Here is a 121,896-nt window from a genome sequence, read left to right on the forward strand (position 1 = left end):
TTTCATTTTTGTCAAATCATCAAAAATGATGAAAAACAGCGCGCTATAGTATGCCGTACGATATAGGCTATAGCCCATGGTCCAAAATGATGAGAAACGAGGCTAACTTCTTTTTCCAAAATTTCAAAAAACATGGGCTATAACCCATCGTTTTTTTCATTTTTTCATTTTTTGTCAAATCATCAAAAATGATGAAAAACGGCGCGCTATAGTATGCCGTACGATATAGGCTATAGCCCATGGTCCAAAATGATGAGAAACGAGGCTAACTTTTTTTTCCAAAATTTCAAAAAACATGGGCTATAACCCATGTTTTTTTTCATTTTTTCATTTTTGTCAAATCATCAAAAATGATGAAAAACGGCGCGCTATAGTATGCCGTACGATATAGGCTATAGCCCATGGTCCAAAATTATGAGAAACGAGGCTAACTTTTTTTTCCAAAATTTCAAAAAACATGGGCTATAACCCATCGTTTTTTCATTTTTGTCAAATCATAAAAAATGATGAAAAACGGCGCGCTATAGTATGCCGTACGATATAGGCTATAGCCCATGGTCCAAAATGATGAGAAACGAGGCTAACTTTTTTTTTCAAAATTTCAAAAAACATGGGCTATAACCCATCGTTTTTTTCATTTTTTCATTTTGGTCAAATCATCAAAAATGATGAAAAACGGCGCGCTATAGTATGCCGTACGATATAGGCTATAGCCCATGGTCCAAAATTATGAGAAACGAGGCTAACTTTTTTTTCCAAAATTTCAAAAAACATGGGCTATAACCCATCGTTTTTTTCATTTTTTCATTTTTGTCAAATCATCAAAAATGATGAAAAACGGCGCGCTATAGTATGCCGTACGATATAGGCTATAGCCCATGGTCCAAAATGATGAGAAACGAGGCTAACTTTTTTTCCCAAAATTTCAAAAAACATGGGCTATAACCCATCGTTTTTTTCATTTTTTCATTTTTGGCAAATCATCAAAAATGATGAAAAACGGCGCGCTATAGTATGCCGTACGATATAGGCTATAGCCCATGGTCCAAAATTATGAGAAACGAGGCTAACTTTTTTTTCCAAAATAAAAAAAAACATGGGCTATAACCCATCGTTTTTTTCATTTTTTCATTTTTGTCAAATCATCAAAAATGATGAAAAACGGCGCGCTATAGTATGCCGTACGATATAGGCTATAGCCCATGGTCCAAAATTATGAGAAACGAGGCTAACTTTTTTTTCCAAAATTTCAAAAACATGGGCTATAACCCATCGTTTTTTTCATTTTTTCATTTTTGTCAAATCATCAAAAATGATGAAAAACGGCGCGCTATAGTATGCCGTACGATATAGGCTATAGCCCATGGTCCAAAATGATGAGAAACGAGGCTAACTTTTTTTTTCAAAATTTCAAAAAACATGGGCTATAACCCATCGTTTTTTTCATTTTTTCATTTTTGTCAAATCATCAAAAATGATGAAAAACGGCGCGCTATAGTATGCCGTACGATATAGGCTATAGCCCATGGTCCAAAATTATGAGAAACGAGGCTAACTTTTTTTTCCAAAATTTCAAAAAACATGGGCTATAACCCATCGTTTTTTTTCATTTTTTCATTTTTGTCAAATCATCAAAAATGATGAAAAACGGCGCGCTATAGTATGCCGTACGATATAGGCTATAGCCCATGGTCCAAAATTATGAGAAACGAGGCTAACTTTTTTTTCCAAAATTTCAAAAAACATGGGCTATAACCCATCGTTTTTTTTCATTTTTGTCAAATCATCAAAAATGATGAAAAACGGCGCGCTATAGTATGCCGTACGATATAGGCTATAGCCCATGGTCCAAAATTATGAGAAACGAGGCTAACTTTTTTTCCCAAAATTTCAAAAACATGGGCTATAACCCATCGTTTTTTTCATTTTTTCATTTTTGTCAAATCATCAAAAATGATGAAAAACGGCGCGCTATAGTATGCCGTACGATATAGGCTATAGCCCATGGTCCAAAATGATGAGAAACGAGGCTAACTTTTTTTTTCAAAATTTCAAAAAACATGGGCTATAACCCATCGTTTTTTTCATTTTTTCATTTTTGTCAAATCATCAAAAATGATGAAAAACGGCGCGCTATAGTATGCCGTACGATATAGGCTATAGCCCATGGTCCAAAATGATGAGAAACGAGGCTAACTTTTTTTTTCAAAATTTCAAAAAACATGGGCTATAACCCATCGTTTTTTTCATTTTTTCATTTTGGTCAAATCATCAAAAATGATGAAAAACGGCGCGCTATAGTATGCCGTACGATATAGGCTATAGCCCATGGTCCAAAATTATGAGAAACGAGGCTAACTTTTTTTTCCAAAATTTCAAAAAACATGGGCTATAACCCATCGTTTTTTTCATTTTTTCATTTTTGTCAAATCATCAAAAATGATGAAAAACGGCGCGCTATAGTATGCCGTACGATATAGGCTATAGCCCATGGTCCAAAATGATGAGAAACGAGGCTAACTTTTTTTCCCAAAATTTCAAAAAACATGGGCTATAACCCATCGTTTTTTTCATTTTTTCATTTTTGTCAAATCATCAAAAATGATGAAAAACGGCGCGCTATAGTATGCCGTACGATATAGGCTATAGCCCATGGTCCAAAATGATGAGAAACGAGGCTAACTTTTTTTCCCAAAATTTCAAAAAACATGGGCTATAACCCATCGTTTTTTTCATTTTTTCATTTTTGTCAAATCATCAAAAATGATGAAAAACGGCGCGCTATAGTATGCCGTACGATATAGGCTATAGCCCATGGTCCAAAATGATGAGAAACGAGGCTAACTTTTTTTTCCAAATTTTCAAAAAACATGGGCTATAACCCATCGTTTTTTTCATTTTTTCATTTTTGTCAAATCATCAAAAATGATGAAAAACGGCGCGCTATAGTATGCCGTACGATATAGGCTATAGCCCATGGTCCAAAATGATGAGAAACGAGGCTAACTTTTTTTTCCAAAATTAAAAAAAACATGGGCTATAACCCATCGTTTTTTTTATTTTTTCATTTTTGTCAAATCATCAAAAATGATGAAAAACGGCGCGCTATAGTATGCCGTACGATATAGGCTATAGCCCATGGTCCAAAATTATGAGAAACGAGGCTAACTTTTTTTTCCAAAATTTCAAAAAACATGGGCTATAACCCATCGTTTTTTTCATTTTTTCATTTTTGTCAAATCATCAAAAATGATGAAAAACAGCGCGCTATAGTATGCCGTACGATATAGGCTATAGCCCATGGTCCAAAATGATGAGAAACGAGGCTAACTTCTTTTTCCAAAATTTCAAAAAACATGGGCTATAACCCATCGTTTTTTTCATTTTTTCATTTTTTGTCAAATCATCAAAAATGATGAAAAACGGCGCGCTATAGTATGCCGTACGATATAGGCTATAGCCCATGGTCCAAAATGATGAGAAACGAGGCTAACTTTTTTTTCCAAAATTTCAAAAAACATGGGCTATAACCCATGTTTTTTTTCATTTTTTCATTTTTGTCAAATCATCAAAAATGATGAAAAACGGCGCGCTATAGTATGCCGTACGATATAGGCTATAGCCCATGGTCCAAAATTATGAGAAACGAGGCTAACTTTTTTTTCCAAAATTTCAAAAAACATGGGCTATAACCCATCGTTTTTTCATTTTTGTCAAATCATAAAAAATGATGAAAAACGGCGCGCTATAGTATGCCGTACGATATAGGCTATAGCCCATGGTCCAAAATGATGAGAAACGAGGCTAACTTTTTTTTTCAAAATTTCAAAAAACATGGGCTATAACCCATCGTTTTTTTCATTTTTTCATTTTGGTCAAATCATCAAAAATGATGAAAAACGGCGCGCTATAGTATGCCGTACGATATAGGCTATAGCCCATGGTCCAAAATTATGAGAAACGAGGCTAACTTTTTTTTCCAAAATTTCAAAAAACATGGGCTATAACCCATCGTTTTTTTCATTTTTTCATTTTTGTCAAATCATCAAAAATGATGAAAAACGGCGCGCTATAGTATGCCGTACGATATAGGCTATAGCCCATGGTCCAAAATGATGAGAAACGAGGCTAACTTTTTTTCCCAAAATTTCAAAAAACATGGGCTATAACCCATCGTTTTTTTCATTTTTTCATTTTTGTCAAATCATCAAAAATGATGAAAAACGGCGCGCTATAGTATGCCGTACGATATAGGCTATAGCCCATGGTCCAAAATGATGAGAAACGAGGCTAACTTTTTTTTCCAAAATTTCAAAAAACATGGGCTATAACCCATCGTTTTTTTCATTTTTTCATTTTTGTCAAATCATCAAAAATGATGAAAAACGGCGCGCTATAGTATGCCGTACGATATAGGCTATAGCCCATGGTCCAAAATGATGAGAAACGAGGCTAACTTTTTTTTCCAAAATTAAAAAAAACATGGGCTATAACCCATCGTTTTTTTCATTTTTTCATTTTTGGCAAATCATCAAAAATGATGAAAAACGGCGCGCTATAGTATGCCGTACGATATAGGCTATAGCCCATGGTCCAAAATTATGAGAAACGAGGCTAACTTTTTTTTCCAAAATAAAAAAAAACATGGGCTATAACCCATCGTTTTCTTTTTCATTTTTGTCAAATCATCAAAAATGATGAAAAACGGCGCGCTATAGTATACCGTACGATATAGGCTATAGCCCATGGTCCAAAATGATGAGAAACGAGGCTAACTTTTTTTTCCAAAATTTCAAAAAACATGGGCTATAACCCATCGTTTTTTTCATTTTTTCATTTTTGTCAAATCATCAAAAATGATGAAAAACGGCGCGCTATAGTATGCCGTACGATATAGGCTATAGCCCATGGTCCAAAATTATGAGAAACGAGGCTAACTTTTTTTTCCAAAATTTCAAAAAACATGGGCTATAACCCATCGTTTTTTTCATTTTTTCATTTTTGTCAAATCATCAAAAATGATGAAAAACGGCGCGCTATAGTATGCCGTACGATATAGGCTATAGCCCATGGTCCAAAATGATGAGAAACGAGGCTAACTTTTTTTCCCAAAATTTCAAAAAACATGGGCTATAACCCATCGTTTTTTTCATTTTTTCATTTTTGTCAAATCATCAAAAATGATGAAAAACGGCGCGCTATAGTATGCCGTACGATATAGGCTATAGCCCATGGTCCAAAATGATGAGAAACGAGGCTAACTTTTTTTTCCAAAATTTCAAAAAACATGGGCTATAACCCATCGTTTTTTTCATTTTTTCATTTTTGTCAAATCATCAAAAATGATGAAAAACGGCGCGCTATAGTATGCCGTACGATATAGGCTATAGCCCATGGTCCAAAATGATGAGAAACGAGGCTAACTTTTTTTTCCAAAATTAAAAAAAACATGGGCTATAACCCATCGTTTTTTTCATTTTTTCATTTTTGGCAAATCATCAAAAATGATGAAAAACGGCGCGCTATAGTATGCCGTACGATATAGGCTATAGCCCATGGTCCAAAATTATGAGAAACGAGGCTAACTTTTTTTTCCCAAATAAAAAAAAACATGGGCTATAACCCATCGTTTTTTTCATTTTTTCATTTTTGTCAAATCATCAAAAATGATGAAAAACGGCGCGCTATAGTATGCCGTACGATATAGGCTATAGCCCATGGTCCAAAATGATGAGAAACGAGGCTAACTTTTTTTCCCAAAATTTCAAAAAACATGGGCTATAACCCATCGTTTTTTTCATTTTTTCATTTTTGTCAAATCATCAAAAATGATGAAAAACGGCGCGTTATAGTATGCCGTACGATATAGGCTATAGCCCATGGTCCAAAATGATGAGAAACGAGGCTAACTTTTTTTTCCAAAATTTCAAAAAACATGGGCTATAACCCATCGTTTTTTTCATTTTTTCATTTTTGTCAAATCATCAAAAATGATGAAAAACGGCGCGCTATAGTATGCCGTACGATATAGGCTATAGCCCATGGTCCAAAATGATGAGAAACGAGGCTAACTTTTTTTTCCAAAATTAAAAAAAACATGGGCTATAACCCATCGTTTTTTTCATTTTTTCATTTTTGGCAAATCATCAAAAATGATGAAAAACGGCGCGCTATAGTATGCCGTACGATATAGGCTATAGCCCATGGTCCAAAATTATGAGAAACGAGGCTAACTTTTTTTTCCAAAATAAAAAAAAACATGGGCTATAACCCATCGTTTTTTTCATTTTTTCATTTTTGTCAAATCATCAAAAATGATGAAAAACGGCGCGCTATAGTATGCCGTACGATATAGGCTATAGCCCATGGTCCAAAATTATGAGAAACGAGGCTAACTTTTTTTTCCAAAATTTCAAAAACATGGGCTATAACCCATCGTTTTTTTCATTTTTTCATTTTTGTCAAATCATCAAAAATGATGAAAAACGGCGCGCTATAGTATGCCGTACGATATAGGCTATAGCCCATGGTCCAAAATGATGAGAAACGAGGCTAACTTTTTTTTTCAAAATTTCAAAAAACATGGGCTATAACCCATCGTTTTTTTCATTTTTTCATTTTTGTCAAATCATCAAAAATGATGAAAAACGGCGCGCTATAGTATGCCGTACGATATAGGCTATAGCCCATGGTCCAAAATTATGAGAAACGAGGCTAACTTTTTTTTCCAAAATTTCAAAAAACATGGGCTATAACCCATCGTTTTTTTTCATTTTTTCATTTTTGTCAAATCATCAAAAATGATGAAAAACGGCGCGCTATAGTATGCCGTACGATATAGGCTATAGCCCATGGTCCAAAATTATGAGAAACGAGGCTAACTTTTTTTTCCAAAATTTCAAAAAACATGGGCTATAACCCATCGTTTTTTTTCATTTTTGTCAAATCATCAAAAATGATGAAAAACGGCGCGCTATAGTATGCCGTACGATATAGGCTATAGCCCATGGTCCAAAATTATGAGAAACGAGGCTAACTTTTTTTCCCAAAATTTCAAAAACATGGGCTATAACCCATCGTTTTTTTCATTTTTTCATTTTTGTCAAATCATCAAAAATGATGAAAAACGGCGCGCTATAGTATGCCGTACGATATAGGCTATAGCCCATGGTCCAAAATGATGAGAAACGAGGCTAACTTTTTTTTTCAAAATTTCAAAAAACATGGGCTATAACCCATCGTTTTTTTCATTTTTTCATTTTTGTCAAATCATCAAAAATGATGAAAAACGGCGCGCTATAGTATGCCGTACGATATAGGCTATAGCCCATGGTCCAAAATGATGAGAAACGAGGCTAACTTTTTTTTTCAAAATTTCAAAAAACATGGGCTATAACCCATCGTTTTTTTCATTTTTTCATTTTGGTCAAATCATCAAAAATGATGAAAAACGGCGCGCTATAGTATGCCGTACGATATAGGCTATAGCCCATGGTCCAAAATTATGAGAAACGAGGCTAACTTTTTTTTCCAAAATTTCAAAAAACATGGGCTATAACCCATCGTTTTTTTCATTTTTTCATTTTTGTCAAATCATCAAAAATGATGAAAAACGGCGCGCTATAGTATGCCGTACGATATAGGCTATAGCCCATGGTCCAAAATGATGAGAAACGAGGCTAACTTTTTTTCCCAAAATTTCAAAAAACATGGGCTATAACCCATCGTTTTTTTCATTTTTTCATTTTTGTCAAATCATCAAAAATGATGAAAAACGGCGCGCTATAGTATGCCGTACGATATAGGCTATAGCCCATGGTCCAAAATGATGAGAAACGAGGCTAACTTTTTTTTCCAAAATTTCAAAAAACATGGGCTATAACCCATCGTTTTTTTCATTTTTTCATTTTTGTCAAATCATCAAAAATGATGAAAAACGGCGCGCTATAGTATGCCGTACGATATAGGCTATAGCCCATGGTCCAAAATGATGAGAAACGAGGCTAACTTTTTTTTCCAAAATTAAAAAAAACATGGGCTATAACCCATCGTTTTTTTCATTTTTTCATTTTTGGCAAATCATCAAAAATGATGAAAAACGGCGCGCTATAGTATGCCGTACGATATAGGCTATAGCCCATGGTCCAAAATTATGAGAAACGAGGCTAACTTTTTTTTCCCAAATAAAAAAAAACATGGGCTATAACCCATCGTTTTTTTCATTTTTTCATTTTTGTCAAATCATCAAAAATGATGAAAAACGGCGCGCTATAGTATGCCGTACGATATAGGCTATAGCCCATGGTCCAAAATGATGAGAAACGAGGCTAACTTTTTTTCCCAAAATTTCAAAAAACATGGGCTATAACCCATCGTTTTTTTCATTTTTTCATTTTTGTCAAATCATCAAAAATGATGAAAAACGGCGCGTTATAGTATGCCGTACGATATAGGCTATAGCCCATGGTCCAAAATGATGAGAAACGAGGCTAACTTTTTTTTCCAAAATTTCAAAAAACATGGGCTATAACCCATCGTTTTTTTCATTTTTTCATTTTTGTCAAATCATCAAAAATGATGAAAAACGGCGCGCTATAGTATGCCGTACGATATAGGCTATAGCCCATGGTCCAAAATGATGAGAAACGAGGCTAACTTTTTTTTCCAAAATTAAAAAAAACATGGGCTATAACCCATCGTTTTTTTCATTTTTTCATTTTTGGCAAATCATCAAAAATGATGAAAAACGGCGCGCTATAGTATGCCGTACGATATAGGCTATAGCCCATGGTCCAAAATTATGAGAAACGAGGCTAACTTTTTTTTCCAAAATAAAAAAAAACATGGGCTATAACCCATCGTTTTTTTCATTTTTTCATTTTTGTCAAATCATCAAAAATGATGAAAAACGGCACGCTATAGTATGCCGTACGATATAGGCTATAGCCCATGGTCCAAAATTATGAGAAACGAGGCTAACTTTTTTTTCCAAAATTTCAAAAACATGGGCTATAACCCATCGTTTTTTTCATTTTTTCATTTTTGTCAAATCATCAAAAATGATGAAAAACGGCGCGCTATAGTATGCCGTACGATATAGGCTATAGCCCATGGTCCAAAATGATGAGAAACGAGGCTAACTTTTTTTTTCAAAATTTCAAAAAACATGGGCTATAACCCATCGTTTTTTTCATTTTTTCATTTTTGTCAAATCATCAAAAATGATGAAAAACGGCGCGCTATAGTATGCCGTACGATATAGGCTATAGCCCATGGTCCAAAATTATGAGAAACGAGGCTAACTTTTTTTTCCAAAATTTCAAAAAACATGGGCTATAACCCATCGTTTTTTTTTCATTTTTTCATTTTTGTCAAATCATCAAAAATGATGAAAAACGGCGCGCTATAGTATGCCGTACGATATAGGCTATAGCCCATGGTCCAAAATTATGAGAAACGAGGCTAACTTTTTTTTCCAAAATTTCAAAAAACATGGGCTATAACCCATCGTTTTTTTTCATTTTTGTCAAATCATCAAAAATGATGAAAAACGGCGCGCTATAGTATGCCGTACGATATAGGCTATAGCCCATGGTCCAAAATTATGAGAAACGAGGCTAACTTTTTTTCCCAAAATTTCAAAAACATGGGCTATAACCCATCGTTTTTTTCATTTTTTCATTTTTGTCAAATCATCAAAAATGATGAAAAACGGCGCGCTATAGTATGCCGTACGATATAGGCTATAGCCCATGGTCCAAAATGATGAGAAACGAGGCTAACTTTTTTTTTCAAAATTTCAAAAAACATGGGCTATAACCCATCGTTTTTTTCATTTTTTCATTTTTGTCAAATCATCAAAAATGATGAAAAACGGCGCGCTATAGTATGCCGTACGATATAGGCTATAGCCCATGGTCCAAAATTATGAGAAACGAGGCTAACTTTTTTTTCCAAAATTTCAAAAAACATGGGCTATAACCCATCGTTTTTTTCATTTTTTCATTTTTGTCAAATCATCAAAAATGATGAAAAACGGCACGCTATAGTATGCCGTACGATATAGGCTATAGCCCATGGTCCAAAATGATGAGAAACGAGGCTAACTTTTTTTTCCAAAATTTCAAAAAACATGGGCTATAACCCATCGTTTTTTTCATTTTTGTCAAATCATCAAAAATGATGAAAAACGGCGCGCTATAGTATGCCGTACGATATAGGCTATAGCCCATGGTCCAAAATGATGAGAAACGAGGCTAACTTTTTTTTCCAAAATTTCAAAAAACATGGGCTATAACCCATCGTTTTTTTCATTTTTGTCAAATCATCAAAAATGATGAAAAACGGCGCGCTATAGTATGCCGTACGATATAGGCTATAGCCCATGGTCCAAAATTATGAGAAACGAGGCTAACTTTCTTTTCCAAAATTTCAAAAAACATGGGCTATAACCCATCGTTTTTTTCATTTTTGTCAAATCATCAAAAATGATGAAAAACGGCGCGCTATAGTATGCCGTACGATATAGGCTATAGCCCATGGTCCAAAATGATGAGAAACGAGGCTAACTTTTTTTTCCAAAATTTCAAAAAACATGGGCTATAACCCATCGTTTTTTTCATTTTTTCATTTTTGTCAAATCATCAAAAATGATGAAAAACGGCGCGCTATAGTATGCTGTACGATATAGGCTATAGCCCATGGTCCAAAATTATGAGAAACGAGGCTAACTTTTTTTTCCAAAATTTCAAAAAACATGGGCTATAACCCATCGTTTTTTCATTTTTTCATTTTTGTCAAATCATCAAAAATGATGAAAAACGGCGCGCTATAGTATGCCGTACGATATAGGCTATAGCCCATGGTCCAAAATGATGAGAAACGAGGCTAACTTTTTTTTACAAAATTTCAAAAAACATGGGCTATAACCCATCGTTTTTTCATTTTTTCATTTTTGTCAAATCATCAAAAATGATGAAAAACTGCGCGCTATAGTATGCCGTACGATATAGGCTATAGCCCATGGTCCAAAATGATGAGAAACGAGGCTAACTTTTTTTTTCAAAATTTCAAAAAACATGGGCTATAACCCATCGTTTTTTTTATTTTTTCATTTTGGTCAAATCATCAAAAATGATGAAAAACGGCGCGCTATAGTATGCCGTACGATATAGGCTATAGCCCATGGTCCAAAATTATGAGAAACGAGGCTAACTCTTTTTTCCAAAATTTCAAAAAACATGGGCTATAACCCATCGTTTTTTTCATTTTTTCATTTTTGTCAAATCATCAAAAATGATGAAAAACGGCGCGCTATAGTATGCCGTACGATATAGGCTATAGCCCATGGTCCAAAATGATGAGAAACGAGGCTAACTTTTTTTCCCAAAATTTCAAAAAACATGGGCTATAACCCATCGTTTTTTTCATTTTTTCATTTTTGTCAAATCATCAAAAATGATGAAAAACGGCGCGCTATAGTATGCCGTACGATATAGGCTATAGCCCATGGTCCAAAATGATGAGAAACGAGGCTAACTTTTTTTTCCAAAATTTCAAAAAACATGGGCTATAACCCATCGTTTTTTTTTTCATTTTTGTCAAATCATCAAAAATGATGAAAAACGGCGCGCTATAGTATGCCGTACGATATAGGCTATAGCCCATGGTCCAAAATTATGAGAAACGAGGCTAACTTTTTTTTCCAAAATTTCAAAAACATGGGCTATAACCCATCGTTTTTTTCATTTTTGTCAAATCATCAAAAATGATGAAAAACGGCGCGCTATAGTATGCCGTACGATATAGGCTATAGCCCATGGTCCAAAATTATGAGAAACGAGGCTAACTTTTTTTTCCAAAATTTCAAAAAACATGGGCTATAACCCATCGTTTTTTTTTCATTTTTTCATTTTTGTCAAATCATCAAAAATGATGAAAAACGGCGCGCTATAGTATGCCGTACGATATAGGCTATAGCCCATGGTCCAAAATTATAAAAAACGAGGCTAACTTTTTTTTCCAAAATTTCAAAAAACATGGGCTATAACCCATCGTTTTTTTCATTTTTTCATTTTTGTCAAATCATCAAAAATGATGAAAAACGGCGCGCTATAGTATGCCGTACGATATAGGCTATAGCCCATGGTCCAAAATTATGAGAAACGAGGCTAACTTTTTTTTCCAAAATTTAAAAAAACATGGGCTATAACCCATCGTTTTTTCATTTTTTCATTTTTGTCAAATCATCAAAAATTATGAAAAACGGCGCGCTATAGTATGCCGTACGATATAGGCTATAGCCCATGGTCCAAAATGATGAGAAACGAGGCTAACTTTTTTTTCCAAAATTTCAAAAAACATGGGCTATAACCCATCGTTTTTTCATTTTTTCATTTTTGTCAAATCATCAAAAATGATGAAAAACGGCGCGCTATAGTATGCCGTACGATATAGGCTATAGCCCATGGTCCAAAATGATGAGAAACGAGGCTAACTTTTTTTTCCAAAATTTCAAAAAACATGGGCTATAACCCATCGTTTTTTTCATTTTTGTCAAATCATCAAAAATGATGAAAAACGGCGCGCTATAGTATGCCGTACGATATAGGCTATAGCCCATGGTCCAAAATGATGAGAAACGAGGCTAACTTTTTTTTCCAAAATTTCAAAAAACATGGGCTATAACCCATCGTTTTTTTCATTTTTGTCAAATCATCAAAAATGATGAAAAACGGCGCGCTATAGTATGCCGTACGATATAAGCTATAGCCCATGGTCCAAAATTATGAGAAACGAGGCTAACTTTCTTTTCCAAAATTTCAAAAAACATGGGCTATAACCCATCGTTTTTTTCATTTTTGTCAAATCATCAAAAATGATGAAAAACGGCGCGCTATAGTATGCCGTACGATATAGGCTATAGCCCATGGTCCAAAATGATGAGAAACGAGGCTAACTTTTTTTTCCAAAATTTCAAAAAACATGGGCTATAACCCATCGTTTTTTTCATTTTTTCATTTTTGTCAAATCATCAAAAATGATGAAAAACGGCGCGCTATAGTATGCTGTACGATATAGGCTATAGCCCATGGTCCAAAATTATGAGAAACGAGGCTAACTTTTTTTTCCAAAATTTCAAAAAACATGGGCTATAACCCATCGTTTTTTCATTTTTTCATTTTTGTCAAATCATCAAAAATGATGAAAAACGGCGCGCTATAGTATGCCGTACGATATAGGCTATAGCCCATGGTCCAAAATGATGAGAAACGAGGCTAACTTTTTTTTCCAAAATTTCAAAAAACATGGGCTATAACCCATCGTTTTTTCATTTTTTCATTTTTGTCAAATCATCAAAAATGATGAAAAACTGCGCGCTATAGTATGCCGTACGATATAGGCTATAGCCCATGGTCCAAAATGATGAGAAACGAGGCTAACTTTTTTTTTCAAAATTTCAAAAAACATGGGCTATAACCCATCGTTTTTTTTTTTTTTTCATTTTGGTCAAATCATCAAAAATGATGAAAAACGGCGCGCTATAGTATGCCGTACGATATAGGCTATAGCCCATGGTCCAAAATTATGAGAAACGAGGCTAACTTTTTTTTCCAAAATTTCAAAAAACATGGGCTATAACCCATCGTTTTTTTCATTTTTTCATTTTTGTCAAATCATCAAAAATGATGAAAAACGGCGCGCTATAGTATGCCGTACGATATAGGCTATAGCCCATGGTCCAAAATGATGAGAAACGAGGCTAACTTTTTTTCCCAAAATTTCAAAAAACATGGGCTATAACCCATCGTTTTTTTCATTTTTTCATTTTTGTCAAATCATCAAAAATGATGAAAAACGGCGCGCTATAGTATGCCGTACGATATAGGCTATAGCCCATGGTCCAAAATGATGAGAAACGAGGCTAACTTTTTTTTCCAAAATTTCAAAAAACATGGGCTATAACCCATCGTTTTTTTTTCATTTTTGTCAAATCATCAAAAATGATGAAAAACGGCGCGCTATAGTATGCCGTACGATATAGGCTATAGCCCATGGTCCAAAATTATGAGAAACGAGGCTAACTTTTTTTTCCAAAATTTCAAAAACATGGGCTATAACCCATCGTTTTTTTCATTTTTGTCAAATCATCAAAACTGATGAAAAACGGCGCGCTATAGTATGCCGTACGATATAGGCTATAGCCCATGGTCCAAAATTATGAGAAACGAGGCTAACTTTTTTTTCCAAAATTTCAAAAAACATGGGCTATAACCCATCGTTTTTTTTTCATTTTTTCATTTTTGTCAAATCATCAAAAATGATGAAAAACGGCGCGCTATAGTATGCCGTACGATATAGGCTATAGCCCATGGTCCAAAATTATGAGAAACGAGGCTAACTTTTTTTTCCAAAATTTCAAAAAACATGGGCTATAACCCATCGTTTTTTTCATTTTTTCATTTTTGTCAAATCATCAAAAATGATGAAAAACGGCGCGCTATAGTATGCCGTACGATATAGGCTATAGCCCATGGTCCAAAATTATGAGAAACGAGGCTAACTTTTTTTTCCAAAATTTCAAAAAACATGGGCTATAACCCATCGTTTTTTCATTTTTTCATTTTTGTCAAATCATCAAAAATTATGAAAAACGGCGCGCTATAGTATGCCGTACGATATAGGCTATAGCCCATGGTCCAAAATGATGAGAAACGAGGCTAACTTTTTTTTTCAAAATTTCAAAAAACATGGGCTATAACCCATCGTTTTTTTTCATTTTTTCATTTTTGTCAAATCATCAAAAATGATGAAAAACGGCGCGCTATAGTATGCCGTACGATATAGGCTATAGCCCATGGTCCAAAATGATGAGAAACGAGGCTAACTTTTTTTTCCAAAATTTCAAAAAACATGGGCTATAACCCATCGTTTTTTCATTTTTGTCAAATCATAAAAAATGATGAAAAACGGCGCGCTATAGTATGCCGTACGATATAGGCTATAGCCCATGGTCCAAAATGATGAGAAACGAGGCTAACTTTTTTTTTCAAAATTTCAAAAAACATGGGCTATAACCCATCGTTTTTTTCATTTTTTCATTTTGGTCAAATCATCAAAAATGATGAAAAACGGCGCGCTATAGTATGCCGTACGATATAGGCTATAGCCCATGGTCCAAAATTATGAGAAACGAGGCTAACTTTTTTTTCCAAAATTTCAAAAAACATGGGCTATAACCCATCGTTTTTTTCATTTTTTCATTTTTGTCAAATCATCAAAAATGATGAAAAACGGCGCGCTATAGTATGCCGTACGATATAGGCTATAGCCCATGGTCCAAAATGATGAGAAACGAGGCTAACTTTTTTTCCCAAAATTTCAAAAAACATGGGCTATAACCCATCGTTTTTTTCATTTTTTCATTTTTGTCAAATCATCAAAAATGATGAAAAACGGCGCGCTATAGTATGCCGTACGATATAGGCTATAGCCCATGGTCCAAAATGATGAGAAACGAGGCTAACTTTTTTTTCCAAAATTTCAAAAAACATGGGCTATAACCCATCGTTTTTTTCATTTTTTCATTTTTGTCAAATCATCAAAAATGATGAAAAACGGCGCGCTATAGTATGCCGTACGATATAGGCTATAGCCCATGGTCCAAAATGATGAGAAACGAGGCTAACTTTTTTTTCCAAAATTAAAAAAAACATGGGCTATAACCCATCGTTTTTTTCATTTTTTCATTTTTGGCAAATCATCAAAAATGATGAAAAACGGCGCGCTATAGTATGCCGTACGATATAGGCTATAGCCCATGGTCCAAAATTATGAGAAACGAGGCTAACTTTTTTTTCCAAAATAAAAAAAAACATGGGCTATAACCCATCGTTTTTTTTTTCATTTTTGTCAAATCATCAAAAATGATGAAAAACGGCGCGCTATAGTATACCGTACGATATAGGCTATAGCCCATGGTCCAAAATGATGAGAAACGAGGCTAACTTTTTTTTCCAAAATTTCAAAAAACATGGGCTATAACCCATCGTTTTTTTCATTTTTTCATTTTTGTCAAATCATCAAAAATGATGAAAAACGGCGCGCTATAGTATGCCGTACGATATAGGCTATAGCCCATGGTCCAAAATTATGAGAAACGAGGCTAACTTTTTTTTCCAAAATTTCAAAAAACATGGGCTATAACCCATCGTTTTTTCATTTTTGTCAAATCATCAAAAATGATGAAAAACGGCGCGCTATAGTATGCCGTACGATATAGGCTATAGCCCATGGTCCAAAATGATGAGAAACGAGGCTAACTTTTTTTTTCAAAATTTCAAAAAACATGGGCTATAACCCATCGTTTTTTTCATTTTTTCATTTTGGTCAAATCATCAAAAATGATGAAAAACGGCGCGCTATAGTATGCCGTACGATATAGGCTATAGCCCATGGTCCAAAATTATGAGAAACGAGGCTAACTTTTTTTTCCAAAATTTCAAAAAACATGGGCTATAACCCATCGTTTTTTTCATTTTTTCATTTTTGTCAAATCATCAAAAATGATGAAAAACGGCGCGCTATAGTATGCCGTACGATATAGGCTATAGCCCATGGTCCAAAATGATGAGAAACGAGGCTAACTTTTTTTCCCAAAATTTCAAAAAACATGGGCTATAACCCATCGTTTTTTTCATTTTTTCATTTTTGTCAAATCATCAAAAATGATGAAAAACGGCGCGCTATAGTATGCCGTACGATATAGGCTATAGCCCATGGTCCAAAATGATGAGAAACGAGGCTAACTTTTTTTTCCAAAATTTCAAAAAACATGGGCTATAACCCATCGTTTTTTTCATTTTTTCATTTTTGTCAAATCATCAAAAATGATGAAAAACGGCGCGCTATAGTATGCCGTACGATATAGGCTATAGCCCATGGTCCAAAATGATGAGAAACGAGGCTAACTTTTTTTTCCAAAATTAAAAAAAACATGGGCTATAACCCATCGTTTTTTTCATTTTTTCATTTTTGGCAAATCATCAAAAATGATGAAAAACGGCGCGCTATAGTATGCCGTACGATATAGGCTATAGCCCATGGTCCAAAATTATGAGAAACGAGGCTAACTTTTTTTTCCCAAATAAAAAAAAACATGGGCTATAACCCATCGTTTTTTTCATTTTTTCATTTTTGTCAAATCATCAAAAATGATGAAAAACGGCGCGCTATAGTATGCCGTACGATATAGGCTATAGCCCATGGTCCAAAATGATGAGAAACGAGGCTAACTTTTTTTCCCAAAATTTCAAAAAACATGGGCTATAACCCATCGTTTTTTTCATTTTTTCATTTTTGTCAAATCATCAAAAATGATGAAAAACTGCGCGTTATAGTATGCCGTACGATATAGGCTATAGCCCATGGTCCAAAATGATGAGAAACGAGGCTAACTTTTTTTTCCAAAATTTCAAAAAACATGGGCTATAACCCATCGTTTTTTTCATTTTTTCATTTTTGTCAAATCATCAAAAATGATGAAAAACGGCGCGCTATAGTATGCCGTACGATATAGGCTATAGCCCATGGTCCAAAATGATGAGAAACGAGGCTAACTTTTTTTTCCAAAATTAAAAAAAACATGGGCTATAACCCATCGTTTTTTTCATTTTTTCATTTTTGGCAAATCATCAAAAATGATGAAAAACGGCGCGCTATAGTATGCCGTACGATATAGGCTATAGCCCATGGTCCAAAATTATGAGAAACGAGGCTAACTTTTTTTTCCAAAATAAAAAAAAACATGGGCTATAACCCATCGTTTTTTTCATTTTTTCATTTTTGTCAAATCATCAAAAATGATGAAAAACGGCGCGCTATAGTATGCCGTACGATATAGGCTATAGCCCATGGTCCAAAATTATGAGAAACGAGGCTAACTTTTTTTTCCAAAATTTCAAAAACATGGGCTATAACCCATCGTTTTTTTCATTTTTTCATTTTTGTCAAATCATCAAAAATGATGAAAAACGGCGCGCTATAGTATGCCGTACGATATAGGCTATAGCCCATGGTCCAAAATGATGAGAAACGAGGCTAACTTTTTTTTTCAAAATTTCAAAAAACATGGGCTATAACCCATCGTTTTTTTCATTTTTTCATTTTTGTCAAATCATCAAAAATGATGAAAAACGGCGCGCTATAGTATGCCGTACGATATAGGCTATAGCCCATGGTCCAAAATTATGAGAAACGAGGCTAACTTTTTTTTCCAAAATTTCAAAAAACATGGGCTATAACCCATCGTTTTTTTTCATTTTTTCATTTTTGTCAAATCATCAAAAATGATGAAAAACGGCGCGCTATAGTATGCCGTACGATATAGGCTATAGCCCATGGTCCAAAATTATGAGAAACGAGGCTAACTTTTTTTTCCAAAATTTCAAAAAACATGGGCTATAACCCATCGTTTTTTTTCATTTTTGTCAAATCATCAAAAATGATGAAAAACGGCGCGCTATAGTATGCCGTACGATATAGGCTATAGCCCATGGTCCAAAATTATGAGAAACGAGGCTAACTTTTTTTCCCAAAATTTCAAAAACATGGGCTATAACCCATCGTTTTTTTTCATTTTTTCATTTTTGTCAAATCATCAAAAATGATGAAAAACGGCGCGCTATAGTATGCCGTACGATATAGGCTATAGCCCATGGTCCAAAATGATGAGAAACGAGGCTAACTTTTTTTTTCAAAATTTCAAAAAACATGGGCTATAACCCATCGTTTTTTTCATTTTTTCATTTTTGTCAAATCATCAAAAATGATGAAAAACGGCGCGCTATAGTATGCCGTACGATATAGGCTATAGCCCATGGTCCAAAATTATGAGAAACGAGGCTAACTTTTTTTTCCAAAATTTCAAAAAACATGGGCTATAACCCATCGTTTTTTTCATTTTTTCATTTTTGTCAAATCATCAAAAATGATGAAAAACGGCACGCTATAGTATGCCGTACGATATAGGCTATAGCCCATGGTCCAAAATGATGAGAAACGAGGCTAACTTTTTTTTCCAAAATTTCAAAAAACATGGGCTATAACCCATCGTTTTTTTCATTTTTGTCAAATCATCAAAAATGATGAAAAACGGCGCGCTATAGTATGCCGTACGATATAGGCTATAGCCCATGGTCCAAAATGATGAGAAACGAGGCTAACTTTTTTTTCCAAAATTTCAAAAAACATGGGCTATAACCCATCGTTTTTTTCATTTTTGTCAAATCATCAAAAATGATGAAAAACGGCGCGCTATAGTATGCCGTACGATATAGGCTATAGCCCATGGTCCAAAATTATGAGAAACGAGGCTAACTTTCTTTTCCAAAATTTCAAAAAACATGGGCTATAACCCATCGTTTTTTTCATTTTTTCATTTTTGTCAAATCATCAAAAATGATGAAAAACGGCGCGCTATAGTATGCCGTACGATATAGGCTATAGCCCATGGTCCAAAATGATGAGAAACGAGGCTAACTTTTTTTTTCAAAATTTCAAAAAACATGGGCTATAACCCATCGTTTTTTTCATTTTTTCATTTTTGTCAAATCATCAAAAATGATGAAAAACGGCGCGCTATAGTATGCCGTACGATATAGGCTATAGCCCATGGTCCAAAATTATGAGAAACGAGGCTAACTTTTTTTTCCAAAATTTCAAAAAACATGGGCTATAACCCATCGTTTTTTTCATTTTTTCATTTTTGTCAAATCATCAAAAATGATGAAAAACGGCACGCTATAGTATGCCGTACGATATAGGCTATAGCCCATGGTCCAAAATGATGAGAAACGAGGCTAACTTTTTTTTCCAAAATTTCAAAAAACATGGGCTATAACCCATCGTTTTTTTCATTTTTTCATTTTTGTCAAATCATCAAAAATGATGAAAAACGGCGCGCTATAGTATGCCGTACGATATAGGCTATAGCCCATGGTCCAAAATTATGAGAAACGAGGCTAACTTTTTTTTCCAAAATTTCAAAAAACATGGGCTATAACCCATCGTTTTTTCATTTTTGTCAAATCATCAAAAATGATGAAAAACGGCGCGCTATAGTATGCCGTACGATATAGGCTATAGCCCATGGTCCAAAATGATGAGAAACGAGGCTAACTTTTTTTTTCAAAATTTCAAAAAACATGGGCTATAACCCATCGTTTTTTTCATTTTTTCATTTTGGTCAAATCATCAAAAATGATGAAAAACGGCGCGCTATAGTATGCCGTACGATATAGGCTATAGCCCATGGTCCAAAATTATGAGAAACGAGGCTAACTTTTTTTTCCAAAATTTCAAAAAACATGGGCTATAACCCATCGTTTTTTTCATTTTTTCATTTTTGTCAAATCATCAAAAATGATGAAAAACGGCGCGCTATAGTATGCCGTACGATATAGGCTATAGCCCATGGTCCAAAATGATGAGAAACGAGGCTAACTTTTTTTCCCAAAATTTCAAAAAACATGGGCTATAACCCATCGTTTTTTTCATTTTTTCATTTTTGTCAAATCATCAAAAATGATGAAAAACGGCGCGCTATAGTATGCCGTACGATATAGGCTATAGCCCATGGTCCAAAATGATGAGAAACGAGGCTAACTTTTTTTTCCAAAATTTCAAAAAACATGGGCTATAACCCATCGTTTTTTTCATTTTTTCATTTTTGTCAAATCATCAAAAATGATGAAAAACGGCGCGCTATAGTATGCCGTACGATATAGGCTATAGCCCATGGTCCAAAATGATGAGAAACGAGGCTAACTTTTTTTTCCAAAATTAAAAAAAACATGGGCTATAACCCATCGTTTTTTTCATTTTTTCATTTTTGGCAAATCATCAAAAATGATGAAAAACGGCGCGCTATAGTATGCCGTACGATATAGGCTATAGCCCATGGTCCAAAATTATGAGAAACGAGGCTAACTTTTTTTTCCCAAATAAAAAAAAACATGGGCTATAACCCATCGTTTTTTTCATTTTTTCATTTTTGTCAAATCATCAAAAATGATGAAAAACGGCGCGCTATAGTATGCCGTACGATATAGGCTATAGCCCATGGTCCAAAATGATGAGAAACGAGGCTAACTTTTTTTCCCAAAATTTCAAAAAACATGGGCTATAACCCATCGTTTTTTTCATTTTTTCATTTTTGTCAAATCATCAAAAATGATGAAAAACTGCGCGTTATAGTATGCCGTACGATATAGGCTATAGCCCATGGTCCAAAATGATGAGAAACGAGGCTAACTTTTTTTTCCAAAATTTCAAAAAACATGGGCTATAACCCATCGTTTTTTTCATTTTTTCATTTTTGTCAAATCATCAAAAATGATGAAAAACGGCGCGCTATAGTATGCCGTACGATATAGGCTATAGCCCATGGTCCAAAATGATGAGAAACGAGGCTAACTTTTTTTTCCAAAATTAAAAAAAACATGGGCTATAACCCATCGTTTTTTTCATTTTTTCATTTTTGGCAAATCATCAAAAATGATGAAAAACGGCGCGCTATAGTATGCCGTACGATATAGGCTATAGCCCATGGTCCAAAATTATGAGAAACGAGGCTAACTTTTTTTTCCAAAATAAAAAAAAACATGGGCTATAACCCATCGTTTTTTTCATTTTTTCATTTTTGTCAAATCATCAAAAATGATGAAAAACGGCGCGCTATAGTATGCCGTACGATATAGGCTATAGCCCATGGTCCAAAATTATGAGAAACGAGGCTAACTTTTTTTTCCAAAATTTCAAAAACATGGGCTATAACCCATCGTTTTTTTCATTTTTTCATTTTTGTCAAATCATCAAAAATGATGAAAAACGGCGCGCTATAGTATGCCGTACGATATAGGCTATAGCCCATGGTCCAAAATGATGAGAAACGAGGCTAACTTTTTTTTTCAAAATTTCAAAAAACATGGGCTATAACCCATCGTTTTTTTCATTTTTTCATTTTTGTCAAATCATCAAAAATGATGAAAAACGGCGCGCTATAGTATGCCGTACGATATAGGCTATAGCCCATGGTCCAAAATTATGAGAAACGAGGCTAACTTTTTTTTCCAAAATTTCAAAAAACATGGGCTATAACCCATCGTTTTTTTTCATTTTTTCATTTTTGTCAAATCATCAAAAATGATGAAAAACGGCGCGCTATAGTATGCCGTACGATATAGGCTATAGCCCATGGTCCAAAATTATGAGAAACGAGGCTAACTTTTTTTTCCAAAATTTCAAAAAACATGGGCTATAACCCATCGTTTTTTTTCATTTTTGTCAAATCATCAAAAATGATGAAAAACGGCGCGCTATAGTATGCCGTACGATATAGGCTATAGCCCATGGTCCAAAATTATGAGAAACGAGGCTAACTTTTTTTCCCAAAATTTCAAAAACATGGGCTATAACCCATCGTTTTTTTCATTTTTTCATTTTTGTCAAATCATCAAAAATGATGAAAAACGGCGCGCTATAGTATGCCGTACGATATAGGCTATAGCCCATGGTCCAAAATGATGAGAAACGAGGCTAACTTTTTTTTTCAAAATTTCAAAAAACATGGGCTATAACCCATCGTTTTTTTCATTTTTTCATTTTTGTCAAATCATCAAAAATGATGAAAAACGGCGCGCTATAGTATGCCGTACGATATAGGCTATAGCCCATGGTCCAAAATTATGAGAAACGAGGCTAACTTTTTTTTCCAAAATTTCAAAAAACATGGGCTATAACCCATCGTTTTTTTCATTTTTGTCAAATCATCAAAAATGATGAAAAACGGCGCGCTATAGTATGCCGTACGATATAGGCTATAGCCCATGGTCCAAAATGATGAGAAACGAGGCTAACTTTTTTTTCCAAAATTTCAAAAAACATGGGCTATAACCCATCGTTTTTTTCATTTTTGTCAAATCATCAAAAATGATGAAAAACGGCGCGCTATAGTATGCCGTACGATATAGGCTATAGCCCATGGTCCAAAATTATGAGAAACGAGGCTAACTTTCTTTTCCAAAATTTCAAAAAACATGGGCTATAACCCATCGTTTTTTTCATTTTTTCATTTTTGTCAAATCATCAAAAATGATGAAAAACGGCGCGCTATAGTATGCCGTACGATATAGGCTATAGCCCATGGTCCAAAATGATGAGAAACGAGGCTAACTTTTTTTTTCAAAATTTCAAAAAACATGGGCTATAACCCATCGTTTTTTTCATTTTTTCATTTTTGTCAAATCATCAAAAATGATGAAAAACGGCGCGCTATAGTATGCCGTACGATATAGGCTATAGCCCATGGTCCAAAATTATGAGAAACGAGGCTAACTTTTTTTTCCAAAATTTCAAAAAACATGGGCTATAACCCATCGTTTTTTTCATTTTTTCATTTTTGTCAAATCATCAAAAATGATGAAAAACGGCACGCTATAGTATGCCGTACGATATAGGCTATAGCCCATGGTCCAAAATGATGAGAAACGAGGCTAACTTTTTTTTCCAAAATTTCAAAAAACATGGGCTATAACCCATCGTTTTTTTCATTTTTGTCAAATCATCAAAAATGATGAAAAACGGCGCGCTATAGTATGCCGTACGATATAGGCTATAGCCCATGGTCCAAAATGATGAGAAACGAGGCTAACTTTTTTTTCCAAAATTTCAAAAAACATGGGCTATAACCCATCGTTTTTTTCATTTTTGTCAAATCATCAAAAATGATGAAAAACGGCGCGCTATAGTATGCCGTACGATATAGGCTATAGCCCATGGTCCAAAATTATGAGAAACGAGGCTAACTTTCTTTTCCAAAATTTCAAAAAACATGGGCTATAACCCATCGTTTTTTTCATTTTTGTCAAATCATCAAAAATGATGAAAAACGGCGCGCTATAGTATGCCGTACGATATAGGCTATAGCCCATGGTCCAAAATGATGAGAAACGAGGCTAACTTTTTTTTCCAAAATTTCAAAAAACATGGGCTATAACCCATCGTTTTTTTCATTTTTTCATTTTTGTCAAATCATCAAAAATGATGAAAAACGGCGCGCTATAGTATGCTGTACGATATAGGCTATAGCCCATGGTCCAAAATTATGAGAAACGAGGCTAACTTTTTTTTCCAAAATTTCAAAAAACATGGGCTATAACCCATCGTTTTTTCATTTTTTCATTTTTGTCAAATCATCAAAAATGATGAAAAACGGCGCGCTATAGTATGCCGTACGATATAGGCTATAGCCCATGGTCCAAAATGATGAGAAACGAGGCTAACTTTTTTTTTCAAAATTTCAAAAAACATGGGCTATAACCCATCGTTTTTTTTATTTTTTCATTTTGGTCAAATCATCAAAAATGATGAAAAACGGCGCGCTATAGTATGCCGTACGATATAGGCTATAGCCCATGGTCCAAAATTATGAGAAACGAGGCTAACTCTTTTTTCCAAAATTTCAAAAAACATGGGCTATAACCCATCGTTTTTTTCATTTTTGTCAAATCATCAAAAATGATGAAAAACGGCGCGCTATAGTATGCCGTACGATATAGGCTATAGCCCATGGTCCAAAATGATGAGAAACGAGGCTAACTTTTTTTCCCAAAATTTCAAAAAACATGGGCTATAACCCATCGTTTTTTTCATTTTTTCATTTTTGTCAAATCATCAAAAATGATGAAAAACGGCGCGCTATAGTATGCCGTACGATATAGGCTATAGCCCATGGTCCAAAATGATGAGAAACGAGGCTAACTTTTTTTTCCAAAATTTCAAAAAACATGGGATATAACCCATCGTTTTTTTTTCATTTTTGTCAAATCATCAAAAATGATGAAAAACGGCGCGCTATAGTATGCCGTACGATATAGGCTATAGCCCATGGTCCAAAATTATGAGAAACGAGGCTAACTTTTTTTTCCAAAATTTCAAAAACATGGGCTATAACCCATCGTTTTTTTCATTTTTGTCAAATCATCAAAAATGATGAAAAACGGCGCACTATAGTATGCCGTACGATATAGGCTATAGCCCATGGTCCAAAATTATGAGAAACGAGGCTAACTTTTTTTTCCAAAATTTCAAAAAACATGGGCTATAACCCATCGTTTTTTTTTCATTTTTTCATTTTTGTCAAATCATCAAAAATGATGAAAAACGGCGCGCTATAGTATGCCGTACGATATAGGCTATAGCCCATGGTCCAAAATTATGAGAAACGAGGCTAACTTTTTTTTCCAAAATTTCAAAAAACATGGGCTATAACCCATCGTTTTTTTCATTTTTTCATTTTTGTCAAATCATCAAAAATGATGAAAAACGGCGCGCTATAGTATGCCGTACGATATAGGCTATAGCCCATGGTCCAAAATTATGAGAAACGAGGCTAACTTTTTTTTCCAAAATTTAAAAAAACATGGGCTATAACCCATCGTTTTTTCATTTTTTCATTTTTGTCAAATCATCAAAAATTATGAAAAACGGCGCGCTATAGTATGCCGTACGATATAGGCTATAGCCCATGGTCCAAAATGATGAGAAACGAGGCTAACTTTTTTTTCCAAAATTTCAAAAAACATGGGCTATAACCCATCGTTTTTTCATTTTTTCATTTTTGTCAAATCATCAAAAATGATGAAAAACGGCGCGCTATAGTATGCCGTACGATATAGGCTATAGCCCATGGTCCAAAATGATGAGAAACGAGGCTAACTTTTTTTTCCAAAATTTCAAAAAACATGGGCTATAACCCATCGTTTTTTTCATTTTTGTCAAATCATCAAAAATGATGAAAAACGGCGCGCTATAGTATGCCGTACGATATAGGCTATAGCCCATGGTCCAAAATGATGAGAAACGAGGCTAACTTTTTTTTCCAAAATTTCAAAAAACATGGGCTATAACCCATCGTTTTTTTCATTTTTGTCAAATCATCAAAAATGATGAAAAACGGCGCGCTATAGTATGCCGTACGATATAGGCTATAGCCCATGGTCCAAAATTATGAGAAACGAGGCTAACTTTCTTTTCCAAAATTTCAAAAAACATGGGCTATAACCCATCGTTTTTTTCATTTTTGTCAAATCATCAAAAATGATGAAAAACGGCGCGCTATAGTATGCCGTACGATATAGGCTATAGCCCATGGTCCAAAATGATGAGAAACGAGGCTAACTTTTTTTTCCAAAATTTCAAAAAACATGGGCTATAACCCATCGTTTTTTTCATTTTTTCATTTTTGTCAAATCATCAAAAATGATGAAAAACGGCGCGCTATAGTATGCTGTACGATATAGGCTATAGCCCATGGTCCAAAATTATGAGAAACGAGGCTAACTTTTTTTTCCAAAATTTCAAAAAACATGGGCTATAACCCATCGTTTTTTCATTTTTTCATTTTTGTCAAATCATCAAAAATGATGAAAAACGGCGCGCTATAGTATGCCGTACGATATAGGCTATAGCCCATGGTCCAAAATGATGAGAAACGAGGCTAACTTTTTTTTCCAAAATTTCAAAAAACATGGGCTATAACCCATCGTTTTTTCATTTTTTCATTTTTGTCAAATCATCAAAAATGATGAAAAACTGCGCGCTATAGTATGCCGTACGATATAGGCTATAGCCCATGGTCCAAAATGATGAGAAACGAGGCTAACTTTTTTTTTCAAAATTTCAAAAAACATGGGCTATAACCCATCGTTTTTTTTTTTTTTCATTTTGGTCAAATCATCAAAAATGATGAAAAACGGCGCGCTATAGTATGCCGTACGATATAGGCTATAGCCCATGGTCCAAAATTATGAGAAACGAGGCTAACTTTTTTTTCCAAAATTTCAAAAAACATGGGCTATAACCCATCGTTTTTTTCATTTTTTCATTTTTGTCAAATCATCAAAAATGATGAAAAACGGCGCGCTATAGTATGCCGTACGATATAGGCTATAGCCCATGGTCCAAAATGATGAGAAACGAGGCTAACTTTTTTTCCCAAAATTTCAAAAAACATGGGCTATAACCCATCGTTTTTTTCATTTTTTCATTTTTGTCAAATCATCAAAAATGATGAAAAACGGCGCGCTATAGTATGCCGTACGATATAGGCTATAGCCCATGGTCCAAAATGATGAGAAACGAGGCTAACTTTTTTTTCCAAAATTTCAAAAAACATGGGCTATAACCCATCGTTTTTTTTCATTTTTGTCAAATCATCAAAAATGATGAAAAACGGCGCGCTATAGTATGCCGTACGATATAGGCTATAGCCCATGGTCCAAAATTATGAGAAACGAGGCTAACTTTTTTTTCCAAAATTTCAAAAACATGGGCTATAACCCATCGTTTTTTTCATTTTTGTCAAATCATCAAAAATGATGAAAAACGGCGCGCTATAGTATGCCGTACGATATAGGCTATAGCCCATGGTCCAAAATTATGAGAAACGAGGCTAACTTTTTTTTCCAAAATTTCAAAAAACATGGGCTATAACCCATCGTTTTTTTTTCATTTTTTCATTTTTGTCAAATCATCAAAAATGATGAAAAACGGCGCGCTATAGTATGCCGTACGATATAGGCTATAGCCCATGGTCCAAAATGATGAGAAACGAGGCTAACTTTTTTTTCCAAAATTTCAAAAAACATGGGCTATAACCCATCGTTTTTTCATTTTTTCATTTTTGTCAAATCATCAAAAATGATGAAAAACTGCGCGCTATAGTATGCCGTACGATATAGGCTATAGCCCATGGTCCAAAATGATGAGAAACGAGGCTAACTTTTTTTTTCAAAATTTCAAAAAACATGGGCTATAACCCATCGTTTTTTTTTTTTTTCATTTTGGTCAAATCATCAAAAATGATGAAAAACGGCGCGCTATAGTATGCCGTACGATATAGGCTATAGCCCATGGTCCAAAATTATGAGAAACGAGGCTAACTTTTTTTTCCAAAATTTCAAAAAACATGGGCTATAACCCATCGTTTTTTTCATTTTTTCATTTTTGTCAAATCATCAAAAATGATGAAAAACGGCGCGCTATAGTATGCCGTACGATATAGGCTATAGCCCATGGTCCAAAATGATGAGAAACGAGGCTAACTTTTTTTCCCAAAATTTCAAAAAACATGGGCTATAACCCATCGTTTTTTTCATTTTTTCATTTTTGTCAAATCATCAAAAATGATGAAAAACGGCGCGCTATAGTATGCCGTACGATATAGGCTATAGCCCATGGTCCAAAATGATGAGAAACGAGGCTAACTTTTTTTTCCAAAATTTCAAAAAACATGGGCTATAACCCATCGTTTTTTTTCATTTTTGTCAAATCATCAAAAATGATGAAAAACGGCGCGCTATAGTATGCCGTACGATATAGGCTATAGCCCATGGTCCAAAATTATGAGAAACGAGGCTAACTTTTTTTTCCAAAATTTCAAAAACATGGGCTATAACCCATCGTTTTTTTCATTTTTGTCAAATCATCAAAAATGATGAAAAACGGCGCGCTATAGTATGCCGTACGATATAGGCTATAGCCCATGGTCCAAAATTATGAGAAACGAGGCTAACTTTTTTTTCCAAAATTTCAAAAAACATGGGCTATAACCCATCGTTTTTTTTTCATTTTTTCATTTTTGTCAAATCATCAAAAATGATGAAAAACGGCGCGCTATAGTATGCCGTACGATATAGGCTATAGCCCATGGTCCAAAATTATGAGAAACGAGGCTAACTTTTTTTTCCAAAATTTCAAAAAACATGGGCTATAACCCATCGTTTTTTTCATTTTTTCATTTTTGTCAAATCATCAAAAATGATGAAAAACGGCGCGCTATAGTATGCCGTACGATATAGGCTATAGCCCATGGTCCAAAATTATGAGAAACGAGGCTAACTTTTTTTTCCAAAATTTCAAAAAACATGGGCTATAACCCATCGTTTTTTCATTTTTTCATTTTTGTCAAATCATCAAAAATTATGAAAAACGGCGCGCTATAGTATGCCGTACGATATAGGCTATAGCCCATGGTCCAAAATGATGAGAAACGAGGCTAACTTTTTTTTTCAAAATTTCAAAAAACATGGGCTATAACCCATCGTTTTTTTTCATTTTTTCATTTTTGTCAAATCATCAAAAATGATGAAAAACGGCGCGCTATAGTATGCCGTACGATATAGGCTATAGCCCATGGTCCAAAATTATGAGAAACGAGGCTAACTTTTTTTTCCAAAATTTCAAAAAACATGGGCTATAACCCATTTTTTTTTTCATTTTTTCATTTTTGTCAAATCATCAAAAATGATGAAAAACGGCGCGCTATTGTATGCCGTACGATATAGGCTATAGCCCATGGTCCAAAATGATGATAAACGAGGCTAACTTTTTTTTCCAAAATTTCAAAAAACATGGGCTATAACCCATCGTTTTTTCATTTTTTCATTTTTGTCAAATCATCAAAAATGATGAAAAACGGCGCGCTATAGTATGCCGTACGATATAGGCTATAGCCCATGGTCCAAAATGATGAGAAACGAGGCTAACTTTTTTTTTCAAAATTTCAAAAAACATGGGCTATAACCCATCGTTTTTTTCATTTTTTCATTTTTGTCAAATCATCAAAAATGATGAAAAACGGCGCGCTATAGTATGCCGTACGATATAGGCTATAGCCCATGGTCCAAAATTATGAGAAACGAGGCTAACTTTTTTTTCCAAAATTTCAAAAAACATGGGCTATAACCCATCGTTTTTTTCATTTTTGTCAAATCATCAAAAATGATGAAAAACGGCGCGCTATAGTATGCCGTACGATATAGGCTATAGCCCATGGTCCAAAATGATGATAAACGAGGCTAACTTTTTTTTCCAAAATTTCAAAAAACATGGGCTATAACCCATCGTTTTTTTCATTTTTGTCAAATCATCAAAAATGATGAAAAACGGCGCGCTATAGTATGCCGTACGATATAGGCTATAGCCCATGGTCCAAAATTATGAGAAACGAGGCTAACTTTTTTTTCCAAAATTTCAAAAAACATAGGCTATAACCCATCGTTTTTTTCATTTTTTCATTTTTGTCAAATCATCAAAAATGATGAAAAACGGCGCGCTATAGTATGCCGTACGATATAGGCTATAGCCCATGGTCCAAAATGATGAGAAACGAGGCTAACTTTTTTTTCCAAAATTTCAAAAAACATGGGCTATAACCCATCGTTTTTTTTATTTTTTCATTTTTGTCAAATCATCAAAAATGATGAAAAACGGCGCGCTATAGTATGCCGTACGATATAGGCTATAGCCCATGGTCCAAAATGATGAGAAACGAGGCTAACTTTTTTTTCCAAAATTTCAAAAAACATGGGCTATAACCCATCGTTTTTTTCATTTTTTCATTTTTGTCAAATCATCAAAAATGATGAAAAACGGCGCGCTATAGTATGCCGTACGATATAGGCTATAGCCCATGGTCCAAAATGATGAGAAACGAGGCTAACTTTTTTTTCCAAAATTTCAAAAAACATGGGCTATAACCCATCGTTTTTTTCATTTTTTCATTTTTGTCAAATCATCAAAAATGATGAAAAACGGCGCGCTATAGTATGCCGTACGATATAGGCTATAGCCCATGGTCCAAAATGATGAGAAACGAGGCTAACTTTTTTTTCCAAAATTTCAAAAAACATGGGCTATAACCCATCGTTTTTTTTATTTTTTCATTTTTGTCAAATCATCAAAAATGATGAAAAACGGCGCGCTATAGTATGCCGTACGATATAGGCTATAGCCCATGGTCCAAAATTATGAGAAACGAGGCTAACTTTTTTTTCCAAAATTTCAAAAAACATGGGCTATAACCCATCGTTTTTTTCATTTTTTCATTTTTGTCAAATCATCAAAAATGATGAAAAACGGCGCGCTATAGTATGCCGTACGATATAGGCTATAGCCCATGGTCCAAAATTATGAGAAACGAGACTAACTTTTTTTTCCAAAATTTCAAAAAACATGGGCTATAACCCATCGTTTTTTTCATTTTTTCATTTTGGTCAAATCATCAAAAATGATGAAAAACGGCGCGCTATAGTATGCCGTACGATATAGGCTATAGCCCATGGTCCAAAATGATGAGAAACGAGGCTAACTTTTTTTTCCAAAATTTCAAAAAACATGGGCTATAACCCATCGTTTTTTTCATTTTTTCATTTTTGTCAAATCATCAAAAATGATGAAAAACGGCGCGCTATAGTATGCCGTACGATATAGGCTATAGCCCATGGTCCAAAATGATGAGAAACGAGGCTAACTTTTTTTCCCAAAATTTCAAAAAACATGGGCTATAACCCATCGTTTTTTTTCATTTTTTCATTTTTGTCAAATCATCAAAAATGATGAAAAACGGCGCGCTATAGTATGCCGTACGATATAGGCTATAGCCCATGGTCCAAAATGATGAGAAACGAGGCTAACTTTTTTTTCCAAAATTTCAAAAAACATGGGCTATAACCCATCGTTTTTTTTTCATTTTTGTCAAATCATCAAAAATGATGAAAAACGGCGCGCTATAGTATGCCGTACGATATAGGCTATAGCCCATGGTCCAAAATTATGAGAAACGAGGCTAACTTTTTTTTCCAAAATTTCAAAAAACATGGGCTATAACCCATCGTTTTTTTCATTTTTTCATTTTGGTCAAATCATCAAAAATGATGAAAAACGGCGCGCTATAGTATGCAGTACGATATAGGCTATAGCCCATGGTCCAAAATTATGAGAAACGAGGCTAACTTTTTTTTCCAAAATTTCAAAAAACATGGGCTATAACCCATCGTTTTTTTCATTTTTTCATTTTTGTCAAATCATCAAAAATGATGAAAAACGGCGCGCTATAGTATGCCGTACGATATAGGCTATAGCCCATGGTCCAAAATGATGAGAAACGAGGCTAACTTTTTTTCCCAAAATTTCAAAAAACATGGGCTATAACCCATCGTTTTTTTCATTTTTTCATTTTTGTCAAATCATCAAAAATGATGAAAAACGGCGCGCTATAGTATGCCGTACGATATAGGCTATAGCCCATGGTCCAAAATGATGAGAAACGAGGCTAACTTTTTTTTCCAAAATTTCAAAAAACATGGGCTATAACCCATCGTTTTTTTTTCATTTTTGTCAAATCATCAAAAATGATGAAAAACGGCGCGCTATAGTATGCCGTACGATATAGGCTATAGCCCATGGTCCAAAATTATGAGAAACGAGGCTAACTTTTTTTTCCAAAATTTCAAAAACATGGGCTATAACCCATCGTTTTTTTTCATTTTTGTCAAATCATCAAAAATGATGAAAAACGGCGCGCTATAGTATGCCGTACGATATAGGCTATAGCCCATGGTCCAAAATTATGAGAAACGAGGCTAACTTTTTTTTCCAAAATTTCAAAAAACATGGGCTATAACCCATCGTTTTTTTTTCATTTTTTCATTTTTGTCAAATCATCAAAAATGATGAAAAACGGCGCGCTATAGTATGCCGTACGATATAGGCTATAGCCCATGGTCCAAAATTATGAGAAACGAGGCTAACTTTTTTTTCCAAAATTTCAAAAAACATGGGCTATAACCCATCGTTTTTTTCATTTTTTCATTTTTGTCAAATCATCAAAAATGATGAAAAACGGCGCGCTATAGTATGCCGTACGATATAGGCTATAGCCCATGGTCCAAAATTATGAGAAACGAGGCTAACTTTTTTTTCCAAAATTTCAAAAAACATGGGCTATAACCCATCGTTTTTTCATTTTTTCATTTTTGTCAAATCATCAAAAATTATGAAAAACGGCGCGCTATAGTATGCCGTACGATATAGGCTATAGCCCATGGTCCAAAATGATGAGAAACGAGGCTAACTTTTTTTTCAAAATTTCAAAAAACATGGGCTATAACCCATCGTTTTTTTTCATTTTTTCATTTTTGTCAAATCATCAAAAATGATGAAAAACGGCGCGCTATAGTATGCCGTACGATATAGGCTATAGCCCATGGTCCAAAATTATGAGAAACGAGGCTAACTTTTTTTTCCAAAATTTCAAAAAACATGGGCTATAACCCATCGTTTTTTTCATTTTTTCATTTTTGTCAAATCATCAAAAATGATGAAAAACGGCGCGCTATTGTATGCCGTACGATATAGGCTATAGCCCATGGTCCAAAATGATGATAAACGAGGCTAACTTTTTTTTCCAAAATTTCAAAAAACATGGGCTATAACCCATCGTTTTTTTCATTTTTTCATTTTTGTCAAATCATCAAAAATGATGAAAAACGGCGCGCTATAGTATGCCGTACGATATAGGCTATAGCCCATGGTCCAAAATTATGAGAAACGAGGCTAACTTTTTTTTCCAAAATTTCAAAAAACATGGGCTATAACCCATCGTTTTTTCATTTTTTCATTTTTGTCAAATCATCAAAAATGATGAAAAACGGCGCGCTATAGTATGCCGTACGATATAGGCTATAGCCCATGGTCCAAAATGATGAGAAACGAGGCTAACTTTTTTTTTCAAAATTTCAAAAAACATGGGCTATAACCCATCGTTTTTTTCATTTTTTCATTTTTGTCAAATCATCAAAAATGATGAAAAACGGCGCGCTATAGTATGCCGTACGATATAGGCTATAGCCCATGGTCCAAAATTATGAGAAACGAGGCTAACTTTTTTTTCCAAAATTTCAAAAAACATGGGCTATAACCCATCGTTTTTTTTCATTTTTGTCAAATCATCAAAAATGATGAAAAACGGCGCGCTATAGTATGCCGTACGATATAGGCTATAGCCCATGGTCCAAAATGATGATAAACGAGGCTAACTTTTTTTTCCAAAATTTCAAAAAACATGGGCTATAACCCATCGTTTTTTTCATTTTTGTCAAATCATCAAAAATGATGAAAAACGGCGCGCTATAGTATGCCGTACGATATAGGCTATAGCCCATGGTCCAAAATTATGAGAAACGAGGCTAACTTTTTTTTCCAAAATTTCAAAAAACATGGGCTATAACCCATCGTTTTTTTCATTTTTTCATTTTTGTCAAATCATCAAAAATGATGAAAAACGGCGCGCTATAGTATGCCGTACGATATAGGCTATAGCCCATGGTCCAAAATGATGAGAAACGAGGCTAACTTTTTTTTCCAAAATTTCAAAAAACATGGGCTATAACCCATCGTTTTTTTTATTTTTTCATTTTTGTCAAATCATCAAAAATGATGAAAAACGGCGCGCTATAGTATGCCGTACGATATAGGCTATAGCCCATGGTCCAAAATGATGAGAAACGAGGCTAACTTTTTTTTCCAAAATTTCAAAAAACATGGGCTATAACCCATCGTTTTTTTCATTTTTTCATTTTTGTCAAATCATCAAAAATGATGAAAAACGGCGCGCTATAGTATGCCGTACGATATAGGCTATAGCCCATGGTCCAAAATGATGAGAAACGAGGCTAACTTTTTTTTCCAAAATTTCAAAAAACATGGGCTATAACCCATCGTTTTTTTCATTTTTTCATTTTTGTCAAATCATCAAAAATGATGAAAAACGGCGCGCTATAGTATGCCGTACGATATAGGCTATAGCCCATGGTCCAAAATGATGAGAAACGAGGCTAACTTTTTTTTCCAAAATTTCAAAAAACATGGGCTATAACCCATCGTTTTTTTTATTTTTTCATTTTTGTCAAATCATCAAAAATGATGAAAAACGGCGCGCTATAGTATGCCGTACGATATAGGCTATAGCCCATGGTCCAAAATTATGAGAAACGAGGCTAACTTTTTTTTCCAAAATTTCAAAAAACATGGGCTATAACCCATCGTTTTTTTCATTTTTTCATTTTTTGTCAAATCATCAAAAATGATGAAAAACGGCGCGCTATAGTATGCCGTACGATATAGGCTATAGCCCATGGTCCAAAATTATGAGAAACGAGGCTAACTTTTTTTTCCAAAATAAAAAAAAACATGGGCTATAACCCATCGTTTTTTTCATTTTTTCATTTTTGTCAAATCATCAAAAATGATGAAAAACGGCGCGCTATAGTATGCCGTACGATATAGGCTATAGCCCATGGTCCAAAATTATGAGAAACGAGACTAACTTTTTTTTCCAAAATTTCAAAAAACATGGGCTATAACCCATCGTTTTTTTCATTTTTTCATTTTTGTCAAATCATCAAAAATGATGAAAAAGGCGCGCTATAGTATGCCGTACGATATAGGCTATAGCCCATGGTCCAAAATGATGAGAAACGAGGCTAACTTTTTTTTCCAAAATTTCAAAAAACATGGGCTATAACCCATCGTTTTTTTCATTTTTTCATTTTTGTCAAATCATCAAAAATGATGAAAAAAGGCGCGCTATAGTATGCCGTACGATATAGGCTATAGCCCATGGTCCAAAATGATGAGAAACGAGGCTAACTTTTTTTCCCAAAATTTCAAAAAACATGGGCTATAACCCATCGTTTTTTTCATTTTTTCATTTTTGTCAAATCATCAAAAATGATGAAAAACGGCGCGCTATAGTATGCCGTACGATATAGGCTATAGCCCATGGTCCAAAATGATGAGAAACGAGGCTAACTTCTTTTTTTCAAAATTTCAAAAAACATGGGCTATAACCCATCGTTTTTTTCATTTTTTCATTTTTGTCAAATCATCAAAAATGATGAAAAACGGCGCGCTATAGTATGCCGTACGATATAGGCTATAGCCCATGGTCCAAAATTATGAGAAACGAGGCTAACTTTTTTTTCCAAAATTTAAAAAAACATGGGCTATAACCCATGGTTTTTTTTATTTTTGTCAAATCATCAAAAATGATGAAAAACGGCGCGCTATAGTATGCCGTACGATATAGGCTATAGCCCATGGTCCAAAATGATGAGAAACGAGGCTAACTTTTTTTTCCAAAATTTCAAAAAACATGGGCTATAACCCATCGTTTTTTTCATTTTTTCATTTTTGTCAAATCATCAAAAATGATGAAAAACGGCGCGCTATAGTATGCCGTACGATATAGGCTATAGCCCATGGTCCAAAATTATGAGAAACGAGGCTAACTTTTTTTTCCCAAAATTTCAAAAAACATGGGCTATAACCCATCGTTTTTTTCATTTTTGTCAAATCATCAAAAATGATGAAAAACGGCGCGCTATAGTATGCTGTACGATATAGGCTATAGCCCATGGTCCAAAATGATGAGAAACGAGGCTAACTTTTTTTTCCAAAATTTCAAAAAACATGGGCTATAACCCATCGTTTTTTTCATTTTTGTCAAATCATCAAAAATGATGAAAAACGGCGCGCTATAGTATGCCGTACGATATAGGCTATAGCCCATGGTCCAAAATTATGAGAAACGAGGCTAACTTTTTTTCCCCAAAATTTCAAAAAACATGGGCTATAACCCATCGTTTTTTTCATTTTTGTCAAATCATCAAAAATGATGAAAAACGGCGCGCTATAGTATGCCGTACGATATAGGCTATAGCCCATGGTCCAAAATGATGAGAAACGAGGCTAACTTTTTTTCCCAAAATTTAAAAAAACATGGGCTATAACCCATCGTTTTTTTCATTTTTGTCAAATCATCAAAAATGATGAAAAACGGCGCGCTATAGTATGCCGTACGACAGGGATACTCAAATAGATTTACCTGTGGGCCACATTACAAAAATGGCAAGGGGCCAGGGGCCAGTAGATAAAATTACGACATTAATGATACTTGATAACTTCTCTCTTTCAATTGCTTTATTTTCGCAAAATGTATCAAAGTACAATGTGCATGCACATTATTATGTTATTATAACAGCTACTCATGTTATGTGCAATAATTTGTGCAGTTATGGAAACAGCTCTTTGTGTTTATGCAAGAAAATGTAACACATTTATTTATTTACATATTGTGTGCATGCACATTGTACTTTGATACATTTTGCGAAAATAAAGCAATTGAAAGAGAGAAGTTATCAAGTATCATTAATGTCATCTACTGGCCCCTGGCCCCTTGCCATTTTTGTAATGTGGCCCACAGGTAAATCTATTTGAGTATCCCTGCCCTAATCTTTAGTGCCCCCATGTGGTTGGTTGAGGAAATATTATCTATTGCAAAAATGTAAAAACATTGGCTTGAACTTCTAGTAGGCACAAACCTTAACAAACTTTTTTTTCCAAAATTTCAAAAAACATGGGCTATAACCCATCGTTTTTTTCCTTTTTTTCATTTTTGTCAAATCATCAAAAATGATGAAAAACGGCGCGCTATAGTATGCCGTACGATATAGGCTATAGCCCATGGTCCAAAATGATGAGAAACGAGGCTAACTTTTTTTTCCAAAATTTCAAAAAACATGGGCTATAACCCATCGTTTTTTTCATTTTTTCATTTTTGTCAAATCATCAAAAATGATGAAAAACGGCGCGCTATAGTATGCCGTACGATATAGGCTATAGCCCATGGTCCAAAATGATGAGAAACGAGGCTAACTTTTTTTTCCAAAATTTCAAAAAACATGGGCTATAACCCATCGTTTTTTTCATTTTTTCATTTTTGTCAAATCATCAAAAATGATGAAAAACGGCGCGCTATAGTATGCTGTACGATATAGGCTATAGCCCATGGTCCAAAATTATGAGAAACGAGGCTAACTTTTTTTTCCAAAATTTCAAAAAACATGGGCTATAACCCATCGTTTTTTCATTTTTTCATTTTTGTCAAATCATCAAAAATGATGAAAAACGGCGCGCTATAGTATGCCGTACGATATAGGCTATAGCCCATGGTCCAAAATGATGAGAAACGAGGCTAACTTTTTTTTCCAAAATTTCAAAAAACATGGGCTATAACCCATCGTTTTTTCATTTTTTCATTTTTGTCAAATCATCAAAAATGATGAAAAACTGCGCGCTATAGTATGCCGTACGATATAGGCTATAGCCCATGGTCCAAAATGATGAGAAACGAGGCTAACTTTTTTTTTCAAAATTTCAAAAAACATGGGCTATAACCCATCGTTTTTTTTTTTTTTTCATTTTGGTCAAATCATCAAAAATGATGAAAAACGGCGCGCTATAGTATGCCGTACGATATAGGCTATAGCCCATGGTCCAAAATTATGAGAAACGAGGCTAACTTTTTTTTCCAAAATTTCAAAAAACATGGGCTATAACCCATCGTTTTTTTCATTTTTTCATTTTTGTCAAATCATCAAAAATGATGAAAAACGGCGCGCTATAGTATGCCGTACGATATAGGCTATAGCCCATGGTCCAAAATGATGAGAAACGAGGCTAACTTTTTTTCCCAAAATTTCAAAAAACATGGGCTATAACCCATCGTTTTTTTCATTTTTTCATTTTTGTCAAATCATCAAAAATGATGAAAAACGGCGCGCTATAGTATGCCGTACGATATAGGCTATAGCCCATGGTCCAAAATGATGAGAAACGAGGCTAACTTTTTTTTCCAAAATTTCAAAAAACATGGGCTATATAACCCATCGTTTTTTTTTTCATTTTTGTCAAATCATCAAAAATGATGAAAAACGGCGCGCTATAGTATGCCGTACGATATAGGCTATAGCCCATGGTCCAAAATTATGAGAAACGAGGCTAACTTTTTTTTCCAAAATTTCAAAAACATGGGCTATAACCCATCGTTTTTTTCATTTTTGTCAAATCATCAAAAATGATGAAAAACGGCGCGCTATAGTATGCCGTACGATATAGGCTATAGCCCATGGTCCAAAATTATGAGAAACGAGGCTAACTTTTTTTTCCAAAATTTCAAAAAACATGGGCTATAACCCATCGTTTTTTTTTCATTTTTTCATTTTTGTCAAATCATCAAAAATGATGAAAAACGGCGCGCTATAGTATGCCGTACGATATAGGCTATAGCCCATGGTCCAAAATTATGAGAAACGAGGCTAACTTTTTTTTCCAAAATTTCAAAAAACATGGGCTATAACCCATCGTTTTTTTCATTTTTTCATTTTTGTCAAATCATCAAAAATGATGAAAAACGGCGCGCTATAGTATGCCGTACGATATAGGCTATAGCCCATGGTCCAAAATTATGAGAAACGAGGCTAACTTTTTTTTCCAAAATTTCAAAAAACATGGGCTATAACCCATCGTTTTTTCATTTTTTCATTTTTGTCAAATCATCAAAAATTATGAAAAACGGCGCGCTATAGTATGCCGTACGATATAGGCTATAGCCCATGGTCCAAAATGATGAGAAACGAGGCTAACTTTTTTTTTCAAAATTTCAAAAAACATGGGCTATAACCCATCGTTTTTTTTCATTTTTTCATTTTTGTCAAATCATCAAAAATGATGAAAAACGGCGCGCTATAGTATGCCGTACGATATAGGCTATAGCCCATGGTCCAAAATTATGAGAAACGAGGCTAACTTTTTTTTCCAAAATTTCAAAAAACATGGGCTATAACCCATCGTTTTTTTCATTTTTTCATTTTTGTCAAATCATCAAAAATGATGAAAAACGGCGCGCTATTGTAAGCCGTACGATATAGGCTATAGCCCATGGTCCAAAATGATGATAAACGAGGCTAACTTTTTTTTCCAAAATTTCAAAAAACATGGGCTATAACCCATCGTTTTTTTCATTTTTTCATTTTTGTCAAATCATCAAAAATGATGAAAAACGGCGCGCTATAGTATGCCGTACGATATAGGCTATAGCCCATGGTCCAAAATTATGAGAAACGAGGCTAACTTTTTTTTCCAAAATTTCAAAAAACATGGGCTATAACCCATCGTTTTTTCATTTTTTCATTTTTGTCAAATCATCAAAAATGATGAAAAACGGCGCGCTATAGTATGCCGTACGATATAGGCTATAGCCCATGGTCCAAAATGATGAGAAACGAGGCTAACTTTTTTTTTCAAAATTTCAAAAAACATGGGCTATAACCCATCGTTTTTTTCATTTTTTCATTTTTGTCAAATCATCAAAAATGATGAAAAACGGCGCGCTATAGTATGCCGTACGATATAGGCTATAGCCCATGGTCCAAAATTATGAGAAACGAGGCTAACTTTTTTTTCCAAAATTTCAAAAAACATGGGCTATAACCCATCGTTTTTTTCATTTTTGTCAAATCATCAAAAATGATGAAAAACGGCGCGCTATAGTATGCCGTACGATATAGGCTATAGCCCATGGTCCAAAATGATGATAAACGAGGCTAACTTTTTTTTCCAAAATTTCAAAAAACATGGGCTATAACCCATCGTTTTTTTCATTTTTGTCAAATCATCAAAAATGATGAAAAACGGCGCGCTATAGTATGCCGTACGATATAGGCTATAGCCCATGGTCCAAAATTATGAGAAACGAGGCTAACTTTTTTTTCCAAAATTTCAAAAAACATGGGCTATAACCCATCGTTTTTTTCATTTTTTCATTTTTGTCAAATCATCAAAAATGATGAAAAACGGCGCGCTATAGTATGCCGTACGATATAGGCTATAGCCCATGGTCCAAAATGATGAGAAACGAGGCTAACTTTTTTTTCCAAAATTTCAAAAAACATGGGCTATAACCCATCGTTTTTTTTATTTTTTCATTTTTGTCAAATCATCAAAAATGATGAAAAACGGCGCGCTATAGTATGCCGTACGATATAGGCTATAGCCCATGGTCCAAAATGATGAGAAACGAGGCTAACTTTTTTTTTCCAAAATTTCAAAAAACATGGGCTATAACCCATCGTTTTTTTCATTTTTTCATTTTTGTCAAATCATCAAAAATGATGAAAAACGGCGCGCTATAGTATGCCGTACGATATAGGCTATAGCCCATGGTCCAAAATGATGAGAAACGAGGCTAACTTTTTTTTCCAAAATTTCAAAAAACATGGGCTATAACCCATCGTTTTTTTCATTTTTTCATTTTTGTCAAATCATCAAAAATGATGAAAAACGGCGCGCTATAGTATGCCGTACGATATAGGCTATAGCCCATGGTCCAAAATGATGAGAAACGAGGCTAACTTTTTTTTCCAAAATTTCAAAAAACATGGGCTATAACCCATCGTTTTTTTTATTTTTTCATTTTTGTCAAATCATCAAAAATGATGAAAAACGGCGCGCTATAGTATGCCGTACGATATAGGCTATAGCCCATGGTCCAAAATTATGAGAAACGAGGCTAACTTTTTTTTCCAAAATTTCAAAAAACATGGGCTATAACCCATCGTTTTTTTCATTTTTTCATTTTTTGTCAAATCATCAAAAATGATGAAAAACGGCGCGCTATAGTATGCCGTACGATATAGGCTATAGCCCATGGTCCAAAATTATGAGAAACGAGGCTAACTTTTTTTTCCAAAATAAAAAAAAACATGGGCTATAACCCATCGTTTTTTTCATTTTTTCATTTTTGTCAAATCATCAAAAATGATGAAAAACGGCGCGCTATAGTATGCCGTACGATATAGGCTATAGCCCATGGTCCAAAATTATGAGAAACGAGACTAACTTTTTTTTCCAAAATTTCAAAAAACATGGGCTATAACCCATCGTTTTTTTCATTTTTTCATTTTTGTCAAATCATCAAAAATGATGAAAAACGGCGCGCTATAGTATGCCGTACGATATAGGCTATAGCCCATGGTCCAAAATGATGAGAAACGAGGCTAACTTTTTTTTCCAAAATTTCAAAAAACATGGGCTATAACCCATCGTTTTTTTCATTTTTTCATTTTTGTCAAATCATCAAAAATGATGAAAAACGGCGCGCTATAGTATGCCGTACGATATAGGCTATAGCCCATGGTCCAAAATGATGAGAAACGAGGCTAACTTTTTTTCCCAAAATTTCAAAAAACATGGGCTATAACCCATCGTTTTTTTCATTTTTTCATTTTTGTCAAATCATCAAAAATGATGAAAAACGGCGCGCTATAGTATGCCGTACGATATAGGCTATAGCCCATGGTCCAAAATGATGAGAAACGAGGCTAACTTCTTTTTTTCAAAATTTCAAAAAACATGGGCTATAACCCATCGTTTTTTTCATTTTTTTCATTTTTGTCAAATCATCAAAAATGATGAAAAACGGCGCGCTATAGTATGCCGTACGATATAGGCTATAGCCCATGGTCCAAAATTATGAGAAACGAGGCTAACTTTTTTTTCCAAAATAAAAAAAAACATGGGCTATAACCCATCGTTTTTTTCATTTTTTCATTTTTGTCAAATCATCAAAAATGATGAAAAACGGCGCGCTATAGTATGCCGTACGATATAGGCTATAGCCCATGGTCCAAAATTATGAGAAACGAGACTAACTTTTTTTTCCAAAATTTCAAAAAACATGGGCTATAACCCATCGTTTTTTTCATTTTTTCATTTTTGTCAAATCATCAAAAATGATGAAAAACGGCGCGCTATAGTATGCCGTACGATATAGGCTATAGCCCATGGTCCAAAATGATGAGAAACGAGGCTAACTTTTTTTTCCAAAATTTCAAAAAACATGGGCTATAACCCATCGTTTTTTTCATTTTTTCATTTTTGTCAAATCATCAAAAATGATGAAAAACGGCGCGCTATAGTATGCCGTACGATATAGGCTATAGCCCATGGTCCAAAATGATGAGAAACGAGGCTAACTTTTTTTCCCAAAATTTCAAAAAACATGGGCTATAACCCATCGTTTTTTTCATTTTTTCATTTTTGTCAAATCATCAAAAATGATGAAAAACGGCGCGCTATAGTATGCCGTACGATATAGGCTATAGCCCATGGTCCAAAATGATGAGAAACGAGGCTAACTTCTTTTTTTCAAAATTTCAAAAAACATGGGCTATAACCCATCGTTTTTTTCATTTTTTTCATTTTTGTCAAATCATCAAAAATGATGAAAAACGGCGCGCTATAGTATGCCGTACGATATAGGCTATAGCCCATGGTCCAAAATTATGAGAAACGAGGCTAACTTTTTTTTCCAAAATTTAAAAAAACATGGGCTATAACCCATGGTTTTTTTTATTTTTGTCAAATCATCAAAAATGATGAAAAACGGCGCGCTATAGTATGCCGTACGATATAGGCTATAGCCCATGGTCCAAAATGATGAGAAACGAGGCTAACTTTTTTTTCCAAAATTTCAAAAAACATGGGCTATAACCCATCGTTTTTTTCATTTTTTCATTTTTGTCAAATCATCAAAAATGATGAAAAACGGCGCGCTATAGTATGCCGTACGATATAGGCTATAGCCCATGGTCCAAAATTATGAGAAACGAGGCTAACTTTTTTTTCCCAAAATTTCAAAAAACATGGGCTATAACCCATCGTTTTTTTCATTTTTGTCAAATCATCAAAAATGATGAAAAACGGCGCGCTATAGTATGCTGTACGATATAGGCTATAGCCCATGGTCCAAAATGATGAGAAACGAGGCTAACTTTTTTTTCCAAAATTTCAAAAAACATGGGCTATAACCCATCGTTTTTTTCATTTTTGTCAAATCATCAAAAATGATGAAAAACGGCGCGCTATAGTATGCCGTACGATATAGGCTATAGCCCATGGTCCAAAATTATGAGAAACGAGGCTAACTTTTTTTCCCCAAAATTTCAAAAAACATGGGCTATAACCCATCGTTTTTTTCATTTTTGTCAAATCATCAAAAATGATGAAAAACGGCGCGCTATAGTATGCCGTACGATATAGGCTATAGCCCATGGTCCAAAATGATGAGAAACGAGGCTAACTTTTTTTCCCAAAATTTAAAAAAACATGGGCTATAACCCATCGTTTTTTTCATTTTTGTCAAATCATCAAAAATGATGAAAAACGGCGCGCTATAGTATGCCGTACGACAGGGATACTCAAATAGATTTACCTGTGGGCCACATTACAAAAATGGCAAGGGGCCAGGGGCCAGTAGATAAAATTACGACATTAATGATACTTGATAACTTCTCTCTTTCAATTGCTTTATTTTCGCAAAATGTATCAAAGTACAATGTGCATGCACATTATTATGTTATTATAACAGCTACTCATGTTATGTGCAATAATTTGTGCAGTTATGGAAACAGCTCTTTGTGTTTATGCAAGAAAATGTAACACATTTATTTATTTACATATTGTGTGCATGCACATTGTACTTTGATACATTTTGCGAAAATAAAGCAATTGAAAGAGAGAAGTTATCAAGTATCATTAATGTCATCTACTGGCCCCTGGCCCCTTGCCATTTTTGTAATGTGGCCCACAGGTAAATCTATTTGAGTATCCCTGCCCTAATCTTTAGTGCCCCCATGTGGTTGGTTGAGGAAATATTATCTATTGCAAAAATGTAAAAACATTGGCTTGAACTTCTAGTAGGCACAAACCTTAACAAACTTTTTTTTCCAAAATTTCAAAAAACATGGGCTATAACCCATCGTTTTTTTCATTTTTTCATTTTTGTCAAATCATCAAAAATGATGAAAAACGGCGCGCTATAGTATGCCGTACGATATAGGCTATAGCCCATGGTCCAAAATGATGAGAAACGAGGCTAACTTTTTTTTCCAAAATTTCAAAAAACATGGGCTATAACCCATCGTTTTTTTCATTTTTTCATTTTTGTCAAATCATCAAAAATGATGAAAAACGGCGCGCTATAGTATGCCGTACGATATAGGCTATAGCCCATGGTCCAAAATGATGAGAAACGAGGCTAACTTTTTTTCCCAAAATTTCAAAAAACATGGGCTATAACCCATCGTTTTTTTCATTTTTTCATTTTTGTCAAATCATCAAAAATGATGAAAAACGGCGCGCTATAGTATGCCGTACGATATAGGCTATAGCCCATGGTCCAAAATTATGAGAAACGAGGCTAACTTTTTTTTCCAAAATTTCAAAAAACATGGGCTATAACCCATCATTTTTTTCATTTTTTCATTTTTGTCAAATCATCAAAAATGATGAAAAACGGCGCGCTATAGTATGCCGTACGATATAGGCTATAGCCCATGGTCCAAAATGATGAGAAACGAGGCTAACTTCTTTTTTTCAAAATTTCAAAAAACATGGGCTATAACCCATCGTTTTTTTCATTTTTTCATTTTTGTCAAATCATCAAAAATGATGAAAAACGGCGCGCTATAGTATGCCGTACGATATAGGCTATAGCCCATGGTCCAAAATTATGAGAAACGAGGCTAACTTTTTTTTCCAAAATTTAAAAAAACATGGGCTATAACCCATGGTTTTTTTCATTTTTGTCAAATCATCAAAAATGATGAAAAACGGCGCGCTATAGTATGCCGTACGATATAGGCTATAGCCCATGGTCCAAAATGATGAGAAACGAGGCTAACTTTTTTTTCCAAAATTTCAAAAAACATGGGCTATAACCCATCGTTTTTTTCATTTTTGTCAAATCATCAAAAATGATGAAAAACGGCGCGCTATAGTATGCCGTACGATATAGGCTATAGCCCATGGTCCAAAATTATGAGAAACGAGGCTAACTTTTTTTCCCCAAAATTTCAAAAAACATGGGCTATAACCCATCGTTTTTTTCATTTTTGTCAAATCATCAAAAATGATGAAAAACGGCGCGCTATAGTATGCCGTACGATATAGGCTATAGCCCATGGTCCAAAATGATGAGAAACGAGGCTAACTTTTTTTCCCAAAATTAAAAAAAACATGGGCTATAACCCATCGTTTTTTTCATTTTTGTCAAATCATCAAAAATGATGAAAAACGGCGCGCTATAGTATGCCGTACGACAGGGATACTCAAATAGATTTACCTGTGGGCCACATTACAAAAATGGCAAGGGGCCAGGGGCCAGTAGATAAAATTACGACATTAATGATACTTGATAACTTCTCTCTTTCAATTGCTTTATTTTCGCAAAATGTATCAAAGTACAATGTGCATGCACATTATTATGTTATTATAACAGCTACTCATGTTATGTGCAATAATTTGTGCAGTTATGGAAACAGCTCTTTGTGTTTATGCAAGAAAATGTAACACATTTATTTATTTACATATTGTGTGCATGCACATTGTACTTTGATACATTTTGCGAAAATAAAGCAATTGAAAGAGAGAAGTTATCAAGTATCATTAATGTCGTAATTTTATCTACTGGCCCCTGGCCCCTTGCCATTTTTGTAATGTGGCCCACAGGTAAATCTATTTGAGTATCCCTGCCCTAATCTTTAGTGCCCCCATGTGGTTGGTTGAGGAAATATTATCTATTGCAAAAATGTAAAAACATTGGCTTGAACTTCTAGTAGGCACAAACCTTAACAAATCAGCAAAAAACTACAGGTTTAGCCCTCTGGGCTTCAACCATAAACAAGTCACAATCCAGTCTGTAATGAATGAAGCTTTAATTGACAAATCCAACAGCAATTCAGTTAAATTAGCAGTTAAGAACAAATAAACAATCAATCCCAGTGTTCTGTGAAGTTTGATGAATAAAATGAAAATGAAAATTCAGTCCCATTCCTCATCAAATTCATCATCATCCTCCTCTTCATCATCTGAAAGAGAACAAGAGAACATGTTTATGTCACAACCGCTGGAGGTCTGGTCTTTACTGAGGCCAGCTGTGTCTCATCAGCTTGTGTGTATTCAGTGTTCTCTCGTTAGCCTGTGTTAATTGTTTGTTTGTTGATTGTTATTCTGTGGTTCTTTGTACTCGCCTACTGTACCTGTTCTTTGTCCTCACAACACATATGCTGTGTGCCGTGTGTGTGTGTGTGTGTGTGTGTGTGTGTGTGTGTGTGTGTGTGTGTGTGTACACAGACTTTTTTTTTTACTACAATCCATTCCACACCCTGTGGTGGAAAGTAATTACCGGTAAGTATATTTTCTCAAGTACTGTACTAAAGAAACAACATTACTTTATTTGAATATTTCCATTACTACTGACTATTTAATTTATTTCCTACCTCTTACCTTATACTTAATTAATTTGCCGGTTGAGATTAACAACATAAAATAACACATTATACATTAGAATGTATTAAAAAAAAATCTGTATATATATATATTAAACAGGACCACAACGGAAACGGCTTTCTTGTGTCTGTATCCTTTTGAATTCATTTTCAATAAAGTTTTCAATCAATCAATCAATCAATCAAATGTGGCAATGGAATTCAAGCCTTTTAATGATTTAATGAGCTGACCATAGAAGGAAAAAAATTAAATATATATATTTTTGAGGATGTCTATTAATGAAAAGACAACAAATGTGATACATTTCAGAAGCTCACATTAATAAATATCAGTTTTTCTTTGGGGAGAAAAAGATTAACTATGTAAAATCGTATAGATATCTGGGTTTCTATGTTGATGAGCTTATGAGTCTTGTCCATGGTTCCACAGTCCTCTCTGAGTCTGCAGGCAGAGCCCGAGGTGGAGTCATTGGTAAAATCAAGGTGCTTAGAGATGTTGGTTTCCGCTGTGATGTATTTCATTTACCAAGGAAAAAGAGATCACTTTGTGCTCAGATTAGAGGAGGTATTGGCACTTTACATTGAAACTGGTTGCTATGTTGAGTTGGATGAAGAAGATTGAATCTGTCAAATGTGTGATCTCAATTAAATAGAGTATCATTTTGTTTTTGGAGGGTCAGAGAAGAGCTGTTTAATAATATAAACTATGATGATATGATATAAATGGATATAAATGATGCACAACTTATCAACCGTTTATTTGAAAAATATATTTTTAAATTGACAAACTATCTAGAAAAAGCCTGGGACCTAAGGAAAATGTACAGCCAGTAAGGGATTATACGTATGTTATGTTTAGTTTAGTTTAGTTTTGTTTTCTTATGTTGAGTAGACGATCAGCATTGATGGTAACCATCGGAATCAGGACCCGAACCCGCGATACGATGCCAGGCTTACCAGCCTAGGTGCCCGGACCGCTAGGCCGGCCCAGGCCTATTTGCATGTATTTGAATGAAATGTGTTCAACTGTGATTTGGCTAATAGTTACCAGAGGAGTGGATGGCTTTACTTCTCTTCTGCATAACCATCATCAAAGCTCCAACGATGCCCGCCCCTCCCTCTGCGTTAGCTGCTGGAGGTGGTTCAGGACACTCTGACACCTAGAGGAGAGGTCAGGACACATACAACAATGTTGGCACAATGGGCTCTATGCACACATGAATTTGGGCCCTTGGCCCCCTTCCCTACTTCCTTCCTTGTGTTACCGATGATACTAATGAAGGCTCTTTTCCATTCTGGTCAAACAGTGTGAGGGTGCTGCTATTGTGTGTGTTGGCTCACTGGAAACACTCTACACTGACCCACTCAAAGTGTCCTTGAGTGGGTTCCAAATGTCCCCGTACAGGTGTGTAAATCTGAGTGTACAAATGGAACCAAATGCCATTTTACTCCATTTGTACAAAATGGTACAAATAGTTCCATTTGTACAATCTCAGAGTTATGGGGGTCCGTGAAATTTAAATGTTTGAGAACCACTGCACACTAAATGGAACAAAGCCTTAATTAGTATCATCAGTAACACCTGTGAAGGAAGTGGGGAAGCAGCCTGGAAGTAGAAAGAGTTATTCTGTGTGCATATAGCCCATTGCAATGTGACATACAGTAATATATATATATATATAGGGGGAAAAAAGAAAACAAGAGGTGTGTTTACGTTTCGGAGCTTCCTCCCGAGGCGGATCTGATCCAGCAGGCCTCCTCTCCCTCCTCCACCTTCTCCTCTATCTCCACCTCCACCCCCACCTGCAGGCTTAGGAGGAGGAGGAGGAGGCGCAGGGAAATCGTCAATCGTCGGTGGAGGGGGTGGCGGTGGGGGTGGCGGCGGCACAGGTCCGGGTGCGAACGCAAGAGGGGGAGGGGGAGGTCCGCCCCTACTGGGCGTGGATGCAGGAGGAGGAGGGGGGGGTCCGCCTCTACTGGGCGTGGATGCAGGAGGAGGAGGGGGGGGTCCGCCTCTACTGGGCGTGGATCCAGGAGGAGGAGGGGGGGGTCCGCCTCTACTGGGCGTGGATCCAGGAGGAGGAGGGGGGGGTCCGCCTCTACTGGATGTCGACCAAGGAGAAGGTCCACCTCTGCTGGGCGCTGATGGAAGAGGAGGAAGCGGTGCGGCGGCCATGGAGTGATGATGGGGAGCAGAGGGAGGCGGGGGTCGAGGAGCGGTGTGGGAAGGGCCGGGGGGCGGCGGCGGCGGGAACCGGTCGTCTGGCGGCGGGGGCATAGAGTGCGGTGGAGGTGGGGGCGGGAACCCACCCCGAGACGACGCAGCGGAGGGGGGAGGAGGAGGTAGCACCCCTCCCCGCGTGGAGGGAGGACGCGGGGAGGTCTGGCGACGATGGGGATGGCCACCCGGGAGAGGTGGCAGGGAGCCGCGTGCTATGGAGGAGGCAGAGGATGGCGATGGCGCTTGGCCAGGCAGTGGAGGGAGGGGCCCGTGTCTGGGGGGTGGACCCCGGGGCGTGGCTTCTAACAGGACAAACAGAAACAAGTTAGGAGATATTATTAGCTCACGAGGTGTGCTGAGTAGTGCATGCTTGTACAATCCGTCATTTTTATGTCCTCTTCCGTAGATGAGAGGTGTGTGACTGTTTTCCTTCATAGGCCTATTGGTATAATCAGCGCATTCTTCATTCTTTTGCCTATCCTGTAAGTTATAGAGCGTCGCAGCCCGGAAGAGAATTTACAGTTCATTAATTTCTTGTTGTTTTTCTTCATTCTAATTGTTTGTTCGGCCCAAAGAATTGTGTTTATTGTCTTGATTTGTCACCATCCGAGTAAGCCTAATGGCTGTAGTGTAAACTGAGGCTTACAGGTCTTTAAATACATACTTTTTGAAACGTCTATGGGAAAAATGAATGGGAAATTCTCTTCCGGGCCGCTCGGCGTCATGAAAGGGGGCGGGACTGCGACACTCTATTGTGTACTATAATTGCACTAATTGCAATCTACATGGTGATGCTGAAGTCTGACCTCTGCCGGCTTCTTGTTTCAGGGCGTCTATGCCTCCATACTCATTGATGATCTCTATGACCTTCTTGGAGGTCTCCTCATCATTCATCATCGCTTCGTCGATCCCGGCGCTCGACAGCACCTTCATCAGATCAGGGTCCGGGTTGTTGGGGTCCCAACCGAAGTGAGACACATGTCTGACAACAGAGAGAGAGAGAGAGAGAGAGAGAGAGAGGGAGATGAGAGTGGTGAGAAATTAGCGACAAGGGGAGATACATTAATGTTCACTCATATATAGGAGAGATCATCAGACAATGGAAATAATACAAATGGAATAAGAATATAATGATTCTTTCTCAAAAAAAATATCCCACGATTTTGTAACCCATTTTTCACCCCTGTGTCAATTATCTAATGTGATCCTGGGCTCTACACACCCTCCGCCAACCTAGTTCCCATATATGAGGGACATGGGGAGAGCAACGGACTTGAACTCATGCTTCCTTCATGCCTGAGTGTCCAAGTTGCTCCTTTACACCTGACAGGGGGAGTTTCCCTGGTTGGACGTAGCGCGTGGAAGGAACACGTTATTCCAACCAGTTCCTTTCCCCTCCATCAGACGCCCCATCTGGCCAGGGGGAGGCAGTTTAGTGACCAGGATTACTGCATGTTTTTTGTGAGGGTACCTACCCTAGGGGACACGGGGAGAACATGCAAACTCCACACAGAAAGGCCCTTTCGCCAACCCCGCCTCAAGAATATAATGATTAATGAACTTAAACGTACTGAAACCCACTGGGTCCTGAGATGTCTGCTTTTGACAGCTTGGAACCCTTTTTCTTGCTTTTCTTCTTGTCTTTCTTCATTTCTTTTTTGCTCATACGCGAAGGTACAGAATGGTGGAATGAGGTTTCTGTCTGTGGGCTCTGGATCTCCAACATGGTGACGGAAGAAGCTATCAGCAGAAAATAAATGACATTTAAATCAGCCCACCTTTACCAGCTGCAACACAAGTGCTGAACTTGCACTACTAATTTACAGTACGATAATATAATTGTGAAATGGAACATTATGCATGATAATCACTAAACTTACGTTTGGTGATAACCATTTTTGGTCCAATTTTACTCAACATTTTGAACACATGGTTTAAATTACTTTAAATTACAGTATTTATGTAAATTTAAGTAAAGAAATCTGAGTTGAGGTTGCTTGTTTATCATTAACCATAATATTACCTTTGTATGTGCGGATTGCGGAAGAGAGGTGAAGAAGAGAGTGCAAGCAAGGTGGAAAAGATGGAGAAAACTTCTGACAACAAACAAGAGGCGGAGCTTGATGTGGCAGAATAGAAGATAAGTAGGAAGATATTTTTTACAGTCTATGATGGGAACCCAATAACCCATGCATTTTTAGTTTACATTAGGAAAGACAAGGACGGACAAGATCAGGGATGACTTAAAATCCCTATCTTGCCTTACCCCTTATCGCCCATATGCCTAAACTTCTTTGCCTTTATTTCATATTTTGATAAACATTTTAAAATAGTTCAAATAGCCAATCTACAAGCTCACAACGTGTCAATAGATCGGCTAGTTACTATTTAAAAACGTTTTTTTTTTAAATAGTAAAATATGGCTAATAGGTTTAGGGATAAGGGGGTAAGGCAGCACGCAAGCCAAAGCAAGAGATTGAGATGGTTTGGACATGTGCAGAGGAGGGATGAGGGGAGATGGATGCTGAAGATACAGAAAGAGGTGGATTGTGGAGAGGTGAGAGGACATGTTGGAGTGACCGTGGAAGATGCAGAGAACAGTTGGAAACAGATGGTGATACACTGTGACATCCTTATGGGAATTATCAGAGAGAGGAATTGCTGTGCTGAATACAGAACGTTTCCCGACATTTTCTGATAGGCTACATTTATTTTACGTGTAGTGCAAGTGATATTTTGTGGTAAACCCAGGACCAAATTTTGTGACATCATAAAATTGACATTTCCACACAGTTTGCAATCGGACTAACCTCGCCACACCAGGCTTTCCAACACAATCAGACTACCGTAGGCTAATCAGCAAAGTAAGTGAATACACCTGTAGTTCAACATCAGGGCTTTTAAAATACGTAGGCTACATCATGTTGCTTTGCAGTTTTAGGAATATAGGCCGACAACCTTTTGTGGTAAACAATTTGTGTGCGTGTTTTATATGCATATTATAACAAAATAGCGTAGATTAGATTATCCGAAATAGTCCTCGAACGGCCACAAAAAAGGGAAGATAAATTGGGATGAACACGGTGAGATTCGTGCGAACCACACGCCACCAACATTTGACGAACCCCAAATGTTATGGTGCTTTTATTGAAATACGGTACATCAGATTAGATATCATCTCACATGCGTGTTCTGTACTTTTCTAGATGCTTAGTTAACGTCAGATAAATTAATCTATATTTGTGTCTTACCTTTAGTTGACGGCAGGTGTCGCTGCTTCCTCTCTGCGACTGCTATTGAATGGAAGGACAAGGTTGGTTGGATTATTACTAGCATGCATCGAAATTATTTCCACTTTTAAATACAGTTGCCAGTGGTGCAGTAACTAAGTAGAGTTACTCAAGTCTTGAACTTTTTCATGGGAGTATTTACAATTTACAGTAGCCTACTTTTACTTCTACTCTCCAACTCTCTAACATCTCAGAAGCAACATCTCAGAGGTCTAGCTACTTTTACTCCAATAACTTTAGTTACTAGTTCCTTTGTAGTTATTTATTTATTATTATACATTACCCATGTTTTGAAAATAGACGATATATCGCAATGCATTGTGAGATCTGCTGTGTGAAAATTTGTGAAATGAGACATTCTGCATAATGAGTACTTGTGGGCCTACTATAAATACATTTAGATACAAATGTATGATAGAAACAGGGGTTCCCCCCCAGTCTCTTCAGCTCTTTAGTGAACAGAAAATACATTTTCATTTTGGGATACCAATTGAATTTATGTTCCACTTACGATTTTGTCTACTCATCTTGGTATTGTTTATTCTGTATATTAGTTATCTTCTTTATTATTATGACTATATTTTGTAACAATCCTACAATCATTTCACTGGTTTGTTCCTCTTCATCAAGTTCCTCCTTGATGAATCAAGCAGGGACGTACTGTATGTGTTGTTCCCCTCAGCCCTATGTCCCCTCATCCCTAACCCAAACCCTAAAGGTCAATGTATGCTCCTTCTGAAAAAGTTCTGGAAAAAGTTCAGTTTTGAATGGGCTGTACAAACCCGTCAGAACTAGGTCAGACAGTCAGGATATCTGGGGGTGCAGTAGTGTTAAAAAAACGAAAAAACTAACAAAAAAACAGCAGAAGTTCTGAATTATGTCAATGTATAGCAAAGAAAAAGGTTTAGGCAGACGAAGGAGCATGCATGGCACTTACATGTAACCCCAAACCCTCTCTAACATTGATGGTGACAAACATGTCTTTTTCTAAAGTCTCAATTATCAAAAACAAAATGAGATCCACCATGGAACAAATCAGAAGTAATCTGACATGCATGTCTTTATAAAGTAACTTGTTAAAGGAACTGGAATTGCGATATTTGGGCTTATTGATCAGTAGTGTGGTGTGAATATCAGAGGAAAGAAAACATGCTGGCCAAAGTAATGATATGGTAGACATAAACCTTAAAGATGCTGATGTAAAGTCCATAAGGATATACTGACCGTGGCGATTAACTCTAAGGTTTATCTTCTCTTCTACAACATTTTGAAAATGTTGACCTTCTTGCGGATCTGCAAAGTTCAGGCCCACTTGACAGTCCTGCATGGTGTTGGAGTCAACAATATCATACACATACTCATTTTATGATAAACACACAATAGATGGAATACTATTTGTTGCATAGAGATTCTGCATGCTACAGTAGATGCCATCAATATGCAGGACAGAATGACATAACCAGGCCATAAGGTTTTTGTTAACAAAACACTGTAAAGGACGGTAGAGAGGGTGTTTGCTTACGTCTGCTGCAAATGTGTGAAAGTATGTGTGGGGACAGTCATAGGTGATTTCGTTATAGAGTTCCTGTTCCCATAGCTGTTTTCCTGCCTGGGGAAAAAAGAGGATTTCAACAACAACCATCTGTATGCCATCCTTACTACCTGCTTACTTTATTATTTACTATAATAATAATTATTAATAATATAAATAGTTTTGTTGACTTCTAGCTGTATACTTTTTTCTTTACCTGCAATTTCATTGCTGAGCCATGACAACTGAATTTCCCCTGTGGGATCAATAAAGGTCAGTCAGTCAGTCAGTCAGTGAGTCAGTCCTTCTGTCTGCCCATCTGTCCGTCCATCCCTCTGTCGTTGTTCTCTATAAGATTGGCATTGGGTGTAACTAACAGCAGAGTTTTCTTTCATGGTCAGAGTTGAGGGACAGTCGTGGTGTGCTTAATACCTTCACGTCAAACATTCGTATGAAGTAGGAGCGCTGATGGTTGTCCTTGACGAAACATGCCACTGCGGTGTGTTGGAGACTCCAACAGGACGGACTGTGAGGCAACGCCATGTACAGCTGCACCACTGATGTGGCTAGAGACTACACACACACACACACACACACACACACACACACACACTTGTGAGGTGAGGATATCAGCATTTTAGGACATATAATTTATGAATGGCAACTGACTGTCTGACTGACTGTAATAATTTCTCCTGAACTTTATTCAGGATATTGCGGGGCGCTAGAAATGACGTAATGTGGAAGCCAAGTCTATGCATTTTTCATGTTTAGAAGAAAAAAAATCACCCCCATGTAAAGTGAGGGGAACACTTATCATCGTCCTTATTAGACGCCCGAACCACCTAAAGAAGCAGCGGGTCTACTCTGAGTCTCTCTCGCGAAACTGAACTTCTCACCCTGGGCCCTATCTTGCGCCACCCTTATCCCTAAACATATTAGCCATTTTTTACTATTTAGATTTTTTTTTTAATAGTTCAACTAGCCGATCTACATCGACACGTTGTGAGCTTGTAGATCGGCTATTGTTTGCTATGTTGCAGACCATGTTCCAGCCATAATTAATTTCACTTGTAAGTATATATTGTATACCGGTAATACAAAAAAATCACACCCGTGTTAAGTGAGGGGTGCTCTTATCATCATACATCATCTTACATCATCTCATTCTGGCCAATCACAAGTTGCGTCCTCACTTTTGTCATTATTTCAAGCAAAAGTATCCCTAAACTACTTTAGCTTTTTGTTTTTTATTACTATTTTGACAATCATTTTTGAATAATTCTAGCCGATCTACTTTGTTGTGAGCTTGTAGATTGGCTATTTTAACTATTAAAAAATGTTGCCGTTATTTAAAAACAAAAGCCGTTTCCCGCGACGCGGCTCGCAATGCACCCGGCGCCCGAAGTATAAGAGTATAGGAGCTTACTCTGCCCCTTAATGGTATTTTGGTCCAGCATCACCCGCTATCTTTTTTGCAGACACTGGTATTTGCGCCTAGAGGTGTGGTCATGGGCATGCTGGCACGCTTCCCCTAAATTGCTATTTTGTTCACACACATTTGGGAAGGCGCATAGTGGATTTGAAAAGCACCCGTAAACCGTATGCCAAATTAGTTTGGTAAAGAGCGGCGCGCACTGCGCACCTGCATCTCTTTGTAATTTTCCTATAATCAGCAGAAGTGAGTGCCTGCCACTTCCTTGTGTGCATTGTGTTTATATAATTGTATAGTCAAAGAAGTTATTTGTGCCAGGCATTGTGCGGCGTGTGTGATTCCATTTGGTTTAGTTCATCACCAGTGCAGCAAATGGCCTCCGATTTACCGAACTTTCCTTTTCACTTGATACCGTTTCGTAGAGATGGCGTAACACTCTTCCATGGGCTATAGAGTAGACCGTAAGGCTATGAAGCAATATAGCACTAGGCATAACGGGCTAAGGGATAAGGGATCTCTTAAAGGAAATGGCATATGTGGCACGGTGATTGGTTTAATTATTGTAACACCCAAACCACACCTATGCATAATATAACGGGTAACGGAGGTGTTTTAGGGATTTAGACAGGTAACCAAAATACCAACTTTAGTGGGGGAACACCTCTTCCCCACTGCTAAATCCCAAAACAGTGTATTTAGAAAGATCAAACGAAAATGGAGCCCCTAGTGTCTATTTTACGTCATGATGATGTACGCCCCTACACTTAACACGGGTGTGATATTCTTTACACAAACACTCAAAACTAGTCGTAGGTGGCGGTAGAAAATCAATGTTTGTGTTTACACAAACCCTGAAAGCTGGACATGGAGCCCTCAAAAATATGTGTAATAACAATATTTGAATTACCGCATTATGCATATTCATCATGTACAATACTGGCATTTAGTTTATTTAATGTAGTTTAATCAAATAAATAAAAGAAAGCATTGCTAACGATTTGTATCAGGGTCACCAGAGTCATTTAAAATGGGGGTGTATCATCACGCAAGTCAATTTGTGAGTGTCATGGTGAGAATTCAATTTGTGTGAAGTCAGGGGCCCCCACTGTATTTATCGACCATATCATGATTGATACTTATGTCGTCATTTACTACAAACATTAAAGTCCATAGACTTGGCTGGAAAACAATTTACATCATAAGTGCTCTAAAGTGAAGTCTAAATAAACAGTCCATAGACTTGCTCCACAAACTATTTACGTCATAAGCTCTCTAAACAAATCCCATAGACGTGGCTGCCATATGACTCTTCAAAAGCATGTATTGGGGGGGCTAGAGCCCCTACAAAACTGTTTGGCGTTGTTACAAAGGATAGGACATCTTGCATGAGATCTTCACCTAATCCGGCATAACGCCAGTGTGATGTCCCAGCATGACATCACATCTTCATTTACCGTAAATGCATAGTGAAACAACCAGAGATACAAGAACAGAAGCAATGGAGAAGCTAAATAAGATCACCCATGTATATCTTAACACATTCACTTTTACTGAGAAACTGCTGCCTTTAGAAAGATCTTGAAACTTAATACAGTCAGTCATTCCTCCAGCTAGAGAATAATCTCAAACTAGTATCTACGGTAGTATTTACAGCACTATCATTATGTTTTAAGGATTTAAGTGACAATTCACAACCCAAACCAGTGCCCTAAGCACATTGTTCACTATAGGGTGTTAAAACATGCATAATGATTTGCAGAATCAGAAACAGAATTAAGGTATATATTTTATGTTTTAATTATAATTAGTTTAAGATCACTTGGCAGCTTTTAGGAAGGCCACTCGATAAGCCCTTCTGGGTTTTTTGGCCTTTGATTTTGATTTATTTATTTTCATACAAACGTATTTTATCCCTTTGATTTTACCTTATTTTTTTTTTATGTACACGTGTGCTAATAAACTAAACTACACTAATATAAACTAAGGTATGTGTTTGCCTTAAACTCAACAACGTCAAGGCAGTAAACAGGAAGGCAAGTTCTGCTGAAATGTGTGTGCTCAACGACAGGCTAATTCTCACTAGAGGAAGAATTGTTTAACCACTGTTTCCTGCCAGAGCTGCCTGCCTGCTATTTTGATGACCTAATATTAGCACCCAGCCACCCAAGAATAAACAGATATACTTTTATATGCAGCAAAGGTATTGCAGTACTATGTCCAAAGCATAATACTACTATACTACTACCACTACTAATATTAATAATAAAACCCAGTATTTCACTGCAACAGGAGTGTGCATGTAATTGAGGATCAAAACTACAATATGTAGTACAGAAGGAAAGCTCACTCTCACCTTTCGGCCTACTCATGGGAATTGTAGAGATTAGTTTCACCACCAACCAGAAGAGCAAAGATTTGAGGCAGGCAGGTGAAAATATTCAAATACTGTATAGTGTATACTCTACATACAAGTTATAACCTACAGTACCTGTAAAGGTTATACAATTCTGAGTTGTTAAACAATTTGGTTTGTAATGGAAAAAATAAATGAATAGAATTGTTTTGTGTCTATTCATTGATATTTCGAATATGACAAACTGTAAAAACACACTGCTTGATTAATTGACTAATCAGAAAAGTAATTGGTATACCGCCTGGATGTCATTTTCACAAATTAGACCAGGGGTTCTCAAAGGTAGTCCATGGACCCTTTTGGTTCCTTGAGGAGGTTCCAAATGGACTGTTAGAGGTCTGAAACTCAGAGATTAAAACGTTTGAGAACCACTGATTTAGATACGTATTAGTCTGCAGACAACATCAAGGACGGATCAGTATACAGCATCCTGCAGTACAGTATAGCTCACGTTACATCCTCTCCTCCCACTCTCCAGAACTTACAGCACACCTTCTGCCTAGAAGGTCCAGCACCGTGTCGTTCTCCTGTGAGCTCAGCAGGGCGCTGGTGGCGCTGGTGACGCTGTCATCCTTAGCTTTGGCTCGCCGGTTCATAGTTCTCTTAAAACGTTGTCCCTCACCTCAGCGGTAGTCTTGAAAGAGGGCTCGGGGAGCAGACAGCCAGAGCATCTGTCCTCTCTTAAGTTCTGGGTGTCGTTTGTCTTCAGTGCTCAGCCTGTGTTGCACACAGCGGCAGGAAGCAGGAAATGGACACAACCGCATTATTCAACACCCTACTTTTCTTCTCTTCTTTTGTGAAGTGATACTTCCAGTTTCTAGTTCAGCTGCTTTTATAATTGGCTGTCAGTTGTTGTTGTTCTTCCTCTTTTTGGCTTCACTTTGTGCTGAGAAATGTCTGCAGAGGAATGATAAGAGGTTAGGGGTGTATTTCCATTGTTTCTCCTTTCGGTACACAATATACAGATGAAATGCAATACAAAAAACCACAGCAAAAAAGCATTTGGTACAAATGACAAACACTGATCTTTATTGACGGGTCACAATACTGAAATTAATTTACAAATGTACAGGACAAATCTTAAATATATAAGTCATATATTTTAAGGACATTTTATTCAGATATGGCCTTCATTCTATATAACAGTGGTTCTCAAAGTGGGGTCCTCGAGGGGGTTCCAATCAAAGGGGTCCCACTCCCCAGCTAAATGAGGCACAGTTTACATATTTATTTTCTTTCCGAGCTATTTTAGAAAAATCTTGACAAATGTAGAGACATCTCTTATGGCTGTTCCTGGATCTGTGGCCATATATACTGCACATTTGTTTTAAATGCAGGGGTCCTTGAAAATGTTTGAGAACCACTGGTATATAGGCCTACAGTAGATGGCATAATTAAATTGTAGAGCACATATTTCACGCTACCCAAATCCAAATTTCCGATATACCTCATTCCTCATTCTTTGGTTCTTTTAACAGATATGTACACAATAGTCCTCAAGAGTATTCTGAAACGGTTTCAGAATCACATACATACTGCACCACAGGTCTAGTCTGCGCTTTCAGTTTCAAGTATTACGAGTTTATTAGTGTCCTCAGTGAAATGGCGATAAACGTGATTCATAGTATGTCACGCTCAAATAACGAACTTCACAATTTTTGTTATCAAAGTGTATCAAAGTGTAGAATGATTAAAAAAAATAACATATTCAACACAATAAAAGCCTCCCCTTGAAAAATACGTAATTCTTTGGTAGTCTGGATTCAGCATGTCTAGTAATTACACAGAATCACAGCCCAGAGTAACAGTAAGTCAATTTCATGAGACTATCACAAAGTAAAAAAGGATGAACGGAGTGAAATGTACTCTTATTTAGTACAAAAGAGAGCTAGCAAATTCCCAGAATTATGGGACATTTTTGGAAGGTGCCACAATATCAGATCGATTTAAAAGTGGAATTACAGGGAGGTGGTGATTAGACCGCTTCTCGGGGCTGTGTGGGCATGTACAGACCATGATTGACTAACATTTAATGCTATGTTCATGCTGCCAGCCCAAATCAGTTTTTAGCCTTTCTAGATTCGGAATCAAATTGGTTTTTATCAAGTCTGAACAGTATAAAAAATAAAATAAAATAATAAACATGGATTTGTGCGTCGCAGAGTAAATATCTACTAATATTTTTTAAATTATTCTCATTTCAAAACGTAAAAAACAAAACACATTTTGTTCACAATTTTTCATGAATTAAAAACAAATTCACATTTTTCAGAACGATTTCATTAGTACAAAAGTACAAAAAAAAATCTAAAATGTCATAAATTAGAGAGAAAAGTACTGAGAATAGCCGATCTAGTAGATCGGCTATTTTCCCTATAGTTTGGTTTCCGGGGAGACTTCTCTTTTGGGTCTTGAGGCAAAACGTTTGGGAACCGCTGCTCTAACCGCACATTTACAGTAACTTTCCAAAAACAATTACTTGCACTGCTACACATAACGATGACATGACGTAAGTGGCATACAGTAAAGCATCATTATTGGAGAAATGAATGCCATGATGACTGCAGCATAGAAAATGCATTGCTTTATACAGTATATCCACCTCCTCCATCGAGCACTGTCACTAGGGAGAGCTGAGAAGAGGTCTACTAATCAGCCTGTGTGTGGACTGTGGATGGGCCCAGGGGCTTTAACCACATGAACTGTAGTGTCCCTACTCTGCGGTGAACATTCGGTGAAAATATCCAATCTACAAGCTCACAACGCATTGCAATGCAAACCAAAGGTGTTTGTTTAGAACGAAAACTGGCGGCAGTATAGACCCCTGGGGGACTCGGGTCAACTAATATCTTAGTAGTAGGCCTATATAGGTTTTAAGTGGTTGAAGTCATACTGTGGAACATACATTTTTGTCGACAACACCTATAACTCTGGTGTCAGGATCGGTCTATGGTCTGATAGAACTTTGATTCCAGAATTCAGTTCCAAACAAAACCAACTGAAGTACCACACTAAAGCGAATGCTGAGGATATTGGAAGAACATTGTCAGAAATGGTACGTATTAACTTAAAAAGTGAATAAATAAATACATTAATTTGTTTTAATTGGAAAAAGTTACACAGCATGACTTTAACATGGATAGGAATGACTGTGGCAGTGATGGAGCTATTCAATGGAAAGCACCGCACCGTCTCTCCGCAAATTTCCATCGAGTTCCTTCCTGTCATTTCAAAGTCTCCATCTCTGACCATTTCCTCTCATCGTTCATTAGGCCCCTATCTTGCTTATTTTTTATTCATAATGTGATCCGTGATTTGTTAATGGAACACAATTTGCTTTGTGTTCTCTTGGACTCGTGTGCTCTCTGACCTACACTCGGCCTCCCACTGAAGGTCAAAACTCTAAATGTTCTTGTTGGGGAAGGATCTTCTTTTGCCTCCGTTCTTTGGCTTTAGTTGAGTACAGGGCAGGCCGGGGGTAATTTAATGACTTGGTTTGGCATGCTGTTCATGTGTCACTTCAGTCTCAACGGTTATGGTTAGTGACCGCCTCCACTTCGAGACTCCCCGGTCGACCAGTCGATGATAATGAAGGACAGACTCATCACCATGAATATAACCCCCAGTCCAGCGAAGACGGCAGCCTGTTGACGAGAAGAGAACGCATTTAAGCAGTGGTGGAGGAAGTAGCAATACCACATACCACATTGTCAAAATACTATAGTCTGTTATAAGTCAATTCCTGCATTCAAAAGTACTAGTATATACTGTACTTACAGTAGTACTAAACATAACGGTACTCATTATGCAGAATGGCCGATTTCTAAATCATATTATTGGATTACCCAGATATGGCTGGCTCACATAATATTGATAATGTCATGGAAACATCCATACGCTATTATCTTGGAGGCACAAACGAGTGAAACAACACGGGTATCACCATTGAGGTTGTGCGACGGATCATATACAAGTCATATATTTTTATGTCCTGGCGTTTAAGTATCATAGTATTAGTGCAGGGATCTGCAACATGAAAAAAAATAAGTGACGTCCAAAGATTTATTTTTCAAGCCCCCGAGCCAGAGAAATGAGCCAAATCTTTGACAGAAGCACCTTTAGTTCCAACACACTTATGTGATGTTGATTTCCTTTCCCAATACACATGTAGGGTGTGACGTCACTATAGCTAAAATAATAATGGAAAAATGTATGCAATGAGCAAATTACCTGGATTTTGGGTCGGGAAAACAAAGGCTCCTGCTCTTCTGGAATAATCCTGATGTAGAAGACTCCAGGGAGAATGAAGATAAGGCTCGGGGCAGAAGTGGCTCCTGAACGTCCAACGGATGGAGAACAGAAAAGTAAACAAGACTGAACATGGTAAATAATTACTGCAGACATTTTGGTATACGGCGAGAGAACGGAGAGGGTATCCCATTCTGTGCCTTTACCTATGAGGCCAAAGATGTCTCGTATGGAGGGCACGAAGATGACGAGCACGTTGACAATGCAGAGCAGGCAGACGGCGATGATGATGTGCCTGGCCCAGTGGAAGGGCTTATCTGGGAACAGGATCTGGAGCAGCGCCCGACGGATCTGAGGGAAGACAGAGAGAGAGACAATAATTATGACATCCCCATAGCGATGGAAGGCAAATGTTGTCTTAAGACAGATTCTTAAAAATGTCTTGTCAAAGAATGTCAGTGGTTCTCGAACTTTTTGAAATATATATTTATTTGGCCGCTGACCACCATCTAAAAAAAATTGCTCTAGGGACCCTCAGAAGCCAATACGTTAAAAGACGTTTGCTGTGAAAGAATATATATTCAGAGATTTGCACACATTTTCACAATTTTTCAAAAATAGCAGATTTACAAGCTCGTAGCGAGGCACTCTGTGCTGTGCTATGAGCTTGTAGATCTGCTATTTTTCAACAGAAGTGGTTAAAAGACAGATGACACAGATGCGTACGCATTAAATCATTAATGCAGGCTTGCAGGGCTGTGTATCGTTGATCCGAGCGCCACATAAACAAAGAAAGAAACCTTGTATGTACTGTAAAATAAGGTAGTGAAACCAGTATAAATAAGAAATACGGCATTGCAGTTGTATGACTCTGCCGCTAACTACTTGCATTGTACATCAATGTCTGGCCAGACTTGCAGTCATAGTGCCCGTCATCTTTCCCTGTGTAATACCAGACAGTGTCTTCCAGGGAGAGGGAAATTCATATATTTTTTTCTTTTGCATCAAACTGCCATCAACAGCCTGGATTCTTGTTTGCCTACTTGGTGTACAGAATCCACCAAAACAAACCAACTAACTTCTTTCTTTATGCAGATAAAATGACACACTTGCAGCATCTCATGTCAAAACTGCTTGCTTCCATATTGGCCCATACCCATTCAGCTATGACCACCGTCTCAACGTAGATGTCAGACAGGGTCACACAGTGACGTCAGTCCAGGAACAACTTCTCCAAAAGGAATCAGCTGACTCTGAACTGATTAACAAGTTGTAACTCACTCTCTCTCTCTCTGTGTGTGTGTGTGTGTGTGTGTGTGTGTGTGTGTGTGTGTGTGTGTGTGTGTGTGTGTGTGTGTGTGTGTGTGTGTGTGTGTGTGTGTGTGTGTGTGTGTGTGTGTGTGTGTGTGTGTGTGTGTGTGTGTGTGTGTGTGTGCTTTATATATTTGCGGCACTCATTTGCATAAAAATGACAGCTTTTTAACATAGCTCATTCAAGTAGGAAATATTCCATGATGTGGAGTGAGTTCAAACTCAGTCATTCATTAATTTATTCAAAATGTATACTGACTGAGCATAGTGAAGAGGACGTATAGGAGCCAATTCAAAGTGCTCCCAGTTGAATCTTAAGGTCATTCTGTCTAGGTTGTCATTGTACATAACCAACTGCACAATAGAAATAATATTTCAGTTAACTCTAATAAAACAAGGGTTTACAAAAAAGAAGAAGAGAAGATAACATACTGAAACTGTATTGTGTGTTTACAAATAAACCTAGTTTTAGTCTTTGTCAATAATTCATACATTAGCCTAGTATTTTGGGGTATTATGAAATCTATCTTCAAATCCTTCGTTCGATCTATTATTATTATTGCTGCTTTTATAGAAGCTGGCCTTGACATCATTTAAACAAGCCAAACTCTTGGGCAGCTAAAGATGGACAGGTGCATAGGAGAAGACCAAGCAGCTAAAGATGGACAGGTGCATAGGAGAAGACCAAGCAGCTAAAGATGGACAGGTGCATAGGAGAAGACCAAGCAGCTAAAGATGGACAGGTGCATAGGAGAAGACCAAGCAGCTAAAGATGGACAGGTGCATAGGAGAAGACCAAGCAGCTAAAGATGGACAGGTGCATAGGAGAAGACCAAGCAGCTAAAGATGGACAGGTGCATAGGAGAAGACCAAGCAGCTAAAGATGGACAGGTGCATAGGAGAAGACCAAGCAGCTAAAGATGGACAGGTGCATAGGAGAAGACCAAGCAGCTAAAGATGGACAGGTGCATAGGAGAAGACCAAGCAGCTAAAGATGGACAGGTGCATAGGAGAAGACCAAGCAGCTAAAGATGGACAGGTGCATAGGAGAAGACCAAGCAGCTAAAGATGGACAGGTGCATAGGAGAAGACCAAGCAGCTAAAGATGGACAGGTGCATAGGAGAAGACCAAGCAGCTAAAGATGGACAGGTGCATAGGACAAGACCAAGCAGCTAAAGATGGACAGGTGCATAGGACAAGACCAAGCAGCTAAAGATGGACAGGTGCATAGGACAAGACCAAGCAGCTAAAGATGGACAGGTGCATAGGACAAGACCAGTGTAGAAGAAAAGGCCCCTGCACACCGTCTTAAAAAAGAAAGAATATAAGGAATGGGAATCACAGCGTTTCTTCTCCAAGTTATCTATCAATATAATCATCTTATGAAGATCATCTGATGAAGGTCTCTGGACAAAGAAATGCACTTTTATTACATCATTTATGTTGTTGGATGTCTGCTTACGATGTTGGTGGATGTAATCACTTAAGCCCTATTTTGTATTTATACCTCGTCAAACGACAGTATGAATCAAAGATTTGAGTTAAAAATGTTCGCTGGGAAAGAATAAATATTTGAATAAATATTTTGAATAAAAGATGTGCACACATTTTCACGATTAAAAAAAATACCACATCTACAAGCTCGTAGTGTGGCACTCGGTGCTTGTATATTTGCTAACGTATAAAATAATGGTTAATGTGGTTAAACGTGACACAGATGCGTTCCAGGTCCTAATGCTGTGTGTGCCTGACGTGTGTGTGTCGTTAGGTGTAGGTGTGTCTCACCGGGAAGAGCACCACAGGGACGGTCAGAGTGACGGCCACCAGCACGGCCAGGCGCACGCAGAGGATCAGCGTGTCCAATGGGTCCACTTTGCTGTAGGTCGCCAACAGCTCCGACTCCACGTCACCTGCACACAGAAAGGTTTGATTACATTTTTTTTTACTTGAATAAAATGGCATTTAGTTTTAGTCATATATTATTAGTCATCTGAAAAGTTTTAGTCAGTCAAATTTTAGTTGACTAAATGTTGTACGATTTTAGTCGACTAAATCTACAGTTAATTTTGTCTACTAAAATGCATGTTGGTGCCGGCCTTGATGGCTGATTTTACACTTGGTTGTATGCTGAAAATAGCCGATCTACAAGCTCACACCACGTTGTGAGCTTGTAGAACTGCTATTTTCAGAGCGCTACCAATCATAAAATGACTTGTCTTTTAGTTCTGGATCTCTTCTCCACTAGTCCCTCCCTATAACATTTTATAGTTTTCATTTGTTAACGAAGATGGCAATATATTTAGTCCTAATAGTCATCATAGCTTCGTTTTTATTACATTTTTATTGAATTTTCATCAGCGACAAAGGTAGTCAACACTGCAGAGAAACGTACAACCCCTGGCTTTTCACTCACGATGACACAACACATGAAGTTCAATCCATATGATTGTCAAGTGCCGGACTCTGACCGGAATATTACTTGCACGCCAGTGTCATCGCACACCGAAAATAGCCGACGTACAAGCTCACAACGAGTCGCACCGTGTTGCGTTGTGAGCTTGTAATATAAGCTTTTTTTTCTTTTTCTTTTTTTCTTTATCCCACAATTTTGTAACCAATTTTTCACATCTGTGTCAATTATCTAATGTGATCCTGGGCTCTACACACCCTCCGCCAACCTAGTCCCCATATATGGGGGACAACGGACTTGAACTCATGCTTCCTTCATGCCTGAGTGTCCAAGTTGCTCCTTTACACCTGACAAGGGGGAGTTTCCCTGGTTGGATGTAGCACGTGGAAGGAACACATTATTCCAACCAGTTCCTTTTTAAAATAAGGCCTGAGGGGGCACGTAGCAACTTACCGTAGAAGGTGAGGTAGCCAAAGAGAGCGGTTAGCAGGTACATGACGAACATGGCCAGGATGGAGACGTTAGCGACGGTCTGCATGCGTTTCTTGGTAGCACTGCAGTGAGAGGTGATCACAGGAACAGCATGGATTAGTTTACAGCAGTGGCTTTCAACTCTTTTCATATCAAGGCCCAATGTTTATTCGGCATTTGAGCCACGATTTAGCCTCTCGGACCCAAAACGTAGAATATGTTTATGTTTATATTGTTGGATACGATTTCCACAATTCCATGATGTATTGATGTTGGTAACTTGGTGCCATAGGAGGGATAACAGGAAAACGTTGATCAAAATAACTAATTCTTCTAGATTCTATAATTGTGTAGACTTCTTGTAAATTAAGTAATGCAGATGCTTAACAATAATTTAACCCTTATGGGTCCATTTTGTTTCATTTTACTGTCTCAAGAGTTAAAGATCTATAAGGCTTCATTTGGTTACCAACTCTTCATCATTTATCTGGAACCCCCTCAAGGACCACTGGTGGTCCCCAGACCACTTGTTGAAAACTGCAGTTCCCTCTGTTGTGATTGCATAGAAAAAAACGATGTAATCTTTTAAACTCAGATGTTATGTCTATGGTTGTGTGCTCTTTATACTATGACAGTTTTCCTCAAATTAGATTGTTGCAATACATTGACTCGGAACCCCTGTATCATGATATAGGCTAGATTCTTGCCAATAAACAGTGTTATTGTGAATGTACAGCAGAGGGCACACTTGAGGCAGATTTGTTTCCTTGTTGGGGAGCTCTACTAAGACAGGGGTCCTAAATGTTTTACAGCTTGAGACTGAAATTTGTCCTCAGCTTGGCATTCACATAATGAAAAATGTGTTTATAGATGGACTATTTTCACAATTAGCCAAAGTAAAAGAAAGATCTGGACATTTACTCGCGACTCATGAAAACGGGTTCACATCACGACCCATGTTTGGGAAACACTGCTGTGTGGTGTGTGGACTCACTCTCTGAGTTCTGTGTGGATAAAACACTGCTGTGTGTGTGTGTGTGTGTGTGTGTGTGTGTGTGTGTGTGTGTGTGTGTGTGTGTGTGTGTGTGTGTGTGTGGACTCACTCTCTGAGTTCTGTGTGAAACACTGCTGTGTGGTGTGTGGACTCACTCTCTGAGTTCTGTGTAGATAAAACACTGCTGTGTGTGTGTGTGTGTGTGTGTGTGTGTGTGTGTGTGTGTGTGTGTGTGTGTGTGTGTGTGTGTGTGTGTGTGTGTGGTGTATGGACTCACTCTCTGAGTTCTGTGTAGATAGGGAGGACCTCAGGATGACACACGAAGGCAAAGGCCAGGATGGGGACGGTGTACGCCGTCTGGAAAGGCGAAAACAAACAAAGTGCATGAGGAACAGCAAACTGAGAAGCAGCATTTCAAGTCCGACAGGTAGGCCTAGGCAAAATGTATTATTTATTGCAGTCTCCCTGGAAATTCAGTTCCCAGTGGATTTCTCACAAATTTCACCAAATTGCACCTTCCTAGTTTAGTATTAAAATCAGTTTAAAGGCGTCATATGTCACTTTTCCATGGGTATACGTAACAAAAGGATATCAATTATTTTATCCATTTATTTCCCTGCTGAAACCAAGCCCCCAGTAAGGCTATCCAACGTTGAAGATGCCACTACCTACTGGCGAAATGTGTAATTGCAGCACTTTAATGGAAGTGGATGGACGTTCATGACGTCACGTGCGTAATCCCGGACCTCAGGCTAGGCTAAACTTCCGCTCCATTCCGTTCGAGCCATTGAGTTATATATACTTCCGGCAGTCTCCCGGGTGCTTCAAAACAGCACTGAGCAACTTCCACTGAAATGAATAGCGGGGGGGGGGGGGGGGGGAATATCCTTTATAGCTCTATGGCAGAAACACATTGCCCTCTTGCTGCATTTTGAAAACGTCCCCGTCTATCAGACAGCGAGATAACGAGGTGGCTGATAACGGCTGGTATAAAATGGAAATGATTGGTATTTTAGTTTTGTTTTTAGTTTTGTTACTGTATGTAAACACAGGCCAAAGTTACTTACTGTACTGTGGCTTTAACCCTATATACATCAGCTCTAAAAATTGCCGATCTACAAGCTCACAACACAAATCATGTATGCTATAATGGGAGTCCCTGGCACAAATTTTTTTCAAACGAGGGTCCAGTACGCGGCTGAACACATGTTCATTTGGGGGTCCTTGACATGGGAAAAGTTTGAACTATACTGATGATAACCTGTGAGTTCATGGTGAACATCTTGGCCTCGCAGGAGTCATCAATCATCGTGTCCGTCCCGTTGACCTGAGGGAGGGACTGGTCCATCCACGTGGTTGTATTGGTGCCAATAAGTGGACATGGGATGTTGAACTTCTTATAGATCACCTGGTGGGACACACTCCGGTTAAACACCTTCACTGTCATTCATGATTGAACACTTTCAAGAAATCGAACTAAATCTCAGTGGTGTAAAGTAACTAAGAGCATTTACTTAAGTAGCCTACTGTACTTATGTACAATTTTGAGGTAAATATTGTACTACATTCGAAAACTTTATTTAGTAGTTAACTTTGTAGATTTTTATTATTATGAAACATACAGTAACCACTTTGTTCACGTACAGTACATTTTGGCAATTTGAAAATATTTTTACATTTTCAAAAGATTTGTATATGCATTTGAAAACTTGAAATGGGACCTTCTGCACCATGACTACATTTGGTACATTGAGTACATTTTGATGCCAATACTTTTGTACTTTTACTCAAGTACATTTTGAATTCCAGACTTTTACTTGTAGGGGAGTATTTCTATATTGCAGTATTGAATTGATACTTTTAAGTAAAACATTTGAGTATTTTTTCCACCACTGCTAAATATTTCTAATTTGTTTAACCCATTTTGGGCGGTAACCCCTTTTGGTGTTTTAAACATTACGTTATAATTTAGCTATTGAAAAATAGCAGATCTACAAGCTCATAGCGCGCCACCGAGTGGCGCGCTATGAACTTGTAGGTCTGCTATTTTTGAAAAACCGTGAAAATATTTATTTCAGAAAACTGGAGGATTTAGAAGATTTCTTTTTAATTTCGAGGTCAGGCCTAATTTGTTTAACATGGCTGTAGTGTAGACTCACCGAGATGAGGAAGAACACCATGCAGGAGAGAGAGAAGCCGCTGGTGTAGCCCAGGTAACCTGCAAGCCAATCAGCATGGTCATAGGGCTGGCATCATTTCATTGTGTTTTTTTCCCTTTTGCATTGAACTTTTTTTTTTTTGCTTTCTAGGCATCGTAATCACAAATTGCACAAGGCAGATATGAAAAATAGCTTAAAGGACCACTTCACCACTTTTCAACCTATCTTCATATAATAGGTCCTCACTAATAATCATGAAACAATTGCGCATTTTTTTATACTCTGTCTGTGTCTCATAGGAGGGCTGTGTTCACAAACCATCTTCCAGTGACATCATCGATGGGGAATACAAGTTAATAGAAACTGCAGGCTTTCTAGTCCTGAAAAGTTGCAATGTGAAAATGGAAGCCATCGTTCTCACGATAATGAAAATCTAAACATTTTTGTTAACTCTTGCTTTAAAAAAAAAATCTGCCTAATGATGATGTCACTGGAAGACAGTTTCTAAACTGCCCACAGCCCTCCTATGAGACACAGACTGAGTAGAAAAAGATCGTGCCATTTTATCATGATTATTAGTGAAAGGTTGAAAAGTGGTGAAGTGGTCCTTTAAGTATACAAAGAAATCACTGGCACATTTTTTTTTCTTCTTCTTTCAAATTTCTTTACAAAATACCGGAGATAGATCTGCTATTTTTGATAATGTATGGACATATTTCAACATGGAAACGATTATTCAAAAATAATTGCGATCATCTCATATAATTGTGATTATGTAATAATTGTGACAGGCCTAATCATGATGTTAACAAATAATCAGGCAACGTCACGTGGCGAATGTTCAAAACAATGAGGAAAGTGTAGATGATGATGGTGATGATAGACGGTAACGCATGGAGGTGTTGATGGGAGGACATACCAAGCTGCTTCATGGTAGCCAGTGGCAGGATGATGGAAGCGCTACAAATCATGATCAAATAGTTCCCATTCATGAACCACTCTCTAAGAGACACATGGACAGACAGATGGACAGACACAGACAAACAGACAGACAGACAGATGGATAAACGGTCAGAATGCCACATGTCATGGTGAATGTTGCAGGGGGCCACCGGGGGGGGGGGGGTTGGCAGGAGGGGGAAAAGAAAATCAAAATAGTATGGCGATGCGTAGTGAACTTGTCGATTTTCGCTATTTTTCTTATTAAATTCTTATTCTTAAAACCATTTTGCAATAGGTGGGCCACAACCAGAGGCTACGGTTACTTGGGGGTCCTTGACTCCTTGGCATGGAAATTTTGCATTGTGTTTGGCTGCATGCGCAAAATGGGGCAAAGACAATACATATGGCAGCAATCGTAGGGAGCAATGTCAATAGCGCTCAATAGCAAAGACGCACCGCTGAAGTGCGTTATGGAGCTGGTGGCTACTGACGTGTGATAATTAGAGATGTAATGTGCGCAAACATAGCAATGCAAAGTGGAAAGTGGGGGCAGTGATAACGGTAGCGTGATAACCCCACCTCCTGCATTTTTCCCCATGTGCGATAAGATGCGGTGTACATGAATGGGTGCTGAATGTGAGCTCTCACCCTGTGTTCTCAGTTTGACCAAGGAAAGCCTGGATGACCAGCGGAAGCTCAGACTTAACGATGAAGAGGTAGCTGGACATCGCTGGAAGAAAGGGGGGAAAAAACACAAGCGTTTTCACAAATGTGGTGGAAAAAGTACTTAATAAGTATCAATACTGCAATATAGAAATACTCTGTTACAAGTAAAAGTCCGGAATTCAAAATGCACTTGAGTAAAAGTACAAAGGTATTGGCATAATACTCATTATGCCAATGAGTACTCATTGTGCATAAGTTATATACAATTTTCTTTGAAAATAGCTGATCTACAAGCTCATAATGTGTCACTATGGCTGAAATGTGTATAGGGTTGAACTGCTTAATGTATGTTTTGTAATAATCAAAATCTACAAAGTAACTAACTAGTAACTAAATAAATAAAAAAGCATGGAGTAAAAGTACAATATTTGCCTCTGAGATGTAGGCCTAGTGGCGCAGAAGTAAAAGTACTGGTAATGGGAAATACTCAAGTAAAGTACAAATAACTCAAAGTTGTACTTAAATGTACTGTAAATGTACTTAGTTACTTTCCACCACTGTCAAATTGCACGGTAACGCTCCAGTACCTCCGATGTTGTGTACTGTTATGATGCAGGCAGCCACAACTTTGCCCGGGTGTCCAAAGGCCCGGTTTCCAAGCTGCTCATAGGCCCGAATGCCTACAAATCACACAGATTCACATTATGTGTTAGAACAGCAACGAAGGAAGGCGGACATTCTTGACTACTGGTTGTTGACTAGTTTTGTTATTTTTGCATGACCAAAATAGGTGGACCAGAAATAGTTATAAGCTACCGTATCTTGTTACATTAAGCTAGTTTACAACTTTACATGTTCTTTGTTCTATATACCATCCCTGTCGGTGGAAACCTTGTAAGTCCAAAACGTTTTAAAGAAATGGAAAAACATCCTCTTTTCCAATGGATCCAATGTAGTTGTTATTTAGTCACAATCTCTTGTTAATACTTTTCATTGGTTAAATATTTATAAAACCCACAGACTTAACCACTTTCACTTTAACTTAAACATTTTGTTAGAAATGGCACAAATGGCGAGTCTAATCTACAGCGGGTTTTATTTGGAACGGACCATCCTGCTAGGAGGAGTTCGTTAAAGTATGACCTGTGGAACTAGCATAAATTATGCCAAAACGCCACAAAAAAAAATTGATGACTTCCTGTTTGGTTTAGGTCAATTTTAGTTTTAGGTCAATTTGCATAAATGTAGGTGAAACCGTATTGTGGGGCTTCAAGCACAAACCTTTGTAGGGGGGCGCTATTGAGCCATTAGGCTACACCCCTTTTTGGGACGATTAAAATACGTAATCTTTCGCCACTTGTGATGTGTGTGCAAAGTTTTGCAACTTTCCGAGTATGTTTAGCAACTCAAAAACGCGATTCATTTCGCATATAAGAACGATAATCATTGCGATTTCAATAGGGCTTCACACTACTGTGCACAGTGTGCAGTGCTCGGGCCCTAATAATAATAATCATTGCGATTTCAATAGGGCTTCGCACTACTGTGCAGTGCTCAGGCCCTAATGATACTCATACACCATATATAGTGGATCATTTTCAGCACGATTCTGAAAGTTTCGTTATTAACGGAGATGATTATGAATAGCTTAGGCTAGCTGGCATTACCGCAGGTAGGCTCACCTCCTTATAATTATTGTATTATTGTATCCCGTCTTTCAGCACCATGGAGGCAGAGATCTCTCTCTCTCCCCCTTTCTCACCCCGTGTGGGCTCTGACACCGCTGGACTGCGCAGTGTGTGTTTGGAAACATAACTTTATTGTTATGCAGGCACACATGTACACATAGACATCAAAGGGGGCTTGAGCCTCTGACCTTTTACCGTCTGTAAAAACCTGCCCTCTCCAGACCATGTTCTATGGTGAAAGAAATGCAAATACCCCCCCTTTCCATACATACCCGAAGGCAGCATTCAGGAAATTGCCTGTTTCTGAACTCTTCTGAACTTGAACGCAGCATTTATCGTTGAAACAATTTGTTTCTAAATCCATGTTCACTTCAGACAGTAGCTAATGAGTGCAGGGTTTCGCCGTGAAAATAGCTGATCTACAAGCTCGAGCTTGTATTGTAGATCCACTATTTTCTGCTAAAAGCGCCCTTCTGGGAATAGAAGGGCCTCTCTAACATTCTCTGCACGTGCCTGGTGTTATGGACGCTAACTTCATTATAGTCATACCGTAGTTATCGTGCTCAGTGTTGGTGGAATTCATTACAAAAAATCACACCCGTGTGAACTGAGTGTTGCAACTCCCCTCTCCCCCCTCCTCTCTCTCTCTCTCTCTCTCTCTCTCTATCTCTCTCTCTATGTAATTAGCAGGCAACAGTGCAACTATCTCTCTCTCTGTTTCTGGCACAACAGCTCCACTTTTGCCCCTACTGGTACTCTAAACATAGTCACATCATAGACTGTAAAAAATATGGACAAAGCGTTCCCCGGGTCTAACGTGAACGTAAAATGAAGCCTGAAATCCCTTGCACTGTAAGTCGCCATCTTTTGAGCCCAGTTTGGCCATTGGCTGGCCCAGACAACGAGGCGGGACTTCCCCCCTTCTTCTTCGTTGGTTTTTATTTTGACTCGAGTGGGTGGGGAATCCCGTTCATGAACTGTAACGGTAGCCACACCCCTCAGAACATGCGCGACTTTATGGTAATTTCTTTTATAAATGGGGCCATCATTTTCCAAAAAGAATATTATGACATTAGAAATGAGACTTTAAACTAGTGACTGGAAGCGAAAAGTATTCATGACCATGTTTATTAAGGTAATACAGTCTAGGTGAAGTTGGGCCCAAATACATGGACTTCTATGGGGCTAACATGGGTTTTTTTGAGCCCAATGATAGCGCCACAACAGGCCATTATATGAACTTTCATTTCCTTAGTGGCTTCACAAAAAATCTGTCTGACTGCCCCCCTGAGTCACATACATAGTCACATAGGTTAGGACGGACATTGCTGTTCCTTGGAGAAGTGGTTCCATGTTGATGTTTATTGATCAGTTCTATGTGTTGAAGTTTATTAATGACTCACCGACAACTCCGGCACTCCTCAGGAGCAGATGGATGGAATAGCCTGACAGAATAGCAATGGACACCAACAGAATTCTGCAACACATCATCAGACCATGAAATGAACCTCAAAGACAAAACCAATGGTTCAGCCATTCACATTTGTTTAACCCATTAAGACTTGAGGCCGATTCTTTAATGTCTTCACAATCAAACCAAAAACAGTTTTCTGAAAAACTTATTTTGCTATATCAGTGGTTCTTTTTCATGTCAAGGACCCCACCTCAAAATATTTTGTTACAGGGACCCCAGGAAGCAATGATTTGAGTTACAAAGATTGTCTTTAAAAATGTATTTTCAATTTCTCAAAAATAGCAGATCTACAAGTGACGTGCTATGAGCTTAGTTTAAATCTAAGATGACACTTTCCCCGTTTCAATGGTTTAAGACTGCATGGTTCTCAAAGTGGGGTCCGGGGACCACCAGTGGTCATTGAGGTAATTCCCGGTGGTCCCCAGTAAAATCAAAACATCAAAGTCAAAATAGACAATCTAACAATCTCACAAAACACCTCAATGTGACACATTGTGAGCTTGTAGATCGGCTATTTTTGAAACAAAACAAAATATTAATCATTTTGTTTTGACAACACACATGTTCTCTTTCTCTTAGATGGGGCTAAATGCATGTCAATTTTGGGATCTTCTTGAACATGGTTGTGAACCATTGATTTAGGAGAGCTAAACCTCCATGTTTATTTAGCTGGCTTCAAGATGGCAACATCAATCTGTTAATTCACTGCAGAGATATTAAGTGCTGAAGATTAGTTGATGACGCATCTGACTGGCCTGCCTCCCTCCCCCTCACCCCCTGCTGCCGGGGCTGATCTAAGCGCGCGCGCGTTTGTGTGTGTGTGTGTGTGTGTGTGTGTGTGTGTGTGTGTGTGTGTGTGATCACTATGGGTGAGCTATATTTAACTCCTACTAAACCTCAGAGCATATGTGAAAGCTAATATACGCGCTGATAGATCAGGATGCCTGGTCACGACAGCAGTTGTTGTTATTGTATGACGCACTCACTCACTCACACTATCTCTCTCTCTCTCTCTCTCTCTCTCTCTCTCTCACACACACTATCTCTCTCTCTCACACTATCTCTCTCTCTCTCTCACACACACCAAGCAGTTGTTTCAGTTGATGGATGGACTTGCGAGCAGAGGGTAAAGCATGTTATGGTCTGGACATTCTCATCATCACCATGCAGAATATATGCAGTGCAACAGTTCTGAATCAACATCATGTTTGGCTGCAAAAGGACATGTTGATGAGAACCTGGACCGGACTTATTTTAAATTTTTATGGACGGATGGATGGATGGATGGATGGATAGATATTTCAACAACATTGTAATTTATAAGATTATTGTGCCAGTTTAACCACTTTCAACCCGGTGTCCCTATTTTGGGCATGTCATTGTAAAGGCATTTCTAAAACAAATCCATAATAGCAGATCTACAAGCTCACACCTCATTGCAATGCAACACATTGTGAGCATGTAGATTCCAGAGTCTGGCTATATCCTTGGCTTGGGAAAACCTCAACTATGCATGCGGAAAACACAAAACACATACACTTAACAGTATAGGCCTGTGTGGGATGGGAGGTTTCGCTCGCATACTCACAAAAACAGAATGATTCCGGTATTGGACATTGCATACGCCAGTCCTAGGATTCCACTGCCCATTATGGCGTTGCTGAGGTTAAATATGGACATGCCAAATGACGTCTTCCCCTCAAACTGCAGAGGTTAGAGAGTTCAAAACAATACATTCATCTCATGATCCACGTCAATGTATATGAAACTGGCATAAAGATGTATTTGTAAACAGAGCCCGACGGTTATGTCATATCAGTGTGTAAAGCTAAGAAGGTTTTTGGCAACTGTGTCATGGCCTGATACTTTACCGAATAGAGATGTGGTTAAAATAAAGTTAGTTTTGTGTAATTTATATATGTTGGCTTGTTCATTGTATGATTTAAGTTAAATCTTTTTTCATATATTGAAGTTTAATAATCTATATACATTTATAAATGTATACATATTAAAGTTATTAGTCTTTTTTTTATTTAACTGTTAGTAATCAGTGGTCTAGGTAGGACTCTATGGCATCAGTCAGGCAGTGTTGCTGACACATTACTGATGTGGATGAATAATAATAGCACCAAAAACGATTCAACAAAACAAAACAAGTGCCAAATTACTCACATCTGTGAAGTGCATTTCTTTCTTTTCGTCACTTTTACCCGGAATAAATTCATCACGGTCAGCCATACGTTCCAGCCCATCAAATCTGGAAAGAAAATGAACAGAACATTTGTATAATACACCAAAACACATATAGTCTTGCATTGCCAGACTGTTGCCTCTCGCAATTTTCAAATGCTTCTATATAGCATTCGGAGATTGTGGAATAGTTGTCTGGCTACGCGAGACTAAAACACATATGGCACAAAGTCTGCTTTAGAAACATAACCTTTATATCCGGTGACAAACCTCCCTGGCCAGTTTCATGATTTCATCTATTTGGTTTGTGTTGTGATAATATCTACTTATCCGTCACTACTGCTCAGGCTTACAGTAAGTCTGGTTATCAGTAAACTAAGGAAAGGTATTTAAAGAAATCGTACCCATCACTGGTGGTGGTGGATATACTTTTCATAAGTAGTAATGTTACGTGTTATGATATAAGTCGTACAATGTGTCACTGTATTCTCAGTCTGTTCTTAAAACAGACTGAGTGTTTGACTACTGTGTAAATACTGTAGTTTTACAGTATTTACACATGTCCTACAGCAATGCTTTATCTAACAGGGAACCTGATAAAATAAACTAAACTAAACTTACCCATCGTCCTTGCTGTGCCCGTTCATTTTCTGTAGCTCCATTGCTGGTCTCTTAAAGCTGGGTGGTTTTGAAGACTTTTATTGAGAGGACTGGGACCTTGAACCTTTAAGGAAAGGAGGAGGAGAAGAGTTCTGATTAAAATACAGGTATGTGTGTGAGTGGAGAACTTCTGACATTTGGTCATGATGAACTCAATCTATAATCCAATAACCAACTTCTCACTCTTTGGTAGGCTAAAGCGGCCTAATTTAAACTCTGTGCCTCGTCGAAAACAACCGGTTCTCAACTATACCACACAAAGACAAGCAGTGGCGTGCACAGATAGACACTAGGGGGTGCTAGAGCACCACCTGCCCTTGCCCTCTGGACAGCAATGTGCCATTTTTTTCAAAAGCACTGAGAAAACTGTTGCGCCAATTTCTTCGTCCTTTTTTTCTTCCAAACTTGACTACGGTAGAGGTGGCCTCAAAAAAAATAGCACTGACGAAGGTCTTTGGACCGAAATGTTTGCTTTTTAATCAGTGCTATCATAGCACTGACGAAGGTCTTAGGACCGAAACGTTTGCTTTTTAATTGCATTTTTAGCACAGAGCACTTTATGAGCATGATAAAATAAAATAAAAAATATTTTCTTAAGTCTTAGTCCAAGGAGTTTTACTTCTATTTTCTACACGGTGAGCGAGTCTTTTTCTGTCAAAGTTTTCCTTACATTTCTTTTTGTACAGTGTACAGTTTGTGGACCATGGTGACATTGATCAATTCTTGATTAAAAAAAAAAAGCTTCTAATTTATTATTTATGCCCCAAAATCTATAAATCTCACACTATTAAGGCAACTGGCCGGTTCCACAAGGTGCCCTTTTTTCACGTGAGCACCTGCCCCTTTTAATGTCTGTGCACGCCACTGAAGACAACTTAGACAAGTATAGGGCTTTATGCCTGAATGGGCCATTAATTGAATACATGGCACAACCACTCAACCAGGTCATCCAACATATAGTAGGGGGGCAACAGTTAATCAAACGTAATCAATGTAATCGATGATAAAACATAATCGAAAAGAAGATGAATTTAGTCGGCTTGTTGAGATATTAAAAATAATACAAATAATATAAAAACGCTTCTTGATTGTTCGATTAATCGACGGATAATCACTAAGAAACATTTTCGATAATTGCCGCCCTAGTAAATTAGATTAGATCCTGAACTTCCTGACACAGAGGAGTAAAACAGGAGCAAGAGCAACACATCTAAACCGAATTGAACTCCTCAGATCTCCTCAGGGCTGCGTTCTGAGTCCCTTATTGTTCACTCTATACGCACGACCGCTCGGCCAGGCTTAAAAGCAACCACATAATAAAGTTTGCTGATGACACCACCATGGTCGGCCTCATCACTGATGAGGGTGCCTAAAGGAGGTGGAGCAGCTGTCAATTTGGTGTAAAATGCACAATCTCGCCCTCAATACAGAAAAAAGAAAGAAATTATTGTCGACTTCAGGAAGTGGACCAGACCACAACACCATCCAATGAGGACTATCGATAGCTCAGCTGTGTAGAGGCCAAGTACAACATTGTTGGGAGTACTGCTGACAGACAACCTGGCCCCGAGCAGCAAAACCACTGCCATCACAAAGAAGGCCCAACAGCGTCTCTACCGAACCCTGGCCATCTTTTACAGAGGTACCATCGAAACAAGCCTCATTCTCACCCACTGCTTCACGTCCTACGGCACACACTGTACGACTTTTATAGGTGTCTGGACTCTGGAGTCACATGGACCGTGAGAACAGCCGGAAAGATCATTGGTACCTCGCTGCCATCCCTGCCAGATATAGATATACCAGTAAGACGCCCTGACGGCTGGGTGACGGCAGACTGCTGTCAGAACTTTTTTCAGAATGGCCGTCTTCTGCCAGAAACTGCCAAGAAATAAAATTCCCCCAGCTTGATACTCCCTTGAAATGAATACTATATTTGTGTTCTAGCCAAGTCTAATGACACAAATCAAGTTGTGATGATACAGATGAGGCCAGCTGCCTTCTTAAATCACTTCGGTCTCAGCCCATTTTTATCTTACAAGGTTGATAATCGAAGTAAACAAAGAAAAAATTAAAGATGGACTGATGTGTGTGTGTGTGTGTGTGTGTGTGTGTGTGTGTGTGTGTGTGTGTGTGTGTGTGTGTGTGTGTGCGTGTGCGTGTGCGTGCGTGCGCGTGCGTATCTACTATACTAACAACAGTACTTTTTCAAGCAGCAGTATTAAGGAAGAGAAGAACAGTTCATGTCCATTTGTAAACTGCTCCGGGCAGTAGAAAGCTAGCATGGAGAGACTCTGGGGAATGATGGGTCACCTCCCTACTCTCTGGGTCAGGCGGAGCTCAGGGGTCGTCGTCGTCCGAGCCCCTAGGGCCACGCTCACGCCACGATGTGTCATTCCTGAGGAGCTTTCACATGACACTGGAATTCGTATTATTCCCACGCCGATCATTGAACAGACACTGTGCACTTTATTCAGACAGTGTGGTCGCATAGAGCAATGGGCCTTGGCGATAGAAACAATAGACTTGCGGTCTAAAAGGTAGTCGTTAGTCTGAGAGCGCTGGTTTGACTTGACCCCTGCATCCTTGGCTGAGGTCAGGTTGGTCAGTGTGACTTTACATAGCTATCTGCACAGCCGACCCAGTTCCCATGACCCTCAGCCAACAAACACAGCCCACAGAGAAGAAAAGTCTGTGCATGTGACGAGTTGCGTGGAACAGCAAGTTCCACTCAACTTGTCGAAGTGTCCTTGGGCAAGACACTGAACCCCAAATTGCTCCCGATGTGCTGGTTGGTACCTTGCATGGCTTCTGCCGTAATCGGTGTATGAATGTGTGTGTGAATGGGTGAATGTAATGCACAATCTATGTAAAGCACCTTGGATAAAAGCGCTATATAAATGCACCATACTGATCACAGTGAAGAGAGGGCATGCATTTTGGACTTTCTTTTGTAAATCTTGAAAAAGTATAACCCTTATGAACACGGTTTATTACAATAAAATAAAAACACATTTTATTACAATAAAATTAATACAGACTCCATGGTGAAAATGTATACTAATAAATATGTGTGTGTGTGTGTGTGTGTGTGTGTGTGTGTGTGTGTGTGTGAAATCATGCTGTATAATCTAATAACTACAACATCCATCAATATATAACACACTAGTAACCACTCGTAATATCCTGCTGTGTGTGTGTGTGTGTGTGTGTGTGTGTGTGTGTGTGTGTGTGTGTGTGTGTGTGTGTGTGTGTGTGCGCGCACACACACACGCATGTGTATGAGTAACACATGGAGCTTGTCTGATGCAAGACCGGCTCACTATGTCAGTTAGCCCTTCCCTTTCCTCTAGTAAAGGATACATCATGTAGAACTCATTCATAAGAGTCACTTACACTTACCCTGTTGGTCAGCAGCAGGTTCCTGTCCACGGTGGGATGCCTTGCCCAGTGCCCACACACACACACACCGATGATTAACTCCTCAGGGACACCGTACTAATTGTCTCTTCTCCCCCAGTGTTTGTGTCCAGTTTCCAGTGAGTAGTTTGTCTAGTCTGCTAAAACAAAGCTCCTTGGTAGAGAGAGAGAGAGAGGGGAAGGGAGGAGAGCGTGAGAGAGCTTAAGGTCTAGGAGGGAGGGATGAAGGAGGAAAAGGAACACCCATAATACTTAACCCTTTGTTCAACCAGTTTGCAGGTAGTTCAGTTTCACGGGAGGCGCGTTTTATTACAAAAGGAATGGGGGGAATTGTGCCCCGGGTGAGAAATCACTCAACCGGTGTTCCCATTCAGGAGGTGGTGATACTAGCAGTCTGGCACAAGGAGAAGAGAGAGAGGAGAGTCTCTCTTGGGTTTTCACTTTGCAGCTGTCTGCGTTTAATTCCCTGAGACACTGTTGTGATGTTAATGTCAGTAATTAACATTCCACTACGTAGTGGTCCATGGCAGAGGGGAGTGTCTTCACTGGGGGTCAGCTCAGGTGGGCTTTGTTTACAAGCAGTGGTTCTCAAAAAAATTCACGTCGAGGACCCCCAAATTGATACATATTAGGCGGCTGACACCCATTTGAAAAGATATTGTGCCATCGACCCCCGTAAGAGAACTTTTTTTTTTTGGTTAGACTAATAATTCTGCAAGTGGTGGGGATTAGAAATAATCTCAAATAGTTCCCCACGGGAACTAATACCGCCCCCCTCCTCAACAACCATGAGGGTCCCCAGACGCCACTTTGAGTAGCACTAAAAGCACTGTTGGATACTGGAAGTGAAATTAACGTTTCTACCATGCAGGGCTGGAAGTTGCTGTCCCAAGTTAATTAGCTTAGGAGATCAGTTCTTTTTAAAGGTGGCTTGTCGTCGTTGCATGTGATTCTGCTGCATTTAGCATGCTAACACGTTATCATGTGCCTCCACGTTAATCAGGGCAGGCATGTCTAGCAAAGAACAAGCTGTATTAACCACAGCATTCTGTCAATTAAGAAAATCCTAAAACTTTAGTCCACACAGTGCCTGATGCCCTGGTGTCCCCCAGGGGTCAATACTAGGTCCCCTACTTTTTTCCTCTTCGCTAAAAATAGAAGCTCACGATAGATTTTTGCAGAATGTTGTTCGCCCTAGAATACTATAGTACTGACCCTAAGTTCTATGTTGTTAAGTTAAATACACTATATATAGTAACCCTGTATAATAGTATAGTGTTTCATATGCAAAATATTATGGTGTAGGTCGCAGAATACTTTAATATTTTAAACACAAAGAAATACAGTAAACTGATATGTTCAACTAATCATTTCATCAAAACTGCCATAGTTTTAGTTGGTTTGGACAGCTGTGACCCACAAATCATGCAAACAGTTTGGCTAAAAACAACCCAGGATAAAAACACAATAGAAGTATTTTTTCCCATTGTGGTCCACAGAACTAACGGCTAGAAAGGTTTTGTCGATAAAGTTTAACTTAAAGATATGGGTTGACTGTACACACACCCAAGCAACACCCACATTTTGTTTATCTCATCAGAACACAAACTCTTCAAATTTCATTCACACTTTCAGGTTCTGCTGTAGGGGTGCAAAACAGATCGAGATAATCAATTTAATTGATTACCGGTATTTTAAAACAAAACTATTTAATAAAATAATCAGTTCTGGGGGGAAAAACACAATATTTGACATTTCATAAAACAGCTAAAATGAACTTGTAGATCTGCTATATTTACACAACACCGCTGATTAAGTATGTAGTTAATAATCAGTCTGAATTAGATAATAATGAAAAATGTAAATCCATTTCATGTGAATTTGTCGTTTTAAAACAATCTGCTTTTCGATTATTCAAACAAGTTGATATCTTAAGAAAATAATCCATAGCTGCTTAAAAAGTGTCCCAATGATCACAGTACAATTTCATTGGTGTTCAGAGAACCTGGAATGTTATTCTCAATTTCCTTCCATGTAAAATAAAAGGTTTAAACCCAAAAGAAAAACACAACACTGAATGTAATGGCAGAGACCTTACTGACCTCAGTGACATGTATTCAAACAAAGTGGTTTGGAAAACCCAACATCTCCTTGGCTTTTGATTTAATTAGACATCTTCATTTCACAAAATGGACACTTTTGGAAATGAAAACGTGGGAACTGTAACTGAAATGACTCATAAAACGTTATGACAAGGATGTGCTTAGATATACTCAGAAGATGTACTACAGGACTATATTCTTAGTCTAACAGTATTAACCCAGCTGTTTTGATGCTTAACTGTCAAACATGCATGAATGGATGAGCTTGTCTCATGATGAAACACTGCCACATTATTATACTTAAGACAGGAAGATATTTGTTATACTCACGTCTTGAGACAGATGTCTTCAGTACACAGCAGTATGGCCAAAATGCACCTCAAAAACCTTTATTTAGGGTCCATGTAACTGTGGTGAAAGTAGAGAAACTAGAATGAAGAAAGGCTATAAAGGGTTGAGAAAGTGTATGGGGGGGGGGGGGGGGGGGGGGGGGTGTATTAGCGCGGGGGTTAGAAGTATCTAAGCCACTCCCCTTTCCTCCAGAGGCAGATAAGGCCACGTGTGGAGCTGCTGGTTTATGAAAGAATCTTATTGTAAATATTGAGTCAGAATGTTTCCACGTGAGGCACTACTGCAGCAGGATACCCTGGAGTTAAATGTCTACAGACCATAGATAGACCCAGGGTGGGATCAGTTGTTGGAGTGGAATGGGGAGGGATTATCCACACTTTTGATATGTCATACGTTTTATCCCAGGCCTGGTCAGTGGTCATGCAGACTTACTTAAATACATGCATTTCCTTTTGGGAAAATGTAGCCTCTCTGATAGTTCAACATTTTATTTCCAAAATATCAGTTTAATTTATTTTGTACAATTCAAACTATAAAACTAACAAACACTTGTTTGCACTCATTGCACTGTAAGCCTGGAATAGACAATGTCTTACAACTATTACAGTCTGTCTCCTGGCATCCAGAACTCTTCCTACTGTTCTGTTTATATTGTAGGTAGTAACAAAGTGGGTCATTACATTTCCACCACTGGTCTGTTGGCTGTGGGTTCTTTGGGGTTACTGTCATCATCAGCATCATTCTCCATACCCTCTATATTACTGCCATCTAGTGGATGTAAACACTCATCATATCATACTTTAATAAAAGCTCAATGATAAACAGGCTATTATAAAAGGTAACAGGTACGGTCACCCCTTTTCCATCTCGCCCCTCTACCTAGCTGTAAATAACAAACATAATTAATGTTGGTGATGATATAAAAGGTATTATCATATTCATTTATCATTGTTAAGTTACATGGAAAAGATGTGTTTAATAAAACGAAATTAACTGCTAGAAGGTCCTAAATTAACTTAATTAAGCAGTCACCGTCTCTGTGTCATGTTATTCTTTCTTAATTTTAGTGTAGAGATTGACTACTATACAATCAAATAAATCTATATACAAGATCATTTCAAATAGGTAAGGAAATACTAAATTAACTGTTAACTACATTAAAACATTGATTTTAACAGCTAGGCTACTATAACAGTTCTTGCCATACGTCATACAGTAATTGAGATTATGTGTATCAAAGCCTGTTTATCTTGAAGCCTTATTAACTTTTTGGATTTTTTTTGCACAACTTTGAACAGTAATGCTGACTTCCATTGACTAAAGGAGTTTGAAATCGGACTTTACCATTTGCATCCTGTCAGTAATTTGCACATTGTCATTTTTTTTTAATTTTGTTTCATGTGACACCTTTACCAAAACCAAGAGTGTTTCTGAGTTCTTAAGCAGTCTGTTTAAATTACTATCGATGTCATTGTTAGTTATATTTCAGTCTTTACTTTGAGCACTGACAATATGTAAAATGGATACTATCAAAACATTATATTCTGAGGCTAAAAACACAATATATAAATGTTAAGAAAATGTAAATGAGGTTTAGTTGGTAGTTCAAAGTCCAAGATTTAGAAGAAATATGTAGGTGTTAACAGAAAAGGTCATTTCCCCTTGTCGACCCATATGAAAACGTTACAGCGAGCCTCAGGATTAGAGGCGTGGCCCTGAGGACGGGCGCACACGAAGAATTGCCTGCCCATGTTAGGCCCCTCCTTCTTTACAGTGCGGAGGACGCAGGGTTCCCCGTGAACCTTACAGGGCGGCGGCGGGGGAGGTCCGTGAAGCACCGACTTCCAAAACGTCAACGACGTCCCCTTCTTGGGACCGGTGGCGGCGGTGGACACAGAGGTCAAACACTCCTCCACCTTTTTCTTTGTTTTTCCGTCACTCTCCTTTTCTGCGCTGCTATGGGGTGACAAACACGTGTCATCACGGGCCTGCTCGGTGAGGTCAACGTCCTCGTCTGCGATTGAGGGGACGTTCGGTTTAGCGTGTGCTCTTGGGAAGTTCTGTGACGGGGTCACTCGATCCGCGCCGGCCGCGTTGGTGGGCTTGGGTTTGAAGAAGGCCAGCAGGCTGCCCTGTGGCTTTGAGGGAGGTTTTGCCGTTTTGCTTTTCTTCCCCTTCGCGGTGGCAGAATCCACCGTTAACGTTCTTTTCTTTCCGTTAGAGCTCCCCGCTGCTCCGAGCGGGTTCAAGTTCTCTCTCCTCTCCCCAGCCTCTTGTGATCCAGGTAGCGGTTGAATGGCCTCGGTTTTAGCTGCTTGTTGGTCCACCTTCACCAGAAAGCGGGAGAGCTTCTGTTGCTTTCCTACACCACCATCAGGGATGGAAATAAGAACCAACTTAGTTAGAGTCGGAAACGCTAACTCAGAGAATCAACATCCCTCTACAAGCTCACAATGTGTCGCGATGCGAAATTTTACAAAATAATGGTAAATATGTAAACATCGGTAATCGTTGGTCTAGGACTCTCCCGGTTCTGGATCAGTATTGGACCCAAAATCTGTCATCGGTCTGGTTCTAAATCAGACCAAAAAGCGCAATCATTTGCGATTCCGCTTTGCTGATCATTAATGACTAATCAATAATCATTAACTAATCATTGGAAAATCATATCAATTCCCAACCCCTACCTGCAAACTCTGGCAGGTGTCGAGTGCAGAGAGGAGGCGTCTTAGAGCTGGGCAGAAGCTTGCAGATGAGCTCCCCCCAGACAGGACAATGGTCCGAGCCCTCCATCTCCGGCACGATGTCTGCCATCACAAACTGCTCCGTGGCCAGCGAGCAATCAGCGAAAATGTAGTCTATGCGAGTTCCGTAGTTGGTCTGCCGCGCTCCAGTCATCGTGTTCCAGCATGTGAACGCGTGCGAGCGAGTCGGGTGGAAATGGCGAAAGGTGTCCACAAATTTCCCACCGTGGCCCGAATTTGATGAAATCTCCCCCGAGTCTTCATCCTCCTCACTTACGTTCTGTTGACAGTCGTTGTGTAAAAAGCCACCCAGCCATTTTCTCCCAGGGTTCTCTTCAAAATCACCCTGGGTTGTGATAACACAAAGAAAATGGGCAAAAGCATTATTATATATTTAGAATCAGAAGCAACTTTAGTGTCGCATTACACGATATCAGATGTAAAAGAGTGGGTGAAATGATTCTTTGTGCAAGCTCTCAAAAGAAAGTAGAAACGAAGAACAAGTCAAAGAAGAGGAATACACAATTCCAAGGTGCAATGGAGGCAAGGCAACTCCTTTTGAAAAACACTAACTGAGGAAAGAAAAGAGAGGAAAACACCAAACCCGAGAACAATTAGTGGGCAATGTATTGTTGGCTCCTCGCCCGTTCCACTTCCGTGTAGCGCGACTCTCACCCATTTGTAAATGTATGTCTTTGTCTCATGGGGTGCCAGGTGTGAGGGGTCAACCTACGGTACTCGGCTGGCAGGAACAATCTCTTTGAAAATCTGTTTGTTTCCGATTGTGCAACCACAAAATGCAATTGAAAAGTGGGACGTAAATTAAGTTAGTACAACCCGACTGCTTTGTTCCCACTCAAGCAAAGTGTCATTACTTCCAGCAATGTTGAAATGAGTCACTAATGTGTGCAGGATGTCATGTTCGCCTTATCTGTAATGCTGCATAGGTCTACCGTTTAAAATATATATATAAAAATACATACATTTATACTGGCATATTCTTTTTATTAACTTTTTCAGTTTCGAAGTGTTTTTTTTTTTTGTCCCCCACAGGCCCGCGTATTTTCTTCATTTTCTGTCAGATTTGGGATACCTAAAGTATATAAAAAGTATAAGGAAAAATCCTCATACTGTATTATTGTATAAGAATACCCTGGCCAGGCTGGCCTAATTGTTCACTTACAATGTCATCGGGGTCACAGTGGTCTATCGGTCGGTGAGAGGTGTTCACATCTCCTAAAACAATCACATGGCTGAAACAAAGAAACACAATATTGGAAGAAAATAAATGTATTCAATGATCTCCAGCTCAAATGTCAGTTCAGTGCTGGTAGACTCTCACCTTCCAGACTTCAGCAAAGCTTCAGCGCGACACTGAAGCAACTTGTAGAAACGCAATTTGAACAGTTTCCGCTCTGGCTTCTCGGGGTCTGCTCTCGGACAGTACACATTCACTACAGTCAGAGTTTGCATTTGTTCTTGATACCTAAGACCATAAGAAAGAAGGGACACACATTAAGATGAATGCTCTCGACATCAGGGCTCCACAAACCTTTTCAGTTCAACAGCATCTTAATGCTAACTTCAAAGCAGACCATTTCCTCACACATGGTTTTGTGCCGAGTACTGACGGCTGTCTTACATCATTGGTTCTCAATGTGGGCTATGTTGACCACTAGGGGTACTTGAGGGAGGCTAGGGGGTCCCTAGCTAAATTAGAGATAGTTAGGAACCAAATGGACCCTTATGGGTCTGTAACTCTTAATGTACAAATGGAACCAAATGGAGTTACATTAAGTGATTTTACAATATAAATTGGGGTCCCAGAAATAGAAATGCCATTAACACCATGTGCCCGAGACGGAGATTGATAATCTCCGTCAAATTAGTGCTATGAAAACTGATCGCCTAGAGGCGCTTGCTGACGATGGGCACATTTTATTAATGGATTAAATAGGCCCGGGCCCTCAAGGTGTTAAATGGGGGTCCGAGGCCTAATGCATGTCAAACTGGGGGTAATTGTAATTAAAATGGTTGAGAATCACTGCTAGAGCCATAAAAAAGGTTATGGGGTCCCTGGCACATCTTTTCAAATGGGGTGGATGATAATAATAATAATAATAATAATAATAATAATAATAATAAGTGTGGATTTGGGGGTCCTTGACATGAAAAGGTTTGAGAACCACTGTCTTACATAGTTTTGTGCTGGGTGATGACGGCCCGTCCTTCGTTGTCCAGTTCGTACAGCTCCTCGGTGGAGAAGTCGTGATTGTCTCCGTAACAACCCACAGAACCTTGGTGGTGGTTGGTCAACAAGCGGCTGAGGCCTTCTTCAGCAGCGAAGGGCGTGGCGCTGTCCCTGCAGTACGTAGCCACACCTGTGTGTGATGGAAAGTCACTCACTGTGACTGTACTAGTGACATGGTCACACCTGGGTTTTATGGAAAGTGTCCACTCACTGTAACTGTACTAGCCCTAGAATGTCTCTGTTGTTACATACAGTTGTTAGTTGTTACAGTATTTCACATACCGGAGCCATAGAACACCCTGGTTTACTTCTGTGAAAGTTCTGGCACAAATGTGTATTTAGTCAAATATCTCCACTTTACCACCACATTCGCACGGACACCTTTCACTCCGGGCAAAGAGGTCTGGAATGTCCGGGTGCAGCTCGTGAAAAAGTGGAGATATTTGACTAAACAAAAAATTTATGACAGAACTTTCACATGGATATGAAAGTTGAGGACCATATCTGACTCCCAAGTATTTGGAATTATTTATTGTACACACGGAGTGCCGACCACATTTATGCTGCCGTTCTGCTGCTGCAACCGCAAGTCTATGGAAGAGTTCTATGGCTCCGGTATGTGAAATACTGTAACAACTATGTAACAACAGAGACATTCTAGGGCTATAACTGTACTAGTAACTGTTTAAATTGGAACAATAATTCTAACAATAATAAACTTTATATAGCACCTTTCTTAATGTTACAAAATGCTTGTAACTGCAATACAACATTTAAGGTAGTGACACTGGGAAAGGTGATTGATTGATTACTTCATTATTACTAGTTTGCAGAACAAAATCACAGGACGAAAGTACAGTTCAATGTCTATTTTATGCATTTAATTTCATTGTTGTTGGTTATCCCTTGACACTGTAAAGCACTTTGTAAACATTGTTTTCGAAAAGCGCTTTATAAATAAAGTTTATTATTATTATTATACAAGGTCTGCTAAGATTTATAAACCAAGAAGAAAACCTATGGCTTGTTTCCATTTGGGTCCTTCATATTCAATTCATCTGAAGGTAATAACATCATGTCATCATAATAGTATTACCTGAATAGCCACTGCGGCCACGACTGAAGCTGAAATAGGAGCTGTATCCATCAACAATGGCACATCTCTCATCCAGTAGATCTCCTGTTGTGCGTCAGGACATTTACAGTTCATGTTAACACTAATAAAAACACACTTTAAACAGAATAAACATTGATAGCCTATTGCTATGTTAAGACACGTTTCGTTTTACTGTGTTGCTGTTTTGGAGCTCAGGTTAAGCACTTTTTAAACATAATTAAACATGATTCAATAGTTTCCTATCACTCACTTGTCACCTTGGTCTCTTGTAAACAGACAATATCTGCATCCAGTGAATCCAGAGCTCTTTTAATCCCTCCTTTAAACGTCCTGATGCCGTTTATGTTCCAGGTGACCACCTTCATTGCGCACCTTAGCTATCAATGCAATCGATTTATCAATGCAATTAAACGAATTAATTATTATATTGCAGCCTGCAGGAGTAATGCAAAGAGCAGAACGTGCCAGCACGGAAGTAAAACGGAAGCGGTTTAGGATCTAAGCGGAAGTCTTTCATAATATTATCCTCTCAGCTGTTTTTCTATTTTACTCATTAATTTGTAAATTAATGGCCTGGGTTGTTTTCACGCGTCGAATCGTATATGTGGATAAATCAACCAAATCAATCAAAAAGCAACTAAAAACTAAATAATCAATTCGAGGGAAAGACTTGACTAGACTAGATGGTTGCCCGATGAGCTTGTTCACAGTCTGGCCGCTAGAGGGAGTCGTGGAGTCGTGTCTCTACATGCCGCTTTCGGCGCGCTTTTGACAGTGGATCAGTGATGGGCATTTCGTCTCTGTTCTGGGACGGATTCTTCACTGAAAATGTAACCCAACCCATCATTGTTTGTTTGTTTGTGCAGTCATGTGCAGTGTGCACATACACAGTGTACAAGTGCTAAACAAATTATAATAACAAAAATAACTGCAAACGCCATGCAAACAGCTGTTCTATATAGACCAGTGCTTCCCAAACAGCTCTTTCATGTCAAGGACCCCCAAATTGGTACAAATTAGTCCGCGGACCCCCATTTGAAAATATATGCCAAGGAGGACCCCGATAAGTGAAGATTCTTTACGGTTTTAACAGTGACTTTCAACCATTTTAATTTCAAGGACCCCCAGTTTAACATGCATTAGGCTACGGACCCCATTTAATGGCATTTATATCTCTTGGACCCCCCTTGTACAATCACTGTTAATTTAACTCTGAGAGTGTACAAATGGAACTCCATTTTGTACACTCTCAGAGTTACAGATACAGACTCGATCATAAAGGTCCATTTGGTTCCTAATTATCATCTAGCTGGGTATCCCCACTTTGGGAACCACTGTTCTAGACAGTAGACAGTCTTGCATGATTACCTCAGTTTCTTCAATCTTCATGCCTCCTGGCCCACTGTCCACAGTGTCCAGTGTCCACACACTTCCAACATGATATGATGAATCCACATTACATAACTGAGACATTCAGAAAGACTGTATACCGGTAGTCAACAATTAACTTATAATAAGCAACACAAGACATTTAAATGCTTTTAACTGGTTTGTTAACTGGTTTAACTGGTTTGGGCGGTCAACCTCCTTGACCGCCCAAAAATAGATGATGCATCATTCTCAATCCCAAGGGCATATCTGTGCGACTGTGCCTCTATCCTGGTAAATGAGGTAGTGAAGTGAAGTAGGGCAATCTCCACACTTTATTGTTGCAACCGCGCCCCCTGCTGGACATTAGAAAGATTCAATGGCTGAGTGAGTCACTTCCGCATGTCGCGCTTTACTTGGAATGAACGCAAAGAGCCAGCTCGTTGTTGAACAGCACATCACACTGTAGAAACGAGAGAAGCGGGGAGGGAGCAACAGAAAGAGACGGGATCATATCTCTCTGTGTGTACCGGACCGTACCCGGCTGTCACCGCACACATCACCACATCACATCCTGGTGAGTGACTACTAGCTTACATTTGGACTAAATAATAACAACAATAACGTTTAGTCTGTTTACAAATTAACTGGTATCCGGGCGGTAGGCAGCGTCTCTGGGTAAAGTAACGTTACGGGGCAGGGGGAGTAAGATACGTAGAAATAAGGAAATGTAACGTTATTTAATTAGTGTGAGACGGCTACAGCTGATGTTGGCTTTTATAACGGCTTGATGTTTTAGTGTACCCCGGTGTGGGGTGTTGCTGTTTTGTGCTATAACGTTGTGTCGGGACAGCCGGGCCGAACGAACGGCCCATCCGATCCATCCATCATGTGTTGTCCGGTTAATGCCATAGTAATGCTAGCAATGCTGCTGCTGCTGCTGCTGTGTGATGGATATCGGGCCTCGCGTCGCCCCGGCGAGCGGCCCCTCCCTCCCGGCTAAACGTCACCGAACGTGTGCGCGTGCGATCGAGTGTGAATCCAGGCTTCCATGGGCTGGTTAATCAAGCGTACCCTTGTCTATGCCTGGCTTTACAGCCCGTAGTGCGGCGGTGTCGCCCCACCTGCCCCTCAAAAAAGAACGGATCTACCGTTAGATCTGTCCCTTTTGTTGGCAACTGACCAAAACATGGATTTAGTTTCCATTTAAATAATTAACTTAAAATGGGAAATTCAGATGGTATAAACGATACTTTATTTAAACGTGGTTGGCTTAGATTGCATCATTCAGAGTCAAATTGTCAATGATGCTGATTTTGTATTGTGAGATCAGATATGTTATTCTATATTATTCTATTTATTTTGTAATTGTGTGATATTATATAATGTCTTGATACTCCACCTTTAGCACCAGTTCACTGATTGTTTAATGTTTAACTAAGGGGCTATGTAGTGAGCTAATTAGCTCACTACAAGCTAGCTTCCATCTATGCTGCCATGCTATCATCATGGATGATATGGACGCGCGCTCATGGACAGTGGACCGTATGCAGTGACACACTAATAATGGTGTTTATGGTTACACAGGCAGCATTAATCGAAATCAGAGTTAATGGAGCACCTTGCAGGTCAGGATCCTGGGGGGAAATGTCCTTCAAGGACCACACTTTTTGTTTTCAACCTATCTATCTTCATATAGTTGGTTCTTACTAATGTTTATTATAAAATGCCACCATTTATTTCCTACTCGGTCTGTCTGTAGGAGGGGAGTGGGCAGTTTATAAACCTGTCCAGTGTCCACCAGTGACATCATCGTTAGGCAGATTTTTTTTAACAATATATATTTTTAAATATTTACATTTTTACTATCGTGAGAACGATGGCTTTCTTTTTCACATTGCAACTTTTCAGGAATAGAAAGCCTGCAGTTTCTATTAGCTTGGATTCCCCACCGATGATGTCACTGGTGGACGGGTTTCTGAACTGCCCACAGCCCTCCTATGAGGCACAGACTGAGTAGAAAAATGATTAGTGAGGACCAATTATGAAGATAGGTTGAAAAGTGGTCCTTTAATGGTCTTAAGTTGTGGTATCAAATGACCAGGCAGTTTAAAATGCAGCGTTTTTACTATAAATTCAGGCTCACAAATTCACAATACATAGTCTTGATGCACCAATTATTTTAGCTGCAAAAAATATCCGATCTACAATGAAGCTCACATAAGCTCATATTGTGTGTTCACCTATTTTCATTAATGTTCACCATGCCCAGATCAGGATTTAGGAAATATAATAACACAAGTTATAACCAATCAATTATTAGAGTGTCGCAGTCCCTGCCCCCTTTCAGAATGACGAGGCACCAGGACATAATTCCCCATTCATTTTTCCCATGGGCGTTTCAAAAAGTTTTGTCAACTCGGCTGTTGGCTTTGTCCGAGGCTTAAATGTCTATACATTATTTTTATTTTTTTTAATCGTCTATGGGAAAAATGAAAGGGGAATTATTTTCTGGTGCCTCGTCGTTCTCAAAGGGGCCAGGACTGCGACACTATTAGTCTATTTGGTCCTCTTGGTCTGTGCTCCTCTTACACATAACAAATACATGTCATAACACGAATATAACACAAATGACAGTCATGATGAATAAGTAAATAAAACAAGACAAGAAATGTTAGGAACTTAGGATGTGTTTAATCATAGCACCCGCTGCTCCTAATAGTTAGGATCGGTAAATGCAGAAGACATATTTCCCTCTGTGCAACAAATACCCCCAAAACAACGAAACAAACATCTAAGCATTTTAGAAAATGTACAAAAAAGGGATGCCAGTGTTGTTGATAGTGGTTAAAATAAATCTTGTGGGGGCGGGCACGGGTGCTTAACCCATTAAAACCTGGAAAGCATCTGTGTCATTTAAAAAAAAGCATTATTGTATATTTTGGCTATTCAAAAAACGTGAAAATGTCCTGGAACAAAATGTATTGAGATGGGGGTCCGCGGCGAAATACATATAATTTTGCGGGTCCTTGACATGAAAAGGTTTTGAGCACCACTGATATAGCAACACAGGTTTTTCAGGAAACCAATGACATTTTGTACAATCGGCCTGAAGTCTTAATGGGTTCAACCAGATTATATTTCATAACACTGAGCTTTGTGTTTTGCACAGCGTGGAGTGATGTGGTCAGCGTGAGGATTAAAAGAAAACAAGGCGGCAGGCCCCACCGTGGAGCTTTCGTGCTGGAATACAACAGAGGCTAGAGTGACGTCGAGGAGGATGCTGGAGGCCGAGGCAGACCCCATGGGCAATGAGGAGGAGGAGGAGGAGGGGGAGGAGGGGGGTGCTCTGATGGGGAGCGGGGACATGAGGAGCGAGGTGCTGCGGCTCACGCTGGAGCTCCAGGAGGCCACGGAGGAGAAGCTCCAAGCCGCCCGCTACGGCCTGGTGGTGCTGGAGGAGAGCGCCGCCCTCAAGACCAAACACAGCCAGCTGGAGGAGGAACACGAGAGCCTCAAACATGAGCTCCAACAGATCAAAGAGGTAGGATACTACCTCCCCTGCTGTAATAGATCCATGATTCTCAAACATTTTCATTCCAAGGAGACTCAGAGAGCATTCAAATGGAACCAAATGGACCCTTACGGGTCCATATGTCCTAACTATCAAACAATTAGCAGGGGACCCCCTTAACCCCCCTCAAGGACCCACTTTGAGAACTACTGCTGTATAGATAACTCACACAGGGATGTCTTATTAGTGGCAGTATCCATCATTTAATCCAATGTTCTCATTTAACAATTCGATTAGCAGTGGTGGAAAAAGTACAAAAATATTTTACTTAAGTAAAATACTGATTCTCTACTTGAAAATTACTTAAGTAAAAGTACAAAGTGCCCATTAAGAAAGTTACTTAAGTAAAAGTATAAAAGTACCTCAAATAAAATGTACTTAAGTACAAAAATTTACCCGGCGTAAAATGTACTTAAGTATAAAAGTAAAAATTACAAAGTACAAGTACAAAGTACAAAATACAAAATTATTTTCAAAATGAATACAAAGAAATGAATTTCCAAAATTGTCATCCTGTCAAAAGTGGCTTTATTCCAAAAAATACTGAAAATACAGAACCCCCAACAGCATACATCGTGTTGGGAAAGTTCTTTTTTTTAGGAACTATAGTTCAGTTCACAGTTCAACATTTTTTAAATGAACTAGTTCCGTTCATAGTTCATCATTCCAAATTTTGAAAAATGAACTATTATAGTTCTTTTTCGTTCTTTTTTTGCTTTAATTTTTATATATTTTTTACATTTTACAAAAATTGCTCTTTTGCAATGTGAAATGCCACCGAATTATTTTTCCTTCTCTATATGGGCTTTTGCATGCTTTTATTGTGAAGGCAAAAGTTTCTGAACGTTCTCAGAGCCTGCATCTCCGCATGCTGGGGTTGGCTGATCTACAAGCTCACAACGTGTCCGGACGCGACGAGTTGTGAGCTTGTATATCAGCTATTTTCAGCACGGAACACTTTGTACGGCGAAGAATAAATTAGGCTTCACTGTGGAAGAGAGATGTCTTTTGTTGGCCGTTCGTGGCGATATTATGGACACGTACCTCCTCGAAGCGATAATAACCAACTAAGCTATTGGAAGCTATTTTTCGTGGCACATTATGTGTGTACAACAACAAGTTCCCTCAGTGTTTGTGTTAGGAGTTGGGACAGTGTCTGCTGTCTGTCAGCGTGCATGATCATCATGCAGTAGCTAGATGCGCGCTCCAGTGACGGCTGAGAAAGATTAGTTAATTTGTGTCGGATAGGGACTTATTGGTTGGTTTTCCGCTAAATATTAAGGCATGTTTAATGCATCCATGTTGAATGCGTGTGACAAAACAACACAGTGTGTGCGTCTTGCCGTCTTCAAAGCAGGCCAGGCAGCAGAACACAACTCCGCCCCCTATTATCTGAGAGTGGAGCAGCCCTGTTCAATTCTCAACTGCGCATTCCTCCAGTAAGACAAATATAAGATTTTATTATTTAATTTGTAGCGAGTAACGAGGTGTCCGATTTTAAATATAGCGCATTAAAAGTACGATTTTTTCCTTGTAAATGTAACGAAGTAAAAGTAAAAATACAGCAAAAGAAAAGTAGTCAATAAAAGTACAAATTCTCCAAACTTGTACTTAAGTACAGTAACGAAGTAATTGTACTTCGTTATTTTCCACCACTGTCGATTAGTCCTGTTAGACACTTGTGTTTGTTTACGCATTTTACAATACCACAGTTTTGCTATCTTTACCATTTCAGCTCCTGTTTTACGGCATGCTGCCTTATTTACCAGTTTAACTGTACAGTGCTGTAGCTGTATGTATGGATGTTGCCCAAATCTGTATTTTTGAAATCCTGTATGATAAAATGTCTACAGGTGCTTTCTTGACCCACACATGCCTTAAAACCAGAGCAGTGTGTTTGTGTGCTCTGCCCACCCGTTCTGCCCGTTGTGGGTTAAAAGATGTCCAGAGGCCCGCACGGGGGTTAATCCATCCCTGATTAGACCCTGTCTTGTTATAAATAATTAGCTTGTTTCTCTTCATGTCAAACAGTATACATGTCTTGTACCATGTGGTCTGTAAATCAAACATGAATGTTCTAGAACAGAACTGAAGTAACTGTAACTGTTTATCAGTGATATAAGAAGTAATTTTTATTATATGGCCTATGGTTGTGTAATACATATTATTCTATCATGAATAGTGTCATTCTCTCACTGTCTGTACATCATTGACTACTGACTAAATTATGTATGTTGTACCATGGGGTATAAATATCACACATTAAGTAATGCAAAGGGGCTGGTTTTGGACCATAATCCTGGGACTAGTATTTTGCAACCATGTGTGTGGAGTGGGCTATGATAGTTAATAGTTATGACAGTAGTGCGTATACACTATGACTATACAGTTCATCTTCATATTCATCTTTCATTTTCTAGCATCAGGATTACACAAACAAAATAATAAATACAGTCCAGATTGCATTCTAATTTTAATTGGCGTCATCAAATGCCCACAGGATGGTGAAACAATTGGCTCAATTGAGCTAGCTCAATTCGTTTACCGTGTATGAGTAGTACCAATGTGTGGTTCATCTATCTAGTATGACTATGACAGAAATTCTTAATTTATTCGGTGGCTTTACAGAGGCTTTGATTCAGCAAGGTTTTATGATTCCAGATAACCGGTTCTGATTTTGGCCTCGAGTTTCTTATGAATCTTGACTCGTGAGTCGTGACCCTTATATAACCAGTTAATTCGTAAACGTGTTAAGGAGCCAGTGATGAGTCAGGCCTTGGTTTGTAATGTCATACGATAATGAATCCGGTGTTTTGTATTCAGCTGCAGTCAAACAGGCTCACAAGTCCGTTAGTCAGCATCACAGTCAGTGTTTTCAGTGTTTTTAAATTGTTGTTCCCGTTGAGTGCAAACACGGTGTCAGATTGTCAGTGCATACAATATTACTGGGCAAAAGATACGAAGCCTGGAAATATACTACATACATTTGTTATTGGAGCCATTTAGGCTTTTGAGAAATCATCCCTTGGTATAGTACATTAGGAAGACAAAGGTAAAACGTTATTGATTTGGCAATTCAGTTTCATCTTCACCCAGCTGATGGTCATGAGTGCATGGGAGGAGAACAGTTTGAGGTTAAGTGTCTTCATGGATTATAGTTTCGCCACGTCTGATTTCAGTCATTTGGATTCCATGTCTTCTATGGAAGCATGTTGTGCAGCAAAAATAGTCTATGAGCTCTCAAGCTTGTAGATATTTTCGATTATTATTATTTTAATATATATACTGTATTTATATATTTTAAGATTATAGCATTTGAACTCGAAGTGGCAAAACTATCACAAGGTTTAGAATAATTTTCTAGGATATTTCATAAAAGCAAAAGTTAAAGCCTGAGTCTGCGGTTTCCTCACATGGTTGGCAGTACAGTACTGAGTAGGAACAATATTACAAATGCATAATAATGTTACATATTGTGTTAATTCATTGTTTAGGAAACAGCGCTAGCTCCTTTCAAACTGTTTCAGAAATAGCATAATATGACTGATACAAATATTTTGAGTCGTGAGATTTCTTTTAGCTTGAATCCATGTTTCTTGCACAGGGACATAAAAGCCTATTCATACTCCAGTTTTAGGTGATAAGGTGACCACCGAAACGGTGGGTAGTAAATCAGAGAGATGTATTTGGGACGGGTGAGCAGTGAAGCTCTTACCACCACGGCGTGAAGACATGTTGTGGAGGCCTTAACATGTATACTGGGGGACCCCGGGGTGAACCTGTGACCTTCTTTCTGATTACCAGGCAGCCCCAGCTACAGCTGCCCAGAAGGGAGGCATATAATGATCATTATTTATTGTAGGAAATTGGTGGCACAGAATTTTATAGTTTTGAAATATGATCTATTACTCTAAATGGTATGACGCTGTCAGGGGAATAGTAATTTTCTTGGGATGGAAGGAGTAGCCTGTATTCTTCTTGTCTAATAGGTCTATCATACATTGTCAGCATTTTGGCTTCATTTGTTAATGTGACAGATGAAGAAGAAGATAAAAACATCAGCTTTCAGTATGCTGTTTTTAAGCTCCAAAAACTTATTTTATTTCTGTCTCAACGTTTCCACACTTCTAGGGCTTTATCAGGCAATTATACAGTGTGCAGATGGACAGGAAATTGAACTGGGAAACTTGTGATTATGTGATAGACACATTAGCCAGCTAACTGTGCTCCCTGTGTTTCAGCAGGATACTGTAAATGGATCACAAATACATGATTACACAAATCCCTTTGGTTTTCAACACATTCTACCCCATAGATCGTGTCACAGCCGTTATGACTATGTTTTATTCTCGTACAGACGTTTCATGATGGTCATCCACTGATTAGACTTTACTACACGTTAATAATACTATGTTTAATATCACGAAAACAATACATCACATTCCTTTAATGGCTGTGTAAACAAATTGAAAATCCAATACACATTGCTCAGCAAACGTAGCATCATATTAAATGTCTTGTAGCAGCAGGTATTATTAAACAGAGTTTATATACCGGACTTCAGTCATCACATCAGATAGTCAGATACTAATCTATCATGTGAACAGATATGAGGTAAAACAAAACAAGAAAACGACAACAATTTACTACATAGCGGCGTATGTACCCTAGCGTCCCTAGTCTGGGCATGTCGTAACACAAACATTTGCAGAAAGTAGCCGAACCACAAGCTCAATAAGATCTGCAATTCTTTTGGGGAAATGAGGCATAGTATAGAGTAGACCCCCGAGGAACCTTGGTCAATGTATATTATAGGGTTTAAGTGGTTTAGACTAGAGTCCTGCTTATGTGGAAATGCACATCATTGAGTTATGAACAGTTGCCAGAATTTGAGTGAAATTGGCAGATTCCAACATTATAAAACCAAATGCTGAGCAAAGCTGTTTACGTTGGAAGAGAATTAGTGGTAAAAGACTTTGAGCTATTTCACTTAATCTGCCAGGAAGCTCATTTCTTGCCAGTTCAGCAGCCTGCAGAGTCCCAAGCACACACGGATATATAGTATATAACAACGCACAGAACAGTTTACATGTGTAGTAAATCGGCGTAATTAATTATATAACCTCAATATGGCGTTCAGCTGAGTGCATTTAATGTCCTGTTCATTCACTGAGCTCCTTATATGGGTATATGGTTATATTTGTAGCAGTAGAGTTACTGATGCATGTTGATAATAATGGCAGTGTTGCGGAAACATTTAAGACGGCGAATAAGTGCATATTTGTACACAGTAAATCATCAGTGTTAATTTAACTATGAGAGTCTAATAAATAAATCAAATAATAAATCAAATATCACATGACAAATGGTCACATGAAGAGTAATTTATTGTTATAACACTATGAGAGTCTACAAATGGACCCTTAAGTGGTGTATTCGCTTCCGGGTAAATCATAACACTCAGGATTTTACAGTGTAGTATATCTAGGCTATTGTTGTTTTTTGCTGAGTGCTAACAACCAGCCTGCATACATACATACACACTCAGTCTCAGCCAAATCTAATTTACACAAACTCAATTTGTGTGAAGTTTATTTGATGTGCCATAAAATGGCAAACAACATCACATAAAACTCAATAAAACTTGAGGGAAAATGTCTCTTGAGTGAGTGAATGGGAAGTTATTTTGGGAGGGGGACATGGCATATGATTGTTTGGGAAGGCAACTTTAGGCAAGGCAAAGAGAGTGCAAAAGAAACGCATTCTAAAAATCACACCCATGTGAAGTGAGGGGTGCTCTTATCATCATAAGCCATCATCACACCCGTGTGAAGTGAGGGGCGCTCTTATCATCATATGCATCATACATCATCTCTTTCTCAAAACCAATCTCCCACCCAATCATGCCGGCCAATCACAATTTGCGTCCTCACTTTTGTCTTCTATGTTTGTGTTTACACACTTTTGTCTTCAATGTTTGTGTTTACAGAAACACTCAAAGCTGGACATATGATGAAATAATCTCAAAAGGCAGTAGCAAACAGATCTTTAGCTTTGATAGAAATGAACTGAAAGTTAGCAGACCAGTTTTCTAGGAGTTTGTTCATTCACGTGGTGACCTGTCCCGGATGACCTACAATGACCTTAAACATTGCTATGCTTCAATTCCAAGGCATTCTGTTCCACAAATGTAAGGTTGATTTAGATCCTTGTCTGATATACATTGTGGCATCAGATCATATTATGCAACAATACTGGTAATAATCACTAGTACATCACATGACTTCACAACGGAGCACAAACATAAAATAACGTTTCCCTCTGTGGATCTCGGACGTCATACTGATGACATCAGACAAAATGTGAAAAATACGGTATTCACGCACAAACAATTATATTCACAAACTCTGACAAATATCCACACACAAAAATAAAATATTCAGGTCATTTTTACTTCCATGGCCTATTGGTAGTGCGCACAAAATAATTGGTGGTGATTTGTCGTCTAGTGGATTAAGCACAGACAGACAGACCCTCTTCAAGGCGACTCGTGTTGTGTCTAATGAGCCATGCAGCAAGAATGCTGGTTAATCAGGTTCCAGCTCATACTGGTCAAGGTCAAATCCTATATACGTATGATCCTATACAGTATATCGTTGAAACCTTGTATCTCCATGTTTCAACTTAAAGAAAAAAAAGCTACCTTACTTTGTCGTATAACAGTAGCAAGTGATCTGCAATTGAAGTTAAAGTGAAAGTTATTGAGTGTGTTTTGTGGATTTTATAAATATTTACCCAGTGAAAAGTACAAGGGTTTGTGTCAACAACAGGGTTTGTGTCAACAACATTGGATCCATTTTTAACACTGATTCCTTTTTTTTCTTTCTTCTTTTTACATTTCCTGAAAAGGAACAGTTTCTCGCTGTCGTGAGGATGTCTTAAAATGAGCATGAACAGCTCAAAAGCCATTGTTTCTAAGCAGATGGTAGTTTGAGTGATTGTGATTCTTCTGTCCGGTGTATCCCGTAGGCGTTCGCAGACACCGTGAGCAGTCAGAAGCGTGCGGCCGCAGATGGAGAGTGTCGCGAGGAGAGTCTGCTGCAGGAGACGGCCTCCAAGGAGGCTGCCATGGCGACACGCTTGGAGGAAGTGCAGACGGAACTAAAACAGTCCCGCCTCTCTCTGGGAAACGCCCACGCAGAGATCGAGAGACTCGGGTCGGACTCCTCCCAGTTGAAGAAGGTACGGTGGACCGGCCGATAACGTTAGTTTATTATAACTCGGAGAGTTATAATCTGCACACTCTCTTGAGTCTCTGAGTTACATTTGTACACTCTGAGTTACTGAGGATTTTATTGTTCATCTACTGACATACTTCATACATAATGGGTGCTGAATCAATTATTTCACATAACCGTAACTAGTGCTTTTCTTTAGATTTTTTTGTTTCATGGCCTGCGTCTGATAGCCAATAATTATGGTGGGTCGCAGTACAGCGTTTGAGAACCACTGGTTTCTAATATTTGGCGTACTAAGCCCAGTGACACAAAGGCTATACAGTAGCTTTACATATCGATGTTCCACACAGGAGTGCGAGTGTCTGGAGGCGGAGAAGGGCCACATGAGGGACGAGATGAAGGAGTTCAAGGTCCGAGAGCTCCGTCAGCTACAGGACAACGGCGAACTGGAGGAGGAGAACACCTCGCTGCAGAAACAGGTGTCTGTGCTCAAGGAGAACCAGGTCAGTGAAACCCTCCCCCAGTCTCCTTTTTACTACATTTTACCGACGGCTTTCTGAAAAACCTATGTTTCTATGCCAGAATGATGTGCATTTGGCCGCGGACCCCCATCTCAAAATATTTTGTTCCAGGGACCCCCAGGGAAGCAAATATTAGAGTAAAAAATATATATTCAAAGATTTTCCCCACATTTTTACAATTTTTCAAAAATACTTAAAATAGCAGATCTACAAGCTCTGTAGATCTGCTATTTTTCAACAGCTAAAGTTTAAAATAATGGTTAAAGAGTGGTCAAAAGCTAAGGTGACACAGATGCGTTCCAGGTCTAAATGGGTTAAAAACACATCTGACAACACTGTGACAACACCTCATTGTTAATGTAACTCTTAGGAGTGTTAAAATGGAACCAAATGGACCGTGTGTGTGTGTGTGTGTGTGTGTGTGTGTGTGTGTGTGTGTGTGTGTGTGTGTGTGTGTGTGTGTGTGTGTGTGTGTGTGTGTGTGCGCTCATGTGCGTGCCTGCGTGTGAGTGAGAATCTTGTGTTTTTGTATGTGTGTGCGAGGGGGGTGCTTGTGAATGCTGATGAGCTTCACTTACTGGCTGTCAGTGTGTTGTACCCGAGTTATATTCTAAATATTGGGTAATGTAAGGGCCTATTTTTGTTGAATTTATGAATTACTTTAAATGACTTGGGCTGCGTATATGTTTAGTAAAAAGAAAATTTTATGTTCAATTCAGGATAGCAATTTTATCCAATCAAGAGAGACAAAGATGATTAATAAAGTTCCAATTTTATAGTGTTCCAGTTCTAAATGTGTCTGCTCATTTCCTTTCTCTACCATGAAAAATAGACGCCTTTAAATATCGTGTCAGAAAATTCATGTTTATTATCCAGTCGGACCATCGAAGAGACATCCATCGGCTTTATGAGCCTGCGAGTGTGAGTAAATCTATGTTTGTGTCACCCTGAAAAATACGACCTTGGAGGGTGAGAGCGAGCTTTGTTGTTTGCAGTAACCCAACAGCAGCGTAAACTGTTTACAACGGAACAAGGAGTTCCGGCACATATTTTACTAAGTATGTGTTCCGCCTCTTTCAAGCTGTTCGCCACAGTTATATTATGAGCAGCAGTGTTGTTTGTTTGTGTACATTGACTGTGCATGCCATGAATATCGAACAGTTTCCCTGTAGATATACAGTAGCTTAACCACGAAAATAGGCAATCTGTAAAACCCAGATTTTTATCCATCCATTATACTGTATAATCCATAAATACTTTTTTTCCTAATGGTAACTATTGGGACAAAATCCAAACTATTAGATTATGGATTCTAAACCAAGTAATGTAATTGAAGAATACTCAAACTTGAATGTGTCCTACTGTATAACCAACTTGAACCATAGCAAGACCTTTCAAATCTAATAAGTAAAGATATGTTTTAATTATTTAACAAATGACCCGATAATTACGAAGAAATGCTGCCTAACAGATAATTCTTTAATACAATGTAGTCAGTGACATGGAAGTCATTTATTATTAAATACTTGAACATAAAACATGAATCCTAAAGCATGCATGGTGACTGTAGTGTACTGTAGTAGTACTAATATATCTATTTTCTTAATTTGACCTGGTGTTCATAGACATCAGACTTTATCAAGATGAAACACCTTTGATGTTGACTGCGTTGTCTGTTATACTGGAATCTGATGAATGTTGTCTACGTCCGTATTTATACAGTCAACTCATGGAAAGTTGATATGGGTCTCAAGCCTTCCCTGTTAACTTGATATCCTTTACCCGTCTCCTTGAGTGCCTGAATCGTGACTAATCAACAAGGTACTTGATTTACATGAACAGGATTTCTGCCAAGGGGAGAGACGAACTATTCAAAATTGGTAATACTGGACCGGTGCCCTTGGGGAACCTCCATGCAAATTGTAAATACATGTCAACTCATTTGTGCAATACTTCTTTACCTGATGTAGTTGTCAGGCCTATCTCACATGTTCTCATACGCCGCCCGCCACTTACGATAATTGGTCAGTGCAGCCTGTGTGATTTCAGATCTGAGTGCCCACTCCCGAAACATTGAACAGGTTTTTAAACTGTATTTAATTATCATAGGGTCCGGGGACTCCCTGTGGTCCTCGACAGAGTTCCAGTTAAATAAATGATTGACAATAGTTCAGAAGAACCAAATTGACTCTTAAGGTCGCTGCACACTGCTGTGTTTTTCGGATCTTTAGCAGCGTTTTTCCATGAATACTGACGTGCTGCTTTGTTCTCCCAGGTGGAGTTCGAGACCCTGAAGCTGGAGGTGAACCAGAAGGCGGAGGAACAGGACGAGCTGCGGGCGCAGTTGGACGAGGCGGCGCGCCTCCGTCAGATCGCCGAGCGTCAGCTGGATGAGGCCTTGGAAGCCCTGAAGGAGGAGCGCGAGCAGAAGAATAGCCTGCGGCGCGAGCTCTCCGCCCTGTCCCTCAACCCCTTCGACTCTGTGGGGAACCTGGAGCTCCACCTGGACCAGCTGGACGACAGCCAGGATGAGGGTCCGGGCGGAGAGGGAGGCGAGGGAGGGGAGGACCAGGACAGCGGCTATAACAATGGCCCTGGCTCCGCTCCCCATTCTGGTCGGCCTCCTCACTCGGGCGGCTCCAGGTCCAACGGCCTCATCCAGCAGCGCTTCTCCACGCCGCGGAACAGCGATGTGTTCCTGCGCGCGCCCACCTCCGGATTGGTGTCGGACCTTCTGAGCGAGCTGCATTTCTCAGACAGCCAGAAGCTCAAACAGCAGCTCATGCAGGTTGGTTGGTTGGTTGGTTGGTTGTCTGTCCTTCAGCTAAGTCCTACCTGGCCGGTTGTTTGTCTGTCCTTTGAGTCCTGCCAGGCTGGTTGTCCGTCTTTCATATAAATCCTACCAAGTCGGTTGTCCAGAGTCCTAACAAGCTAGTGGTCCGTCCAGATATCCAGAGTATACACTTTTACTCAAGAGGATACAAATGGAATAAAATGTTTAATGTTCTGTTGTCCTAATGATGACAAAGATACACCCACCACAAAAACACTAGCTTTTATTGCATTTTATTACAACCACTTTTATTACTTGCGTGGTTCCAGACCATAGACCTCCCCCCTCTTTACTGAGTGGACTGCTTCTCTGGTCTGGCATTGTGTTTTGAACCTGCTGCTGTTTTCCCAGTTGACAAAGCAATTCCAGAGCGTGGGGGGTGGGAGGAAGTGGGGTGTCATCTAATGACTAGTCATTAGATGACACGAGCTGTTGTTAAGCTGGAGGAGGAACGTAGCTGCAGGAGCTGACTGGTGAGGAACGTATTGGTGCGAATTATCTTTCATTTCAGCAATGGCAGACTGAAGCATTCAGTGTGATATATCGGGCTATTATTTATATGTCTGTAAGTTATTTACCAGTCAACCTCTCCCAAATAAAGAGGAAGAGGAACATAATAATTGTTTGTGGTCTAGATGTGAATGTCATTAATGACATTTTTACAATGTCAGCTCAGCAGAACCCACAGGCAGAACACCACATCCACGACTCACTGAGTTTTTACTGTATGCTCAGACCGTTACTCGTTTTTTTTAAATTTTAATCATTATTGAGGAAGCAGAGTAAAGAGCCTTATTTGCGGTACACTGTGTGGCTGCTGACAAAACGGATGTATAAGCTCACAACGTGATGCCTTGTTGGCTTGTAGATCAGTAAATTGTTGTCAGGCAACACGGTTGTGTGATGGAGTATACAGTGGGACATACATTAAGTGTATTGAGGTTGCCAGACAGGTTATTCCTGCTTGACTGCTCCCCCTCTAAAACACGGATGATGACTAATGTATGCAGCTACTTCCTGTTCCAGACCACATCCTGTCTCAGGCCACGGACGGAGGACTGCGTCTTTGTTCAAACCACCACAGTGACGCGGCGTCATCGCGCCCATCCTTCCATCTAGCATCGCTCACACCTGTTAATTAGGCTCCATTAATAAAGCGTACTTTAGAAAATTAAGAATGTTGTTGACCTTTTAGTACTGCTCTTTTCCTCAATGACATGTATAATTCATAATGTACTCGGAGAGAAAGGGGGTTGGGTGTGTGAGCGTCTGCCCAGCAGATGTTGGGAATGTGGGAGCCGAGATGTCTACCTCGCGTGCTCCTTTTACATAAATAATGCAATCAGATGAAAGGCAGTGGACGGTGAAATATATGTTTTAAGGCCTTTGAAATATCCTTATGTCTCCTGGATAATAATAGTAAACAGGCCTGCCATGGCCTTGTCCTGAAGATTATTAAAGTGATGAACCATTTCAACCCTATATAATTTGTTATACGACAAATAGCAAAAAATAGCAGATATACAATCTCACAACACGTCACATTGCACCGCATTGTGAGCTTGTACATTGGCTATTTTTGATGACATGCCCAAAAAGCACGTTATGTTGAAAGTTGAAGGTCTTTATGAAATGAGATGATATTGACCATAACAAATAAAGAACGGAACCAGTTCTAGAACCAAAGGAGTAGTAATAGTAGTAGTAGCTATACTGCTACAGTAGAGGATGACCAGATAGCATGAACACCATATATTTGCAACGCCCCCGGTTTGATTCCCACCACAGACCTAGTATCATCATTATCATCATTATCCCACTCTGCTTCCACCTCTCTGCACTCTTCACATCTACAAAGCTAACAAAGCAAAACCTGCCTAAATACAATCTTTATATAGGGTTTGTGTTAAAATCTTTCAAAAATGATTCAAAAGCTCACAATATATTGCCAAAGCTTTGTGAACTTTTTTTTTAATAGCCAAAAAATAGAGTAACCAATATTGATTTGAATAACCCGAAACATTTCCAGAGGTTTTATATTTCCGTCTTTTCTCTCGTATTAGGCGGAGCGGGAGAAGTCCAGCCTGACCTCCACCGTGGAGGAGCTCCAGCTGCAGCTCGTCAAGACCAAGCAGCTCCTGGGCCAGCAGGAGGACAAGGTGGGCTCGCTGACACAGCAGCTGGAGGCGGCGCAGGGCCGACAGAAGGCGGCGGCGGAGCGCGAGAACAACGGAGACGATGACGACAACGGCAACAACAACAACGGCAGTGACTTCGACTACGAGCTGGACGCCAAGAGCACGGAGGTGCTGGAGGCGCGCATGCGAGCCGCCAGCGACGAGCTGCTGCTGCTGCGCGAGGAACTCTCGCAGGCCGGCGCGCGCTACAGCAACCTGGAGCAGCGCTGCAGGCAGGAGAAGGAGCGCTGGCGGTCCGAGGCGCAGGAGCTGGCCGACAAGATCCGCCAGTGCATCAAATCCAGCAAGCAGGACCAGGACCGCATCGGCGAGCTGGAGAAGGAGATCGGCGCCACGCGCCAGGTGGCCACCGACCAGGAGGGACACCTGAGCGTGGCCCAGGAGGAGCTGCTGGCCTTCTCCGAGGAGCTGTCCAACCTCTACCACCACATCTGCGTGTGCAACAACCTGACGCCCAAGCGGGTCACCCTGGACTATTACAGGGACGGGGCGCGAGGGGGCGCGGCGGGCACTCCGGGCACCGGGAGGCGGTCGCACCACCTCAACCCGCAGGTAGGTTAATGATTAATGATCGGCGAAATGTGTAATTGTCTAGCAGATAATTACTATTTAATTGTGTTTTTGGCATTGAATGTTGGAGTCTGTTTGGCTTTAGATTTTGTAAACAAAACATGCACAGGACATAACAAATATAAATAAATATAATTTATTTATTAAATAAATATAATTTATTAAATAATCAGAATAACCAGAATTTATCTGAATAAATATAGGTCATATTGAATATTTATCTATAGTGAAAATGGCTGATCTACAACCTCACGATACGTTGCATTGCAACGTATGATGATCTTGCAGATCTGCTATTTCCACAATTTCTGAAAATGTTTGAACATTTTTTTCATCGAAACGATTTCAAGTGTGATTTAGGCAGTAATTGGTAATTGCCAGTCCTCCTGCCCACAGGCGCGGGGGAAGCAGCAGCAGCGCACCAGTGAGCTGTTGATCTCCAAGGCGGCGGCGTTGCAGTTCATGGGGGACGCGGACGGCGCCGGACACAACGGCAGCGGCGACCCGCCCAGCTGTCCAGGGTCTCCCACCCTGGACTTCAGGGACCCTTCCAACGTCCGCAACCTGGTGGCGGTCATCCGCTGTCAGATCAAACATCTCCAGGTAGGACCACAGTCCTGTCTCTTATCAGATCTCGAGGTTTAGCACATCGAGAGTTTATCAGTTGACTGCTACTGTTCTAAGGGGGGATTATCAGGTTCCCTTAAACAAAATAATTTCAAATTAAGTGATTAAAAATAGAAATAAAAGTACTTTTACTACACTGACACCGTGGTTTTATCACCAAAAAAACGGCAGAGTATGAAAAATAAATAAATAAAAGGATAAATAACATTGTACACTACAGTGTATTGAAATTCAAAACGGTAAATGTGTCATCATTCTCCTTCACTCGTCCACTTGGGTCCCTGGGTCTCTCATTTCCCCTATGTTTGCTCTAAATCAGTATGCATCCTGTCATTGTAGAGTGGAAGGATGTGAGAGAGCAGTGGAGGTGCATGAAGTGAGAGAGTTTAACTAATGCAGGGTGGCAGCTGCAGAGAATCCCTCCTCCTCCTCCCTTATAATCAGTTCAGGGTGCCCCTTTTGCTCTCATTTTCCATATCATATGATGCTCAAAATGTGCATACTGATGACTAAATAAATACTTTGCCATCCACACGTTTTGTCTTAATCCAACTGAAATATATTTTATCCCTAAGAAATGAAAATCGAATTGAAAGCAAAAAAAGAAAGAAAAGTGCATTGCATCTGATAATTTGCATAATGGTTTGCCAGGACTAGAGAGTCAGTAGACATAATGCTGAGCCCAGACATTTTGATGTGGTTGAGTCTCTCTAGGAACGGGTCACGCCCTCAGGACGGCCTTGACCTTAATATAACCTGTAGGTCTGACTAGCTTAGATAATTAGAGAGTCCAAGTTGAGCTGCACCAGTCAGTATCACATAGAATGTTCCCATGCATAAAAGGATGTTCTTGTCATTTTGTTATCTTGAAATTTTAAACCCTATATATAGGGCATAGCAGTGGGCGTGGTTTTCTGGTTCCACTAAAAATCATCCATTATTATTTTTCCCATAGAGATTTACAAAAATATTTATATAAATTATTGTAATCTTAGAATCAAGCCATCCAGGATCCTGGTGAATTGTAACACCTCTGATTCTGTGAAGAAAGAAATAAAGAAAATGTATATTTAATCATGATATGAAAACTCACATATCATAATAATATATTTGTGCTGAATGTTGCTGTAATTTGGTAGTGTATTTTTCTTTCTCCCAGGAATGTCAGCAGATGTCATGTCTAGCGCACTGTGAAAATGTTGATCCCCTGCAGAGAATGTTCCACTGCATAATATATTTCTGAGCCTTTTAAGCAGATTGTTTGGCATTTAGCTATGATTAGCGAACCAATAATTGGACACGGGTGGAGTGAAACACTTAAAGATTATGTCAAGATTTCTCAAAGATGATTATTCTCTCAGTCACCTAATGTCCAAGAGCAGCGTTGCCCGTGAAACAGAATTTTCTTTTGTTGACACTGATGTCTGAACCTCTTTAAGCCATTCATTAACGCATCTATGTCACTTTAGCTTTTAACCACTTTAACCATTATTTTAAACTTTAGCTATTGAAAAACCGCAGATCTACAAGGTCATAGCATGGCACCGAGTGCAGCGCTACGAGCTTGTAGATCTAGTTTTTGAAAAATCGTGAAAATATGTGCAAATCTTTGCACATATTACATATAATGTTTATAATTACATATAATGTTTGGGGTACCGTCCTTGACATGAAATAGTTTGAGAACCACTGATATAGAAACTGGTTTTTCATGATTTATGATTTAAGTTATTTGCAGAATCTGGTCGCAATGGGTTAAGGCCTGTGTCAACTTCCTTTCTGCTCCCTAAGGTGGCAGTGGACCTGTGTCGGCAGAGGGGCGCGCTGCCGTGCTCGGCGCTGTGCAGCGGCATCGAAGCCGATCGGGATCCCGAGACCCTCCTGGAGGAAGTCCTGAAACTGAAGTCCCTCCTCAGCACCAAGAGAGAACAGATCGCTACACTCAGGACCGTCCTCAAGGCTAACAAACAGGTAGGATACTTACAGTATACATGGACACCATTTAGCAGACTCTCTCTTATCCAGAGCGACTTACAATAAGTGCAAGATCGGAGTAAATGTCATGAACCCTAGTCATCAAATGACAGGGTAAATGGTCTCTTAAATAAAGTGTAAAGGAAGTAATTTTGGTCTACCAAGTAAACATCACACCGTCTTTTTAAACAACATGCTATCTAAAATACAAATGTAAACAACAAAAACCAAATAACAACAAATACCAAACATTATCTGGCTGCATAGTGCATAAACTAGCATACAAGGAGAGAGGAATGCTATCAGGGTGAGGTTGAGTCTGAAGAGGTGCCTTTTCAGACTGTATATTGGGTAGTAGTGAGTCTGCATTTCTGACTGAGGGGGGAAGGTCATTCTACAGCTTGGGACTCAGCCAGGCGGGAGAAGAGTCTAGTACGTGTGTGAGTGTTGTCCAGCTAAAGGCCAAATTATTCTTGGAGCATTGTGAAAACCTTGTCATACATACTTATGGGTAACGGGTACGGTCGCCCCTTTTCCATCTCGCCCCACTACTCTACCTAGCTGTAAATAACAAACACAAATTCATGTCGGTGATTATATAAAATGTATTATATTCATTTATAATTGTTAAGTTCACTCTGTATATCCATGGGCATAATATAGCATCATGATGCCATTACAAAACATGGGCTACATATGGAAGAAATGTGTTTAATAAAACTAAATTAACCTAAATTAACTTAATTAAGCAGTCACTGTCTCTGTCCCATGTTATTCTTCCTTGATTTTACAGAGTAAAACTACTATACAATCAAATAAATCTGTATACAAGATAATTTCATATTTCAGGGAGGGAGGGAAATGCTAAATTAACTGTTAACTACATTAACACTTTTCCCGGGGTTGAGTTGGTAAAGGGGCGAGGTATTCTACTTATGACATACATTTACGTCACCAGCTCATGTCCACGAGGACATCTGCATAATAATTAATTGGATTAACTGTTGCACCCATTATCACCAGTGTTTAGAATTGGGAGCGGGCAAAAACTGGAAACCAGTGAAGTGAATGCAAAAGCGGGGAGACATGTGAAAAGACCACATGCTGTCAGTCATGCTGTTTGCCTACGCTGGGCAACAGATGTACAGGCTAACAATACTGAAAGGCCTCAGCCTGTCAGCCATGTCATGTCTGAACTGAAGCCAGGCCACATTTGGTGTTTTGGGCTGCTATTTCAAGGACGTAGAATGGACAACAGTTTTTTCACCCTTTATTTATACGGGGTAGGTTGAGGTTTGTGAAAGCTCTTTTTCGCCCTGCTTCAAAATCACATGCAGGTTTAAAACTGGGAGCTGCCCTGTACAACCACAGTCCTATTATTACTGTTGCTCACTGTGCTGCTCCACAGGAGCAGTTGGGGGTTCAGTTCCTTGCTCTTGGGTAATTCATCAGCTGTTACTCAGGGAGGGTTGAGTGTCAGTCATTCACCCAGACTTTGGGAATCTTTTGACCACAAGCGTACTGCTCACTCCAACCTTTAGGCCACCGCTGCCCCTCTGTTGTTTTTACCATGATGCTGCTGTCAGTCAGTGACCTGACCTCAGCACACTGTAATCCTTTAGGAGGATCAAAGGTCAACGTCAGTGTTTTCTTTGTGTCACTGAGGAACTGGGGAACTGGGAGAGACACTGGCATAGCCCTTTGATCTGATTCTGACCACTAAAAAAAGTAACTGTCCATTATTTTGTTGGCAATTATTCTATTGATTTATTATTTTGATTAATCGAATGATCAAGATTTTTTTTAAATATCGAATCGATTAGTCCGATTAACCCATTTAGGCCTAAGGCCGATTCTAAAAACGCCTCTAAATCCTGACCTAAGTTTTCTGAAAAACTTAAAATATTTATATAGCATATTTATTTACATTTTTGAATACTGTACATACTGTACAGAACCCCAAAATGTAAAACAACAAACAAAGTAAAACACCAAAAGGGGTTCCCGCCCAGAAAGGGCATATTAGACCTATTTTATACTTGATTGTACAACACTCACACACAAATAGCGGAAATTGCTGATCTGTGAGCTTGTATTGTGTGTGATATTTGATCTATTTCCAGTAGAGTTTAGTGGTTCAATCATTTCCCCTCTTACTGTAATATGACCCTAAATGCTAAATTTAGCCTCAGAACTGTCAGTGTTACTGGTGTTTAAATGACTAGACTAGATAATGTAAAATCGTGGGGAAATCTTTGATTGAATGAATAAACATATGTTGACATAAGCAGTGTCAGTGTGGTTGCCCTATTTATTGTCATAGGCACAGTTGTCACAGCGTCCTGATGTGATTGATGTGATATAGGTTATATTTTCATGACGGTGTGTGATCTGCTTCTGTTGTGCTTTTTCACAGTTTAGCGCCCCCCTTTTACAGTACACACACAGACACACTGGTCTGATTGTCTGCTCCATATCCACCTTTATAAAGATTCAGACTATAATTCATTTAAACGCTAATTTCAACCCGGCATCCTGTTTTGACATTCTGTCCTTTTGTCCAAATGTAAAAAAAAAAGAGAGAGAGAAATGGCAGAAAACAGCAGATTTTCACTATTCATACTCGTAGTACGATGGAGTATATAGGGCTTAACTTTCAGAATGCATGGGATAGGCAGAATTTTTAGACATAAAATGTATGAATTGTTCAACTAACTAGAGATAAGTTACTTTTGAGATGTAATAGATTTCACTTCCCTTGTTAATTTGGTTTGACTTGCACAGACTTACGTTACGTAATCTGTCTGGCCGGGTTCTGGGCTCTTGAACTCAGGCTGGGCTGTCTGTACTAGACTCAATATATCCTTTTAATTGTTTCAGACGGCAGAGTTGGCTCTGGCCAACCTGAAAACCAAGTACGAGACGGAGAAGTGCATGGTGTCGGAGACCATGCTGAAACTGAGGAACGAGCTCAAAGCACTGAAGGAGGACGCCGCCACCTTCTCCTCGCTGCGCGTCATGTTCGCCAGCCGGTAAGCTCGGTTACACGGGTGTGTGTACTGATCACTCTTAGATCACCAAGCAAATGAATCAAAAGTCATAAATGTGTTAGGAAAACGGTCATTGGTTAGAAAAGCCTTATTTATACTACATTGGGCACCGCTGTCACACACTGGAAAATATCCGAGCTATAAGCTCACAACACGCTATTTGTTCGCCTATTTTGATATGTCCAGAATAGGGATGCTGGGGTTCACGTGTTTAAAAAATGGGAAAATATCTTCACTGGTTCTGGTTCTTTTGTACCGGAACCTCTAAAATTGACTGTACACTCAGTGGACCTTTTGCTCTCTGAGTGGAGTATGATGTTAGAGAAAAATGATATGGTCTCTAGGATAAAACTGTATCCTCTTGGAGTCTGGTAATTTAGTAAAACACGCACGAGGGTGTGTCTTGCAGAAACAAAACTAATATACAAGCTAATGCGATGCAGCACGGTGTTAGCTTGTAGATAGACCTGATGGATCTTTGTATCTAAGTGACATGCAGCGTACTATGGTGTATAAATTAGCCTTACGCATTGTAATCCTAATTAAAGAGTGTTTTCACTCATGCCGTCCAGTGAGAGCATGGACTCTTGTTCTAACCATCTGTTTGACCCTCAAACAGGTTTATCGACCCTGTCTGGTGTCTGTCAGGTACCGCTGGTATTCCGGGCGGCGGTGGCTCAGGGGTAGAGTGCCTGGATGGGAACCGCAAGGTTGCCAGTTCAAACCCGGGCTCCCCCAGAGTTACTGTCGAAGTGTCCTTGAGCAAGACACTGAACCCCTAATTGCTCCCGATGTGCTAGTTGGTGCCTTGCATGGTTTCCGCTGCCATCGGTGTATGAATGGGTGAATGTAATGCACAATCTATGTAAAGCGCCTTGGATAAAGGCGCTATATAAATGCACCATTTACCATTTTATTTTACCATTCCTCACACTCTGTATCGGTGCTTGTTGTCACAGTGGGACAGGTTTTCACTGCTGCTAGTTAGTGTCACCTAATGAGCTTAGCTGGCCTTCTTAGGCCTCTGGTAGTCCGGGACACTGCGCAGGCTCACGTGAAGATTAGGAAGCACATGCCTTGGCCTGTGGTAACAACAGACCAACTCAGGAACCTGTCGTCTCACTCAGAGGAGAAGATTAATGACAAGAGGCAGTGAGAGCGAACCGGAGACCTGGCTTTGGCTCTCGTGGTGTGTTTGTGTGTGTGTGTGTGTGTGTGTGTGTGTGTGTGTGTGTGTGTGTGTGTGTGTGTGTGTGTGTGTGTGTGTGTGTGTGTGTGTGTGTGTGTGTGTGTGTGCGTGCGCGCGCGTCCAGGTTTAGACTTACTGTTCACAGAATACATTACTTCATTAAATTCCTCTCACGTGGGCTCTAGCGTGTCTTGAGAGAAAGTTTAAGTTAGTGTGTGTATGTGTGTCCATATCTTGGAATGTTTGAAATTGATTCATACTTTTGTATTTCATCCTTATTGTAATTTCTTCTTGGTTATGTTACTGTTATGTTTAGTTGGTTAGTTGTTCATTGCCATGCAGGAAGTGTTTTTCTATTTTTATGGAGCTGCATTAGACGTCTGGTCTGTCTCCAGACTCTTATGAGCTGTCATTTGATTATCCATAAGAAGGATTGCTCTACAGACAGAAAAGAGGTCACCACTGGTGCAAGCTTTCTGATGCCATCTTGTGGGCATTTAGAGACATTACGTTTGTGTATATATGGAGAAATCTTTGGTTAACCACTTAAACCCAACATCGTCAACGACCAGGGTACCCCAGGTGTCTCTACCTTGCCATTCCCTTCCCCCCCAACTAGACCAAATCTCTTACTGTAGCTCAGTGGTTCTCAATCTTTTTACCACCTCACAAAATATTTGGCTCTCCAAGTACCAACATCATACACATACATTAATACTATAGCATACACCTAACAATATACAGTGTGTAGGCCATCTATGCTGTTTTAAAGCTTTTAACTCGCCAGCCACGCCACCTCCTAAGCACGCCACCAGTCCCCCGGCCACCCCCACCTTTGTCATTTTCAGGAAGATTCCTCGTAGCACCAGAGAGGTCGTCGTGCACCGGTGGTGGTACGCATACCACAGGTTGCGAATCCCTGAGACTTAGCTGAAAATGGCTGATCTACAGTACAAGGCCTTAGTGATCTTGTAGATCGGCTATTTTTGCCAGTGTTTAGAAAAAGATGTGGATTGATTGATTTAGTTTGATTAACTTTTGCCTAAACAGGACTATTAGAAAACGCCTCATTTTGCCACGGGAAGGAAACGGCACTAAGTAAGCTATAGACGATAATCAATTTGGGTGCATTGTAATGGTCGTGAAAATGGTTTTGTTGTGCATGTAGACTGGGTTTTTAAAGCGACCAAATAAACAACGCTTGAAAGTGTGATTAATCCGATTTCTCACAGTAACCTTTTTATATGGTGTGCATGTAAACTTTCACATGTGGTTTTATTCTTCTAACGTGTGTGTTCTGTGCATGTTGTGTGATGATGCATGGCGTGTGTTTTGTGCATGTCTCAGGTGTGACCAATACGTCACCCAGCTGGACGAGATGCAGCGTCAGCTGGCGGCGGCCGAGGACGAGAAGAAGACCCTGAACTCTCTGCTGCGCATGGCCATCCAGCAGAAGCTGGCCCTCACCCAGCGCCTGGAGGACCTGGAGGCCCCCGTCTCGCCCCACCACAGCCACAGCAACAGTCCCCGCCGCTCCCGGGCTAAGGAGCTCGGCACCAAATCCGGACGGGCCCCCAGGAGCCCCCGCAGCAGCCCGGCGCGCCCCCCTCCGCTACGGGGCAGTCCGCGCGCCAGCCCAGTCTTCGGCAGCAGCGGTGGCGTCCCCGCCATGGCCACCCACCACCTCCGAGCCCTGACGCGAAGCCTCCACACAAGCCCCGTAAGAACCCCCCTCTCACGTCGCCCCGAGCCCCCCGGCCAGGCGGGCGTCCGGTCTCGCCGCGGCGAGGGCCTCTCCCGGGATTCCACCTTTGTTAGGAGCCGTAGCGTCGGCGATGTCTTTAACGCGTCGTCGTCAGATCCCGGAGAGCTCGGCAGTGACGTGGGGTCGGCCGATTCTCTGGACAGAGGTTTTCTGGTCAAGACGTACGTCAGAGATACGAGAAAGGGCGCCACATCCCGGAGGGGTTCCAATCCCGCACGCCAGGACACGTTTATTTCAACCCACGTCGCTCACTCTTCTGGCTCCACATGCCAGTCTTCTTTGTATTCTTCATCGATAGAGAAACTAACCTCTTCAATTAAACCTAAACCTTTGTCTGTCTGTCCTACTAACACGTTTGAAGCACAGGGCACCGCTAAACGAGACCCAAACCCCCCGTCAAAGGCAAACGTAGATGTTTCCGTGCGAAGAAAACAGCATGTAGCATTAGCCAACACGCCTAATTCTGTACAAGTGGTATCTACGAGCCGCAACGCATCTGACGGAGACACTGCGTGTTCTCAGCTCAACACTCGGTCCGTCGGCTCCCTGGGAGCCTCCCCTCACTCTGCCCCTGGGTCGGCTGCTAAGAGTAGTGTATATGGGGTCAGTAGAGAGGCCAGACGCGGAACAACCGAGGCGGCCAACAGTAATACCAATAAGTGCGGTGGAGGTAGAGCTCAGTCTAAACCAGCCCGGGCCCAGAACTCACGATCCAAATCATCTCGCAGACGATGAAATGCTGAACTCAGTGGCAGAGCCTGACCGATATATTGGCTATTATTGGACATTTCTGACAACATTGGTATTGGAAATTATTTAACACTTTGAGGGCTTTATATTAATTTATGACATATTCCGAGGCTGCCGGTATTGTTTAATTACCTTTGGAGCATACGCCGAAGTATTTGCGCCTTTGATCCATGAAAATCTGCTTAAAAACATTCCAATGATTTGAGTTTGAGCCGACAAAAAAGCCACTTCCGTGATCTGGGTCATAGACAAAGAGCAAAGCGAGCTAAGATTGTCCCTACCCCCTCGTTCACTTTGCATTGGACTCAGTTTCCCAGAAGCCCTTGCAAGCCGGCGGTTGGTTGATTTCCGGTTATGTCATCATAACACGTCCACCTCGTCACCAGGTCCGCGACAAATCCGCTATTTCTTTTAAATTATTACAAAACGGCAAATTAAACGCATAAAACAAATAGCAGGTTTCGCTTACGCAGGGGGAGACAATGGATTAAATAGCGTGGAACGCGGGTTATGCAGTTAAACTGATAATGCAGCCGATGTGTCCTGATTGTTTAATCTTTAAAAAAATTCTATCACGATCGGTATCGGACCCAAAAATCTTGTATTGGCCGGGCTCTGCTATTATATATAGCATATAGTGTTACTCTTTAAGTTTAGTTTTTGCACATTTAGTTTCTTTCTAATATATCAAGGCGGGCTAAATTACCCATTTAAAAAAGTGCTGCTGAAGTAGAACTCTTAATAACAAGTACCCTTCAAGAATTATTGCAATATTTATAGTGGGTGCAGGTCTTTTTTCCGACAGCATATTGATCCGAAACCTCAATCCTAACCTAACCCTAACCGCAAGCACGGGAGCAGCGCATGTCGGACCATCGCTTTTTCGCATCGCAGCGACGGTCCCCCCGCTGCGGAGCGGACCGTTGCCCCGTCGGCTAGAATGCTGTCGGAAAATATTGTGCCTCCCATTTATAGTTTGATCATGCACACTGATTCCATAATGTCTAATAGGGTAAACGAATGCGTATCAACTCCTTATTTGTTCCATACCTTCTGTTGTCCCATATCGGTGCTTTGTTTTGTGGTTTATATGCATGTTTTTCTATCCTTTCCATTTCATGAACTAAACGTTTTTCCCGTTTGTCTCTGTCTCACCCTGTCTCTATAGCGCTGACATGGTGCCGCCGTCACTCCAGCCCCTCTCTCCTCCATAAGGACATGTCTTCCTGTCGACCAACCCTCCTCCCCCTCCCTCCGTCTTTCCTGACCTGAGACATCTTTCCTGTCCATCCCAGAACCTGACGCCACATTCCAACACCGCATCCACCGCAGCAACGGATTAACACGCCTAAACTCAACCCATGTCATCTCTGTCACTTCTGTCCTTTCTGCGGGGAGTGGGGAAGGTGTGTGTATGCAGTCTGGAGATGATGGGTGGGTGGGTGAACTGGCTGCTCATTGCTCTTTGGCGTCATTTACTTGGTGTCCTGCTCCCCGGATGTGCTCCTCCAACTCCCACCTCCATAGTCTGCTCAAGGCGTGTGTGTTGTGATAAAAGCATTTTGACAGTATTTATTCCACTCGAATGAAGGACATTTCATGTACAGTATTTCCCCGTTTTTTATTTCCTCAACCTCTAGATTTACAAATCTTCTCCTTCCAGCCGTGCTGCGTTTTGCGAGGCTGCGATCCATTTCTTTGATGTTGCGTATATTGACACTCTTTTGCCTTTAGCCTGGTCACCTCCTGACATTGCCTGTCTGGCTTGTTGTAGTATTAGCATTAGCCCCGTAGACCAACCACGATAGTTACGACGGTGTCACTTGCTGACAAGAACTTCAAGCTAACGGCAAGTTAACAACACGCCACAATGGAACATGTTGTTAGTTTGTTGCTAATTTGAAGATCAGCTCTTGCCGGCAAACAATGCCCCCATGTGATGGGGTATAAATTAATAATGAATTAGCTATATCCCTCTCAAGTACTTGACGTGTTCTAGAACACTTGCAGCCTTACTAACAGAATTGATTTCCTGCAAGCACAGAGAGCTTTCGCTGATGTGTTCAACTTTATCCCTTCCCCATCACTGGTGGTACCTTTATAAATCCACTCCTTTATTTTATTTTTATTAAATCCTGCGATCCATCTGACACTTTGGGTTTGGCCGGCCAGCCATAACCTGTAACCTTTTAACCGTAGGTCAGTGAAGAGTTCATCTTCACTGGTGGAACTATAGCTCTGCCATAACATCACCATCTCAGGTCAAAACACTCGTCTGCTAACAGGATCTGTTGGATGGTTGACGGGCATAGTAGAGCCTAAAGCCTAATTTATGCACTGTCGCACGGCCGAGAATGGCAGACCTACAAGCTCTCGCCGTGCGACACCACCGCGCGACTAAGTATAAATCGGAGTTAAAGATCTTCTTGATGTTCGGTGGGATCAGAGTACGTTTTTAAACTGCCTTCGCTTTCATTTGAAATTGCATTCTGCAGTGATGACGCAACATATTCACGCATCATTTTGCAGCAAGGGCAGAATCCCTCTCATTTTGTTAGGCCATCTAGAAACACAAAATGGTGTGGAGCACCCCTCCACCTTAAGATACATGTATCCTGCATCACCCTTGTATTGCAGAGCATAAATGAGGCCGGTTGCCTCGGCCTGTTGCAGGGCTGTAATAACACTGTAATGTCACTGTAGATATCTTGGGGCCTACTGTAACTGTACCCAAACCATCTAATAATAAGATCATTTGAAGTTGGTCCGTGGTATAGGAGGCATCATAATCTGATTCTGATGCTTCATGTCCTCATTAACAGCAGATAGTCTCATTGCATGTAGTACTGTAGTTAAGCTTTATTCACACCTTTAGAGGAATACTTTGACATTTAAATACTTTTTTATTTATTTAATCTGCTTGTCCTTACCAGATATTGGTGTCTGTCATTAACAAAACCATTTTGATACTTTGCAGGTCCGTTTACATTAAAACAAGCAAAAATAATAGTAAATAAAAGTTAATAAAAAAAAAAACATTATTAAAAAGCTTTAAATCATGTAAATCATCCCGTTTAAATCAAGGTTGCATCAGGCTAGAAAGTGAAGTGAAAGCAGACACATCAGGCAGGTCATTCCAAGTTCTTTGTGTTCCAAACGATAATATAGAAATAAATGTCAAGGTATTCCTGATGAATAATTCATGATGGGGTCATTGGCACCCCATCAGACTCACTCCTGTGGAACACGGTTAATATTTAAAGTCATTCTTTTAAAATCTGTTGGGGCCAGTTATTTTATTCAGTCTTTGAACATGGCAATTAAAACAAAACACAAAAAAGCTCAATGAAGATAAATTAACTATTGTTTAAAATGTCTTTTACGTCCTTTGTTTAATAATTTAGTGCCTTGGTTTACCTCATGGTCACAACTCACCACTGTAGAACATACGTTTGTTTGGTGGTGTCATTTCTGAAGGTGGTTGGAAGGTATGTTTTTGCTTTTGAGGAAACTCATTGACTTGTTTTAGCACTGATTTAGACAATATTCTATTCTGTTGTGGTAGAATATTGTACATCGTTTCACTGGCATGCTTCATATGAGTTCATTAACATTCAGCTTCCAACATGAATCCATGATCACCCTTCCACTCTTGTTGACAATTGCAAACTGACAAAATTAGATAGAAATGGATTTGTAGGCAAACGTTTTGACAATGATAGTAAATCCTAATTAATAGTTAGGCAAAATATAAAAAAACACCTTGAATTTGGCCTCCCTGTTTTGGGTGCCATTATAGGCGAACATGTCTGAAAACAGCAGATCTACAAGCTCACATCACGTTGCGATGATCATGTGACACTTAATGAGCTTGTAGTTAGACTGTTTTCAGTATTTCTCACAAAAACAACTATAGGCGTAGTGCTTAAACGGTTAAGGGTCATGCTATGGACAAACGAAGGTCTCTTTTATTGATGGGTCATTGTTGACGAACTCGTGTGGAGGCAAAGGATGCTCCGAAATGTGAATATACTGTACGTTGTACCATAAGGAAGAAAAATGCTGATTGGAAGTTGTAAATGAATTTGATCCACTCTCACAGATGTGTATAATTTAATTATTGATGTATGATGATTTTAATTGACAACTATTTATGTGGTCCTGCTTTTTGTGTACATTGTTGTAGAAAAAGAAGACCTAACTTGTTTGGTGGCCCCTGGCTGTTGAAGTGTATGCGAGTGTTCCTTCCATTGACCTGTGAACCACTTTTGTCCTGAAGAATAAAGCAAATTGTACATGTAAGTTCAGATTGTATTAGTCATAATTATCATGATGATTCAATTATTTGAAATCAATACAGTAACTATTTAGCAAAATATGTGTGAAACTTGTGGATAATGCAGTGCTGAATGGGCAGTTCTCCCTTTTGTATATACGGTACATTCATTGCAGTGTGTCTGGACTGTGGAGAAGCTTTTAGTCCATCAAATTACTTAGAAGTTCACAAGGTTGTATACACTGGATTTAAACTGTTCCCTTGTGGGGGAGTAGGCTATTACATCCATTGTTTCAAATGGTGTATTGTTATTTCTTTGTAGCTGTCCTTAATTAATAATTCCATGGGTTTTAGTTACAGCAACTGTCTCCTACTATTATATTTTCTTTTGACTTGTGTATTTGTGTGTGTTCTCTAAAAGTAGAGTTTCTTATTTAGTAAAATAACTGAACAAACACATCGCACATCTGACATAAATCCCCCCCCCCCACACACACACACACACACACACACACACACACACACACACACTCATTTATTAGAAACTGTAAAAATAAATAATGTACTCTGACAAGCACACAGGTAATCTGAGATGACAACTTTCCTATTTGCTAATTTGGGCTTTGATATATTGACTTGTCTGGTTTTTGGTCGATTGGGTGTTTTGAAGTTGGTCCCTGGAGAGTGAAGCATGACTCTTCAACTTCTAATCCTCATGAACACACAAAGCCTATTTGTTCTTCCACCAATTTGAATTAGGGCTTAATTCTCATAGCGGGGAAAC

General features: G+C 38.9%; 4 protein-coding genes across 8 annotated transcripts; 1 reads left to right on the top strand and 3 right to left on the bottom strand.

The window, feature by feature from the left end:
• Positions 1–46,508: 46,508 nt before the first annotated feature.
• wasa (WASP actin nucleation promoting factor a) lies at positions 46,509–58,751 on the bottom strand. Of its 3 annotated transcripts, none has more exons than XM_080764878.1 (10): positions 58,466–58,751; positions 54,565–54,705; positions 54,124–54,210; positions 53,826–53,922; positions 52,563–52,601; positions 50,883–51,051; positions 50,118–50,293; positions 48,805–49,613; positions 48,139–48,250; positions 46,509–46,670 (listed from the first exon to the last, which is right to left on the bottom strand). In XM_080764878.1, the coding sequence occupies exons 1-10, from the start codon at positions 58,574–58,576 to the stop codon at positions 46,624–46,626; spliced, it is 1,788 nt and encodes a 595-aa protein (XP_080621004.1). In that variant the 5' UTR covers positions 58,577–58,751; the 3' UTR covers positions 46,509–46,623. The 3 variants fall into 3 exon arrangements, with proteins under 3 accessions (XP_080621004.1, XP_080621003.1, XP_080621005.1); XM_080764877.1 differs by having other exon boundaries at positions 52,563–52,604; XM_080764879.1 differs by having other exon boundaries at positions 52,563–52,604; positions 58,473–58,598.
• A 250-nt stretch (positions 58,752–59,001) lies between these two features.
• slc38a5a (solute carrier family 38 member 5a) lies at positions 59,002–83,104 on the bottom strand. Of its 2 annotated transcripts, none has more exons than XM_080764454.1 (17): positions 83,047–83,104; positions 80,597–80,768; positions 77,156–77,258; positions 76,517–76,601; positions 75,933–76,048; positions 74,274–74,347; positions 71,770–71,862; positions 71,165–71,246; positions 70,494–70,576; positions 69,575–69,633; positions 68,677–68,823; positions 67,693–67,772; positions 66,404–66,504; positions 65,326–65,450; positions 62,435–62,579; positions 62,211–62,314; positions 59,002–61,624 (listed from the first exon to the last, which is right to left on the bottom strand). In XM_080764454.1, the coding sequence occupies exons 3-17, from the start codon at positions 77,194–77,196 to the stop codon at positions 61,520–61,522; spliced, it is 1,440 nt and encodes a 479-aa protein (XP_080620580.1). In that variant the 5' UTR covers positions 77,197–77,258; positions 80,597–80,768; positions 83,047–83,104; the 3' UTR covers positions 59,002–61,519. The 2 variants fall into 2 exon arrangements, with proteins under 2 accessions (XP_080620580.1, XP_080620581.1); XM_080764455.1 differs by having other exon boundaries at positions 80,591–80,768.
• A 441-nt stretch (positions 83,105–83,545) lies between these two features.
• On the bottom strand, positions 83,546–89,624 carry LOC308315217 (DNA-(apurinic or apyrimidinic site) endonuclease 2-like). The gene is made up of 7 exons (XM_080763085.1): positions 89,430–89,624; positions 89,159–89,242; positions 88,009–88,192; positions 87,154–87,297; positions 86,995–87,064; positions 85,755–86,157; positions 83,546–85,429 (listed from the first exon to the last, which is right to left on the bottom strand). The coding sequence occupies exons 1-7, from the start codon at positions 89,542–89,544 to the stop codon at positions 84,720–84,722; spliced, it is 1,710 nt and encodes a 569-aa protein (XP_080619211.1). The 5' UTR covers positions 89,545–89,624; the 3' UTR covers positions 83,546–84,719.
• Positions 89,625–91,021: 1,397 nt separating this feature from the next.
• LOC308316088 (protein bicaudal D homolog 2) lies at positions 91,022–121,121 on the top strand. 2 transcript variants are annotated; one of them, XM_080764453.1, is made up of 11 exons: positions 91,022–91,124; positions 93,720–94,091; positions 101,151–101,363; positions 101,710–101,862; positions 104,156–104,668; positions 106,777–107,463; positions 107,878–108,084; positions 109,900–110,079; positions 112,963–113,114; positions 115,372–115,419; positions 118,005–121,121. In XM_080764453.1, the coding sequence occupies exons 2-11, from the start codon at positions 93,828–93,830 to the stop codon at positions 118,048–118,050; spliced, it is 2,463 nt and encodes an 820-aa protein (XP_080620579.1). In that variant the 5' UTR covers positions 91,022–91,124; positions 93,720–93,827; the 3' UTR covers positions 118,051–121,121. The 2 variants fall into 2 exon arrangements, with proteins under 2 accessions (XP_080620579.1, XP_080620578.1); XM_080764452.1 differs by lacking the exon at positions 115,372–115,419 and adding an exon at positions 115,669–116,041.
• Positions 121,122–121,896: the final 775 nt, after the last annotated feature.

Source organism: Protomyctophum bolini, assembly GCF_963924005.1.
Source record: "Protomyctophum bolini genome assembly, chromosome: 5".
Lineage (NCBI taxonomy): Eukaryota > Metazoa > Chordata > Actinopteri > Myctophiformes > Myctophidae > Protomyctophum > Protomyctophum bolini.

Coding starts and splice junctions, on each gene's coding strand:
- LOC308315217 (XM_080763085.1), bottom strand. CDS start 89,544: ATGAAGGTGGTCACCTGGAACATAAACGGCATCAGGACGTTTAAAGGA. Junction 87,298..88,008: donor ATCACCCAGCACAAAACTAT/GTAAGACAGTGG, acceptor TTATGGTCTTAG/GTATCAAGAACAAATGCAAA. Junction 86,158..86,994: donor ACTGTGACCCCGATGACATT/GTAAGTGAACAA, acceptor ATCACAACCCAG/GGTGATTTTGAAGAGAACCC.
- slc38a5a (XM_080764454.1), bottom strand. CDS start 77,196: ATGGAGCTACAGAAAATGAACGGGCACAGCAAGGACGATGG. Junction 76,049..76,516: donor AAGAAATGCACTTCACAGAT/GTGAGTAATTTG, acceptor TAACCTCTGCAG/TTTGAGGGGAAGACGTCATT. Junction 61,625..62,210: donor TTTCCCGACCCAAAATCCAG/GTAATTTGCTCA, acceptor TCTCGTCAACAG/GCTGCCGTCTTCGCTGGACT.
- LOC308316088 (XM_080764452.1), top strand. CDS start 93,828: ATGCTGGAGGCCGAGGCAGACCCCATGGGCAATGAGGAGGAGGAGGAG. Junction 104,669..106,776: donor TCAAACAGCAGCTCATGCAG/GTTGGTTGGTTG, acceptor CTCTCGTATTAG/GCGGAGCGGGAGAAGTCCAG. Junction 113,115..115,668: donor CGCGTCATGTTCGCCAGCCG/GTAAGCTCGGTT, acceptor TGCATGTCTCAG/GTGTGACCAATACGTCACCC.
- wasa (XM_080764877.1), bottom strand. CDS start 58,576: ATGAACCGGCGAGCCAAAGCTAAGGATGACAGCGTCACCAGCGCCACC. Junction 48,251..48,804: donor TCGGGAGGAAGCTCCGAAAC/GTAAACACACCT, acceptor CCTCTCCTCTAG/GTGTCAGAGTGTCCTGAACC. Junction 46,671..48,138: donor TAAAGCCATCCACTCCTCTG/GTAACTATTAGC, acceptor GTTCTCTTTCAG/ATGATGAAGAGGAGGATGAT.